Raw genomic sequence first — 144,179 nt, 5'->3', positions numbered from 1 at the left:
GGAAAACTATCAAACCCCATTCCCTGTGGATTCTGCTAAACAAAGCTTTTACTGTACATTTTTCTCATTATTATTTTTGCTGTAATCTGCCTCATGTGCCAGTTTGGATTAAAAAAAAACACATGGTGTCTTACTAAATAATCAAGATATTCCATTTCCCCTGATTTGGGCCTACCTTGCTAATGATGCTGGAAAACCTACAGCCTGCTTGTCTATTTGCAGTTTCTTCTCTCCTATCATCCTTTTGCTTTTGCTGAAAAGGACATACACTGTTCCAGGAAGTCTTGGAACTTTTAAAACAAAAGGCTGGCTGTATATTATAAACCAAACCATATTACTGTTAAAGATCAAACAGAGGGTATTTCTCCTGCCTTGCTCGGTATATGGTGTCAGAGGTAAATGAAGGATACCATTTAATTAAATTTTGAGCATGTCCCACCCTTACGCTACTTTGCACTGCATTTTCTAAGCAATGATGCACCACAGGAGTGCAACTGGGAGGCCTCATGCCTCACAAAGCACCAGCCATGCATATGTGACGAGGACGCAGCTAACTGACAGGATTGTTCCCTGCTGTGAAAGAAGAAAACTAAACCAAATTAGTACGTGTGTGTGAGAGAGAGAGAGAGTTACATTGGAAGTGAAATGCAAAAAGTCCGAAAAAAATAGGGAGCTTTTCTGCCTTCTTCAACAGCTTTAAGGGCAAATTGCATGTGTAAATTAATTCTGTTCATTTTACTCATAGGTAAGTTTCAATCGGACTTACTCCCACATAAGCATGTTTAGGTGTGCAAACGATGGGATTGGCCCCATTCCCAAGCTCATCTTTTTTTCTCAAAGCAAGGCCCATTATGAATATATATAAACAGAAATGTTTCATGATTTTTTAAAAGTTTCTATAAATCATTATCAGAGTTGCATCCAATAAATAATTCACTTTAGTGCATTGATGTTACATATTGACATCATATGCAAACAATGATTTACAGAAACCTTTTGCTTCCATTTTGCAAATGGATGGAATTGTCTGCTCCACAATTAATTCCCACCCACCCATTTACTAAACTTTTACTAAACTTTTAGCATTTTCTGCTTTTCTATATATATATATATTCTTTTTTCCATAATGTATTAATAAGGACCTCTATTCATGCCAGTATTTTGACAATGGAGTTTGCTAGCATCTCACAGTCTAGATTCTTTTAAAATTACAAACTCGTTTCTTGTTTTTTCTTTCCAAGTAATTGATACAGCTGAGAGTTGGTTCAGAACCGACATGCAAAGAAGTCACACAAACAGTCTGTTTTAACCAGAGTTTACCAATGTGAGCACATGTGCAGGACAAAGGGACACTGCAAAGCATGGATGCTATATGGACATCTCCTGCATTCCATCTAGCCTGTTGTCTGTACAATACACAACTTGTTCACGAACAGCAGATTGGGCTGTTCGTGGCTTTTTTTTGTTCGTATTGCTGTTCGTGCCCATCTCTAATCTAGAGCACTCCTGCAAACTTGTGATCATGAATGAAACCTGCTAGCCATTTTGGGAGTTTATCCCAGGCTTGATAAACTTTCTGGGTTCCTGCCTGTCTGGGATGATAAGAACAGAACAATCAAGTACCTGACTGGCCAGAATTCAACAGTTAGGGAGCTGCATTCAGCTTGGTGAATCACAAATTGCACATAAGTGATCAATAACAGCCATTGCCATGAAACAGCCTAGATGAGACAAGCTGATAGCTGTTTGGGTGTCCACCTTAAATAAACATAGCAGAAGAGGAGAAGATCAATGTACTTCTGAAAGGCAACCAAATCCTCTAAGAGAGTGGGTGGGCAAGTAGTTTGGTTGGGGGAAATCCAAAATAAATTGCCTATTGTGACTGATTTTGTCAGACCTGACTGCTGAGCATTCAAAAAGAAGTGGCATTAGTAAGAAAGTTTAGCCATTGTCAAGAACTTTCTAAATTGGTTGTTGAAATCCAAAAGTTGGTACCACAATTATCCATGCTCTACTCTCTCTTGGATTCAAAACTCATTAAAATGGGCATGCTAATAACATGACATCTGTGTAGCTCCAGATGGTGCTACTGCAAACTTGCAACAACAACAACAACATGTTTAAACCCTACCAGCCAGGGTATTCATACACTTTGCTCTGATGCTCTGGGCAGGAAAAAATATTACAGTGCTGCATAGACGAACCCTGCTGGACATTTAAGTAGACCAAGACTGGAAACACCGTCAACAGAAGTAAGGAGTTCAAGGTCTGTGAGAACACAAAAGGCCAGCAGAGGCAGTGCACCCATAAAAACAGCTTTGCAGCGCTCTCTATAAAAAGAACTCTTGCTTCCCTTGAGCCTAACCTAACTCACAAGGCTGTGAGGAAAAAATAACGGAGGTAAGAATGGTGTTGTAACCACTTTGGGTTCCTGTTAGAGAGAAAAGTGGAATGGAAATACCTAAACAAATAACTTGGTAAATCTATGTGTAGAGTGCTTTCAGCCAAGGACAATTTGTATGGTAAGGAAAAGACCAGGGGACAGAACAACTAACAGCAAAACAATAGGAATAAGTTTCCCATTTGTTTTTACTACTGGTTGATTTTTAGTGTACTTTATATGTTTAAAATTTTGCCTCAAGGCTTAAGAAACCTGGAAATACAGGATGTAAACACCTTAAACAGTATGACTTTACTGTGACCAGGTCTCCTTACTGTGTGTGTCTGATCTAGGTGGTTTCAGATTATCATGTTTGGAAGCCGCAATATCCAGTTGCCTGAGCTTGAATAGAAAGCCTTCTAGGAACCCTACATATACTTCAAAGTTTCACCAGTGGAAGACTGGCAGGATATAAATGACCTAATTAAATGAAGAATAAATATGGAGAACATGATCAAAGAAGTGGCAATGCAATCCTAAACAGAGTTATACCTTTCTAAGCCCATTGACTTCAGTTCTGTTTTGGTCTGTACGGTAATTTTCTTGCCAGGTTTCTATTCACAAATTCTCTGAGTAACATTGCTTTGTTTTCTTATTATATAGCCTTATGGTTCAATATTGTTCCAGAATTTGAGAGCGTCAGGATTTAATAAATAGCAGAGGTCTAGGACTACTATGGCATATTTCTCTCTCATTATTGGTTCTGCATTTCCAATCTGTTCTGTTTAGTCATCTGTGATAATGAAAGATAATAGCTGCCCACATCATCAATCCTGGAACCAATTACCAGATGTCTTTTTATGATAATGATGATAATAGTAGATAATAATGTTAGTTATTACCATTATCCAGAAACATTTGTATGTCCTCTAAGTGAAACTGTATCTCCAGCATTCAGCAGACTTTTTGTCTTCTGTGAGTAATTCCACCTGACTTCATTGAAGTTTCTGAAAAATAGAAGCCACAGCCAAAACCAATATTGTTTCATTTCCCGCACCTCACTCCCTTTCTGTTTACTAAGAGTTCACAAAGAGACAAATAATCTCTGCTAGGTAAATCCACGAATTGTACAGAAATTTGCCTTGCGCATCTGGAAAAGCGGTAACATGAGGAAACTTTTAAAAGAAACTGCTATCTGGATGTATTCTCTTTTCCTTCTAGGCTGTAAGGTTGAACGTGAAGAATCTTTGAATGTCAGAAATGATAGAATTCATCCAGAAGAACTATAAGAATTGCTCATTTAATTTCAAAGTTTTATTCCCATGTTTGACTGAAAATTCTTCATTTTTTACTGCTTAAGAGAAACAAATCAGGGCAGCTTACATCAAACTATTTGGGTTCATCATTGTACTGTGCCTCATTTTTATTGGCTGATCTCCCTGAATTCTAGAAAGTTCCAAATGTAATCTTTCAACATTTTGGCTCGTTAGTCTTAATAACTAGAAAAATGATTAACACACTGCAGAGTACATTTGGAAGTTAACATAATGGGCCAATAATGTATGTATAGTTATCATATTGGCACTGTGATGGTTTTCTTGGGGTTAGTCACAACAGCCCCAAACAATTATTCTCGCATACCCCACTGCACTAGGGCTCTCAGAGGAATGTTTTTAGGGGATAAAATCTAGGCCTAAGTGTTAACCCTCTTAAAGCTGGATTGATAATTGAGGGATTGTGAAGACAGGTTTGCTTTTAAAAGTGAACAAGAAAAAAGTTTATTTGGAAATAAAAACACAACTAAGGTAAATATTAAATCAACTACAGGCGTGGGATGTCAGGTTTTAAGCAGTTCATGCCCCAAGAAATCCTTCTCTCAGGAAGGTTTTATAACATGAAATATGGCCTTCTGATGCCACCCTGTTATGCACAAGATCCAGCAAACATCTTGGTACACTCAGTTACACAGAAATGAAAACTTAACTGGAGAGCTGATATCTCCAGTTTTAAATCCCATTCCTGTTAAATTAAGGCTTCTCTCTTACTTACAGCTTGCAACTTCTAACTCCCAACCCTCAAAACCTAACTGACTAAACTTGGCACTGTCTTTTCATAGCATTTCACAGTACACAGCTTCTATTGGCTGGTTCAGAGCTGGGATTGCCAGCTCAAGAGAATTGAGGGGAGGGGACTATGGAAACTGGCACTGCATCACTCTGCAACATCACTTCCAGTTTCCTACCCGGAAGTGGTATCATGGTAGCACACACCACTCTAGAAATTCCCCAAATCTCTATGGTAAAAACCTAGAGAGTCATGTGGCACCAAGATGTTGCTTCTGTGTATGAAACTAGAAGTGGCATCACAGCATCATGCTACATTAACTTCCCCCCTTATTTTGTTCCCCCTGCTCCATCAAGTAGCCAGGAGCCTAGCTAGTCCAGGGCAAGAGGCTGCCTGCTATAACAGGCAATGTGGCACCCCTATTCAGAACACTGCTGTCATGTGTTGCTGGAGTACACTGCTATGCCCTCCACCTATCACAGGAACTCATAAAGAAAAATGTGTAGGAAGATTCACACATCTTGCTGTCCTTTGGTGTGCCCCTCTCTCTCTGGCAAGGATATTTCTCCCTCCTTTGGTCTTACACTGGCAGTGCCCATTTCCATGTCCATTGGCTTGATTATCCTTAGCTGGGATATCCTTAGCCTGCTACTTTCTTCCTAGCATCTTATTAACCCTGAGGGATGGGCACTGCTTTCTTACCCCAACCCTGCAAGATAGGCCAAGTACAGTGATGGAACAAAGGGCCATTGTCCACAGACATAAATTGATTAAAGTGCTGTAATAGCAATGCTGAGGCTGCTTAGAAATGTGAAGACTAAATCTCTGAGGGACTACATGTTAGAAACTAAATTTTCCAACTACAGTCCCATAGCAGTGATCAACTCCCCACCCCTCGATGCATGACTAGGGCTTTTCAGTGCCTTTCTTCTTATATCTAACAGAAGGAGCCAGAGACTGAGTTATTCTTTTTTTATTGAAAGCTGTGGGTTCAGAGAACCTGGTACACAAGATTGTATAACAATATTATTATATTCAATTTCCAATTAAAAAAAAAAACCTAGTGTGGGGGGGGGAGGAGTAAATGGCTACCGTGGATAAAGCTGCCAAACACTAGGTGGGGCCTGGAGATCTTCTATTATTAAAACTGTTCTCCAGATTACAGAGATCAGTTCCCCTTGAAAAAAATGGTTGCTTTGGAGGGTGGACTGCATGGCATTATACCCTGCTGAGGTCCCTCTCCTCCCCAAGCCCTGCCTCCCCAGACTCCACTTCCAAATCTCCAGGAATTTCCCAACCTACAGTTGGCAACTTTAGCCATGGGGATGGGTCAGGGAATACAGTTGCCAGACCTGACCTGGCTACCAATGGGGTAGAGGAATGGGGTGGCCATTGCCAACAGCATGATATCACTTTCAGGAAACCGTAGCCATGATGTCATATTTCTCTAGGAATCACCAGAAATGCTATGGTAAAACTCTATGGCAATTCCTAGAGAGGCATGTCATCAATGACACTTTTTTAAAAAAATTACCTTTTGACCACTGTTGGTAGGCAATACATGCTAGGGGTGGGAGATGTCCTGCCCCCAGTGGGCATTTGGCAACTCTAGCAGGGAAAATGGCTGCAAAAATCCAGACAGTCCCACACACACCTTGCTGTGATCTTTCCCAAAACTCACAGCAAAGCAGGTTAGGGGGAAAAATGGAGAAAAGTGAGAAAATCCCTGGGAGGTGCACAAATGCATCCCAATGCTGTAGGGATGCAAGGAAAAAAAACCTATTTCCCAATGGCATCAAACCTAGGGCAAATAACTTAGCCTTAGAAAAACAGAATTGTTTGGGGGGAGGGAGTGGTAGAGAAGAGGAAGTGGGTGGAAAAATCCAAGAAAATAGAAAGGATGGCAGGCTAGAGGCAGACTGGTGATAGCTGGTAAACACCAATAAGGATTCTCAATGCTTGAGTGAGACTATAACCAGAAGACTGAAGTCAAAGGTCAAAGTGATGGTGGCTGAAATCTTAAAGGCCCTTTCCTGAGAGTAAGCTCTGGAACTTACTTCTGAGTAGGCCTGCTTAGGATTGCTCCCTGTGTTCAAAATGCCTTGAGACAGAAAGCCCCAATTGGCAGTTGAACCTGAGCAAGTCTGTTGCTAATCTGATATAACCACTGAAGCCTGGTGATGATGACCTGGCACAAGCATTCAGTTATTTGCAAGCCTTTTAATAGCTGCCCAGTTCCCTACTTTACCTACGCATTAAACCCCCTCCTTCTTGTTAGCCTCATATCATTGGGATGTCTGGAACCCACCAGGATTAGCATAAAGTTTGTTCACACTGGGGTGCCCTCAGCACTTGCCTTTGGCACTGGTTGTACAGACACACGACTGAGCAATAGTCTCATTATGGTCCTTAAAAGCAGTATAATGATTTAGAATAGCTGCACTTAAGCTGCTATTTTGATCCTAGTTACTAATTCATGAGTCTGAAGGACTCCCTTGTGCATAACTAATGGTAGGATTTATACCCTAAATGTTTATCTGCATATCATATCAAAAATGCACAGCATATGGGTTATTTTACTAACAGTTCACAGACTCACTCGGCACATCAGCCAAAAGATGTCTCCAAATGGATTGCTTCATCTTGTCCACAAAACAAAAGACTCTGTACTGTGTGACCTTTTCCTTGCTTCCTTCCATCCTCAGCATTACTTCCTTTGTATTTATTAATAGAGATCCCGAGTTTCTCCCCCTCCCCTTTTCCAGTGGCCTTGCTGTTTAGTTGCCACAACATGAGTTAGACACTAGCATGCTGTTGGCATATCACTGTGGCAAAGGTGAAGCCAACCCTGGAGCATCAAGTCTTTGCACGAGTTCACACAGTCACTACTACCTCCCACACACATTTCACTCAACAATGGGAGCTTTCTTGAGCTGTCTTTATAGAGTTGAGTACAGAAATTTATATGAAGGATAGCCTTTTTCTTCACTGAATGAATTGTCATTAATTCATTGTCATAAAAAGTAATCTAGTAGGAACATCTCAATTTTTAAAAAAATGTTCAGCAAAAAATGTACAAACTGTCCACTGTGGAGTAGTGGGTAGCTTCCAGGGAAGTCTGAGTCTGAATACCCACTTAACGATCACTGGCTGACCTTGGGCTACTAGCTAACTCTTTGCTTAATCTACTTCACAGGATTCATGAAAGGGTAAAATGGGATATCCTTGATGTTGAAGAAAGGGGGACAGAAAAAAGTAAAAGTTCAGGAACTGTTTTGTTCAAACATAATCTTTGCAGAAGTAATCATGGATTGGACCAACCAGTTTTCCACTGGCGAACAAGAAAACAAGGAATCCCTTTTGACCACCAAATAAGCTATTCTGGAGATCGTGTGCAAAAACTACATGGAACAGGGTGTTGTAGGGGAATTGGGCAAGATTGAGTGAAAAAGCTGACTGGATACAACCTAAGACTTACACCTCATCCAAGCTCTTTTTAAAGAGCTTGTCCTCTAAAGATTTTTCCTCCTGGAGGTAAACTGGTTAAAAACAATGGCTCTCTTAATAGAGTACTCAAAAATTCTCTCTAAAATTGTACTTATCTTCACATTATCAACATGTTTTAAGATCATTACAGTAATTTCTTGTTGGGTCAAAGCAGGGCTGGGTTAAGACTAGAGATGGGCACAAACCAAAATCCAAACCAAAATTAAGCATGAACCAGGCCGGTTCGTGGTACGTGAACCGTGGTTCATCAGATCCCATTTCTGACGAATCACCACAAACTTTTAGGCTGGTTCATTTGGTTTGTTTTTTGGTTCATGACTGCAGACAGCCTGGTGCCAATCAATCAGTTTCCTAGGCAACAGGGGGTGGACTTGCTGCAGACCTTCTGCTGACCAGGAAGTGAACTTCTGCTGGCCCGGAAGTGACCTTCTGCTGACTGGAAGTGACTATTTTCTGACCTGGATGTGATGTTTTCACAAACCAAACAAACTGGTTCATGAACCAGGGGCAGTTTTGTGAAAGTTCGTGGTTTGTGGTTCATGAAATTTGACAAACCACGAACCGCATGGTTTATTTTTTCCTGGTTCGCGCCCATCTGTAATTAAGACCTGCTGTTGAGTCCCTAAACTACCAAAGTAATTTAGTAATGTTTTTGTAGTTAGAGGCACTAATTGTAGTTTACTTAGCTTGTGAATAAATCCAACTCTCAAGCTAAAGCAAATTGGGAGAGGGAGGGACCCCCACTTCAGTTGTCCTGAAGGGTGGTATATAAATTTAATGTTGTTGTTGTTGTTTCACCATCAGGTTTCGAGGAGGTTCTACTCTGTCTCATGGATATACTAAATAAATGTGTTCTGTTAGCTACAAGGCTAACAGGTTCATCATTGTGCAATTACATTACTTACCATCTGTTATCTCAGCTTTGTAGCTCAAGCAACTAACACCATCCATTATTATTATTATTGGGTTTTGACTCTGCTGGTAGTCAATATCATTGAGGAAGTTAGAATCCTCAAATGACACTGTTCAAATGTAATGCAAAACTACAGTTTATATTTAACTGCAAAACCAGTATTCTACTCACAGATGATCCTTCAGATCTTAGTTTGCTTCAATATATGCTGATTTCCTTGTCCTCCCTCCTTCTCTGGCCTCCCATGCAGACACTCAGCTGGTATTGAAGTAATTGGGCTTAGAAAGATATAATTCTGCATAGGATCATATTATAACCCTGTGGTTAACAAATAAACTTCATAATCATGGCTTTTGATCCTAGTTTGATGTTTCCTAACTACCCACAGTCAGTGGGGCAGCTCATATTCAGACTAACCATAGTTGTTTTTTCTGTATGACATCTAAACTGAACCATGGTTACTATCATCACATTGAGCCTGGAATATGAATAGGACTTTCCTACCCCATTGGTTCTCACCTAGAGGTACAGATTATAATTTTGGGTATCCTGAGTAGACATGGGCCCGATCCAAAAAAAAATTCCGATTCAGCCATTCGTGGATCTGGGCTGCTGCTGAACGCAGGCCACCGATTCTAAACAATCAACTCTTGTTTCCGGCCCGCAATCGGGAATCGGAGAGGCCAGCACCCAGGGCAACCATAGTCAGGCTCTTGTGTGCACGCGCGTGCTCCTGAGTCGCCCCCGCCCACTCAGCAAGCCAGCTGTCCCGGTGCGCTGCTGAGCTGGCGGCAGCACAAGTGGCTTGGAGGCTGCCCACGCCATTCACCTGCCCCGCAAGACAAGGGGCGGCCGGCTTGCCCGTGCGCCCCTTGTCCTGGGGAAAGGCGAACGGCCCAGGCAGCCTCCCAGCCACCCGCACTGCCTTTTGCCTTTCCCAAGGACAAGGGGTGGCCGGCTTGCCCACGCGCCCCTTGTCCTGGGGAAAGGCGAATGGCACAGGCGGCCTCCCAGCCACCCGCACTGCCTTTTGCCTTTCCCCAGGACAAGGGGTGGCAGGCTTGCCCATGTGCCCCTTGTCCTGGGGAAAGGCAAACGGTGCAGGCAGCCTCCCAGCCTCCCACGCTGCCTTTTGCCTTTCCTTTGTGCCCACCCCCTTCCCCCTCCCTCCCCTGGGTTGCTGCTCCGTGGTTGGAAGGAAGCCTGCTAATCAAGGAAAGCTGGGTTTCCATTCGTGTTTCGAGGGCAACAGAAGGAGGGCAAACACAGCTCATTTCCCTGACTCCGTTGCCCCGGGAATAAATTACTAGCGCCAGAATGTCTGCAATTCCGAACAGAAACTGACCCATCCGATCAAGTCCCGTACAAGCAAACTCCCGACCGCTGGATCGGTTGCCATGGACAGAACCGATTAGCTGAGTCACGATGGCGAAAACGCCAAAATCGGGGTTTTTTTGAAATCGTAATTCAGATCGTGCCCATCTCTAATCCTGAGTAAACCTCTGTGTAAAATGGAAGGATTATGATCATAACATATATTGATGAGAATGTAGCATACAATGTGTGATTTTGTTTTTTAAAAGTATGTACCAGCTGCCACCAAGATTTTATACAATTAATTTGTATATGATTACAACTAATTTGAACATAATCTAGTTTCTAAAGCAAAACCTACTTATAATTAGAGATAAAATATGTTCCTCAATAATGCTATATTTAAATTATATTTTCAAATGTTTACTGATTGGTTCTTATTATGGGAAAACATGAACCACCATATACAAACCTTTTGACAGACACTGTCAGAAATAATGATCCTTTTAAGGCTCATGCATAAATAATGATGCCAACCTTTTTTACATAAAATACACGCTGGTTTACATTACATCCACAGAAATGAAATATGCTTATTTTAACATAATGATTTGACAGTCCTTAGCTAATGAGCCATGATGCATTTGATATCCATAATATTTTGCACCGGTGTTTGATTCTTCAAATTTAAAGATTACATTCCTGCATGGAGCCCTCTTTCTTCGCTGGTTCCCGTATGAATTTCAGGTCAAGTATGTTATTGGGCATGAGGATTCTGTAACATTAGCCTTATTATATGGCAAACAGTGACCGTGTTGGAAATGTGAAATGGCAGATGATTGTTTATTATTTGGTATTATTGAGATTATTTGGTATTTATTGAGATGACAGTATTCCTTTGCTTCAATAAGCTTAAATGATCTACTAATTGTTAGGTACTTTCCATAAGTGTGAAAGCGCTTTTGCGCATTGCTAAATTGGCCCATACAGGAATCTTAGTACAGGTAGCCTGTCTGCAATCCAGTGTGGTCAGTTGAAAAGATCCAATGTGGCCAGTTGAAAAGATCCAGGTCTTTGGCAGACTGAAACTCCAGTATGAGGATGCCTTGCTCAATAACAGACACAAGCCCAGAAATATTCCTTTGGAGATAATGGACAAGTCTGCTTATGTAAGATATTTATATGCGCTTCACAGCAGATATGGCTTGTGGTATGCCTAGCAACATTTCCATAAGAATTTCTTTCCAAATTGAATTCAACTTTATTCAAGGACTGGCCAGCAAGAAACTCACAATGATTATCCTTAATATTATACCCTCTTATCCAATTAGAGTACCAAGTTTTATCACACTACAACAACATTCTCCCAAGTCCTAGACATTCACTTACATTGATTTTGGTTCTTTATTTTCTTGCATTCCTTTCTACAGGTGTGTTTAATCTTTTCAAGGTCTCTTGCTTAAATCCTCTGAATTTTAATGAGATCTTGTACTTCAGAAGAATTTTTTCCCCCTGTTGTTATTCCAAATAAAAATTCAGATGATGTCACCACTGAATGCACAAGTCTTTTCTTTCAAGGACACTATTGAATTTGTTTAATATTTTAATGTATACTGTACTCCAGATGACAGGAGCTGTGGAACCTGTCTCACAATAATAAAAGAGTTTCAAGTTGGACAGCTAACATATGAGCAACAGCAATGATATTAAGTGTGTCCACAGAGTTTTCAGAAGGATAATGGCTATAACCTTGTAGTATATGTAAAATTCAGCATGGGTTGTATCTGTTGGACAAGCTCACACAAGAAGAGGCTGTGAGATTTCTGACCATTCCTCTTTCCCAATGCAAACTTCTACAATGTTTCTAAGGGTCTCCAAACACTCAGAAGTAACTTGTCAGAAGGCACAGAAGCTTGCCCTATGAAGAAGGTGGTAGGAATATCTATAACATGATTAGAGATCACAGCCTTTTGGATTCAATAATCGCCATCATAATCACCCCATAATCACCATCTCTCAAAGCAATGAATTCTTCTCCACAGTAAAAACATACAAATAGTCCTGTTGAATCATTCTGAAGGTCCCTGTAGTTCAGTATCTTGTTTCTACCAGTTGCCAGCAAGATGCTTCCTGGAAGTCCACAATCTAGGGAATTACCCTCCCCTATTAGTTAACTATGGGTAACTGCTATTCAGAGTTATTGTGGGTCCTTAGGTCAGCGGATAGGAAAGCCTACCCTGATCGAAAGGGCACTCTGCTCCCCTCTCCTCGTAAATGCTTAACAAGGCAACGTGCAGTTTCAGCCGTCCAGGTCAGTAACTGGTTAACTGGATGCCAGCACAGATAAACATTATTTCCTTGGTCATCAGTCCTTGTGTATGCATGCTGTGCTTAAATAAAGGAGCCACTGCCTGGCTAGAGAGACTAGCCTTCGCAGACTGATGCTCAGAATTGCAACCCTGTGTCGTGTCATTCCTACAAGTGGCGCAGCCGAACAGGGACACCCGCTCACCAACGCCTGGCATAGGCCCCTTTGAGTGCACTCCTTCATCGCTGTCTCAGTGACCCCTTCATTGGTGAGTATGGGAGGACAATTTTCACATGCCCATCGCAGGCATATTGAGGAACTCCAGTTCCTGGTTCAGAAGTCCGGCGGGTCCGTGACTTCTAGTCAACTTTGCTCCTTGGTTCAGGAGCTTACTAAGCTCTGCCCCTGGTATCCTGAGGAGGGGTCTCTCCGCCTCAAGGACTGGGAGAAAATTGGCCGGGTTCTCCATGCCCCGCCACGAGCTCATGTAGATTTGTTGCATACCTGGTATCAATGCAGGAATGCAGTGGAGAAGTTTACACCCGTTCCAATTGCTCAATTGTCTAAGGAATGTCCACCAGAGTATGCTGAGGTGCAATTGCTTCCTCCAGCACTGCTCAGTTCTCCCTCCCCTCCAAAACCCTCTGCACCTCCCGGTAAGGATTTTAATCCTCCACCTTCTGCGGGAGGGGTCCCAGGGCGGCTGGTGAGGGAGGTACTGGAACGAGAACTCAGGCAGGTGAAATCTGAGGATGTGGCAGAATTAACTGAAATGCTTGCTATCTGCCCAGTTCACGTTACTGACCAGGTTGATGCTCAGGGTCACCAGATTGTGGAGTATAAGCCTCTCTCTTATCCTGTTCTTACTGAGTTAAGGAAAGCGATTCGAGATACGGGATTGCAGAGCAGTTATGTACAGGGTATGCTTGAGGCTGTCATGCATAATCATACTCTAGTCCCAGAGGATTGGAAAACCACGATTCGCATGCTTTTAACTCCTGTTAAATATGTGGTTTGGGAAAGTGAGTTCCGCCAGCAGTGTTTACTAAGAGGCGCCAATTCTGGTGGCGCTTACACTGCTGAGCAACTCTATGGGGCAGGAAATTTTAGTGACACCAATCATCAGATAGTCTTGCCTGCTGCCACTCTGGAGGTTTCTTCTAATTGCGCCTTTCGCGCTTTTCAGCGTGTCCCCTCCTCTGGCAAACCCTCGCAAACCTTTTCCAGCGTTCGCCAAAAAGCCACAGAGCCTTACACAGACTTTGTTAATCGCCTGCAGGAAGCCCTCAGGCGTCAAGTTGATAACTCTGACGCTCAAGAGGAGCTGTTACTTAAGTTAGCTAAAGAAAATGCTACCTCTGAGTGCCGAAGGGTTATCACCGGTCTGGGGAACAACCCGGAGTTGGCAGACATGATTAGAGCTTGTCAAGATATAGGAAGTTCCTCTCATCAAGCCTTTTTGCTGGCTGCCACTCTCCGTCAGGGGGGGGAACCTGGGGGAAGGTGTTTTAATTGCGGCAGGTCTGGCCATTTCAAAGCAGAATGCCGGGCTCTGGGGGGTGGAGGCGTAAAACGAAAGCCTACCAGCCCAACTGGGAAAGGGAAGCCTCGAACTAAATGTCCCAAATGTGGCAAGGGATTTCATTGGGCTAGTGAGTGCCGCTCGGGAAACTACCGGACGGGCCCGTCTCTGGCCCCGGTCCAAACAGAGGCAAGTCTGGGCTAGACTCCTTGCCTGCTTCTACTATTTTCAATTCCCCAAGTGCCACTAAAGGCAGTGCAGGGATTGATCTTTTCCTACAAGCTGATCTTACTTTCCAGTTCCCCGGAGAAGTGCAAATCGCACCTTCTCAGCTCTCCGGTCCTTTGCTTCCTGGCCATCTGGGCCTGATCTTACCTCGCTCCTCTAGTGGGAAAAAGGGAATCTTTGTAGTCCCTGGGGTTGTTGACTCTGATTATGAAGGAGTCATACAAATGCAACTGTGGACTAATTTGCCTCAAACTTTGCCTCAGACTTCTGCACCTGCTCAGTTAATTCTGAGCTGGGGAGGGGGGCTCCCAGCTCTTATTTTGCAAACAGTGGAGAGGGAGAGAGTTGCTGTTGGCATTTTGAGAGAGTGCATTGGAGCTTGAATTTTCTTAGTGTGTGGTGGGATAGGGATCTACCCCTTCAAGTTCCAGGGCTGCTGCCAGGCTCTGGGCCAAGCTATTATTTATTATTGGTGTCAGGGCTTGCAGCAGCCACCACTGGGTGGGGCGCTGCACAGTCTGCTCCTGACATCAAAGGGGGGGCAGGGATTCTGCAGGACCCTGCTCTGTGGAAGGAGGGGCAGTATACATCACCCAGACTCCCTCTCAATCCACTCGCCGGCCTGCTCAACCTGTGCCACTCACCCTCTTTGGTCTCTGCCATCTCCTCCTCCTTCATCCACTCTCCTCCTAACCTTTGCTCACGCACTGCTCTGCTTCCACTACACACCATCACTCCTTACCCACACCCAACCACCCCAAAGCTCTTCCCAGCCAGCTTTTATAGGGCCTTCTCTCAGCACCCCGCCCTCCTTGCAGGTCCTGCCTGCCAGGCCACACCCCTCCTTGGCCTCCCAGCATTGGCCTGGGCTGTCTCAAGCTGCTGCAGCTGGGGTAGCTGGATGGATCAGCAACAGCTGTGTTATGTTGGCTGGCTGCCAGGCCTCTCTGGCTGAGCTGATTACTGAAGGTAGGTCCAGCTGTGCCCCCTTGGCTGGCTGCCCAGGTCTTCCCACAGAATGCCTTCAGCAGCTCCACCTGGAGGGGCTTGGTTGTGAGCATCTCCTGAGCCAGGCTGCTGTCTTCAAGCTGAGGTGGAGGCTGGGGCGTGGCTCTGAGCGGCTGTGGCTGCTTCTCCTCCCTGCCAGGTAAGAGCTCTGTTTGGGCTGCTGCTGGGCCCCTATTCCCCGGGCCGGAAGGAGCTGCTTCTTGGAGTCGGGACCTCCGAACTGTTACATGCCCAGGAGGAAGTGAGGAGTGATACTCACGAAACGGGTTATTGTTATTTGCCTGCAAGTTCCCGTCGGCGCATTTTTCTGTATATATTTGGACTTTATGGACTGTTAATGTTCTACTGGCACAAGCTCCCACCTACCGATTCTTCTTGGTTAATTTTGGCATTTGCACTTTAACTGATAGATTTGTTCCGGACAGTGAAGATTTGCAATTATTGTATACCTGAACTCTGTATTTATGCACTTATGATTGATTTTGTATAATCTGTCTTGTATTTATGTATATATTTATAGCACTTTTGCACTTTGTATTATGAGAAACTGGATTACACTCAGGATTTGACTTTTTGAAGCCCTGGTTTGTTGTTCAAACTCGGATGATGGCTGGAGGAGAGCCTGCTGGCCCCCACGAACATCCACCCATGAATATGTTCGTGAACAGGTCATGCTCATAAGTGTTTGTGAGTCCCTGTTTGTGGAAGGCAATGAACAAAAAACATCATGTTCAGTTTTTTTTCTGTTCGTGCCCATCTCTAGTTTACACTGGACACTGCTTGGTACGGAATATCACATTTGATAAAACAAAACAGTATTCTGAAGGAGGCCTTTTGGAATATTACAATCAAAGGTTAGAAAGTCCAGAAGCCAAATCTAGCCCCAGTAGCTTCCCATCTAGGCTTATCATGCTTAATTATACTGTTGACATGCTACACACACAACTATACATGGATGGAATAGATGCTGCTGACCTTGTTTTGTGGAAAATATGACTGCTACAATTAGAAACAACAAAGCTGGAGTTATGGACCAGAAAGCAATCAGGATTACATTATCATCACGTTTACCTAACACAGTTTCAAGTCAGCGGCTGAAGGATTGCTGTACAAAATAGTAAAAAAACAGTAAAAACAATGACAAGTCTTGGGGCGGGGGGAGTAGCCTTTGAGGGAAAGCATTATACTTCAATGATACTGCTCATTTGGCCAACAGACCTTGAGCAAGGTTTGAGGAAATGCAAGTGTACCCTCTCAAATTACCAAATGGCATGTAAGCTGACTGTTGGCTGGCTTTTATTAAAAACAAGGCAAATACTAAAAAGTCTGTCCCCAATCAAGCAGTTTAGACAAAACTAGCACGTGTCTCATAAGCTTGCGTGGTTTGTAAACCACATTCCTAGACTGCTCCAGGAGTAGGGTTGCCAATGTGGCTGGAGAAAAACATCCTGTCCATTTAATGGAGGCTTAATCAGAATTATTTAGCAGATAACGTTACTTACCTCCATGCTATGAAAAGCTTCAACTGCCCATTTCCAAATATTAAACCTCTATTAAAAGAATGGGGCATTTTTCTCCAATCCTGTTGGCCAATTTTGTTGGTGCACCACATAGTGCACCAACAATGCAATTAAAGTTATCTTTAACGGAAGGGCAGAGCAAAATATTGCCCTTGATCTCCTTTGCTCCTCTCTGAGATACATTCTTTGCTTCTTTGCATCTCCTGACTTTGATTCACCACTCTCATCTGGAAATGTGCTTCATTCATTTCTCCAAAATGTTCCCTTAGATTCAGCTTCAACTTGCATAATGTTTTGCTTAAAAAACACCTGATAAAATACAGTTCAGCTCTATTGCACTGATGTTGCCCAACATAATAGATTATGCATGTACATTTGTATGTACATATTAAGGGAATGGAAAACAGAGTTTAAATGAATTTACTGAGGAGCACTGCATAGTTTCCTGGAATCGCTCTGCTGACAAAAATGATACAGAACTAAATAGCATGTAATATCAATCCATATTTTAAAAAGTCAATTGATTTTTATGTTCAGTCTGTTGCTACTGAATCCAGCAAGGTTTTGTTGCATCTCTTACATAGCCATTGATCACGTGCATGCTTGTGTACACAGATATTACCATAGGGGCCGTGAACATAGTGGTCAAGATTGCCAACCTCTCACATTGAGGCAGCAAGAGGAAAAATGGCATTTCCAATGCTATGGCATCAGTTCCAAATGAAACCCAGAAGTGATGTCACACCCACCCTATGTCACTCTAGAAAACTCACAAATCTCTATGGTGTTTACAAGCTACACAGTGACATCAGTTCTGGGTCACCCAGAAGTGACAGTGCTGTGTTGTGCTACATTCCCTCCATTTCCCCCCACCATTCCATTGAACAAGAGTAGGGAACAAGGAGCTCTGGCAGGTGTTTGCCTGCCATTAGCAACCCTAATCTTCATCTAATTTGTTCCAAATTTACAGGAGGAAGGGGTGGGGTACAGGGTGTGGGAAAACATAATGCATATCTCCCCACACAAACTTAAGATGTGAAAGGTTTGCTACATGATGGATTCTACTTTTGCCCTAAAGCTCCACAGAGCAACCAGCAAGAGCACTCCAGTGACTACCGTTCCTCAAATCTTAGGATGTGCCTCCTTTCTAACTAGAGATTCCCTGCTGCTAGTTTCAGGGACCAAGCGGGCAAAGGGATCCTGGGGTTTAGGGGCAAAAGCTACAAGACAGAGAACTATTTTGTCCTGGAGTGCCTTCATTATTAATATTATAATTAATTTATTTATACCATTACTCTTCCCAGTTGAGACACAAAGCAGCTTACAGCATTATTTCCCCCTCACTGTTTTATCATCACACCAACAATTCTGTGTGGTAAGTTAGGATGAGAGACAATGATAGCCCAAAGTGACCCAGTTGGCTTCCGTGACATACTGGGGATTCAAACCTGGATTCTTCCAGGTCCTGTTCTAACTACTCTGCACAGTTCATTACAGCTTAAAGGACTGTATTGAAGGAGGGAAATGGGGCTTAAAGGGTATGCGAATTTCCCCTGTGACCAGTTTCCCCCCTCCATTTTTGGAACTCAGTGCTGAATGAAGCAGGTATCAATGTATGTGGAACTGAGTGAGTTAGGAAAGCCAATGGGCAAATAATTCCAGGGCACAAAAGAAGACAGAGAGTGAGGGAACAGTCATACGAAGTGACTCAGCAGAGAAGCACAGAGAGAGAAAGTCCAAGAGAGACAGAAAGGTCAGGAGATACAAGCAGATTAGTTTAATAAATACTTTGCCATAGTACTCCTGTCTGAAGAGTATCTCTATACAAGACGCCTCAGCACCTGTTCATCAAGGGTAGGGAAGGAGTCACAATGTTAGCTGGGAAGCGTAGTTTTAAAAGACAGAGCTGATGGAGATCATTCCTCAGATGCAAAATCAAAAAGAGTCCAGTAGCACCTTTAAGACTAACCAACTTTATTGTAGCATAAGCTTTCAAGAATCACAGTTGTCTTCGTCAGATGCATGGAGGGCAAGAAGAAACTAGTCACATATATAGGTGAAGAGGGGAGGGAGGAGTAGATGCAAACAGTAGCTTCTGATACGGAGATCAGTTTGCTTCTGTTAAGGAAGTCAGTTACTTCTGATAAGGAGATAACCATTCATAGTCTCTATTCAATCCCAGCCTGTCTGAGTCAAATTTACATATGAATTCCAATTCAGCAGCTTCCCGTTGGATTTTGTTTTTGAAAGGGTTCTGTTGAACTACAGTGACCTTTAAGTCCTTGATGGAATGTCCTGGTAGATTGAAGTGTTCTCCCACTGGTTTCTGGATGTTGCCATTTTTAACGTCAGATTTGTGTCCATTTATTCTTTTGCTCAGAGGTTGGCTGGTTTGTCCAATGTACAGAGCAGATGGACATTGTTGGCACATGAGGGCATACATCACATTGGAGGATGAGCATACTCAATTGTTGAGTATTTCTGAAATCTAAGGAACTTGCAAGATATCCTTCCTTCCTTGCTCGTTGGTTTCTCCCTTTTGCTGCTTTGCAGGTCCACAAGCAAAAAAAAAGCAATTAAAGAAATATTTTCATATTTCTCCACTTGTAGCCAGCAGGATGACCTTGAGTCAGTCACAGCTTTTAGGAGCTCTCTCAGCCCCACCTACCTCACAGGGTGATTGTTGTGGGGATAATAACAACATAAACCACTCTGAGTGGGCATTAAGCTGTCCTGAAAGGCAGTATATAAACAAATGTTGTTGTTGTTGTTATATACACACACACACATACATACAGCAAAATAGAAAAGAGTCCAGTAGCACCTTTAAGACTAACCAACTTTACTGTAGCATAAGCTTTCAAGAATCACAGTTCTCTTCATCAGATGCTCTCCGTGCATCTGACAAAAAGAACTGGGATTCTTGAAAGCTTATGCTACAGTAAAGTTGGTTAGTCCTAAAGGTGCTACTGGGCTCTTTTCTGTTTTGCTACTACAGACCAGGGCTTTTTTTCAGGGAGAACACGGAGGAACAGAGTTCCGGAACCTCTTGAAAATGGTGACATGGCCGGTGGCCCCACCCCCTGATCTCCAGACAGAGGGGAGTTTAGATTGCCCTTCTGTGCTACTGAGCGGCGCGGAGGGCAATCTAAACTCCCCTCTGTCTGGAGATCAGGGGGCGGGGCCACCAGCCATGTGACATTTTCTCTGAGGGCAACCCACTGAGTTCCACCACCTCTTTTCCCAGAAAAAAAAAGCCCTGCTACGGACTAACACGGCTACATACAGCAGATTGTTAGTTTCACAGAACAGCTACACTTGAAGAAATGAAAGGTTTTGAGTGAGCTTTGAAAAAAAGATTCAGGCTACTTGAGCTCAGGGGATTTACAAATTCTTTTCAGCTTTACAATACAATTTTCTCAAGTAAACATCTCTTGGTGTGGAATCATTATTTCCCACACAAAATCCCCTCCACACGTTTTGAGCCAAAAAAGAACCACAGCTCTGTAGTTTCATAGAAGGAAAAAATGCTGTTTCTCTAAGGTAGTCCAAGAGCTTACTTCACAAGGAATTTACATACAGATATATTCGTCCTGTACTGCAACACTCAGTACCTAGCATAATGTTAGCAGTGGATTAATATGAACCATAGGAGGTTCTTGGTTTTAATATCTAAAAAAACCAGCTTCAGACAGAGATTGAAGAGATGATGTGTGGATGTGGAAGTATATGGGGATTACACATCAGAGAGAGATGTGAGGGCCATTCCAGAGAAAAACATTGCATGACTTGATTGACACTGACTTGATTTACACTGTGATCCTAAATGGAGTTACACTCTTCCAAACCCTCTGCTTAGAATTGCGTGGTTATATTAAGCATATGTAAACCATTTTCAGATGTTATGTCCATGAGTACCTGGAGACCAACAACCACTAGAGTGTGCAGCAAGAAAAAATCATTATAATTTCTGATCCAGGCTTTGTGGAGGGAATTTTTTTTACCAATATTGCTTATTTCTGCGTAGAATATTACTGGTTCAGGAGTCACATCCACATGGTATTTCTTCAAGATCATTATTTCCAATGCAAAATCTATTCAAGGGTCTGGGGCAACTGTTTATAAAGATAATGGCACTAAATGTGCACAGAACATAGCTCTAATCTAAAGACCCCCCTCAAGTTTCAAGCAGATTTTTTAAAAAGAGCCAGTTTTACTGACCCCAGAAGTAGGTTTATCTTTGTGCAACCACACTGCTGTCTCTGATTCCTAAAACAGTGGCAGTGTAGCAGAAGAGCTCGCAATGGGCAATGGCACTAAAATAACAACAACCCTGCATTAATTTCATTTCCCCACTCTTACAGTGACTGCATTCTTACAGTGACTGCATTCTGGCCTCAGTCTTCCTGGACTGATGGTCTTCTTGAGAGTCAGACTTACCCTGACTATTATCACCTAACAGGGTCTGGAGCTGGTTCTAGAGCCCAAGGGCTATAGTCTTGTGAACTGGTTGATACAGCAAGGTTCTCTGCTTGGCCCATTCTGGCCTTTAAGTCTCTTGGAGGGCAAGGGGCCCCACCTGTTCCTGGCCTTTACCTAGCCAGTGCTTGATTGAGCCCAGATCCAGCAAAGCACTACATGCACTGAGACAGTGACCTGGTTCTGCAGTTAGAATATGAGTTGCAAGCCTGGCACTTCTCTGCCTCTGAATTGCCTCTTCATGGTCCTTCTGTCGTTCTCATTCTCACCAGCGGGGGGAGAAATTGGGGGATTGGTAGCCCAGAACCTGGCCCTACAAGTCTGGGGACTATCTGCTCTGGATTCTGACATGTTGGCAGCATTGCCTGCAGTTGAGCATTCAATGATAAGTCCTTCGACTGAGGCATCAGAATCCAGGAGCCCTGGGTCTAGAAGAGGCTTTGGGTCTGGAGGGAGTCCAGTGGAGTCAGCTGTTGCCTGGGTCTCCTGGTCATCCCTCAGAACGGGTTCTGGCTCCTCCTGATCATCATCTGAGGAATGTGCTCCTAAGTCTAGCTCAGGCAGGTTCGCAACAGACTAATAACGAAAAAAAATTACCTTTCTCCTAAAAATTTCCGTTTGCCATGCTTCCTTGTGGTGGTCAGTTTGTTTAACAAAGTACAAACGGAGTTTGGCAGCTTCTCCATTATTCCCCACTTTGTTGGGGAGAGGCTGTTTTTCAACTAAATGAAACAAATTGCAGGTGAGGAATTACAACTGTCCACTAAAGTCCACCCAAGTTTCAAGAACATTGAACTACATGTTCCACTTTTATGGCCACTAGCTCCCCCAGGCTTAGTTTCTACTTTCAGAGAGGGAAAGCTTCTACCCCTACAGGGAAAGGAGCAAGCTGAAGTTCTGCTATTATTCCCTATGGGAGACTTGGGGGGGGGGGGGGCTGGAGAAGCTATTTTTCAACTTGATGACACCAAAAATGCTGGGAAGTGACTACTGCCTGTCAGCTAAAGACCACCCATGTTTCAGGTGAATTGGATCAAGCATTCCAATTGTACAACCACTGGATCCTCCACGCTTTCTACTTTTAGATACAAAGAGAGCTGTGGTTCTCGAAAGCTTATGCCTCAATAAAGTTGGTTAGTCTTAAAGGTGCTACTGGACTTTTTTACTTTTAGAAGGAAATTACCACAAAGGAAGGGGAAAGGAAAAGGCAGCACTTTGCAGCTTGGGTTTGGCTGTGAATGACTGGGAGTGCTCTGCTCCTCCCTTGGAAGGCTCTGATTAGAAGGAAGAAATGCCATTGTCCAGGAAATCAGTAGAATTATTTAAAAAGTGTTTATGCTGCAAGGACTGATAAGCACTAGAACTTGAAAAAAAAATTCAGGGAGAAGTTTTCATAATTCCCAAGCATCTTGGATTAGTGTTGCATTGTGGGGCATCAATGTAATGATTCAAAACAGCCATTTCCATGTATATCTTCAGCTTGGGAAGCTAACACACCACTAGCTATCATACATATCCTTGCTGTTCTAATTGGTTTCTGAACAAGTATATGCCCAATGAGGCCTCTTCCCGATCAGCAGCTAAAGCTGCTGAGACCGGGGGCCGGGTTTGCCTCACCGGAATGGGGAAAAGGCAGCCGCTCTTCCTGTCTATCTGGGCATTGCCTGGGGGGCAGAGCCAAAGGCTTATAAACCTGCTCCACCCTACCTGGCCTTCAGTCATCGCTTCATGCTCAGCCCACCCACCTCTCCCTTTATGCAGTGCAGGATTGGCCAGTTGCTGTTTATCAGGGCCAGGTAGGATTTTTTTTTCTTCCCTAAATTGGCTCAACAGAGTTGTTTTTTGCCTACCTTGCACTGTGGGAGTTGTTAATGAGCATGGTGTGGAGGTTTATAATTAGTTGGCCACTGGCAGGATAGGATAAAATGAGCAGGCTGGTGACCCCCTTGTCACATTCCCATTAGTTGGGAATTGAGGGGCTGTCAGGAGTGGCTGGTGAGGCTGTATGGCTGCCAGCTGCGAGGGCAGACTGCCTGGTGGGGAACCCTGGACAAGGCTGCCCCCAGGCTTCACGGCTGTGGGGGCCGGAGCTTCAAAGAGGAACCACTTGCCTGGCCACTGGATCCCAGCCATCCTATGGATGGAACACCCCCGGGGCAGCAGGAGCTCGCCCAGACAGGTCAAGGCGGAGGTCCAGGGTGACCCCATGGCTTGACCTGTATCACAGTTAGATCCCTTGCTGCAATGACAGGTTGTGTTATGTTGTAATTAATAAAGTAGCCCTTGTTTAAATCCCAACTTGGTCTCTGCCTTTTATTTCAACTGGGGGGGGGGGGTTAATGGAAAAAATGTGGTGATTCATTGCAGTATAGTGGTTACAGTGTCAGATTAGAATCTGGAAAAGCCGGCTTTGAATCAGCACTCTACCATGGATGCTTGCTGGGTGAACTTGGGCTAGTCACACATTCTCCACCTAACTTACCTCACAGGGTAATGTGGATAATTTTGAGGTAAACAGTGCCAGATGTTATGGAGAAGAAATGCAATAGAGATAATGGCATACCTGCCATTTTCAGCAGAAGCCATGTATTTACTGTCAAATCTAGTTTGGCTTTTCCTTGTCAGCAATACTAACATTTTGAAGAAGGCCTTGCCTTATGTATGACTTTTATGCAGTTGTGGACTTGAAGGCAAGATATATTTTGAAAGGTTAGAATTTCAAAAAAAACCAAAAAATATTTATTCCAAAGAAGTCCTGTTGGGTGTCTATAATTGATAACTCTGCCTATCAATTCTGTCAGCAAGAACCAATGTCACAAACAGTCAGGGCCATTTTTCAGGGATGACAATGCCCTACCTCCTCAAGGTTAAACTGTGCGATTGGTTTAACCATTTTATAACTGTTGCCTTACTTCCCAGTTGTGCACACAGGAGGTTTGCTTATTCCCCTAGTTATTTGCTAGGAACAAGCTGGTGGCACATGAAAAATGACTATACCACTTTACATTACAGAGATTAAAAAGAGAAAGAAAGAAAGCCCGCTGCTTGAGAAATGTTTTCCCTTCTTTTATTTATAACCGTTCTTTACTTAACAGCAACTTTGATTGTCTCACTGCAGATCAAAGCCAGCAATCAATAAGATCAGACCTATTAGATGCTGGAGGCTGGAAGAGATGTGCGATAATTTCCTGAAGCAGCCTTTCCAAAAGGACTCCCAATGGCAAATCTGATTTGCCGATATCCTTAGTGGCTAATCTTCCTCTTTAACAAAAGGTGAAGGTAGAAAATGTCACCTCTCAACTAGGAACAAGAACCTGAAACAGTAACTTCTATCTTAAAATGGTTTTCTGGCAGACTCTGTGAACCTACTTTTCAAATATATGACCATGACAAGCTATTCCTCTTGTCCTCTGTGGGTTTTTTTCAAGGGGGTTAGAGGGGGGATAGAGGGAGTTGACTACTCTTTAGAGTTGGGGTAAATATATAGCTAGTTGCAAATATGTAAGATCTTCCCCATTTTCAGGCAATGGTATGTCAGAATATAGATACAGATTTGTTTCCCAGTTCTGCACAACTCTTTTCTTTATCCCCTCTCAGGTGTTAATCAGCCACATATAATAGGAGACTGCATGTCGCAGAATCTTCTCTATATACAGTCACCATGTTGTGCAACACCTATTTGCCTGCTTTGGTATATGCAATCAGGAACCCCAGATTTTTGACAGTTCCTATTCATGTGTGCTGAAGCAGGGAAAAATGCATGTTCTCACAAAATGGCAACCACACATCAAGAAAATCATGCTATGTATGATCTTTCCTTACATTTGGTTGATCATAATGACTGAAAAGGGCCTTTGTCATGCTTGAAACAAAAAGAAAATAAGGAAAATAGAACGAGTATGTAAATCCAGGCTGCATCTACAGAAGCAAGCATGGTACCACCATCTGTTCCACAAAGATAGATGAGGTGGTAGTCTGGTAGGATGTTATGGTGTTCCCCTGTCCTTAAACAGCAGAAATGGCACCCAAAGAATTTTTAAAATTCAAAAATAACTAACTAGTTTATTTTAGAGGAGAAAGGTCAAGTAAAATCAGGAAAATCGACATATATATCTCTGAGGTAAAATATTCAGATACTTTAATTCTTATGCTCTTCACAGATACTTAAAGGCTTATGTTTTGAGTCTTCTGTTCACTTGTTTTTCCACACACACTCTATTGTACTTTTTTTTAGTATTCTTTTTCTCTTATGAAGTTAGGAGTGCTGGTACCTACTTTCTAGTAACCTAATCTGCTTCTCTTCACACACTAGTGCTTTTCTTCAGGCATTAACTGAATCTGAAGGTCTCCACAGCCAAGTTCTAACCACACCCAACCAGGGATCTCTTTGCTCTACTGAACCACCTCCCTGTTTGACTGGGAGGGTAAAAATCTCCTTGCCTTAGAAGATCTATCCCCTTTTCTCCCCATTTGAGAGTCAGCCCTACTTCCCAAACTTCCTTGTCAACTTTCTCCCAATTCGCCTGTTGGTATTAAAACTGATCTTCATTAAGACTCCATCTCCAAACCCATCCCTCTCTCTCATAGGGTTCCCAGGTCCCCCCACTGGCAGGACAGGGGACCTGGCGCTTACCTTCCCATTGCTGCTGGAATGTTCCTCCCATTGTGCAAGGCTGGGGACTGCACAGATACTTCACAGTGGACTGATTTGAGCCCCAAGTGGGCCCAATTCAGCCTGTTTGGGGCCTAAATTGGCCCACTATGAAGCACAGGAGAGCTCTCAGGGCAGTGTGATAACCTTCCCATCACTGCCAGGATGTTCCATCGTGCAAGGTTGGGGAGCACACATGTACTTCACAGTGGACCAATTACTCTCTCAGTTAGGACTGAAAACAAAAAGACCTTCTTCTTTCCACCTCCTGTTACCCAATCAGATTCCTTAGAGTTGCCTGTCACTCTGTGAGGGATTAACCTTTAACAATCCTGCAGCTGTGTGTGTACAACACGTCCAGGCTTTTTAAAATGTGCAGTCTGTCACAAATGTGACTGGAATGGTGTAATTATTTTAAGCTAAATTATGCCCCATACTATTCAGTTGATTCATCCATTGACTAAAACTGGAATTGGATTTGTTATGATTAATAGCTTGGCACTATAACTGTTTTAATGCTAAACGATTTTGAACTGTGTCTTCACTGGCCACTATACATTACAAGAGGCTTTGTCATAAGTTATTTTATAATGTGGAAATAAAATTTCTCAGCAGTGGTGAAAAAGCACTGTGCACATGTGCAGAACTGCTCCTTCATGACTACCAAGGTATAAGCTAAAACAGGTACTGCTTCTAGTCCTTAATAGTACCTATAAGTACTAAATCTGGCATGGGTTTAATTTGGGTGCAGCAGCTCCTCCATTCCGCTGATTCTTTGCATTCCTTTATAGAGAGTAGGGAAAAGGCCAGATCCTCTTTTCACTTCTTGCTAGGATTGCCAGATGGTTTCTGTCAAAATACTGAATGTAGAGGAGACGGGGCCCCATCATACTCACAGGGAGAAAGATTTTCATGGGTGTGCCCTCCAGCAGGCTGCTGAACACAAGGGGGAGGGGGAAGGGGAAGGAGGTGGGGAGGCAAGCTCATCTTGCTTTCCTTGACCAATCTTCCTCCCCCATATGAAAATAACAGACATTTATATGTCTGGTATATTCTTTGAAGTTTTCCCGGACAGTTCAACAAAGTATCAAACTGTTCGGATGAAAACCGGATACCTGACAACCCACTTCTTGCACATATTTTTCTTTCCAGAATTTTCTCCTTTCCTTTTTGCTTGTCCATTGTATTGTTTTCTTGAAATCTCACATCCCACTGTAGGTAAGAAATCTGCTCTTCCTTTAAGTTGGCTCTGGCATTTCAAGAAAATCTAATTAAAAGCCTTACAGTTCACTGCCAGTTATTGTGCAAATCTGATCAGGAACAAGACAGGACTTCAGAGCAGTGATTCCCAATAAATCGCATTCCCTAGGCTGTGCAAGAAAGAGTCCATAACAAAAGCCTATCACTAAACAAAATTGTGTTTCATATTCCCATTCAGAATCTCTTAGTACGACTTAGCTCAAAGTCATCTTTCTGCTTTTCTTTTTTGACTTTACTCAAAGTCAGGGTTTGACTGATGAAAGCACCAGAGATTCTAATTCACAGAATTAGATACATATGCTTTAAAAGCTATCATTCACATGCACAATCATTTTGCCTGTGATATTTTGGTAAAGTACACAATGTGCACTTTCAAACATAAATATTTATAACAATTGTCCACATTTCTAAATGAGTTTGGAAGAAAGATGAAAATACTTAAGGAAAAAATTATCAATCAGTGGTCCCACACTATGGCCTTTTTGCACTTCTGAAGATCCTTTTTCTGCATTCAAGTGCATGGGGAAATAAAATAGTAGTTCCACATTTTACTTAATATCTGTTCTCCGTAAAAATCTATCCCATGGACAACAGCCTACTATAGCCTATTTTATGTCTGTTCAGAAGTAAGTCCTCTTCAGCTCAGTTCTGTAATTTCCCTTTGTTGCCATTATGTTCAAGCCAATTTTACTGTCAGAATGTAGTTCTTCAACTCATTTCTCCATACGTTTGTTTCTAGGTGTCAGACTCCCCCTGCACTTGGTCAGAGTCTGCAGTGGGTCTGAGTCTGGGGCTGTGGTACCCTCCAGGACCTCCTTTTCTTAGTCTACCCAGAGACATGCTTTAGAATCTTGAGAGGAGAAGGTGTATTGCCACCTCACTCACTCCTTTTGCTTTTATTTCTATTCCCCTCCCCAGCCTGGCCTAATAAAATGTTGTCAGTGGGTGGGCTGATCCTGTACTCCCCCCATGCCCTCTCTTCAGGGGTGGACCCAAAGTAGGGCTGCCAGGTGCCCTGGTAGGGGCAGGAGATCCCCCACTTCCACCCTCTGCCCTCCACCACTACTCACCTGGCCAGTGTAGGGAAAAGGTGGGAGAACAGGCCTCCGAGGTGTGTTCCTGGTGTGGTGCGACAACTTCATTCCCAGGAGTGATGTCATTGTGCAGGGCCGAGGAGCACTCCCAGGCAATGACATCACTTCTGAAGTGGCATCATCACGCTGCACCAGGAGCAATAACATGTGAGGGAATGTGAGTACCAGGTCCTCTATCCACCAGGGGGAGTGTAAGGGGACCTGGCAACCCTAGCCCAAACTGAGTGAAGAGAATCTGGGCCAATGACCTCCCTGACTGGGCCTTCACTTTTTCTTGCCCTGTCTTCCTCAGAAGTCTTAGGCTGCTCTGCCTGCTGCTGGTTTCTTCCTCTGGCCAGTGCCTGCTGCCCAAGCCTTGTCTCTTTTCTGAGGTATGTAATAGGCCTGAAGGCTTTGAGGTGGCTGCTGGTGCCCCTTTGGGAGTTGCCCTAGTTTCCTTCCTCACACCCTTTTCCTCACAGCCTTCCTCAGCAGTGCCTGGGCTAGGCTGCCCCCTGCTGGAGGTTCTTCCAGAGTAGATGAGTGCAGGGGTGGGGCCACCACCCCCTGACACTAGAGCTGCTTGACTTTCAAGGGTCACATCATAATTTTAATTTCTGAGGGAAACTAGGACATTTTTTATCCTCATACCAGATGGAAGTAAATGAATCAGATTTTCATGATTTAAACTTATGAAGTACTCTTGGAAAAGTCTTTGTCTGAAACAGAAGATACAGAGCCAATCTATTGTCCCATGGGTCTTTTAGCCTGTTGGCAATATTAGAGGAGATACAGGCCATATTTCTAACAACAACCTCTTTCTTTTTATTCCATTATCCTGATGCTTGTTTTGTTTACTTTCAGAGTTCTCAGGTTCTGTGTTGTTTATTCATTTTCTTCCTCACTAAAACATACTTTATATAATGAAACAAGAAACCTGCCTTCCAGCTTGTAAAACCTAGACATACAAAAGGGGCTAAACACACATTTAACCCATATTGTCCAAGATGTCCCTAACTTACAACTTTACTAGTTTATAACACTGTAGTTTATCAAGTATTTTCAAAAGCCAAATATGCTATCCACTTTTGAGGGAACCCTTTCATAACAGTGGACACCATACCACTGTCCTCCTTGATTACAAAAATAATTCAATCATTTGTTGACATAGCAAATACATCAGATTACTTTTCTTCCTTTGGGGTGTTCTGCACAACTAGCATTGGAGCTTTGTGCCCAACTATCTGCAGAATCAACAGCTTATGACAGTTACACCTTTTACATAGAGCCCAATATTTTCTTCCTGCCTCAAAAGGTATTACCAGTGACAATAGTATCAGTAGGTCACAGGCATAACTCATCAGAAAATAAATCTAGGAGTTTCAAAATTAACCACCAACTTCTTGCTGACCATGGGAGTTGCAGTGCCAAAAGTGAAGGGAATCAGAACATCCTGGCCCAGATTCATCTGGACTGTCCCCTTAGTGTCTCCTGGTCACAATGATGAAGTAACAATGGAACACCAACTGCCAAATTTCTCTTTATATGTTACTCTTAAAGGTACAGACTCTGTACACTATGTATTCCTGGCTCCTGAACTTCAGTAGCCAACCCTTCAAACTTTCGTTTTCCCTTTTTATCAGTATAAAACTGTAGGGAAGATGCTTCGCTAATAAGTTAGGGACCATAGACTTCATCACTATATTGCCTTACATATTATCTGCTGCTTTAAATATATACTCCTATGTACCACCAGTGCTCCATGTTGTCTAATGTTAGTCTTGGAATTGATTATGTTCTGCTTCAGTATTTTTTCTACTCTGTATTGGATTCTTGCTAATACTATGTCTTTTAAACTTGTATCTATTTACCCTATGGTATTATTTATGAAATACCCTTGATACTGTATTGAAATGTACTTGATACTGATTGCACTAAACTCATACTGTGTAATCCGCCTTGAGAAAGGCGGACTATAAATGACATAAATAAAATAAAAAATAAACTATTGCACAGACTTTCCTGTCCCTAGGCCTTATGCAACATATTGTCCCTATCCTATTTTCTCCTTGGTTCATCCTTTCTTTAATATCTCTCTCTTTGCCAGCCTCACAAACATTTCTGGCCTTCCTTCCTTCCTGCTCTCAGTAGCATACAATCTTGTCATTGGCTATGATCAGGCCTTCTCTACTGCTTTCTTCTCTCATATTCTCAGCCCACCATGCTTCCTTTAGCCATCTTGGCTTTAGGCTACCCAATTCTTTATGTTCCTCCTGTAAATTGTCCCTGGCCCTCAACGTTCTGGCATCATCATGACAATTTAGCCAATTTGTCAGAGGCATCACCACTACTAGCTCAATATGATATAAATTTCTATTCCATGTTCTTAATACTTATCTTCCTCCACCTTCATAGGCTTTTAATGCAATATACCTGAAATTCTAACAATTTTAAATCAATCTGTCATTCTTATCAGAGTGGCAAGTGTACCCAAGTTCAGCCTCTGCTCTTTTGTCCCAGTGTTATTAGATGAATGTATAATACACAAACCAAATGACCACTATTTAACCCCTACAAATTCAACAAGAGGAGAAGCTTACCTATATCACCTGTTCCCTATCTAGTTTAAACTCTCCATTTTAGCCTTTAAAATTAAGCCTATTACCATTCTTTACTATTCATTATGTTCAGCCTGGGTTTTACCAGCCAAGAATGCCCCCCCCCCACACACACACATACACGGTGCCATAGGGCAGGGAGGTAAGAAGGATCTGTAGTTTAGTCCATCTCTGCTCCATCCTCAACATGATTCTAGCCTTGAAGACAACTCTGAAACCCATGCAAAATGCAGCAGCCTGTATACTGCCTGGGCATGGCCCAGGACACATATTATGCCTTTCTGGAAAACACAGCACTGATGGCTGGTTGATTTCCAAGGTCAAAGTGCTGGCTGTTATCTTTGAAGCCTTCCATTGCCCAGGATACACATCCCTGCAAACCCACCTTTCCCATTATCAACCCATGCAGCAGCTCTGCTCTTCGGACCAACACCTATGGGTCATTCAGGCTGTTCGGCTGGCCACTGCTAGATCGAGAGGGTACCCCTCCCCTAGTTTTCTATGGAACTGCCTTCCTGGAGTTGCTTGAAAGGCTTCCACATCACTGCAAGTACACCAATTGCGTAAGGTGGAGTTACTCAGGGGAGATTTTGACATTGCATCATTTTTTTTATAATAGGGAGATCTGTTTGTCGATTCTTATGGATTTTAATTGTATGCCATTTTATTAAATTTGCAACTTATCTTGAGCTCTGTTCTGAAGATAGGTGGGTTTAAAACACTCAAAATAAAGCAATAAACATAGTTGCATATACCAGCTGTGCATTAAGCTTGTGGCACGTGGAGGAGTACTCATCAACACGACAGTAAGGATAGCTGTGGCAGTATCATTGTGCTGATTGTAGGATATTTACAAGATACTATTAGTTGCTGGTTCAGCACGAGTGATCTAATTTTATCTGTTTTCTACAGATTCTTCTCTTTCATAACTTTAGCTTCCACTTCATGCCTTGTTTGAAACTGAAAGCCAAGCCATGAACCCAAACTAAATACAAACCGATTAGGAATTTCCATTGGGTTATAAGATTCTGAGGCTGTGAGAAACTAGAATTAGCAGCAATGCAGAACAAAAGAACAAAATTGATAGCACGAATGTGATAACAGTCTCAAGCAAAGTAGATCACCATAGTAAAAAGAATCAATGGGAAGAGCAGCTTTTCTATAGGTAGTGTAGTGATGACCCAAAAAGTTCTACGTAAAATGTTTAAGTAGGCTGAAAATCCTATTCTAATGATGAAGGACGCATGTTCCTTTCTGTTCAGTAGAGATATGCATTCATTACTAAACTAATGAAAAAGGGACTTGGAAGAGGTGTATTTGTTATTTGTTAAGGTAACAAAAATAAAATAATAACAGTTCATTTGTACACCTCTCTTCTCGACAGATTAATGCCCACTCAGAGCAGAAAACAGTCTAGTGTTACTGTCTCCACAATGCAGCTGGGGAGCTGAGGCTGAGAGTCTCTCTACACAAGACATCTTACACGGGGACGCTCAAGTGAAAGATCTTACACTTGTTCTCCCATTGTGAATACTCATGCACTGCTAGGGAGACAGAGTACACTTGAATAAAAGACCACACGAAAAGGAAGTCACTTGAGCGTCCCCATGCAAGATGTCTTGTTAGTGTCTTGCCCAAGGGCTGCCAGCGTGTTCGTGGCTGTCATGAAATCTGAACCAGCAAAATGTTGCATCAGAGCCCAACTACTTAACCACCTTTCTTCCTTGGTTTTAAAAAAAACAAACCAGAGTAATAATGAATAACAACAACAGCATTCGGTTTATATACCACCCTTCAGGACAACTTAATGCCCACTCAGAGCAGTTTACAAAGTATGTCATTATTATCCCCAAACAAAACACCTTGTGAGGTGGGTGGGGCTGAGAGAGCTCCAGAGAGCCGTGATTAGCCCAAGGTCACCCAGCTGGCTTCAAGTGAAGGAGTGGGGAATCAAACCCAGCTCTCCAGATTAGCATCCCGTGCTCTTAACCACTACACCAAACTGTCTCTCACACCAAACTGGCTCTGTCTTTTCCATAGTCCTTTCCAGGTCCAGAAAACATTCTTCCTGGGGTTGTTGGACCCACGTGGGAAAATAGACATGAAGGACCAGACTGTAGTATGGAGTGGGCAAAATCTCTCTCTCCTCCTTCTTATGTTAGCAAAGCTGCATTGACAGAAGCGTCGGAAAGGTCCATTTCATTCCCAACCACTCTGCACTACAGCCTCTGGACCCATATAGCTATTAATTCTCATGGATTCTGCTGCTCCAGGAAAATGGTGTCCAGAGGATCAGAAAGGACTGTTGTAGGGGAGTGGAACATGGAAAGATTTACAACAATTAGTGTCTTCTGCTGACAGGTCACTGGATCCAACAAAAGGAATGAATATTATTCATTTCTCCATGTGTTCTTTTATTGCCCATAAAACTGGACCCCTTTCTGTCTGACGTTTGAGTAGTCTCTTGAGTGGAGGTTACAATCCTTAAAATGTTCATCCCAACTAGATGGGAGAAATTGAAAATTAATATACTAATGAAAATTAATGATGAAAATTAATATAATGAAATAAAATACTAAAAATTAATATAATAACGAAAAAGGGGACTGTAACAAATATAATGAAATTAATGATTCTTTTAAAATTAAACTTAATATAAGTTAATTTAAGTTTAATTTCATCCACCATGCTCTTTATGTAACATGAGACAGAGACTATGCCTAAGCTCATATGTGCAAAAACCTGAATCACCTTTTCAAATCTTCCTGAGCCTTGGGTTACTCCTGCCATTGATAAATCAAATACATGGTACAAGCCAGGACAGGGTCTCTTTTCCTGGTTCTATGGTTTGCAACCATAAAGCAAAGTCTTCAAAAAAGAATAACTCACATCTTTTTCTTATTTTGTTTCTTCATCTAGGTTGAAAATATCTTAGGCGTATAAAAAGGAGAAGACTGCTCTTGTGTGACTCTGTATTCCAATTCATGCATGAAACTCCCATGTGTTTTAGTTCATCTGTGAAGTAAAATCTGAGTGTAGAGCTGTTGAACTCCCATTGAATCAAAGTTCCACTTGAGTGAGAGCTGTGTATCTAGATAGAAATATATGCAGAAATGCGAAAAATGGATTTTCGAAACATGAATGTTCAGCCATGTAGGATCGGATCCCCAGCATTTTTGAGCCTGTGGGGGCCTTTGGAATTCTGACCACAGTGCAGTGAGTGCAGCCAAAACTGGCTACCATGAAGTGGCTGCTGCAGGAGTCAAAGCATGACTTACAATGCTGCTGCAGCTTACCTTCAATGCTGCTGCAGCTTACCTTCAGTCACACAGTGAACATCCTTGGGCTGTGGTGACAGATGCTGTTGAAGCAACATTTTCAAAAAATCTGCAGTCAATCAAATTTCCAGTGGCCAATCAGAAATAGGGGTGTGCAATCCACCCTTTAAATAGCCGAATTTATGCTTTAACACCCTTCGAGAGAGAGAGAGAGATAATACCAGATAGTTGATTTTCTAGAACACATCAGACTTGAGCTGTAAGATTCTCATATAATTTAGAAATTAGCCAAAGAAGTCTTTTGTCTATTGTAGTACTGGCCAACTTAGCCCAAAGATAATACCTCAGAATGGAATCAAAGCCACTCAGAGATCCATAAATGCTACATAAAGATTGAAATAGCCAGATTTATGTTACCTGGAATAATCCAACTAGATCTGTTCACACACATGAACTCCAGATCCAGTCCAGGCAGCCGGACTCTGCTGGGCCAGATTATTTAGCCAGAACAGGCAGCCGCAAGCAACTGTCACAGGCAGCCTCAGGCAGCAAGCTAAAGGGCAGAGGCATGAATGGAGTAAATTTGATGCAGTTTGCTTTTAAAATGGCCTCCAAATTCCTGGATGTTTTTCCCCATAGGGAATAATGGCTGGATGAGTCCAGAATTCTCTAACCCAGATCACAGAAGCTGACCCAGATTTCAGGAACGGTGTCGTCGGGCACCGTGGCACCCATGAGCCCTATGTTGAGGCCCCCTGATTTTGAACATGGACTTGTTAGGTCACCTTGGCTATGTATATAATACCTATTACATAATTATTGTTATATATGACATTGTGGTGTGGAGGCTGATTGGAGACAAAAATGGTGCCTTTTCTAGAAGCTGCTGCAGAAGCAGTCTTCAAGGATAAAGCAAGTTTTGAACCCAACCCATTTTTCAAACTCAGTGTCACAATTTAATGCTTGTCGGCACACAGATGTCATTATGGAATGCTTGGGCTTCCTAGTAATATTTATTCAAGCTTAGAGGACAGAGTGTGTTATCTTGCAAGGTCATCCCAAAGAAAGCAGGATAGTGTAAAAATATTGAGGTGACATCAGTGCTAAAGCTGCATTGACTCTAAGATGCTGCACTGCATGCTGAACTGTGATTAAAAATGTATTGATTCTGGCCCTAAAAGAATCAAAGGATTTTCCTTCTCAGTCAATTTAATGGTTAAAACACCATTCAACATTTAAGATCATGGTACAAATATACACATATATAAATCTGCTCACTAGTCCTTCCATGCTATTAGAATAAAAATCAATTTTGATTTTTAAAAATCTGTCTTTCATTCTAGATTGCGTGCTGGAAAGAGAAAGCTTTATTATTTATTTATTTGATTTGATTTATACCCCACCCTCCCCACAGATGGGCTCAGGGCAGGGATTTTTTTTAACATCCCCAAACCAGAAATTCTCTCATGGCACTTCTGAAGATTGCTTAAAGTATATTAAGATTAGAGATGGGCATGAACCGTGAAAATTCCGAACCATGCAGTTCGTGGTTTGTTGTGTTCCACAAACCGTGAACCATGAATTTTCATGAACTTTCCCCTGTTCGCAAACTGATTCATCAAAACGTCACTTCCGGGTCAGCAGGTCTTCAGAGAGCCCATTTTCCCCTCTCCCGTTACCTAGGAAATTGATTGATCGGCACCAGGCTGCCTGCAGTGATGATCCAAAATACAAACCAAATGAACTGGGCTAAAATTCATCATGTTTTGTGAGAAATGAGCTCCCACAAACACTGATTTTTCAGTGTTTTCATTGTTGTTTCAGGAACGGTGTTGTCGGGCACCGTGGCACCCACGAGCCCTATGTTGAGGCCTTCTGATTTTGAACATGGACTTGTTAGTGTTGTGAATTGCTTTGCAGTTTCCAGATTTATAATAATATTTTAATGTAATCTTTAATTTCTTTCATAATTACCATGGAGTTCTTGTTGGTTGTATGGTTTTACTGCATTATTTTTAGTTGAAATCCCTCTTGGGTTATGTAAATAACTTCTAAATCATTCCACTAGCTGCCCAACACTGGGTTGGGTAATTCCTGGAGATTTGGGGCAGAGCCTGGGGAATGTGGAGTTTGGGGAGAAAGTTCAGTGGGGACACGATTCCATAGAGTCCACACCCCAAAACTGCCATTTTCTCCAGGGGGACTAATTTCTATGGCCTGGAGGTCAGTTGTAATTCTGGGAGATCTCCAGTCACCACCTGGAGGCTGGCAACTCTAGTTTAGAAACCTGATTTTTGCCTTGAGTAGAGAACAAATAGTACATACAATTTGAGGAATTGGCCTGGGTGGCACTGGATAGGCCTACCAAGGGCAGGACAAATTTTGAGTTTAGGGAGCAGGCCAGTGAGCACCAACTTGGCAATTCCCCAGTGGTGGGCTGACCTGCGGCTTGACCTATACCACAAGTTGGCTTTGGCTGCAGTTTATGGCTTATGTAGTGTTTAATAAAGTGGCCCTTGGCTCCAACCCATGTGTCTGTCTCCTTCTTCCGACTTGGGGGGGGGGTGGATCCCATGTGTATCTCCCTCATTTCCCTCTTGAGAATCTAGCAGTTGCCACTTCATGTGGCAGTGAAAAGGAAGAGACGTCATTTCTGGGAAGGGATATCACTTCTGAGATGTGACATCACTTCCGGGAAGTGGCGGCACCTGCCCGACGGTGCTTCCAGAAGTGATGTCATTGTGTGCTTCTGGCAGCGTGCACACACTGCACACACGCACATAAGGTAATAGAGAGTTCCACCACCTCTTTTCCCAGGAAAAGAACCCTGCCCTGAGGTATCAGTGATGGGGGGGTGTCTGGAACAGGCTATCACATGCTGTGTGACTGGGTACACTGTGAAGGAGCACTTCAGGAGCTGGGCAACTGGTAGGTACCTTGCAACCTGTTGGAGGAGGCTGATGAAGCTAGGCATCTCTCGGCACAGGAGGGCCATGCTGGCTATGGCAAACAAGATGGACCAAACTGCCAGCCAATTTGGAGCCAGGGTGGATTTGCCTGCTTGACGGGCAAGGAGGAGGCCTATTACAGCCTGTCTTCAAATTGTCAGCTTATGTTTTAAGAGTTGACGAAGATCAGCAGTTTAAGGTTAAATGGTTAAATAAATAAAAACTAGTTGAACCCGCACATACTTCTCTGTGTGATTATTGCCTCGTGTCATATTTAGATGCTGGGGTAATTAAATTTACCTCTTTCTAAATATAAAACCAGACAGACAAAATGCCCAGTGAAAACAGAAAACACTATGTATAAGAACATTAAAAATACCTCACAGTTGCTAAATCTTGAGTATTAAACTCTTACAATCATTCCAGAATATTCTGAAGGTCAAACTTTGACACATTTTGAGGCAAAAAAATGTAATGGTTAGAAGCCCATTGCATGTTCTGTTGTAGTCCAAGGTACCAGAATCGACAGCTGCTCCAAGCTGGATCTAGACAAGCTGTTATGGAGTCTGGTGGACCTTACTGAGGGTTTTGTAGGGTGAGAACTTATTTTTGATATGAGACTGGGAGTTATTAGGGTTCCACTGCAGATCTTGCACTAGTGTAATAATCTCTCAGTGGCCCACTAGTAAGTGCTGGAACAAAATATCCAAGCAGTCATCAAAGGCAACTCAATAGAATCTAACATGCTTTCTGCCCTCTTACCAAAGGATCCTGGAAAACAGGAAGATGAAAGGAGAAAAGAGTTCTATCCCCATATGCCCTTAATAAAATCATTGGGCAGAGATCTGGACCAACTGGGTAGAGAACATATGTGCAAGAAGTGTAGAGAAGAGCAAGAATGGCATTTGATTTAAAGCTGGCAGGATATGAAGAACCTCTTCAGTCTAATTCCTTATTACCAATATAGTTTCACATGCCATAAAACTGATCCTACCATAGCTTAACATGGAAGGTTTTGGACAGCCGTATTCAGTCTTGCATTGTTGTCAGCCTATATATGACAGCATATATAGCAATCCTATGTAGTCTCAGATTTTTTTTTAAAGAATAGCAATAGAGAAAGCAATAGTGGCAGCTGCCCTCACAGCATCCATGGAAATTCTGTTGTTTACCACAATTGTAATAATAAATAATAACAGTATGTTTATATACTGTTCTTCTAGACAGATTAGTGTCCCACTCAGAGCAGTGAACAAAGCCAATGTTATTATCCCCACAATACAGCCGGGGAACTGGGCCTGAGAGGAGTGGCTTACCCAAGGCCGCCTGATGAGCTCATGGCAGTAGAGGGATTCAAACCAGCAGAGTGCTGACTTGCAACCCAACCACTTAAGCACTGTGCTACCTAATATGCCACAAAATTGTACACCACTAACAACAATGACCCTGCATTAACAATGCATATAAGGCACCGATGAATGTGTGGCAATGGCAGAACATCCCCATCTGGTACACGTCCAAAATTCCCTATACATTCATAAGGCTGATAGGGAGGAGCTCCTCCTTCATGCCCCAGGATATTGTAGAGAGAAGGTAGAAACACAAGTAAGCAGTTGCAAGTGCCAAACCTGAGACAGTACTTCTCTGGCATCCCAGACAGAAGTAGCCTACTAACTCTATATAGTGTTTTTCAGATAAAGCTCTTCCTTTGTTTTCACTAATTCCTGTACAAGGTTCTGCCTCATTCTGAAAGGCAAGAGTGATCTCAACATGCAAGTTATGCCCCAATTACTGCCTCTAATTTCATCACCATCCCAGCTTCTCAGGATTACTTTCTCAGTGTGCCTGAGGCTTCTACACTTTAATGGATTCATCACCTTGCACTGATCCAACTTGCTTCTGACCACACCTTCTAGTTGGTTCTGCTCTGTTTCATCATAGCCCAAGGGGCAATGTGTGAACTTACTGTTTTTCAATCCTGCAACAAATTGGTTCAATTAAAAAAATAACATCTCCACCTATTTTATAGCTAAACAGTGCCATTCAGGGTGTATGTGTGAGTGCGAGAAAGAATGAATGAAAGAGTTCAGGGAGCTGACCAGCCGTTCCACTGGCATATTTCAGAGATACACTGGTATAGTGCCATGTTGCTGCTACACTGCAGCTGGGTACCAGCAGGGAAAGGGCAGGCCGAGGGGCATGGCCAGAGATAGCCGGCTCCCTAAGATGCCCCAGGCTGGCAAAGCCCACCAGAACGAGTGTCACATTATGCAACTTCTGGGTGACTTGATACCACAGGATTTGCATGACTCACCAAGGCCTGGCTGCTTGTTACTGTTCAACAGCTGCCCCTCCCCCAAAAAGCCAACGTAAGTGTAGAGGATGAAGTTTCAGAGTAGGGTCTGGGAGAGCCAAGTTCACCTCTGCTGTGGAAGAGCACTGGGTGACTTTGATCCGGTTACACACACTCAGCCTAACCTACATCTCAGGGTTGTTGTGAGGATAATATTGAGGCAAGGAGAAGCTGCTTTAGGTTCCCATTGTGGAGAAAGGCAGTATATAAATGAAGTAAAATAAGAAATATAGGTGAAGATGGAGGACAGATAAAAGGCAAGTTTTTTAGTGGGTTTGAAGGAGAGAAGGTCGTAGGGAAAGGTGAGCATATGGAGGCTGCCAGGAGGAGGGAAACAGCATGGGGGAGGGGATACCGGGGAAAGTAAAGTACTTCCTGCAAGACCTTGCAGGTGGCCCATGATGCAACTGGGCCTGTCTCAGCAGGCACTACACAGTTGGGCCACAGGGGAGAGGCTGCCAGGTGGGAAGGGGGAAAAGTGAAGTCAGGGATTGGGAAGGAGAGAGGGAAGCAGGAAAAGGGAGAGAGGATATGGGGGGCAGGTAGGGGAGAGAGGACATGGTGGAGGAGAGGGAAATGAGATGCCCTCTGCAATTCCTTGTCCCCACTTGTTGCATTGACAATTGAGCAGGGGTGGGGCTCTAGCAGGCTTGGCCCAGAAGTCTGCACCCACCTACCCTTCCCCCTCACACACACACTGGGTGTCTCTACAATTCAGTTTCCTATAGGAATGGCTAATGTGTGCATGGGGGCAACCTGAGGTAGTTGTACCCAGCAGTATGCCCCACGTAATGTAATGGGGTATACTCCCAGGAGAGTGTACCTATGAGTGTTGGCTATGATCCTTGGATGTGTGGGTGTCGAGGGGGACAGGGCATAACTGGAGATTGGGTGGTGATTGGCAGCTGCCCCCCTGTGCTCTGTGGATTTGCTGGCCAAGCAGCAAGGGCATCTGCTGGACCACTGTGCTGTTTGTCATCATTGCATATGTCTCTGTTTTGTGTCTGTGCAGGTAATGATTCAGCAAAGGGAACCCTGGGAGATAACATTCCTGATGTGGAATGGGCTGGCTGCCATGTCCACTGTGGATCCATCTCTCTGCTGTGGGACTGCCGTCTCATGGTTTCCAGCTCAGTGCCTGCAGCACCCCAACTCAGGCAACCATGAGCCAGTAAGTCCACCCCGCTCACAGACATGCTATGATGGAGAGGGCTCAGCCCATTTCCCCATGGCTTCCCAGAGAAGCTTGCGGATGCAGAGGAGCTGCACTGGATACCTCTATACTATTACCTTGCTATTGTACAATAAAGTCTGAAGTGATCTACAACTCTATCCCTGTCCATTTGTTGAGAGGATGAGATGTGCTCCCCAACCCCTCATGTCATGCCACTCTCTGCCCCCTCATGATTTCCCCATTGGGTTGGCCAAAATGATCTCCTCTCACACATCAAAGGGAGCGAGCTCCAATACAGAGAATCACATGCTAGGATCCATGTTATTATCCTTCATGGAGCTACTGGATCTCTGTTTTGTTCTGCTGCAAAATATAATGTAGGTCGACTAGGTGAAATTCTGGATATGCAGGATTGTCCATTTTATTCTTTCACATATATAAATCTTCCTTTCTACTGTGTTATTTCCTTGAGAAGCTTTCACTACATTGTTATATATGTGCTTATACAGAGTTGACGTCAAAATTAATATGTTTGCTTTGGTTTCAAAACTGCCTCTCCCATTTAAACAGACTTTCTGTCTTTTATATATAATCCAGAAAAGATAGTTTAGCAAACTAATAGATCAGTATTTTAATAACAAAGCTCTGTAGCTCAGACAGCCTTCTGTGTTTAGGGAATGCCAGTTAAGACACTAGAAATCCAGTCCTTTCTAAATTCAGTCCAACTTGTTGACTAAATATTATGGGATATTGTAAAGCACAATGAGTTTGGCATGGAGTTTCAAGATTACCAATACATCAGAACTAAATTCCATGAAGATATGCAAATATTTAAGACAGAGCTAGTTCAAAAGTATATCAAGAGAAAAAGAAGAAAGCAAATGAGACCCATAGGGCAATTCTCTTAAGCAGTGACACACTTCTCTAACTCCACTGATTTCAAAGGACTTAGAAGGGTGTGACTCTTGTCTAGATTTGCAATGCAAGTTGCTGAACTAAAAAGAATTTAGGTCTTGTAGGATGTTTGATAATAGGGTTGCCTGCTCCAGTTTGGGAAAATCTTGGAGATTTTTGGGTGGAGTGTACAGAGGACAAAGCTTGGAGATCAGAGGGTCCTCTGCAGGGTATAAAGCCATACAGTCCATCCTGCAAAGCAGCTATTTTCTCTAGGGGAACTGATATCTGAGGCCCAGAGAGCAGTTGCAATTCCAGGAGAGCTCTAGCCACCACCTGGAGGTTGGCAACTATACCTCAGCCTCTATGCCCTGTTGTTAGCCCTCCAGAGTAACTGGTGGGTAACTATGTAAGACAGAGCACTGGGCTCTACTGGACCACTGATCCAGCAAGGCTTTTATATTCTTATGTTTTTAAAATATGTATACCTCAAATTACAGGATTTCTTCATCATACATTCCTCAAAATTTCATCTGATGCATTCTTAAAAGCACCATCTTGAGAGTTATGTGGATAATAATATATACTATATATATGCATAGGATCTATTGTGTACTGCCTTTTTAAGAGGTAGGGCTACCGGTCCCCCAGTGGGGGCAGGATCCCCCGCTCCCAGCCTCTGTACCCCACAACTACTCATCTGGCTATTGGGAGGGGAAAGGACAGGGGAATGGGCCTGGGAACTCCAGAGCATGCTCCAATCAGCTGATTTTAACAAAATAGCCCAGTGTGGGGGGCCTTCAGTTCCTTTGTTGCCCCGGGAATGACATTATTCCCAGCAAGACAAATGAAGCCTCCTGAACTTTTAGTTCGGCTTTTAGTTCAGTATTGTTAAGTACCGTTATATCTTTTCAAGTCAAGGTATGTGCCCTGAAGTTTACTGTTAGTAAATAAACCATCAAGTTAAAAGAATCTGGTGTTTGTTGTTGCTCCACTGTGCATTAATATCTCTCTATCTACTTCATATGATGTAATAATAGATATGGCAAGTAGAAATTAGAGAGTAGATGTAATTGATAGTGCTATCCTGTGCAGAGTAACTCCAGTCTAATTTTACTGAAGCAAGGCATTGGGCAGGAGTTGAACTAGATGGTTCTTCGGATCCCTTCCAGCAGTATGTTTCTATGCTTCTAATGGGCTAAATTCTGCATAGGCTTTCATTGTAAATCATGTCAGAGAGCTTTCTCTAGCTAGAAGTGTTAATTGGTAAAGATAAAATCAATTAAAGTAAGTTGCATTACCTGGCATCTTGGTAATGTTTTTAGGGGTTGAGATGTGGTTCAGATTAGAAACACAGGATAAGTTCTTCTGTGAACATGAATACCAGCTATTGTTCCACTGCTCCAGTCTTTATAGCATACATTGATCTGTGTGCTTGTACCTCTTTTAAACATGGAGGCAGAGCTGTTGATTCATATGTGAAACGGAGGCTGTTGTCCACTCCTCCTGACCTTAGGTGCTGACTTTTACTTTCTTAATCTTCACAGGAGAAATTGCTCATTATCTTACATTTTCCACTCCCCTTTGAAAGGAGGCATCAAACTGTTTTTTGAATTTTGAAGTATAATTTTGCTCTGGATATATGTAGCAAATTCCGTGCCAGTATCAGTGTTTAATGGAGCCCTTGAACTTCAAACAAACTGAATGCCAAACTCAAAGCCCTGACTTTGCTCAGCTGTTTGTCCTGCCATTGAAAGTGGATTAAACAAAATTCTGTTAAAGAAATTCCTTCTAAAGTCATCTTAATCTGCAAGCAATGACACCACCTAAGTGTCACATTAAAGGGGTACATTTTATCCTTATGTGAGTACAAATGGATATTTCCAGTGACTGCTCCTTCATTTTACTAATCTACATAACCACAAGAAATGTCATTCCCCCCTAAGCATTATCATGGAACATCTGGCCTTTTAAAAAAAGTATGAAGTCTTCTGATCATAGTAAGAATAGGCTGAAGGAGTAAAAAAAAAATTAAAATATATTTAATCTGAGAGGAAAACTAAAAGAACAACAGGGAAAGTTCTTGTTTCCATGGTGTTATAAGCCAAAATAATTACTTTGGCAAGGTGAGTATGGATATGCAAACAATAATGATATCGTAAACCTGGCAATTGTGGGTGTTTGCATTTAATGGGTACAAGAAGGTGGGTGGTAAGGTGCTTTAAAATTATTACAATGTGAATCATAATGTATTTTAAGACCCTGAATTGAGTCATTCCACCTGTGGATATGAAGTTGTATTCAGTGAGAAGTGAATAGCTTGTTGTTCTGCCCATCTGTGATCTGTACAAAGTTATATTCACCAGAGATAGCCGTTGACACATCATCAGAAAGGTTGTCTGGGGTGCAAGAATCAGGGAAGAACAGATTTTCCTGGAGAAATCATTTGCAGATCAAATATTGCCTATGATCCACACTTCCTAACTCTGAGAGGCAGAGTGAGTCATGCATACAGCACTGATTTTTTCTTGCAGTACATCAGCTCAAGAAGTGAAAAATGATGCGTACATGGGCACATTACAGTTTCATGGCTGGAGAGCTTCACAGTTATAACATTTTTCTCAAGATGGAGAAGCAGGTATACAAGTGGGAGACCTGCAGAGATTTATGGGGGGGGGGCATCTCATTTCCCCCCTCCCATACTATCTCCTCTTTCCTTTCCATGAAAGCTCCCATGCCTGGCCCCTTTTCCTGCTTCCTTCTCTTCTCACTCAACAACCAACCTACCTGCCTCTGTCTTCAGCGTTCTCTCCTTCCCTTTCCCTGGAAAACATGCCACTGAGCTGGGTCAGACCCATCTGTTTGGTGCTGTCCACCAAGCGGGGCCCAATTGCACAGTGGGAAAACTGCAAGGCAGAGGGGGGCGCCTCACTTTCCCCTGTATCCCCCTCTCCACTATTTCCTATTTTCCTCCTCCAGGCAACCCTAACATCTTCACTTTTTCTTGCTTTCTTTTCTCCTTCCCACCCACCCATTAATCAACTTTTTAGCTGCCACCAATAGAGGTTAGAAGGGGGGGGCCTGTATTGCAGATGCACCAGATGGTTTGCTTAACCAGAAATAGAATTTATTTATAAATACATATGCATAATGAGTACTGAGTACTGACAAACTTATTGGTTTCAGAATAGGTTGATAAGCTTGGTAATTTCTGATTAGGTACAGAACCTTAAATGTTTATTCACAGACTTAGTCACAAAGAGTAATTATCCACATAATTGGCACATAGGTTAAAAATAATAAACATTCACAAAGACTTATTTTCTCAGTTCTTCACTAACAGAACAACACTCCCTGAATTAGACAGACTAGAGTTGCCAGGTCCCCTTACCCTCCAATGGGAGGGGGGGGGTGGACTTGGAACTTAATTTGAGGTAACCTCCTCTTATGCATACTTTGCACATGCGTGCTCCTGGCAGGCGCAATGACATCACTTCCGGAAGTGTTATCATTGTGCCCAGTAGCCGGCATGCTCCCACCCTTTACAGGGTCTAATATGGGCCCCTCTGTGAAGTGTGGGAACATGCCCACCACCAGGCATGATGACATCACTTGAGGAAGTGATGTTGTTGTGGCTGGTGGGAGCATACCCACGGTTAGCTGGCCCAGGAGATTTTTTGTCTCCTGGGCCAGTTCTACAGGCCTTTCCCCCCACTTTCCATGTGAGTGGCAGTAGGGGGCAGAGGCTGGGAGGAGGAGATCCACTGTCAGACTGTGGCTTACTAAAAGTTGCAATCCAGCCTATCTCTTGCAATTAGACATGAATCCATTGGTTTCAAAAGATTTTACTGAATATAAACAACCATTATAGTCCACTAACCAAGATGCAATATCTTGGCTGGTACACGAGTATTGTTACGAATGACAGGCAAAGGTTAAGGTACAGAATAGCATAGCCCAGCAAGTCCCATCCTCCCCCCATAGTTCTCAAAACAAACGGGTTGAAGCTGAGAGAGTGAAACTTTCCCAAGGCTGGAAAGGTTGCAGTCATAACATTCCTCTTCTTTGAGATAACTGTTATTGGACTGCTTGTCACCTGCAAAGGAAACACTTAAAACACTGACAGGATTAAAATGGAGTCTCTTTGGTTAGATCACATAAGAAACATAGTCAGTCCTGACATCCCCCACCCCCACTGCCACTCACCTGACTCAGGCTTTTCCACACAGACTCAGTGAACCTGACAGAATCTCTGAACTAGACTCTCTGACAGACTAAACTCAATTGTCTAAACTTCCTTCTGCACTCAGACGAAAAACTTCAGTTCACTTGCCCTCCCCCCATCCAATCATATCCAATCACAGCACATTTCACTCACCCATCCAGCATCCCTCCTCCTTGCTTTAGAAGCCTGCAATTTAAATACAGTAACAAATATTCAAAAACACCACATTAACCGATGGTTGTTGTGGGTTTTCCGGGCTGTATTGCCGTGGTCTTGGCATTGTAGTTCCTGACGTTTCGCCAGCAGCTGTGGCTGGCATCTTCAGAGGTGTAGCACCAAAAGACAGAGATCTCTCAGTATCACAGTGTGGAAAAGATGTAGGTCATTTGTATCTACTCAGGAGGGGTGGGGTTGAGCTGAGTCATCCTGTAAGAGTTTCCAGGGTGTGGAATGCTAATGGCGGGAGGCTTCACTGTGTCCTGAGGAGGTTCTTTTGCATATGGATTGGTACTTGATGTGATCAAGAATTCCTCACTACATCCCGACACGCACAGAAAACTATGCAAGACTGAAGCACAGCCACCTAGACTATATGGACTCCCCAAAATACATAAGGATTCAGTCCCACTCCGACCCATTGTGAGTGCCATTGGTTCACCAACATATGAATTAGCTAGACATCTGGCAGATCTCCTGCAGGACCACATCGGGAAAACCTTGTCTTACATCAAAGATTCATCAGATTTCATCAACAAAATCAGTTCTCTGAAACTCAATCCACAAGACATACTTGTCAGTGTTGATGTTGTATCCCTGTTTACCAAGGTTCCAGTAAAAGACACTATTGCACTTATTAATCAGATTTTCCCAGAGGATGTAACAGCCTTATTCCACCATTGTCTGACAACCAGTTACTTCCAATGGGACAACGAATTCTATGAACAGATGGATGGGGTGGCCATGGGGAGCCCACTCAGCCCAGTTATAGCAAACTTCTACATGGAACATTTTGAAAAAACAGCTCTAGAATCAGCACCCCACAAACCAAGTGTATGGTTCCGGTTTGTGGATGATACATTTATCATTTGGAGCCATGGGGAGGAAGAATTGATGGGGTTTTTGAATCATCCCTACAACATCCACCTGAACATACAATTCACAATGGAGAAAGAAATCGAGGGAAAACTCCCATTCCTGGATACCTTGGTCATCCGCAAAGCAAACTTTCAGTTAGGTCACAAGGTCTACAGGAAACCAACTCACACTGATCGGTACTTACACAAAAACTCCAATCACCACCCCCGACAGAAAAGAGGCATAATGAAAACATTAGTGGATCGTGCAAGACGGATATGTGAGCCGCACTTTCTCAATGAGGAAATTAATCATCTAAACTACGCACTTCAGGCAAATGGCTACTCCAGAAATGAAATCCGAAGAGCAATCAAACCCAGGATGAATCAAACAACCAAGGAAAAACAGTCTCCTACAGGAAAAGTGTTTTTGCCATATATCAAAGGAATTACTGATCAGATGGGAAAACTTATGAAAAAGCATAACCTTCAAGCAGTATTCAGACCCACCCGAAAAATACAACAGATGCTACGATCAGCAAAAGACAGTAGAGACCCCCTCACCTCTGCAGGAGTATACCGTATACCCTGCAGCTGTGGACAAGTTTACATCGGGACCACAAAGCGTAGCATCCAGACAAGAATAAAAGAACATGAAAGACACTACAGACTTGGACAACCTGAAAAATCAGCAGTGGCTGAACATAGCCTAACGCAAACAGGGCACAGTATCTTATTCCAGGACACCAAAATACTGGACAACACTTCCAACTACTTTGTCAGACTGCACAGGGAAGCCATTGAAATTCACAAGCATAAGCAAAACTTCAACAGGAAAGAAGAAACCTTAAGAATGAACAGAGCATGGTTTCCAGTTCTGAAAAACACCAGGCTAACAAAACATTCTATCCCCGACAATAGCCCTGCAGAGAAGATTAGCACATCAAGTACCAATCCATATGCAAAAGAACCTCCTCAGGACACAGTGAAGCCTCCCGCCATTAGCATTCCACACCCTGGAAACTCTTACAGGATGACTCAGCTCAACCCCACCCCTCCTGAGTAGATACAAATGACCTACATCTTTTCCACACTGTGACACTGAGAGATCTCTGTCTTTTGGTGCTACACCTCTGAAGATGCCAGCCACAGCTGCTGGCGAAACGTCAGGAACTACAATGCCAAGACCACGGCAATACAGCCCGGAAAACCCACAACAACCATCGTTCTCCGGCCGTGAAAGCCTTCAACAATACACCACATTAACCAATAGACACAAAACACAAACTATTTATATGGCAAAACATTACACTCCAGATTTAAGTATCCACACATTTGGCCACATTAAGAATTAGATGTACTGATGATAGATATAAACCATTGCTACTATTTTCCTTCTCTTGTTCTGTGTATGTGTCTATTACTTGATGAATCTTTTGCAAAATGGTCCTCAGGTATGTCTACTTCATCTTCGTTGCAGTTGTAGTAAATCTGAGCATACTTCTGGTGTGGAAGGTCTTTTTCTTAGATGGAAGACGGGACCATCTGTAACCAGAATAAATCATAATGAGTTCTACATTTATCCTGTCAAGGATGAGGTACTGGAGGCAGCAGTCACTTAATGGTTCACATTGTATAAAGGAGAGTTAAACTGTTTGTTAGAAGGAGAACATCCATCTAGAAGTAATAAGGAAGTCTAAAGTAGATCAATAGGCTGGGTCCAGTGTGAAGAAATGCACTCTCAGTATGCAAAGGAATAAAATATTGGTGAGCATCCTGAGGCATCTAATAATGAAGGGGGTTCATCCAAGCCAGCTACTTATCCGCTGTACCACCACAAGTGTGTGTAGTGCTGGGCAGCATATAGCTTCTGTACCGTTTGGGGGCAGGGTAGATTAATCTCTGCACCACTTATCACAGATTCTGAAAAGAAAGCCATGACAGCAACAGCTGAACTGAGTTTTGAGCCAGCGTGAGACTGAGCTTTCTCAAGCAGCTTTCAGGGACTGCTTTAATTAACCCACACAAGTTGTGGGGGTGAGTGAATTAAGTTAGCAAGTTTAATTCATTCTATTGATCAGTTAAATGAAAACCTAGTTTAACTCAGTTTTGTGTCTTCATTCTGGGGAGTGGGGGCAATGAATTTTGCTTACTAGCTACATAAGTGGAGCTGGATGAATGATGATTATGATAGATTTATGATAGATATCTACTCATTGGGGCTTATGCCTAGGACCATCCATTCACACTAAAAGATGGGAAGGGGTCTAAGTTTTGGAGGAAAAATAGAGCATGTGGTTGAGGGAAGCTAAACTTTGCCTGTAGCCCTGCCTAACTCGCTGCATTTCATTTCATTTTTTTCACACTATGTCTCATTTTGGCACAAGATGGTAGAAAGATGCTTCAAACAATGAGGTACAATGAGGTAAAAATGGACAGGGTACAAAGTTTAGCTCCCCTCTTCTTTGCATTCTATTTACTTGAAAAAAATAATAGCCCCATCTACATTGTAGGGAGGGTCTCAGATGCTTTGCTAATGAATTAGGGACCGTAGACTTCACCACTATGTTGCCTTACATATTATCTGTTGCTTTAAATATGTAGTCCTTTATACTACCTGTGCTTCATGTCGTCTAATGTCAGTCCTAGAACAGATTATGTTCTGTTTCAGCAATTCTTCAGCTCCGTATTGGATCCTTGCTACTGCTATATTTTTGTAAATTTGTATTTATTTACTCCATGACATTGTTTATGGAAATGTCCTTGACACTGTATGGAAATGCCTGCCCTTGTCCTTGCTACTGATTGTACTAATTTCATACTCTGTAATCCACCTTGAGTCTCAATGAGAAAGGCGGACTATAAAGGACATAAATAAAAATAAATTAATTAATTAAATTAAAAAGCAGACCCATGATTAAGTACATACTGATCCCTGCTGTCGCATCTAATTTTGCTCCAAGACATGGTCTTTTCCAATCTCTGCTAAGCCTCAGATTCAGAAACTCCAGCTTAGTTTCTTATTGTCAGTCATGTTGTAAGTCTGTCAGTGATTGCTTGTAGCTGCTCATAGCCACACAGTAAGGATGAGAAAGGAATGATTCCTTAATGTAAAAGAACCAATAAGAACCAATATCCCAAGAGCGGCTTGGCATGGATGACCTTTCATTATGTGTTTTTCTCTGACTATAATTTTTTTTTCCTGCCAAGGCAGCTGAGAACATTCAAGTGCTGCAAATGGTAACTGGCAGGCAAGTATTAGGGAAACTATGCTTTCCTAATCAGGCCATTTTTAAGCTGCTTATTTTTCCCTTTATCTATGATATGCCAATAAATAGGCCACTCGGTGATTTAGCATACCAAATGTCTTAAAAGTACTTAAAGTCAGGTGTTCCACAATTTAAACAGCGCTGCCTGTCTACTAAAGAACCTCCAAGTTTCAAGAAAATTGGACCCAGGTGCCCAGTTCTAAGGGGTCCCAGAACAAGGTCCCTCCAGCCATCCTGTTTGCGGGGGGGGGGGGAGCTCTGCAAAGAGAAAGGGAAAGAGGAGAGAGGGAAAGAGAAGGAGTAATCCAGACCAGCAGCTCTGTTGCGCCCTGTGCCCATCTTGCACTGGCCAGGAGCCACCTTCCCTTGGCCACTGTGTGGGAAATTCAAAGAAAAACAAGATGCTAGCTGATGATAACTGTAAGCATTCAAAGCACAAAAAAAGTACACAGATTTTTCTTGGATGTGCGGTGAGGGGGTGTTTTTTCATAATGCTTAGGAATCCTGAATATGTGTAACTGTTCCAGAAAAATCACAGTAACAACTCAAAACAGATTTTTTTTAATGCTCAGAATTTTATTTTTTGCTTGGGAATTCCTGAATGCACACCTCTATAATCCATCATAGGCAATCTGTTCTTCCCTCAAATTGGTTCTGGACCCGTACCCCTTAGGATAAGGTAGAAAGGAGACACACACACATGCTACCATCCTACGCAGGTTAATTCAGAACCCTACTCATATCTACTCAGTGGGGCTTACTCCCAGGAAAGTGTTCTTAAGATTGCACTAACAGAGTATCATCCCCATATTAGTACTGTTGTATCTCTCAAGTCCATGGACAACATCGTTCATCAGTTTCAAGTAGATGTTAAATAGCACGGATAGAAGTAAAGATGGACTGCTCAAAGGTCATGGGGTGGAGTCTACCAGTCTTCTATTATCAAGAGCAGCCAGACTCGGCCTAAAATGATGTTCTTTAGTCTGTCTGGTTTTCAGATGGCTGCTTTGGGTTTCTGCTTAACAATCTAAGAGTCTCTCTACACAAGACATCTTACCCAGGGACTCTCAAGTGAAAGATCTTACACTTGTTCTCCCATTGTGGATACACATGCATTGCTAGGGAGACAACGTACACTTGAATATAAGACCACATCGAAAGTTAGTCACTTGAGCATCCCCATATAAGATGTCTTGTATAGAGAAACTCTAAGTCTAAAGGACTTCTATGCATCTTCTAAATTCCTTTTATATTTCATACATTTTCTAAATGGCATGTACATACAGATATATATTTTTCAAAGGTAGAGAAGCCACTATATCTTTATCACAGTAGACTTTGGTACCTCCTGAAGTCATTTTTGTATATTTGAGCTTTCTATCATTGCATGCAAGATTCCTTATAATGAAAATCATTTCTCAGAGATAGAGAACATGCTTTGAACATAAAAGATCCCATGTTCAATACCTGGACGTTCCAATAAAAGGTTCTCAGATATCAGATGTTAAGAAATGACTAATATCTACCTCGACACCCTGGAGAACTAGAGCAAGATCAAACAATGTTTTGACTTGATATATGACAGCTATGTGATATTTTAGTTTTAAGGGTACTGTCCTATTTTTGGTGTTCAATATACAAGAAACCTAAAGGTACTTTTATGTTGCACGTAACAACACTTTTTTAAAAACTTATATTCCCCGGATCAAATCTGATGGAGCTATTGAGGTGAAGTGTGTGTATTCTTTCTAGGTTGTGACAAAATTACAACTACAAGGTGGATCTCCATGAAGAATCAATGGGAAGGGGTATAAAAGGGAAACATTCTTCTCAAAGTTCTCCTTCCTAGCTTTTAGGTTCAATGCCAAGATTCCATTTATAATCAGAAAAAAGAAACTTGGGCAAAGGTTTAAACCTCACCTCCTACCCCAGTGATATTGCTGTATCTATCCAATTTGAGGGGCCTGAGAGCTGCTATTTACTACAATTTTAAAAGACAGGAAACCCAGTCATTGATCCCCTACATCATTTCATATTGCACCCTTACTTACATAACTTAAAGCAAAGATGGCACTTTACGTTATCTAGAGTGATTCCTCATCCCTGCTGAGGCACCAGGTTGCAATGTTAGTAGCAAACAAACTTGGAAGACTCAGAGCTGTTCCCTGGTTGAACGGATACACAACCAATTATGACCATGTGAAGATATCCTTGGGGGATATTGCAGCTGCACGGTTGCCTGTGCTCCATGAGATGCACATTTTGGCATCAGTTAGGCACAGATGTTTTCCAGTGGATGGCATTAGCATATAAATGTCCTGATTATTGCACAGCATGGTGTTTATTATGTTTAAACCACAAGCAGTTTAGACCCCAGCATACACTTTAGACATCTTAGAGAATAATTTGCATGGGCAAAGATGGTAGTAAATGGTATGAAAATGTAAGTGTTGCACAAAGAAGCCTAATAACATAAAATAGCACGCAAGCAATAGCCATGAAACATGACCCACTTGAATCTGGTAATGTACTTTTAAATAATAGCCTGTTCTTTTAAAAAAATACCACTCATTTTCATATTATATTAGTTACTACTATTTATTATTCAGTTACCTACAATTCCTATCATTGCTGCAATTTATATTTTTCTACACTGATTTCAGATGAAGCTTGAAAATTGAGCGACATTTTCAAGATTAACTTATTTTCACTTGTAGCCATCTTTGTCCTTTCGAACAAAGTCAATGGAGTTGTAGGATTAATATAATAGTGGTTGCAAAACCTAAAGTCTCTGGTGGGGGGGAATGTTGTTTTTGTTTCTAACAGTGAAAAATATATTGTCTTCCAAATTGCTCTGGTTCCTCCAGCACATGGAGAGGATTGTTCTTCAGTGCTTCCCATTCTACTTGATGCTAGATTTTTTTAAAAAATACAACAATTTAATTTATGATCCAATTGTACCAAAACCTTCCATGGGTCCTCCAGAGGTATGGCAACAGCACCTCCAGTTTGGCCTTGTAGTCATGAAGACATTCAGTCATCAGCACAGTGGTTCTCAAAACTAAAGGGGGGGGGGTGCTGAAAGCTGCTGAGGTTCAAGAGAGCTGCCACTACTATTCCTAAAGCTGTTATAATGATTCTATATCCAGTGAAGAGGGGCCAGGTAAAATGGTGAAGGAATCAAGAATAAACAAAACTACTCATGTGGGAGAACCAAGAAAAGATATCAAGGAACTCACTTGTAAACTATTCAGACTAAGAGACTGAGTCTCTCTACACGAAACTTCTTACAAGAGGATGCTCAAGATTCAAGATTTTGGTTTTGACCTATAAAGCCCTTAGCGGACAGGGACCAGCATACCTGCAGGAACAATTCTCACCGTATGTACCCTGGAGAGCACTTAGATCAGCTGATAAAACCTACTGGTGGCCCCTGACCCCAGGGAAGCTAGACTGGCTTTGACCAGAGCCAGAGCCGTCACTTCTCTACACTAGGGTAGTTTTAAAAGACAGAGATGGCTCCTCGGAGAAGATGAAATTAACAAATGCACAATCTTTTCTGGCTCTGTCCAAAAAAAGCAGAGAGAGAGAGAGAGAGAGAGAGAGAGAGAGAGAGAGAGTTTTGCTGACTGTGAAGCAGCGCCCCTCTTTGCCACCTCCCCAGCGCAGTGGATCTAAGTGGGTGCAGTGGCAAGCAGCACTTCCCCCCCTCCTTCTTCTCTTCCTCTCCCTTCCCTCTCTGCTCCAAAGGTCCGGCCAAAATGCAAAGTTGCAAATTGAGGTTTCTGATGCCCTGTGAAATGCTGAATCTCCACCTTTGGCGGGAGTTGGCAGAGGAAGGGAAGAAGAGAAAGCAGGGGGTGGGGGAGAGAGAAGGTTTGTTAATTTCATCTTCGCCTCCAAAACAGATCAAAGCAGCTATGAAAATAACTTGATAAAAAAATAGACGTGGATTTGGACTCTTGGTTTTAGGCACACACCCCAACTCCATCGGGTGTCGTTTGGGGTATGACATGAAGAGTCTGAACAAGTCCAAACTGGAACTATAATTTCCTCTTGCTCAGATTTGATGTTCCCAGCAGTCTTGTTTCATGCAACATAACAGGGCATCTGGGAAGGATACACTGTGTCAGAAGCAAAACTTCTGATTAGAGGAGCACAAGCTTATTGCAGTACCCAGGATTCTGGGAACAGTGGGACATATGACTCCCATGAGACAAATGCACTGCTGTGCAATGGAACCTACAGACCCGATCAATGCAGAGCTGGAATCAATCTTTCAGATTTTCATTAGATTATTCTGAAACAGATCCACCCATTACTAACTAATCATGAACATTTTACAGGTTAATATTATTCTTCGATTTAGGGTGAATATTATGCCTGAATTTTTATATTTATGTGTTTTGCTACATATGGTACAATAATTATGTCCTGCCTCCTCAGTGAAGAATCACCCTGGTGGGACAAGAATTTTTTGGGCTTCATGAGTAGTTACTGGTTGGAGGAAAGAACATAAATGTTTATGAGGAAAGTTTTGAACTTTGAAATAAATTAAGATTTACAGTGTTACAGAGCTATATCCTTCTAAACCTATTCATTTTAAAGTACTTAGAAAGGTGTAATCCTGTTCTGGGTTGCACTGTTTATTCCTTAGCATGAAACCTCATCATATTTTTTTCACCATACAAAATAACTGTGGGGGGTATATAAGCCAATCAATATTCATTTTACCATGCAAAGCTAGTCATTGTAAATGGCATGCACACAAATGATGAGTATAACAAAAAAAGTCTGATTTTTTTTAAATCTGAATTTTCTTTGGTCTGTGTTTGTAGGTGCTTTGGACTGCTCCAAAAGCTTTCCTGTGCCAGATCTGCTTTGAGAAAGCAGTTATAATTCTGGCTCCTAGAAGTGCTAGAGTTTGGCCGGCATTCTTTACAGAGCCGTACTATCAAAGGAACCCAAGAGAGCAACCTTCCTGGTCTCCCCCCCCCCCCCCGATCCTCAGGAATAGTGCTGTCCTGCTTTTCTATACATGATCCAGGTTTTTGAGGGATTTCATTCAGAGTTCCAAAAGGCATGTTTCTTTAGCCACAATACCAGAAACCAAGAATGAAAAGTCATTTTGATATTCCTGGCTGGAAATCTTTGCTGAACAACACATTTGACAATCGTACAAGGTCTCTTAGCTTCCTCCGCTCATGGCCATCTGTTAAGATGGCACTCTGCCTGTTTTCCAGATGGCTTGCCAATTTCAGAAGGGCAGAGGTGCCAGAAAAAGGTGGATTTATATAACATTGTTAATGCCATCTTCTTTGCATTCTCTTCACACTGACAGCTTAGACAAATTGGCACTATTGTAACCTATACAACCTCTCTGAAAAATCTCAAGAATCATCAGTGGAAAACGCATTGGGTCATCTAACCTCTCTCCTTGCCAGAGCCTGATTATCACACTAATTTCCTCAAATGTGGCTGTCAAAATGCAAAAGAGAGAGACGTCCAGGACCCCAGAAGTACACACTTGCCAAGAACAAATTAGGTATTATTGTATACCTGAGAGAACCACAGGGCAACATCAGTATGGCCAAAAGTGGTGTGTAAACGCTTGACCAGTAGGCAGAATATGAGAAATATATGAAAGCATACTTCGACACTGTTCCCAAGATGGGATGCAAATGGAGTTCTAAATGCAGGACAGTTTCAGAGTATTATATGGACTAAACAAGATATTCTCTGAACATATCCTATTGCAAATTGACCCTTACAGGATGCACTCATTACATTTGAAAGCGATAATGGGCCATTGGAAATGGACGTAACCAACATCAGGGGGTTTTGCTTAGTTTTGTTTTTATTTTTACCCCTCCTTTCTCCCCAGTAGAGACCCAAGTGTCTTGCGCTGCTCTTCTCACCTCCATTTCATCATCAAAACAACTCTGTTAGACTTGGGGCATGATGTGACTGGTCCAGAGTTACCCAGCGAGCCTTGGTGGCAGATGGGCAGAAATTGAACCTGTTTCTCCCAGATCCCAGTTCAACACTCTAACCACTATACAACACTGACTCGCTCATAAATTTGTCTCTAAATCAATTGTAGGGAAGAATGATTAGTTCTTACAATGTCCACTTTTATATTAAAAATCACCAGGGACAAGAAAGGCTTGTTTTTATTTGATTGTTTATAAGAGCTTTTAATTCTCTGGCTTGTTTTTAATGGTTTGTATTAATGGTTGCTTGGTGTTATTATATAGTTTTAGCTCAGTTTCAGTCCACTTGAAGTGTATCTCTGGAGAGGAATCATAAACATTTTTGAAATAATCAAATAAATATCTTCCTGGACCAGACAAATGGAACATCTAGTCCATCAGTCTGTATGTTCAAGTACCAGAATCTGATTTGGATGTGCTATAGCAAAGGATGCCTAGGAGAGAAATTGAGTTTAAAACAACATCAAGGGCTGGTTCATATAATATATTTTTGTGCATCTGAGCTGTCCTAGGTATGGACATGGAAACTAGATATCATTCTGATCCAGGAAGGGACACATTTGTCATAGGCAGCCTGCTGTGCTCATTGCTAATACAAGTGTGTATATTCCATCTATATAGCTGCTGTTCACCTGGGCTCATTGAGTTCAGCCCCATTGAACCAGCTGCATGCATCCTTTACTGAAGAGGGGGATCTAAATCTGTTACTTGTTACAATTGCCATAATCAATTTGTGATGATGATATTGTTTAGGACCCATCACATTTATTATGGAGAGAGACCAGGGCTCAGTGATAGAACATCATTTATACTCAGAAGGTACCAGGTTCAATCCCTGGCATCTCCAGTTTAAAAAGGTTCAGGGAGTACGTATCATGAAAAACCTCTGCCTTGAAAGCTAGAGAGCCACTGTCAGTAAGAGTGGACATTAGTGACCCATGGTCTGATTCCGTGTAAGGCAGCTTCTTGTGTGTGTTTGTTGTTGATGCCCTCCTGAAGGTGTTTCTGGTAATGATCGGGGGGAAATGCCAAAAACTGCATTCCTGGCCAAGACCCTTATTCAGTTCTGATGATTCCAGAACAAGGTTATAGTAGCAATTGCAATTTTTCAGTAAGGCTCCCTGCTGTTTTCCATGAGGTCCTGTGTCTGCTGAGCAGCTTTTGTTGGTTAAAGGTATAGCAACAACATATTAATAATATAGAGGGAATCCCTCTAAGCGTAGAGGTTGCATCATGAACCAGTGTCTCATTGAAGTTACTGATTTCCCTCTCACTGCATTTGAAAACAAAAATTACTTCTGATGACACCCTTCAAAGTTACTTTGTCTTTTAATCTATCCTTTCAATCAGTCAAGACTCAGTTTAGGACATTTCAAATCATAAACACTCTATGCACATATATGCAGAATAGCATTGTGACCACTGGCTCTTACACACATATATTTACAGTGAGCTCTGTGCACAAACAATATCTAAGCACTTTTACCCAGTTATGAACTACTATGGAATCAAGGTACAGAATGGAAAGGTCTGAGTACAGGGAAAAGCAGAGTTGGTACCACTTAAAATCCCCACTAGGGTCGCTATAAGTCAGCTATGACTTGATGGCACTCTTTGCATTCACCATCTCTTTAATAATGGGCATGCATTGATGGGATTGCCAGGTCAGAGAGTTCCCAATATTTTGGTAAGCACCATTTCAGAGAATCTTGTCTTACATGTGTGCTATCACTGTGTTTGGCAGGATGCTTTCCATATTGATGCCATTGCATTTACCAGTCAGGTACTTTATGCTGCTGCAGGAGAGCTTGATGACTGCAATTGAGTCCCAGCATCACCAGCTGGCCCCATTAAGCTTCCTGTCTTCCATAATGGGTCAGCAACATCACACAGAAGAAATCCATACTAGAGAAATTCACTTCTGTGATGATCACAGAAGCCTCGGGCAATCCTAGCGAGCACTAATGCACAGTTTCATCAGGCTTCTTGCTTGCTTGCTTCCTTTCAAGCATATCATAGTCTTGACAGCAATGGGAATTGTCATTGTTTGTGTGTACAGCCATCTGATTGTTCAAGTGTGAGTGCATGTGTAGTTTCCAAAGACTCTCATTCTCTGGTTCAGTGGTTTGCTGTAGCTTTGTTAGGAGATGTGGATGATTCAAAGCTCCAAGATATCCGACTTGGAAAAGTACATCTTTATTTGTTAAGAACCCCATCAAAGATCTGGTGACTGCCCTTTCTTTCTTCCATAACAATAACTAGCCCTAAGCTAAAGAAACGGGGAAAGAGCAATGTCTTTACTTCCATGTTAAAGAAAAAAGACATCTAATGGGATGAACTGCCTACAAACACAAGACAGGAGTGCTGGGCTCAAACTAAAAGCTACACTCAGCTGTTCATAACTTTTCCCTGACTTTGTGGGAAAAGAAAAGAAGCCACAGGAGGCTGTAATCTTGATTGGAGCACCCACAGAAGAGAGGAGCAGCCTAAATGTTTTCCTTAGGCCCACATTCCTTTAGGGAAATTATTCAGATTGCAGATGGGAATGCAGATTGGTAAGGACAATTTTGAGTGAACACATGGCAGAAAGGGAAAAGGGCAAGCAGCATCTCATTGAGTTGATGTTCCCCTTGAGATTTCTGTCTCCTGTAGCTGCTTTTCATTTAAAAATAGCATCAGGGGAAATGGAACCCTCCCATGCAGTCTGAACCTGAGAAACTACTGTTTTGGATCCTACAAACACTTAGTGCAAGGTGTTCATGAAAATTATCTTCCCTAACATCCTTTTCTGACACCTCTTCCTTATGATCTCCAAAAGCCAGTGATGGAGATCAAGGGAGCCTGGTGGATATGTGGCAGATGGAGCTACAAGAAGAAAACTGCCTCCACCTTCCACTAGCAGAGCATGTTCACTAGAGCATGCTTTCTACTTGTGCAAGAGCGGGATCAACTTTGCACAGTCCCTCCTCATTACTGCAACCACTTGTGCTGCATAGCATTTTATCCCTTGGGTCAGACCGCATCACCTTTTTAGGGACCACAAGGGATTGCTAGGGGAACATGGAGACAACACAGAGCTCCTTCCCCTTGCAGTTCATCAGACTCCACTAGCTTCCTGGTTTGGCTCTCTTGGTGTTTCTGAGGGTCTCCTCTCCCCCAAGCAGCAGCATTTTGGACAGATCAGTGGGTTGCAGAGGGGGTGGGGAAAGGAACATTTTGTTCCTCTGACAGAAGCACCTTGCACAAGCAGAAAAAATAATGCCATCTTGCTGGCTGTGTGATTCCCCAATTGGCAGGAACTACTGCAGGAAGAAAATGATACCAAAGCTTCTTTAAAAAATGATACCAAAGCTTCCTCCATTTGCAAAGCTTCCTTTCACCCACCATTATTGTAATGTGAATTTAGCACAGACCTAATATTTTTAGGCTTAGTGGAGTTAGTCTCGTAACTAGCCTGGATTTTATGTTCATATTTGTTATATATATATAATTATTATGCTATGGCAAAGTTAATAAAGTGATGGACACTGTGAGGGGTTTTTTGCAGTGCGGGGGGGGGCATTGCTGCAAATCTAATTATTTGTTGGTCCTAAGAACTCTGAGGCAGGCTTTTTCGAGAAGCAGGCTGCAGAGCTGCAGATCTTTTCCAATTTTTTACGCTGTGTCACTCCTGGAATTGGATTGAGATGGGATGTCAGGCAGCGATCTTTTCTAAAAGAGAATAAAACTGCTTCTCATTCTGGATGTTATGAAGGCAGACACAAAAGACGAAGAGCCTTTTTACAAAGTGCTTTCATGAGTAATAAACAGGAATATCAAAACAGAATGCACTTTAAGAAAAGAAGAGTTCTCTCCTAGTAATAAAAGGGTTTAAAAATTCAAAACAACAGTAACAACCATTTGGGGTTGGGATAGATAGCAAAGAAAGATCCCTTTTCATTTTCAGTGAAGTACTCCTTCAGGCCAATTCACTCTATGAATGATTAGAATAGCATCAGGATAAAAGAAGGGAGGGGAAAGTAACATTACATTGCAGTGCCAAGGAAAGGATGAGTGACCAGCCACCATTTAATCTATGAGGAGTTTTTGCCAATCTACCAATTCAATAACAACAAAGTAAGAGGCAACTTTGCGTTTGAATAAAATAAGCTGCCTGCCAGAACACTCAAAAAATATCTGCTTCCAAGAAGCTATCAAGGCACTAAAGCCCTCAAGCAACTTCTGAAGGCTACATATATCAATTAAGCAGCTGATACCAACAGAAAGTGGGGCATGCTGTGGCCATTTGCAGCCAGATTCCCACAGATATTTTGGTGGTTTGGAAGACTCTCTCTATATAAAATTACAAAATGTCCTTGAATACTGCCAAATGTATTTACTTATTTAGCAAGCTAAATTCCTCTATTGTCCCTCTGGGGAACACAGAGTGGCATATGACATTCTCCCCCCCCCCACTCATTTATCGTTACAACAACCCAGTGATGTAGGTTAGACAGAGAATGTTTGACTGGCCCAAGGTCACCCAGTGAGCTTCAGATGTAGAGTGGGGATTCAAACCTGGTTCGTCCAGATCCTAGACTGAAAAGCTAATCACTTCATCACTCTCATACAATCATGAAGTTCACCAGAACTAGTCTGACAAATCATCTTGTCCAAACCCTGATTGGGAGGCATGACCAACCATACACCAACTTCTCACAGCTCAGTCAATGCCAGGTCTCTGAGACTTGTGACTAGAGGTGGGCATGGTCTGAATAATGGACCTCAATTTGACACGGTCTAGCCCAGTTCGTAGTTCACAAACACACAGTGCATGGGACTCACCTTTTTCACAAACTTTGGTCCATTTGGGCCAGTCCGCCAGTCCATGGTCCATGAATCCAGACATCCTGGCTCTGATCTATCAATTCTCTAAACAACAGAGGGGACGTCCGCAGACCTTCTGCAGTCCTTAAAAACTTGATAGGCAGCTCTGCCAGAGAGCTTCCATTCTGTTCTATGCAATCAAGGAGGAAGAATTAATTCCCTACGCAATGGAGGGCTGGACGTTCTGCAGCTATGGGAATACCAAGCTTAGCCCTTGAAACCTTGATAGGTAGCTCTGCCTGCCCACCAGAGAACTCTCATTCAGCTCTATGCAAGCAAGGAGCAAGAATTAATTCCCTAGGCAATGGCTGGGAAGGTGTCCATGTGGTAAGTGAGGGGGCTTTTGCCCCACCCTTTTCTGTTAGATTTTGCTTCATTGCAACTTTTTGGTGCTGCAAGCCAATGCAAGTCAATTGGCATTTGCGACTCCTAGTATCTACTGGAAGTTTTCTAGGGGCAGCCACTTTGGGGGTCTGTAACTCAGACTACCGAAATGCAATCTTGGACAAACTTGGAGGGGGACTGGAGGAGAGCCGACTGAAGTCTTACTGCGAGTTGGCATTTCTGAGTGTGAAGGGGGAGGTCTAGGGCCCTTGGAAGTGATGGACCATGGACTGATGAATCGGTCCATGAACTGGGCTGGTCTGTGAAATGTTCGTGGTCTGTGGTCCATGAAAATCGGCGGACCACAGGCCAGCAGTCCATGGAGTTTTCTCAGTCCATGCCCACTTCAACTTGTGTGACTCAGTAAATGGTAAATGTTAATCCGCTGTGTATTCTGACTTGTCAGGTACTTGGCAATGCCACTGCAACAACAGGAAGTTTATGAGACTGTCCTGGTGGACATTGTTCAAGTTGGTGGCCCTCAAATTGTGTAGATCTTACTTACACAATTCATTTGACTTTCAATGCAAGAGTATTGCAGAAAAGTCAAGAGGTCAAATCTACACATTTATTTTTATTTATTTATTTTTATCATATTTGTATTCTGCCCTCCCCGCAAGCAGGCTCAGGGTGGATAACAGCAATTAAAACATTTAAAACATTCCATATAAAACATTTAAAAGCATCGTACAAAACTATAAACAAATAGCAGCACATGAAGGTGAAACGATTCTTTCTGGAATCACTATGATGAATGGACAGAACCTGAGTGAGAGAAAAAAATGATGTCTCTAGCTTTTTCAAGGGAAATATCCTTAGTGTGGCCAGATAGTATCTTTGGTTATTTGACTGGGGGTGAGACAGCCAAACCAATTACCCTACAAAAATTAACATCAAATTAAATACATCCTGAAATACAGTTTCTGAATTGTTGATGTGCCTGGAGTTAAATCATATGCTACTTCATACAGTGACCCACTGGGAACTTTGGCATGATGGAAATGAAAAAAATTTCACAATACTAAATATTAAGCTAGGTTGAATTTGGGTTAGCAGTGGTTTAAAGTTTTTACATTCAATTAGCTATAGATAATTTTGTGTCTAATTTGGAACATTCAGTCTTCAAAACAGTGCACAGAATTGTGGGCCTCATCTAATTATAAAGGCACTCATATATCTGATGTTAAGTATGCAAATAATTGTAATAAAATTTCTCACATGCCTACCACTTAGCATAAGCTTATAGACTTAGCTGGCTGGGAGTGAGATCTATAACTCATTGAAAGAAGCAAACCCTTATTTTACTGCATTTTAGGAATGAACAGCCACTTTAAAATCCTAAATATTTAGTTTTAGGGGATTATTTTTACAGTAGTTTTGTTCCCTATCTTTAATTATCTTTAATCTGGAGAAATCCACTGCTATTATAAGTACTAGCTATGAATCATGAGTATGGCATTTCATTGAGTACAGGAAAGATTCCTGCCCTGAGGAACTTACAACACAAGGGACATGGGAAAGGCAGGGAAGGGAAATGTAGACAGCTAAAGAGGTGAATAAGAGTTCTCTTATATTTGGTAGGCCACAAGGACTAAGGGATTGTACTAAAGATTTTATGGAAAAGGTGGACATTGAGCATGAACAAAACGAAAGATGTGTATCTATATCTGTGACATATTCATTTGTGTGTGTGAGGGGGAGGTGGCACACAAAAGATGAATGAACAGCATGCTTTGTATCTATGCTACATTCCATGTGACTTTTGTCCGTGGAGGTCCCATGATCTCTAGCATAGGCTTTTAGTGATCAAAGGGGACCTCTTCCACCTTTTGTTACCTTTTCTCTTTGTTACCAGTTGGTAAAGTTATCTTGCATCATGTTCTGAAAATGAAAATGCTCATGAAAATGAAAATATAAATCCAACTCACACCTGTCAGTCTTCACAAGTAACTTCAGAATTGATGTGAGAGGGCTACTTTATGAGATTGCCACATAACAAGATCTTCCTTCATGCAGAAGAAAACATTCTTGATAGGCAAAACTTAACATGAATTTTCAGGATGTCTAATCACACAAGTGCACTGTACAATGAAAATGGATACAGTTGAGTTAGTATTTACGAACGTGCCTTGACAAAAATGGGAGTTTGACTCGTTTCTAGAACGAAATGGGAGAGAATCACCAAAGATGTATGCAGGATTCAAAGCTCACCAAAAGGAAGAGACTTCCGTAATCAAAGAGATGATTCAAGGCTTGGCTTTCATGAGTGAAACGCAAAGCACTTGCCCTGGCAATCTTGTACTTAAAAGTGCCCGCTGCTTTACAAATCAATAGGGCTAAATCTGCTTAAATGTATGTTTGCCAGATTAAGTCGTTTGTTACTGCAACCTCAAAAGGAACGTGAGATTGCTTGGGCCTATCTATGAGAAAAGATGATGTTAGGAGGCATCTTCTAAATAGTGCAGATTCTGCAATACAGCTTTATTATTTTGGGCTCCCTTACAAGTTCCATAGAGTTTATACAAAAGCTGTAACAGCTGATTATTGTAAAATTCACCAAGGCCATTGTGGCTCAGAGTCGATTAACTAAACGATGACAGATGGTTGTAAGTGTAAGCTGCACAAACTCATAAGTCAGAGGTCAGTCCCAGCACTCTTTTAAAAATACAATGAATTGCTAAACATCATCCAATGAGTTTATATAATACGGAAAACAATTTTCTTACACATTCACTATTATAGTCTTCTGCAGTATGTGGGTGGCTTTTTACAAGAAAGATTTAGAGAGAAAGAGGGAGATTAAAAAGAAGTTTGTATACATATAAAAATATTTGGAATTGCTGCTGCAGCTATGCTGCAACTATGTATGTGGTAGGCTTGATACTTTCACATTAGTGTCCTGTCTCATGTGGCAAAACCCCTTGGGTAGGGGTGCCATTCCCTCATCCAGGGCAGGGGATTCCCTGCTCCCCCCTCCCCCCACTTACCTGGCCAGCAAGGGGGTGCGCTTCCCAGGGCACCCCTCCAGGCAGCGCCGTGCACCCCCCTGGGCAGGGCGGCACGCTCCCATGCCCACAGTGGGACCCAATTCAGGCCAAATTGTGCCCCACAGTGGGCCAATTCAGCCCCCTCATGAGCGCAGGTGTTCTCCCAGGCTGACCTTTGACCCGTGTGATGACCTGTGTATCTGTACCTCTGACATATTCATTTGTGTGTGTGAGGGAGAGGTGGCACACAAAAGATGAATGAACAGTATGCTAAGTGTCTGTGCTTTATTCCATGTGACTTTTGTCCATGGAGGTCCCATGATCTCTAGCATAGGCTTTTAGTGATCAAAGGGGACCTCTTCCACCCTTTGTTACCTTTTCTCTTCGTTACCAACTGGTAAAGTTATCTTGCATACTCATCTGAGCCCCATTGAACTGGCTGAATGCATTACATAATGAGAATAAGCATGTACAACAACCCTATGCAGAGTAATTCACTGTTGTGTACTATTTATAGCTGGCCACAGCTGGACTAAGACCGCTTAGATGAAATTTAGCACCAATGGAATGTTGCTCCTGTAAATGGCAGATAATGGCTGTCTTGCTATATTTCTATTGGTCAGTATAATAAATGCATGGTGGTAAACACAAGGGACCAGATAATGGGTAATGCCCCAAAACAAAGCAACAGAGGTATTCTGATTGGTTCTGCAAGCTGTTGTTACTACAGGAGTATGTTTTTGAAGTATTTGTGGGGCTTGAAACTTGCCTGACAGGCTTGGTTTATCTCACTTGTAAGGCAGATAGTCAATTAATTCTCTTTCTCGGAAACAACATCAAGGTTCTTACAGTCTGGGTGATTTCCTGCTTTATCCCCTGATAAACAGAAATTTGGCAAAGGTGTTGCATGTTCAGCTGCCGAAAGCTGTGTCGTTTGTATCCACAGCCTATTGTAATGTCGAGTACTTTCTCATCTCTCTTTCCTTAAGGATCACATGTGCTTGGAACAGATTGGGGGGGGGGGGCGGAATGAAAGTGTTTAATTAGAAAAACATGCACGGATTTCTCTCTGTGACAGATCTGCTCCCATTGATGCCAATGCAAATCAGTAGTCATGGTTCCAAAGTTCAAGGATCTATTCCTGGAGAAAGTCAACATTTGATGTTCAAGCCAAGGGGGGGGGGGATGTCTAATTTGTAGAAAAAATTGTACAAACGCCCAAGGCCAAACAAGGAAATAACTGTGTGGTTAAAAACTCACATGCATTCATAGAGCATAATTATCTACATAGAATGCAATCAACTAGTTTGGGGGGAGGGGTGTGGCTCTGTGGTATAGCATCTGCTTTGAATGCAGAAGGTCCCAGATTCAATTCATGGCAATTCCGGTTGAAAGTGTCAGGTAGCAGGTGGTGCGAAAGGCTTCCATCAGAGACCCTGGAGAGCCACTGCACGTAAACAGTACTGACCTTGATAAACCAAAGCTCTGACAGTAGAAGACAGCTTCATGTGTTCATAAGAAACTCCAGTTCTATGGATAGCAGATCGGCCAATGCTTGGATCCACGCCCTATGTGGTGCCAAGACTCCATAAGTTGTAACCAATAAAGTGACCTTTTTAATTCCAACAAGTTGTCTGTGTGTTCTGTTGTCTTGCCATCTTACCCCCTTAATGCTGGGCCCACAATCCTTTTGGGCAACTGGATCCCCATCAGTACCTTGACTGACTTCTGCCGGAGACATCAGTTTACCGCAGAGTTTATAAAACAATTTGATTCAAGGCTCAGAATATCCCTCAGAAAGGAGAAGAAAAATTGCCAAATGGGGATCACCAGAGCTAAATGCATACTGAGGGAGGGAAAGAGATGACAAGTGTTGAAAAGTTCTTGGTGCTGCTGTTTAAGCCAAGAAAGGCATCTGTTGGGTTTTCAGGCAGCATTTTTGTATAAGAAACAGAGCTTTACAGCTGTATGGCAACTTGTAAGTAAATGCTCAGCAATTCAGACAAACACAGATGTGGCAATCAGTTGAGTTCAGGAATATGGCAACTTTGAATGAGAGAAACTTGCTAGTCCGTTTGGGGTCAAACCAGACAAGATGCATCAATCTTCCCAATTTTTTGTTGCTAAAGATAGATTTCAATCATAAGAATAGAGTGGAGTTTCACCTACCCACCCTGAGTTGGGTTTAGAAAAACGAAATTGACTCTCCATGCTGTTATTAGCTGTGAAAAGTTAAAAAATACCATCTCCTTGCTTGACTTTTTAAAATTCCCAGAGCCAGGGCTCATTTCCAGGGGGAACATGCAGGAACGCAGTTCCAGTAGTTCCCCAAAGAGGTCACATGACAGGTGGCCCCGCCCACCCAACTCTCAACCATTTGGGGCCTGTTTTGGCCTGGATTGGGTCCGAAATGGCCCGGATCAGGCCTCTGATGGGAGGTGGATCACTCTCCCGCTCAGCAGTGGCCCAATCCTGACCTTTTTGGGCCCCTTTTCAGCCATTTTCAGCTCCTTTTTGCCATTTTGGGCCCAATTTCAGCCCTGAATGGCCAGGATTCAGTCCAAAACAGCCAGGATAAGTGATGTCAGGGGGTGTGGCATATGCAAATCAGTTCTGCTACTGACACACTTCCAGTGATGTCAAGGGGCATGGCATATGCTAATGATTATGCTAATGAGTTCCTCCAGCTCTTTTTCTACGAAATGACCCCTGCCCAGAGCTAATAACAGCCATGGAACAAAGGTGGTTTTAATCAGTGGAATTCCATTAAGAAAAGGGCTAAAGTCCTTCCCTGGAGAGCTGCTGCCAGTCAGAGTAGATAATACTGACCTTGCTAGACCAATGGTCTGACCAGTCTCCGTATCAGGCATCTGACGAAGAGAACTTGATTCTCGAAAGCTTATGCTAAAATAAAATTGGTTAATCTTAAAGGTGCTACTGGACTCTTTTTGATTTTGCTACCACAGACTAACACGGCTAACTTCTCTGCATCAGTATAAAGAGTTCAGGTATTCCAGGCTGAAACTTTCGGTGTAAGTTGCTGCAATACTATACACAGGAATGGGCACAGGAAAATTTCACCAGAACATTATGTTGGTACCAGAACTCAGAAAGGTGAAAGTCTGCTCCCATTAATGTTCCAGAAAAGCCCTTGACCAAGTCAGATGTGGGGAATGGTAAGGAAGAACCTCATTAAGCATCAGTGCATACTGACAAGACAAAGCATCTCTCACAGATCACAATGCTACGTGACCCAGTGATGCGTTGGAACACTGGAACAACACCATCTCCAAACACTAGAATGTCCACAAATCTCTAATTTATTTACTTTATTTATTTATTTATTTATTTATTTATTTTCTTCATTCCTCAAAGCTGCTTACATAATTGTAGGCAAGTGCTAAGTGACAAAAAACACACGGACACAGTGCTGGAGGTAAAGAAGGCCACAACTTTATTGAGATTACAGCACAGGGAGCAAAGGTGCACATACGGCACGGATCCAAGCATTGGCTGACCCACCTGCCAAGCCGATGACCAACACATCCCCTCAGACCCCTGCTGAGGGGGGGGGGGGAACCATGGGATGACAGTCAGTGGGATGCCACATGGGTATACATCCCTGTGTGAAACATCCCCTGCCACCTGGGAGTGAGGCAGACTGATAGCTCCCAACTGGGCATACACTAGCCATTCCTCACTCCCCAGACCCCTTATGGGGATCCCCATAATAGGGAAACTGAGCCTGAGGGCCCTGTTTCCCCCAAAACGTATCGGTGCCCAATGCCAATATGCAGCCTACTAACCCCAAAATTGTGACAGAAGGGAAGGTTGGGTGGGATGCCGCCATGGGCCAAGTGCTGAGAGGTGGGAGCCAGCCTCCCAGACCAGGGGCCTGCACCAGATGAGCCTGGGCATGCTCCCCTGGCCCCTAATTCCCCACCCCTCCACAACATGGCAGCTGCCATGCTGTCTCCCTGCCCGCCTCCCCAGCATTGCCCGCAATCTGGCCCCCAGGTAAGTCTGTGAACTATTGTCTCTCATCTCCTCCATTTTATTCTCAGAACAACCATCCTGTGGGAGAGATTAATCTGAGAGATAGCACGCTTTCATGGAGGAGTGGAGATTTGAACTGGGTTTCCTATGTCCTGCTTCAACGTTCTAATCACTACACAGGAAATAGTCACTGAGCAGGAACCACAGGGAACACAAGAACCACAGGTGTCACATAGGATGCTGCCTCTCTCTCTTGCTAGTGCAACTCAGGAGTGCAGTGAGATCCCTTTGTAAGCATCTGTGGCATCAGAATGCTGCTTAGGCAAAACCTACATTATTAATTGAGGCTGAAACTGCTGTTCGGCTTCACAATAGCGTTTCTTTCTCTAGGGCATTTTCAGAAACAAATGAAGTCCATCCAGTCTTTCCTGGGTAAGTCACTTATGTTTAAAATTCAGCCCATGAAAACCTTGGTAGATTTGATCTCATCTTTTGGCATGTACTGGAACAACTCGTCACATGAAGTTCGTTTTGTTAGAAATGTTTTAGATCATGTAATGATAAGACTCTTTCTGATATGCTCTCCTGAATTTCAGGTGAAGGAGCCTTACATTGGCAAAATATAGATTATGTGAGAATGAACGGACACTTAAAAATATAATCTTAATTGTCCTCCAAAAACTGTTTAATAGTGAAATCACTGAATCACTCTCACTTTGGGAGTTGTTATAGAAAGAACAGAAAGAACAGAACTTGGCAGCATTCATCTGGAAAAGCTAATGCATAGGAGTGGGTTTTGCAAATAAAGATGATCTCATGTGTACACCAGATGTTTTAAAAAAATACTCCACACCCTCATAATATGTCTTATCACATTCATTTAAAATTCTAGAAACAAGAATTCTGATACATGTTTATAGCAGTATAACCATGTTAAATACTTACTCAATTATAAACCTAAATTTCAGTTTTTAAACAGCATCCTTTCTTTAATCATGAGACTAAATTTGTGTCTGTTACCCATTCCATTGCTATAAAATGGCCATGGATTGTATGGTGCACAGATGTCTACATCTATGTGTAGGAAAAATGTTTACATTGTGATACCAAAATTCCTAGGAGACCAGTTGCACATCAACTTAACCATTACCTGTAGCTGGAAAGAAACACAGCTACCATAACAAAAAGAACTGGCCACATTTTATTAAGCCTTTAGATGACAACCGTTCAGATATCCCTCCCAATCTGCTGTGTATGCATATGGAATGCCAGTGCATATGGAACACTATGTGAAGGCTTTCCTTATTGACTTTAATTTTATTTGTTTTACTCCACTGTGCACATAAAATAACTATTAATATTGAACTGAATGGATAGACATGCACGCACGCACATCCCAAAGACTAGTGCACATACAAATTATTCTAATACATGATGATAAATTCCAAATCTTTCTTTCTCCTGGTTATCAGTTTCTCTCAAATGGAAGCATTATACACAATGTCTAAAATGAGCAAATAGAAATTAAATTTTGATTATCTTCATAATGTTGTGGGAACATCTCAAAGTTCTAGTAAGTGTAAACAATCAAGGAATTTGGTGTCCAGTCTTCAGTGAATGACAATAAATAGTTATGTCAGGTACTGAAAATCTGCAAGCCTAATGTGAAATAGAGAAACTGAGAGCCAAACTACACGAGATGCCCGACACATGTTCTTCACATGTTGGGTCCCACAAGGTTCCCTGGGTAGTGTAGTCTTACAAAGAAAAGCCACTCCATGCGATTCTCCACTGGGAAAAGAGCGCTGGGGGGGATTCTCACTCTGCACGAGAACAGGCCTTCCAGAGCACACTCCTGGTGCAGCGTGAGTGATGTCCCATGAGTGATGTCATCATGCAGGCCTGGGAGTGCTCCCAGGTCCCAAATCGGCCTGGGTATGAGCACCCCCAGGGCCTGTGTGATGACATCACTCCTTATCGCCGGGAGGGTAAGGGGACCTGGCAACCCTACCACCACCATGTCCAATAGACATTAATTCCACAATTCAACTACTCATTGAGTAAAGAAGTATTTCCCCTTCTCTGTTCTTAATCTATTGCCCACCAACTTTGAGTTCCAGTATTATGGGAAATTGGGAAACATGGTTAACTGCCCTTATATATGCCATAACTTCTATGTTTAGTTGAGTGGCAACCTGGGAGAGGACCCTCTCAGTCATGGTCCCAAGTCTCTAAAATCTTGTACCCACAAAAACTCACCTGTCCTCTTCTTGTCATCTTCCACCAATGGGAAAATACCTGTTTGTTTCATTTGACTCTCTCTCAGTTATCTCTCTTTTCTGCCCATGTGTTTTAATTTTTGTTTTTCTCTTTTTGTATGTATTTTAGTATGTTTTTAATTAGTTTAATGGCATTTTGTTTGGTTGTAATGGTTTTTAAGATGTGTTTTTCATATGTATATTTTTAATGTGTTAGCTGCCTTGGTGCCCCTAATAAAGGCAGAAATGCGGGGTATAAATTTTGTAAATAAATAAATAAAATAAATATATTGCCAAAGGCTTTTACGACCGGAGAACATTAGTTGTTGTAGATTTTCCGGGCTGTATGGCCATGGTCTTGGCATTGTAGTTCCTGACGTTCGCATCGGGACCACACAGTGTAGCATCCAGACAAGAATAAAAGAAAATGAAAGACACTGCAGACTTGGCCAACCTGAAAAATCAGCAGTGGCTGAACATAGCCTAACTCAAACAGGACACAGTATCTTACTCCAGGACACTAAAATACTGGACAACACATCCAACTACTTTGTCAGATTACACAGGGAAGCCATTGAAATTCATAAGCATAAGCACAATTTCAACAGGAAAGAAGAGAGTTTAAGAATGAATAGAGTGTGGTTTCCAGTCCTGAAAAGCACCAGACTAACAAAATCCTCTACATCTTAAAATAGCCCTGCAGATAAGATTAGCATATCAACCACCATGGAACCATATGGAAAAGAACCTCCTCAGGATACAGTGAAACTTCCCCCCATTAGCGTTCCACACCCTGGGAAACTCTTACAGGATGACTCAGCCCAAACCCACGTTCCTGAGTAGATATAAATAACCTGCTAACATCTTCTCCACAGATTGACACTGAGAGATCTCTGTCTTTCAGTGCTACACCTCTGAAGAAGCCAGTCACAGCTGCTGGTGAAATGTCAGGAACTACAATGCCACCGCCATACAGCCCGGAAAATCTACAACAACTAATGTTCTCTACAACAAATCTACAACAACTAAAAATAAATAAATGTTGCAAAAATCAGGGCAAAAGATGAAAAGGGGTTCATTCCAGCTTGCTTGCAGTCCCATCCACTACCAAATATATCTGTTAGGATCAAGACTAGTTCTCCATATGAGGGCAAATACCACACATAGTTACATTAACAGGATTAAAATTCCTCAGGCTGCAACACATGTCTGCCTTTAGTTAGATTTTTTTAAACTGTGAAATCAGCAATAATGAACTAATTTTGACAAAAGCCCATGCAGCTGTAGGTAAAATTTGTTGCAATAAAGTGAATGTAAGTGTTGAAGTCAATGGAGAAAAACCAGATGGTGAGTGTTAATGATGCTGCATGTGTTAGATCAAAGAAATTCTAAAGGAAGATGTATCTGATAGAAAGACAATAGTTGTGGTCACCCTTTAACAAGATTCCTGTAGAGCTGAGTCACTGGGGAAGGGTCCAACATATGTTCAATTCACAGAGTACCACAACCTGATCAAATCTGATTTTGGACTCTGCTGAAACAAAAATGTATATTGAATACCAGCAACTCAAGGGGTCCACAGCAGTATCAATACTAACAGGAAGTAGTTGATGTTGGCAAGGAAACACCAAGTATACGGCCTTTAGATCTACAATGAAAGAACGGCAGGATAGAAATGTAGCAAGTATGTCAGTTAAGAAATTAACTCCCTTCTACTGAAATCAATTCCAGACGAGTACCAGAAAAGTCTTATGGCACCTTAAAGAGTAACAAATTAATTAAGACAAATGGCTATGTGGGCAGAGCAAGCCACTTTCAATAAGATTATGAAGTCCAGGTGCACTCTGGCTCATAAAAGCTTAAGTTATACTAAATTTACAAGTTTTTAAAGTCCTGAACATTTTTCTATTATTTAGAATGTTGGACTAGGATCTGGAAGACTCTCAAGTTCCAATTCCCTGTCTGCCACGGAAGCTCACTGAAGGTCCTTAGACCAATCACTCTCAACCTAATCTACCTCATAGGGTTCTTGTGGAGATATGGGAGGAAGGGGAAATGATGTTTTAAGATGCTCTGGAAGAAAAACAAGGTATAAATATCTAAATATTAATAAACAAATAGATTTAGATCATAGAACGAAACAAACTCTGGTGGCTTGAGTTTTTCCAAATTAAGACTGCAAAACTGAAGCAAAAGAAAAAACGTTCTTGACTAATGAAATGCTATTTATCCTGTAAAATACCATGGCCACAAATGATGCTGTGCAAACAAGGTCACAACAATATCAATATTGATAGAACAATGAATTAAACAGCTGCAGCTGCAAAATAATAAAAAGTCTCTAGTAGCCAAAATCTTTCTCTGAGTTTCTTAAAATAGGTAAAAGTAGAAGCAGCAATATAAAAAGATGGAGAGCCTTCAGATGCTGTGAATTGCAAACCTTTTTATCTGGTTTTCAGTCAGGTTTAACCTCCGTATTAAAAAAGAATATAATTTCAGCAACTTCCAGAGCACACAATAATAAGTAATGCTATCGACTTAGTGCACAATTTGGTATCCATTATAAGAGATGGAGCATTTCTGCAGTCATCATTCTCTGTCCGTCTTTCAATCACAGAAGGAATTAGGGAAGCTTCTTCAGTCAAAAGGATTCAAATAAAATAATAGGCCATCTGAATGTGAAAATTGCAGAAACGTGATCTATTAGTTATGCTCCTTTGATGATTCAGCCAAGAAACTTTTTGCAATTATAAATAAAAGAAGTGAAAAATTACAGAACTCTTTCCTAAAAGGAATAAACTATTATTCTTACTCATAATAGATTTACAGTGCAATCCTAAGTACAGTGACACCCTTCTAATTCTATTGAAGTCAATAGTCTGCTTAGGATCGCACTATTAATTTGTTACCTGCCCTACTTTTAAATGATGCGATCACTTTTAAAATTGCATGGTTTTCATGTACATTTACTGTCACGTGAAATGCTGAACACAGAGGAGGCTGACAGAGATTGATTGAAAACAGAGTACATACAGTAAGCCTAAAAGAATCAGACCAAATAATCAACTGTATACTTTAGGATTATACATAATTACATAGAAACACCAACCATGTGTGTTCAGAAATGAAGACCATATTTGATCAAAGCCATATTTGTTCAATACTCGTTTTATAGGTCAACCTGTTTCTCTCTCAAGCAGGGTAATTAACCAAAAGCCCTACACTTTGAAGCATAATTTTTGTGTCAGTTCCAAGGTAACATAAACAGTACCAACTAGAAAATGGAGCCAGAGAAATCACTAAATTTGTCTAATAAACAAACTTAGGGAAATTGATGGGTGGGAAGATTATAGACCAGAAGATTTTGGTTTAAGTAGTGCCTGAGAGTTATGTAATAGATCTAGGTACACCCATCTTTTCCAAAAGGAATCCTAACAAAAAGATGGCTCAGATATAAAATGTATGATTAGACAGGCAAATATCATTTTCAAATGGTTGCAACATTGACACGATTGAACCAACTGAGTGCAATGGTAGCAGAGGGAAATACTGGATATGAATAAGCAGCCCCTCAGAACATTTGAAAAGCTGTCTCAGGTCTTCTTAAAAGACAGAAATTTGCAGCACGGCTTTTATAGAATGTCCATCGTCTCTGTAGGTATCACACCATGAAATACAGCAGAGAACTGGAAGGAGGTCAAAGAGGTGTTACTACAACCTGAATATTCTAAACAGCAACAGACATACGTCTGCCATTGGTGGGCCACTGCTGAAACTCAAGAAATGTGGGAGCGCCCTCAGTTCAGCAGCCACCACAGCCTGTTGGGATTTGGTCCCCGTAGAGCAAGTGGACTGCCTTACTGCTCTCTTGCTGGGTGCCTGAACAGTGATGGAAGTACCAAGAAGCATATACAGTACACAGATTGTACACATGTTCACTGGAACTTAGGGCTAATATAAGACATTTTCATATGCCTGTGGGACCAGGGAACTCTCAACGAAGCTGAAGTTGGTTCCCAGTTCCCAGTTCCTTATTTGCAGTTCGCAGTTCCTTATTCCTTATTCGTTATTCACAAAGCCAAAGAAAAATATTGTGGGAGAACTGAAAAGCTCTAAACTCCAAAATGAAGTTTGCAGGGGCACATATTATACACCTACATATTCAGAAGACTCAGCACTCTAAGTGGACCTATACTGGGTCATCCTACAAAACCCAGATCTTGAGTAAACAGCTTCAAAATAGGATGCCCCCAGAACATTTCAATAAGAAGAAAGGGGCGGCAGCTGCAGCAGAAAAAAACTTTGGATCATCCCAAAGCACACAGATCTGAACTCCAGAGATTGTCCCCTACAAGAGGACATGTGCTGGTGCTGATCCAGTGTCTGGTTCTGGACCTAAGGCCTCGAATGTGGCCTTCTTCCAAGCACCCTGTATTAGACATGGCTTTGAATAAGGAAGTGGTGAAAATATAAGCCCCCTGAAACCCCAAATAATCTTTGGATCACCCCAAATCACACACCCCTGCACTCCAGAGACTGTCCCGTACAAGAAGACATGTGCTGGTTTTACCATATATCTGACTGGGTATATTAGAAAAGGGCATAAAAATTAACACTCCAGTCCAGGCTCCAAATCTGAGCAGACCAGAGACCAGGGCCATTTCCAGATGGCTTACCTTCACCCGGGACGTCGTGCCTCGTTTCGGGGAAAATGCGAAATATCGCATTTCAGCACCAGCAAATGTCCTTTTGTAGGGGACAGTCTCTGGAGTTCAGGGGTGTGTGATTTGGAGTTCACACCCCTGAACTCCAGAGACTATCCCCTACAAAAGGACATGTGCTGGTGCTGATCCAGTCTCTGGTTCTGGACCTAAGGCCTGGAGTGTGGCCTTTCTCCAAGCACCCTGAATTAGACATGGCTTTGAATAAGGAAGTGGTGAAAATATATGCCCTCTGAAACCCAAAACAATCTCTGGATCACTCCAAATCACACAGATCTGAACCCCAGAGACTGTTCCCTAGAAGAGGACATGTGCTGGTGCTGATCCAGTCTCTGGTTCTGGACCTAAGTCCTCCTATGTGGCCTGCCTGGAAAAAAACTTGTATTAGACATTGCTGTGAAAAAGGAAGTGGGGAACTATAAGCCCTCTGAAACCCAAAACAATCTTTGGATCACTCCAAATCACACACCCCTGCACTCCAGAGACTGTCCCGTACAAGAGGACATGTGCTGGTTTTACCGTATATCTGACTGGGTATATTAGAAAAGGGCATAAAAATTAACACTCCAGTCCAGGCTCCAAATCTGAGCAGATCAGAGACCAGGGCCATTTCCAGATGGCTTACCTTCACCCGGGACGTTGTGCCTCGTTTCGGGGAAAATGCGAAATATCGCATTTCCTTGTGCGAGTTTTGCACAATGTCACACGATGTCGCGCAAAACTCACGTGAGGAAATGCGATATTTCGCATTTTCCCCAGCAACGAGGCGCGATGTCCCGGCTCAAGGTAAGCCATCTGGAAACGGCCCTGGGCTGCTTTGAGAGAGAAACTTTTCTGAATACAAGCTTCTTGGAGGCAGCTGAAAAGGGAGCTCACAGCACAAGAACCACTTTGGGGGGCAGAGCCCTTATATTTCCCCCACTTTCTTATTCAAAGAAATATATAATACAAGTCTTTTCCAGGCAGGCCACATAGGAGGCCTTAGGTCCAGAACCAGCAAATGTCCTTTTGTAGGGGACAGTCTCTGGAGTTCAGGGGTGTGTGATTTGGGGTGATCCAAAGATTATTTGGGGTGCAGGAGGGCTTATATTTTTGCCACTTCCCTATTTAAAGCGATGCATAATACAAGGTTCTTGCAGGCAGGCCACATTTGTGGCTTTATGTGCAGAAGCAGAGAGTGGATCAGAACCAAATCATGTCTTCTTGTAGGAGGCGGGGCGGGGGGCGTCGGGGGGAGCGGCGCAGCCGCGACCCCCGGGGGCCCCCGGCCCGCCGCAGGCGGGGCGGGGGGCGTCGGGGGGAGCGGCGCAGCCGCGACCCCCGGGGGCCCAGTTGCCTTTGCCTTTGCCTTTGCCTTTGCCTTTGCCTTTGCCTTTGCCTTTGCCTTCGCCTTCGCCTTCGCCTTCGCCTTCGCCTTCGCCTTCGCCTTCGCCTTCGCCTTCGCCTTCGCCTTCGCCTTCGCCGAGGGGGGGAGGGGGGGAGGGGGGAGGGGGGGGAGGGGGGGAGGGGGGAGGGGGGGAGGGGGGATTTTATTTTTGGCAACCTCTTCTACAAGCAAAACTTTTGTGGTACAAAGTTGTAATGTTATAAAATGGTAAAAATTTCATAAAATTTACAAACAATCCATCTCAAATAAGTATATAGATAATTCAAACAGTATTGCTTCTATAATCATATTAGGCATAAATAGTAAACATAACTTTTAAACATTAACTAAAAAGTATTAAATACTCGGTAGAGATGGGTTGAAGGTTTTATCTTAAATCCTGAGCAGCTTGAAACCTTCAAGTTTGGACTGAAAACACATTTCTCTGTTTTAGAGAAACTGTTTTTCAGTACAAAATAAATGGGATGTATGTTTTTTTTGCACTCTCCCAACCAGGAGACAGACTCCTCCTAAGATTTTAATGGCTTCTTTCATTAACAAACACTAGTTGTTTTCATTAAGTGAGGTATCAAAATATAAATGTTCATTTAAATGAAACATAGAAAAATAGAACAGATGAACACAACAAGAATTAAGTTTCCTAACATTTCTTAATGAAATCTAACTCAGTCAGATTAACGATGAAATGCATTCAAGTTTCCGTAGCACATATTACAAGGGTAAGTTTCCTGCCTAGATCTTCATGAGATTTCTTTTGGCCAAAACCCTGATCTGCTATTTGGATTACCTTTTTTATATATTATCTTATGCAGAAATCTAACATCTTTTCATATGATAACATAGATAAATATCAAACCACTATTTACTATTTCCAATCATGTGACATTCTACCTAGCCAAAAGTACCACTATGCCTAGCTGCAAGATAAGAGATATGGATAGTAAAAATGACAGGAAAAGTTACATGACCAGATCATCCTTGGTCTCTGCTAACAATTAAAGAACATTTATTTGATACTGTTCACTATTTTTAATTGGCTGTCAAAGATAAAGAAGCACCAGTTATACACCATACTAGAAAAAGAACTGCAGTGAAGTTCATACAGCGTTATTTAGAATGCATATGTTTCACTAAATATGTGTTCTAAACCATAATCAGCAGTCTACTGGTTTGAATCCCACTACTGACATGAGCTCAGTAGGTGGCCTTGGGTCAGCCACTCCTCTCAGCTCCAGCTCCATTGTGGGGATAAGAATAACACTAACTTGTTCACTGCTCTGGGTGAGGCGCTAATATATGTAAAATAGCGGTATATAAGCACAGTTGTTATTATTATTTATATTTCCACGACACCATCCCTTGACCTGTGAAATTAAGTATTTTGATAAATATGAAAGTGATACAAAATATAAATGCATTGCATAATGTTTGAGTGTACATATACAAACTTTAAAAATTGTATTGGATAATACCGCAAAGCATGATTACTGAGAAAGCTGCTTTCACTGCTTTCAGTGTGGAGAGCTGCTTGTAGATCAAAACAACCTGGCGAGCTGTCTTCATGTAGAGGGCACTTGATTCTCTTGCCTTTCAATTCTGCTTTCGTTCAGCATGGGTAAATCAATCTGTCAGTGGTAAACATTTGTATCACTCCTCTCTGAATGACCTTTTAAATTTTACTGCCTATCGTGTCAAAGCAATTAAAATTAACAATACAGTTACTAAGCTGCTAAGATCAATTAATGGCTCTTAGGCTTTATTTATTGATCTAGTGACATCTTCAAAACCCACTGGTAACAGACTATACATACTTCTCTTCTATCCACAATATATACACAACGATTGATTACATATTCTTATCTTCTAAATTACATATTGAAATGACATATTCTTATCTCCTAAATTAATTAGTCAAACTCTTACATCAAGGATTGGTGACAAGTTGTGGACAGACTATGCTTGGACAGAATGTACACTGAGAATAAATGAAATCAAACAAATTGGAAACTACATAAATCACTTTTATTTAACAAATAAATTTCTTCTGAAGTCTCTTTCCATGTGCTACGAAAGTGGTACTTAGAGGGAAATTAATCTCCATTGCCTCCTGTCATGAAGAGCAAAAAGAAAACATTAGAAATGAAATGATATCTAGAATAAGAAAACTAGAAGATGAACACAAAAAAGGCCACCCAATCTATAAACTTGCTTGCATAAAAATTAGAGGGAAAAACCTCCTCACATTCTATACAAGCTATTAAAGGCACCCAGGAAAAACTCAAACTAATTCTGTAAAATTAGCCAATGTATTTGCTGAATACTACCAAACCATTTGTACATCAGACAATCCTGACACTAATCATATTTTAAATTTTTTATCATCACAGGAAATTTGGAAAAAAACTCACAAGAACATAAACAATATCTGGACCAGCCAGTCACAACAGAAGATGTTACAGTCACTATCAAATCCTTGAAAAAAATAACAAAGCTTCAGACAGGGATGGATTCCCTGCCAAATTTTTACAAAAAAATACATTCACCTACTTTCAACTCCATTAACTGCCACATGCAGCTCTGTTATGTTAGGAGGTAGCATCCCTCTATCTTGGTCAGAGGCTGAAATAGTAGTTACTCCAAAAAAGGACAACCATATTACAAATACTAAATCTTCTCAACCAATACCCTTACTGAATCAAGACCAAAAGATCTTTACAAGCATATTTGCCAAAACATTGTCTAAATTTAAATAACCAACTACATTCACCTTGACTAGACTGGCTTTATGCCAATAAGGAATCTTTTTGACAATACACGTAACACTTTAACTATAATTAATTTCTGTGTAGCATACAAAACCCCTGCATTACTCCTGACCTTTGATATAGAGAAGGCATTTGATTAAGTGGAAATACCATATCTAAAACTTTTACTTCAAAAGATGGGTTTTGGCAACCAATTCTAAAATGCCATTAATGCTCTTTATCTTTCTCCAAAAGCTACAGTTAGGACTAACAATGTACATTCGATAGATATCCATATAGCAAGGAGAACTAGACAAGGCTGTCCCCTTTCCCCATTTCTGTTTGCCATAACTATAGACAGGGCCGGTGCTACCATTAGACCAACTAGGCAGCCGCCTTAGGCACAGACCTCAAGAGGGGCATAGTTTTATACAGATTACTTTCTTGAAAAAAAATGCAACTAAGAAAACCTATTGAGCACCCCCTAAATGGTTCTGTCCTCAAACATCAAGCAGCTCAAAAGCTCACCGTAACTTTATTTATTTATTTATTTATTTATTTGATGTATACCCTGCCCTCCTAAAAGATGGGCTAAGGGTGGCTAACAACATTAAAAAATACATAAAATCAATTATATTTTTTAAAAAATGATTAAAATAGCCCAGGAGCAGGCTATTTAAGCAAATATTGGGAGTCTGTATACAGGCATGGCAGATGGCTGAGGGCAGCTCCGGAAGAAATGGTGGTCTTCGATGGAAGAAGGACACTCGCTGGTACTCAGCCAAAGGCCCAGCAGAACATCTCCGTTTTACAAGCCCTGCAAAACTGTAACAGGTCCCACAGGGTCCAGATCTCCAGCGGGGAGAGCGTTCCACCAGGCCAGGGCCAGGGCAGAAAAAGCACTCGCCCTGGTTGAGGCCAGATGGATGTCCTTTGGGCCAGGGACCACCAGGAGTTGCTTGTCTGCAGAGCACAACACCCTGCAGGGGACGTAATAGAAGAGGCAGTCCCACAGGTATGGAGGTCCCAGTCCATGAAGGGCTTTAAATACCAAGGTTAACACCTTGAACCAGATCTGGAACTCCACTGGAAGCCAGTGCAGCTGACACAGCACATGATGAATGTACGCTTGGATGGGCGTTCTGGTAAGGATGCGTGCCGCTGCATTCTGGATCAGCTGTAACTTCCAGGTCAGGCCCAAGGACAGTCCAGGATAGAGTGAGTTGCAGTAGTCTAGCCTGGAAGTGACCGTTGCATGGATTACTGTGGCCAGGTCCTGTGGTGAAAGATAGGGCGCCAGTTGCCTGCCCTGTCGAAGATGGAAAAAGGCAGACCTGGCAACAGTCATGACCTGGGCCTCCATTGAAAGTGTAGCATCCAAGGTCACCCCCAGACTCCTCACCATCAGGGAATGTTTCAATTGTACCCCATCGATGGCTGGGAGCCGGTTCCCAGCTCGATTGCCCCATGATCCAGACACAAAACCTCTGTCTTCAGGGGATTCAATTTCAGGCGACTTTGATGTAACCATACCGTCACAGCCTCAAGACCCTTGACCAAGGAATCCAAAGCAAGATCGGACTGGCCATCTGTAATGATTCCAAGTAAATGTGTGCATGTATCTTTAAATGCTTGATGAGATAGGTGAAGAGTGAGGGGGCGGTGAAGGAGATGGATGAGTGAGTGATATGTGTCAGGCTATGGCATTCCAGACTTGATAGTCTGTTTCACTCCCTTCTGCAAGAAGACGAGGTCTTTTGATTTCGAAAGGTTTATTGTGAAAGACAGCATTCAAGCCCAGATGTGCATATTCCAGGATTAGAGATCCTGGCCGAGCAAAGCGTTGCTAGGAATGAATCATAGAGTAAAGGTTGTTACATTTCACACTCCCGGAGCCCAGCCTCCCTCCCGAGTTCATACAGCAAAACTTCTCAGAGGTGTGCTGAGCTGGCCAAGGTCGAAACAGCAGATAAGACAGGATCCTTTCCCATGGAATTGGCTCCTTGCAGGTGTTGCCTGGAAAAGCAGATAAGACAGGATCCTTTCCCATGGAATCGGCTCCTTGCAGGTGTTGCCTGGAGGGAAAGAAGTCTAAACACTACACGATTAAATATGGTGTTACTTAGGTTAAAACAGTTTCTAACAATATGATTGGTTGAGGACTGAGAGGGTGGGTGGAGTGAATGCAGTTTGAGACAGAGTAGAGAGAAAATTTTTAGTCAGAAGAAAACAGGCTAGCTGTGTGCTGCCTGAATATGTTGAAGTGTTTATGAGAGAAATATAACCTGTGTGGAACCTGAACTGAGCATGTTTGTGAAAGGACACTCAGTCAGGGAAAGAGAGGCTAGCTGTGTGAATGAGAGTAAATGAAGTAACTTTAAGAACCGAGAACTACGTTTATGAAACCGATATGCTTCTCGACTAAATAAAAGTTTATTTTTGTTTTGCTATATCCCAGTGTAGCTGTCATTGCTATATCCCATTCCTATCTTCAGGGCCACATAGAACCACGAAGGAGCCTGATGCTTAGGAACGTAACCAAAGGGAAAATTTAAATAAAATATCTTGGAATAAAATATTCCTGGTGGCAGCAGACTACCCAGAGAGTTCAGGGATAGATTAAAAGAAAAATCTACCTTAAAGAAAGTAAAGGTCATAACACCATCCATCAGCAGATAGACCTGAGTGTCATCCGCATACCGGTGACAACCTAGTCCAAAGCTGCGGGCTAACCGGGCAAGGGGGCACATATAGATGTTAAATAGCATCGGGGAAAGAATCGCCCCCTGAGGGATGCCACATACCAAAGAATGGTAAGCAGACATCTGTTCCTCAAGTGCCATCCTCTGTCCTAGACTGTGAAGGAAGGAATTCAGCCATTGCAGGGCTTTTCCACGAATCCCCACATCGGCAAGGCAGTGGGTCAGAAGATTATGACTGACCATGTCAAATGCTGCTGTAAGATCTAAAAGTATCAGCAGTGCCGAACCACTCCGGTCCAGGTGTCGCCGCAGATCACCTGTGAGGGCAACCAGAACCGTCTCTGTACCATGGCCAGGCCTGAAGCTGGACTGGAATGGATCCAGGATAGAGGCATCACCCAGGTATACCTGCAGCTGTTCCGCTACTGCCCTCTCAATTACCTTACCCAGGAACAGAATATTCGAAACTGGTCGATAATTGGCTATCTGCAGGATCCAGTGATGGTTTCTTTAATAAGGACCACACCACTGCCTCTTTCAGTGAGTCAAGAAAAAACCCAGAACTCAGAGAAAGATTAATGATGTCAGCTAATGGTGCCCAAATCCCATCACCACCACTTTTCACCAGCCATGATGGGCACGGGTCCAGTAGGCACGTGGTAGGTTTCACAGCATGCAGGACCCTGCCCACCTCCTCCTGGGAGAGTGGCCTGAATTGATCTAATGTCAACCCTGAGGACGACCAAGGGGCCTCCAGTACACATACTGCATCAACTGTGGTGGACAGATCCTGGCGGAGTGACAAGATATTATCCGCAAAATAGTCTCCAAAAGCCTCACAGCTTATTACCGAATTTACATTTTTATTTGTCCCATGTGTGAGGGACATTAAAGACCAAATCACTCTGGAAAGTTGTGCCGGGCGAGAACTAGTGGACGCAGTGGAAGCTGCATAGTAGTCTCTGCAGCTTTCAGTGCCATCTCATAGGCCTTCATAAACGTCCTATAAGATGTTCTTGTCACTTCATCATGGAGTCGCCACCACACTCGCTCTAGCCGTCTCAGCTCCCATTTGATTTGTCGTAGCTCATCAGTATACCAAGGAGCTACTCTAGTTCGGGGGTGGAGAGAGCAATCTCATCAATAGCTTCAGAGAAACGGGCATTCCAGTCCTCTATCAGCTCATCCAATGAGCCACCAGGGGGCATCGGATCCTGCAGAGCGTTCTGCAATTCAACTGGATCCATTTGACTCCACGGGCGAGCATAAATCAGCTCATTGCCCAAGCAGGAGGGGGTCATGGTGCCCAGACAAGCCCTCAGGATGAGGTGGTCTGACCATGACACTGCTATAGCTTCATCCAGATCCACCTGTATCCCGAACCCAAAGATCAAATCCTGTGTGTGTCCTGCTCGATGTGTGGGCATTGATACAAACTGGGAGAGTCCTAATGCTGCCATGGAGGCTATCATGTCCATGGCCTGTGAGGAGGTAGCATCATCGGCATGGACATTGATGTCCCCTAAGACCAGAAGCCTGGGGTACTCCAAGGCCCAGCCAGCCACCGCCTCTAACAGGCCAGGCACAGCATCTGCTGGTGCGCTGGGCGTTCGGTACACCAGACAGATGGCTATACTCTCCTCGGCATCCCACACCAGGCCCAGACAATCAATGCCAGCAATCTTTGGCAAGGGGAGCAGCCTGATGGAGAAAGACTCTCGAATGAGCACCACTACCCCAACAAGACATTTCCCAATATGTAAAACAAATAGGAGAAACCTGTACCACAAATGTGTTGGAATATATGTGTGTTGCAAGGTCTGAGATTCAGTCATTATAGGGTTAATGTGTTTACCTACCATGCTATTGTTTAGATTGACCTGGAAGGGGAACCTGGCTCAAAGCCAATAATCTGCAAGCCCGGGAAACCTGAGAGTGTTTGTAAACTGTTATTGGTCAACAGGTCAGGTGATTTTCTTTCAGGGTCAAGAAGAAGATTCTCTATTCAGTTATCCCAGCTCTTTGTTTGTAACCAGTAGTGAGAATGTAGCTCCAGGCATTTGTTATTTTGTAGGCAATCCTGTTAACCTTTTTTCCTTTAGAAGTAAATGATTTTAAAAGCTAAACTCGTGTGCTGACTCTGTTGATTCAAGATCCATTGCACCTCTGAAGAAAAGCTATTTTTTAACCTTTTCCCCCAACAAAGTGGACCAGTTGAAGTAATTATTAAGGTGAAAAAGATGCTAGCGTGGCGTGGCGTCGGAGCCTTCGGGTATGGACGCACATTGAAAGATCTCTGTCTCCTTCCTCCCTGTAAACCCCGGAAAACAGCTGATATCACTTACCCTGCATTATATATTTGAGAAAGCTGACGCAGAGGGAAAAGAAGATCTATCCAAAATTGGCAAGAAATTTGCAGCAGCTCTTTTACAGCACAACTCAAACTATGCCTCAGGAACGCAGCAAGGCTGAGCTATCCAAAATGGCCGACAGGAAACTTGTAGAAACAAATGCAGCAGCAAAAACTAATAACCACTCCCTCGAGGCACAGTTTGCAAAATTTGAAGAAAACCTGCTCAAGCAAATGACGCTGCTCATCCAACCGCTATCTACACAATTAACAGAAATCAAATTAGAACTTCAAAAGACAAATCAAACAGCTGAAAGTGCTATGGAACTTAGTATCATGTCTCAAAGAGACGTAAGAGAAATATATAATAAACTAGAACAGCAGGAGGAAAGAATTCTTCACCTGGAAGTGTCAGCTTGTTACAGAAATCTCAAGCTCCATGGGATTGAAGAGTCCCTTATAGAAAATGAAAATATAATCAGAACATTAACACCTTGGCTATCTAAGCTGCTGGTCATTAAGGAAGGCACAAACCAACTCATAACAAAAGCTTATCGCATCGGATCTTTAAGCCAGCAGAAAAAAAGAAATATGCCGAAAGATATCATTATTGAAGTACCAGATACTAACATCAGGAAGAAAATAATCAATGAAGCAAGATCCAAAGGCTTTCTATTATTCAATAACACCCAGATACAAGTATACAGTGACCTGCCTAATGAAGTTCTCTTAAAGAGAAAAGAACTTAAACCCACAACCGAGACTTTGAGGAGAGCGAAAGTACAATACAAATGGTGGAATTACACGAAACTACTGTCTATCACAAAGGACATAGTCTTATTGCTTCGGACTACGACTCTGCAGCATCAATGTTAAATGAACTGAACCTAGAAGAACCGATGGAAACAAACAAACCAAGTCAAAAAAGAAAATTTTCTCAGTCAACATCTTCATCCTCTCAGAAGGGAAGTAAAATTTCAATAAGAGACAATTGATTTAGACACTTAGCCACAATGCTAAAATTTAAGAGAAGCGTTATCATAATACTCTTTATTGAAGATTCAAAATGGGGTAAGAAAGGGAGGGGGGAGTTCGGTCCTTTCAATGTAACTCCTTGTTTAGTTAAGCCCGGTAAGTTTTGGTATATACCAAACTAGTGTGTGAATAGAACACACTAGCTAAAAGGGCTTTGGGGAACAAATCTATTATTTTTGTGCAGTTTGTAACAACTGGCCAGGGGATTTGTGGGAGGGAAAAGATTTGAAATAGATCTCCCATTATTGGATCTTAGAGCTAATCAACCAAGAGTTTGTGGGAGGGAAAGATAAGATAACTAGGGAAAGGGGAAAGGGAAACATCAAGGGAGGGGGAGAAATTTCTAAAGCTCATTTGTATTGCTAATTCAGACTTAAAGGGCAAAGTTGGGTGGGTTAGGGAGGAGGAGGGAATAGAAAGGAAAACAGAGGTGGGAAAGGAGGGGGAAAGGGGGAAAATTAAACGAAATAAGTTGATTTATCTAAACAAAGGATATAAGAAAATAGAACAGAGTAAGGAGTTAGAGAAAAGGAGTGGACAGCTAGGGAAAATCAAATAAATCCTTCTATATTACATTCAAACTACTTAGTGTGAAACTACAACACTGCAAAAAAGAGGGAAAGAAAAGGGTAAGAGGTCAGTGGAAAGGAAATCAAACAATTTATTTTCAATAACTATTTGAAGTGTGAATAAAACACTTCACTAATAGAATAATTTCTCTTATTTTATTTTGGCCTATTTTTGTCTTAAAATAAACAAAAGAGAGAAAAGAGAAAGAGGCAAAGCTTAGAAACGTTCAAGGGTAATTGCTAAGTTATATAAAGCCGAATTCATTGCTCAAGTTAATAAAAATCTCCATAAGTTATAAACACAGAAAATCATTTAACTTTTACTTGTTTAAATTTACTTGATACCTGTACCAAAGAACACTCTAAAGATTATTTATAGATCCTATTGATATAGTCACTACTGCAGCAATCTGTGATCTCTTCAGACAAGGTTAGAAAGGAAAGTATATACACCAAGCTTAAGTCAAAATAAAACTTTTCAAGTGAACAAGAATTTACTAATCTATTAAAACCTTTAATACTAAGTATCCACAATTCATCTTAGCTACTAAAGATCCTTCATATAAAGCTAGCAAGTTCTTCTATAAATTGAATCCTACCAAACAGTACAAAACTACCACCTATAAATTAATTGCCATAATTGGAAGAAAATTGATTGGGGGGAGAAATACCACATCATCAATTAATTAAACCCTTATTCTCGATTTTATCAATCTACCTTGAGATAGTGCTATTACCTTCTTTAGGGATCAGTGATATGTTGGCTTCACTCCAAGTATCTGGGATCCTTTGATCCCTCAAAACCCCATTGATCACTTCTTTTAGGAATGGCACCAGTTCGTTGGCCATTACCTTGTAAAATTTAGCTGTAATTCCATCAGGTCCCGGCGCCTTTCCCAGATTTGTTGACTGTATTGCCTTCCTTATCTCTTCCTCCGTTACTTCACTATTCAGTTTGTCTGTCCATCCTTCCGAAGTTACTGGGAGCTTCATTTTCCCCAAATATGTCGCTATTGAGTCTTTATTCACTTCCTTTTTGTTGTACAATTTAGCATAAAATTTGTAAAAGGCTCTACTAATAGCCGTCTGTTCCAGGTATACTTTATTCTCTTCACATATTTTATTTATTGTCTTCTTCTCCTTTCTCTTCAATTGCCACGCCAGGTATTTCCCAGGTTTATTTGCACCTTCGAACGACTTTTGGTTCATTCTCTTAAGGTTCCATTCCAGTTCTTTATTATTCATTGCCGTCAACTGTTCTTGAAGGATTTTAATATCCTGGAATATTTTATTTTTCCCTGATCTTTTCTTTAATTGTATTTCTTTGGCTTTTATTTTCTTCATAATCTCCTGTCTCTTCTCCTCTCTTTTTTTCCTGGCTCTTCCATTTAAGTCCATTAGTATGCCTCTAATTACTGCTTTGTAGGTATCCCATACCTTATTGGTTGGTACTTCTCTATTCGTGTTATGTTGTATGAAGAACGTAGTTTCCTTTCTCAACATCTCCATATTTTCTCCCTCTTGTAACAAGTCCTCATTTATTCTCCATCCTTTCCTTTTAGTTCTTTTTCCAAACTTCCACATAATTGGATTATGATCTGAGCCTACCATAGGCATTATTTCCACATCCTTAGTCCAAAGCGCTGTCTTTTGAGACCCAGATCATATCAATTCGTGATAGCGTAGAGTGTCTCACGGAGAAAAACGTATATTGTCTGCCTTTTGGGTTCTGTCTTTTCCATACATCTTCCAAAGTTTCCTGTTGCGTTAATGCAAAAAAAGTCTTTGGTAATAATCCTCTTTTCTTTTGTACAGTTGCTGATTTTTTATCCTGTTCCAAGTTTGTAACTCCATTGAAGTCTCCTGCAAGAATTATCTGATCATAAGAAAGTTCATCTAATTGCTTCCTCAAATCCTCAAAGAAGCTTTCTTTTGCTCCATTAGGTGCATAAATTCCAATCACCAACACTCTCTTTAAATTCCATGTACATTCCACTGCTAAAAATCTGGCTTCCACATCTCTCATCACTAGTTTTGGCTGTAGCTCCTCTTCTATATACAATGCCACTCCCCTTTTTTTCTTTTTTGAGGCCGCTACAAAGTCATTGCCCAATTTATTCAATTTAAGATATTTTACATCCTGCTTTCTAATATGAGTCTCTTGCAAACACACAATATCGCATTTTTGTTTTAATAGCCAGTGGAAAATACTTTCTCTTATTCGGTGAATTAAGTCCATTTACATTCCAAGATAAAACTTTACACTCCATATTCATAACCTTGTTGTTGGTAAGTCCCTTTCATTGTCCCTCAAGAACTTTTCCATTTCTAATTCAGATCTGATGCACTTTTTCACTCCTCCAAATTCAAAGGACATTCCTTCCGGTAATTCCCATCTGTACCTTATTTTCATGTCCTTCAGAATCTGGACTAAGGCTTTGTATTTTTTCCGATCTAGCAACACCGATCTGGGTAGCTCTTTCATAATAATAACCGTCTTGCCATCAACCTCCAATGGGTCTTGAAATTGTTTACTCACAATCATTTCTCTTATGTTTCTAGTCGTGAATTGCACAATCACGTCTCTTGGTAATTTCCTCTGGGCTGCAAATTTTGAATTTATTCAGTACACCACATCTAGGATAGCCACAGTTTCCTCCTCCTCCTTTCCCAGGTATTCAGCTAACACCTCGGTAATCTGTTCTTGGGCCGTCTTTCCTTCCACTTCCGGCAAGCCGCGAAACCTCAGCTGCTTCTCCATATGCTTGCTCTCCGCAACTGCCATTCTTCCCCTCATCGCCCTCATCTCTGTTCGTTGCGTGTCTGCTAGGTTCTCCACCGCATTTTCCACTACATTGACTCTTTGCTGTGTCACCTGCAAGTCGTTTTGTATTGTTTCCATTCCCTTCTTTACTTCTGCCAGTTCACTTTTTACTGTCTCTTTAACCTCTTTCACCAGCTCAGGTTTCATATCCTTAAGTTCCTTAATCGCTTCTGAGAGTTTTTTATCCAAGTTCTCTATCGCCGTTTGCCACTCTTTTTTCGATATCGTGGGGCTTGCTTTACCTCGCTCCCACAAGTCTGCTCGCTTCCTTAACTCCATGGCACTTGGCTTAAAGTCCTTTTTAATTTAAATGTCCCGGTCTTTTTGCAAAAGAGTCATTTAGAAAGTCCAAAATGTCAGGCGTCTTTTCTCTATGGTTTCTCTATGGTTTTTGTAATCCAATATGGCTTACTTCCTCTTCCGCTGAAGCCGCAGCTCTTCCCCTTTCAAAGATGGCGATTCCCTTCTTCCTCTCATCCGGCAAGGGCCGCTTCTCTCCAGCAACTCTATCACTGTTACGTACTTCCCTGTTTCCTGACTCCCCACAGCAGTTCTCGTGATGGTAAAACTTTCTCACAGCCTGATATCTCCTTGTAACCACAGGTATGTAAAACAATAGTCCAATTTCTTTAATAACTCCGTTTAATTTAGTCCTTTTTCTGATATAATTCTTGCCGGATCCTCCCCTCCTTATAATCAATCTGTTGCAGTTTAAAAGTCTACTTTAATGCTTCGTTACTTTAAATAATCTGTCCCGTTTCCAGAGATAGTGATCTTTACCTTCTCAAGCACTTTTCATGGGTTGTAATCGCAGTTTCGATCTCAGATTCCCTTCAGATCTTCTTATCCCTGTTGAAGCTTGGGCATGTAGGTCTTATGCCAACTGCATTGGCTCCAGGACTGCCGCAGAGATTTTAAACGACTTGTCTTCGGATGGGACCTCAAGGGACGGGAGAGAGTCCGTTGCGCAGGACCCCCCTCGCCCGAGATCAACGTGCCCTGAGATTCTTAAGTGTTCTATGCCTGTTCTCTGCCTGAGAACAGTTGGCCACGGGCTTTTTTTGCCCCGCCGGCCGTCAAAACGGCAGCCCAGTCAGCTCAGCACTTAGAGCTGCGTTAGACCTCCATGGATCCCAAACCGGATTTGACTAACGTTAAAAATTATAGACCTATTTCGTTACTCAATAATGACTATAAAATTTTTGCGAAGATATCGGCAGAAAGAGTAAAGGGATGGTTATCCGAAGTTATTGAGGAGGAACAAGTTGGTTTTTTACCAAAAAGACAAATCAGAGACAATTTAAGGACAGTTATAAATGCTATTGAATACTATGATAAGCGTTGTGATAAGGAGGTTGGTTTCTTCTTTGTGGATGCTGAAAAAGCATTTGACAATTTGAACTGGGATTTTATGTTTGCCACCATGGAGCAGCTACATATGGGGGAAAGATTCATAAGAGCAGTGAGAGAAATCTATAGATACCAGAGTGCAGCAATTGTGGTGAATGACGAGGTGACTAAGAAACTGATCATAGGTAAAGGTACAAGACAAGGTTGCCCATTGTCTCCACTGTTGTTTATTTTGGTTTTGGAAATATTGATGATACAGATTCGAGAAGATAATGCAATCCGTGGAATAAAAATAAAAGACTTTTCCTATAAGGTTAGAGCATTTGCGGATGACATAATGCTAATTGTGGAAGATCCAATTGAGAACATGCCAAAGGTAATGGAGAAAATTAAGGAATTTGGAGATCTGGCAGGATTTTATGTAAACAAAAAGAAGTCAAAGATATGTAAAAATATGATCAAACAAAAACAACAGCTATTAATGGAAATAACAGATTGTGAAGTAACAAGCAAGGTGAAATATCTGGGAATTGAACTGACTGCAAAGAATATAGATCTATTCAAGAATAATTATGAGAAATTGTGGACTCAGATAGAGCAAGATTTGATTAAATAGAATAGACTGAACTTGTCATGGTTGGGAAGAATTGCAGTAGTTAAGATGAATGTGTTGCCAAGAGTGATGTTTCTGTTACAAACAATACCAATCAATCGGGACTCTAAGCAGTTTGAAAAATGGCAGAGGAAAATATCGGACTTTGTGTGGGCAGGCAAGAAGCCTCGAGTGAAAATGAAAGTATTACAGGATGCAAAAGAGAGAGGTGGAATGCAACTGCCCAATCTAAGACTCTACTACGATGCAATTTGTTTGGTGTGGTTGAAAGACTGGATGACGTTGAAAAATCGCAAATTACTAGCCTTAGAAGGATATAAAAAAATATTTGGATGGCATGCATATTTGTGGTATGACAAAGTAAAAGCAGACTCTATGTTTTTACACCATTATATTCGGAGAAGCCTCTTCACAATTTGGAAGAAGTACAGAGATTACCTGCAGGAAGGAATTCCCTCCTGGGTGGTTCCATATGAAGTAATAGACCCGAGAACTGTTGATAATGAACAACAGCGTTTAACGTACAAGGAGATAACACAAATAGAATGTTCTAAACTAAGAATAAAGACGCAAGATGAGTTGTCTCCAAGTTATGATTGGTTTCAATATAGACATATTAGAGATCTTTATAATTCGGACTGTGCGAACGGAGGGGTAAGAATGGAGAATTCGGAATTAGAGGAGGTAATTCTACAAGAGGACAAAAAGGAAATCTCTAAGACTTATAAAGTGTTGTTAAAATGGTACACAGAAGATGAGACAGTTAAAGTGCAAATGGTGAAGTGGGCTATAAACTTTAATAAAGAAATAACAATGGAAGCATGGGAATATTTGTGGAAAAATACATTGAAGATCACGACATGCACTAATATTAAAGAGAATGTCTACAAAATGATTTATCGTTGGTATCTGACACCAAAGAAAATTGTGCTAGGGAATTTGAATATGTCCAATAAATGCTGGAAATGTAAAAAACATGAAGGGTCTCTGTACCACATGTGATGGACTTGCGAGGTAGCTAGGCAGTACTGGGGGGAAATAATAAGAGTGATAAGTGAGATTTTACAATTTCAAGTTAATAAGAACCCAGAACTCCTGCTACTGAACTTGGGAATAGAGGATATCCCAGCACAATATATTTTACTATTTTACATGACATGACTATTGCTATTTTACATGACAGCAGCGGCTAGACTTTTGTATGCGCAAAAATGGAAAGTACAAGAAGTGCCAGCTATCGAGGACTGGATTTATAAATTGCTGTACATGGCGGAAATGGACAAAATGACAAGGAAACTGAGAGACCATGATCCAGGACAGTTTAACATGGACTGGGAGAAGCTGAAACAATATTTGGTGAAAAAATGGGAGGTGGGAGGAGAACTGTGGCAGATTGAAAATTACTGAAATATAATAAAAGAAGAGGGAAGTGACTTTACCGGGGGGAGGAAAGTTAAAGGAGAATTCTAAGCAACTATTTTATTTGACTATTATATATAGTACTAAGTAATAGAGGTGTTATTATAAGAATTATAAGGATAGAAACCAACTAATTTTATTTCTGGCAGATAACTATATAATGGAGAAATTATATAATCAAAATAGAATGAATATAAGATATGTAGAAGGAAGTAAAGAATAACATATAGAGTATAAGTTAAATTGATTGACTTATATTGAATGTATACAATGTTTATAGAAGTACTTAAAGCTATGTAGAATGAGAGACAAATTGTTTGTCCCATACTGATGAGATTAGAATGCGCAAGATAGAGTACAGAGTACAAAAAATAGATAAATGATTATTATTATTAAAGAATATATGCCAGGAATGTAATATTTAGTGGATAAGTTAAGTGGGAAAGGGAATAGAGATAACACTGTGTTATAATAGACAAGCTTAGACGAGAGTAAAAGTATATGTTTAATAGAATAAGTTTGAAATGAGTAGGGGAAAAAATAGAGAAGGGGATGGAAAACTGTTGGAAGTCAACAAAAGGGGGGGAGGGAGGGGGTTAGAACTGGAATATTTAAAGGAAATTGACTGTAATGAGGATACTATTGACTTCTAATCCAATAAAAAAAATTATATAAAAAAAAGAGATAGTGCTATTACCAAATAATTGATTAAAATACATTTTAAAAAGGGGGGGGGGAATTCATCTGAACAATTCATTAGATTCAATATGTCATCAAATATTAAAATCACCTCTTTTAATGTTCGTGGTCTAGGTAACCCCATTAAAAGAAAACGCATTTTGGCAAACTTAGCTAAAACAAGGTCAGACATCATCTTTCTTCAAGAAACACATCTCCACCCCATAAATAGTCAAAATCTAAAAGCAAGCTGGATACACCTTCAATACCATGCAAAAGGCACTTCTAAGGCGAGGGGAGTAGCTATCCTAATCTCTAGAACCATTTCTTTTCAACATCAAAGCACATTAAGTGATCCCAAAGGGAGATTCATTTTTGTAAAGGGCAAAATAGGATCAGAAACTTACACCCTAGCTTCAATTTACGCCCCAAATTCAAATCAAATTGTGTTCTTGGAAGACAGTTTAAACAAATTGACTTCTTTTCAGGAAGGTGGACTGATCTTGGGAGGAGACCTGAACTACATAGTAAACCCAAAATTAGACCGATCCAAACCTAAAAACAAAAAATGTAAAAAAGAAACTTCAAATACTAAGCTAGCAAAGCTTCTAGACAATAACTTTCTAACAGACGTATGGAGACATTTACATGGTATAGAAAAGGATTTCACATACTATTCATCTAAATATAACATCTATACTAGAATAGATTACATTCTAATTTCCAATATAGCAATAAATAGGCTACTTTCCTCTGAAATAGGTAATATCACCATATCAGACCATGCCTGGACTAGTTGTACACTGATGGCCACCCAAGACACATTGAAACAAAGACATTGGTCATTCAATAAATTACTCATTAACAACCAAAATGCTATCAAAGAAATTAGCAATAACATTGAGCTGGCTATAAAAGAAAACACAACAGATGATGTTAATTCATGCATCGTGTGGGATACGCAGTTAAAGCAGTTACTAGGGGCCATATCATTTCTTTATCATCACAACTAAATAAGAAGAGAAATGTCATGAAACAGGAATTAATAGAAAACATCAAATCACTAGAACTCAAGCACAAAAAAACTGGTAGCAAACAGACATATAAAAAGTTATTGATTCAGTGTAAATTATTAGAAACCTTAGAAACGAACAAAATTTTGAAAAATCTCCAATATGTTAAGCAAAACTACTGGTATAACAATCCGAAATCATTGAGGTTACTATAATATAAAATAAAAGAAAAAAATCATCCAATATCATTAAACAAATATATGATAAAAATGGGAAACTACAATTCAAAACAAAAGATATTCTTGCTACTTTTGTCAATTATTATAAACAACTTTATTCATCTAAAATACCAAATGAAGAGAAAATTACACATTTCTTAAAATCACTCAAGAATTTAAAACAATTGGATGACGAACACCGTTTACTCTTAAACAGCCCCATCACACATCAAGAAATACTTGATGTTATTAAATCACTCAAAAATAACAAAACTCCAGGACCTGATGGCTACCCATCAGAATTTTATAAAAAGTTTGCCACACGAATTGCTACTCCACTAATGCATGCTTGCAACACAGTTTTAAATACCGGACAAATACCCCCATCATGGCTCACTGCAGCAATCATAGTAATCCCTAAACCAGGTAAAGACTCAACTAAAACAACTTCTTACAGACCTATTTCATTACTAAATCAAGATTATAAAATTTTTACAGCTATACTAACTAAAAGATTGAATTCATTTATTACACATTACATACACCAAGATCAATCAGGTTTCATTCCAAACAGAGATTTAACTAATAACATCTATAAGACACTCAACTTAATTTCACACAGTCAAAAAAAAAACAATTAGAATCAATATTTCTATCTTTGGACATAGAGAAAGCGTTTGATTCTTTAGAAATATTGTACTTAAATCAAGTTTTACACTGCATGGGATTTGGAGAGACATTCCTCAAAATAATAAATGCTATATACTCACAAGCAACTGCCCAAATAACAATTAACAATCATCTATCCCACAAAATATTAATCCAAAGAGGCACGAGACAAGGGTGTCCTCTCTCACCAATCTTATTTGCGTTGGCTATCGAACCGTTGGCTATAGCTATTAGGGAAGACCCCAAAATACAATGAATTAACATAGAGAACAATCAATATAAATTAAGCCTTTTTGCCGATGACATGGTCGTATATATTACAAATCCCATAGATTCTCTACACCCACTCCAAAATAAACTACTGGAATTCGGCTCAATTTCGGGCCTTACAGTCAATCAATCCAAGTCACAGCTCTTTCCAATATTTCTCCACGCAAACACTGTTACACATATCAAACAATCTAGTCAGTACCACTGGAACCATAAGCAAATGTCATATTTAGGCATAACCATCCCTAATAACCTTAACCAATTGATGGAACTAAACCACATCAAAACAATCAACCAAATTAAAGCAGATCTACATAAATGGGGAAGGATTACACCCTCATGGTTAGAACGATACCACCTAATTAAGTCATTTGTACTTCCAAAATTACTCTTTTTTTTTTAGGGCAATACCGTTAACAATTCCTCAAAAGAAAATTAAATCATGGCAACAATTATTAAACCAATTCTTATGGGGGAAGAAACATCCAAGAATAGCCTTTAAAACTCTTAAGCTAAGAAAACAGCAAGGAGGCTTTAAATACTCTGATCTAGAACTCTATCAGACAGCCACCAGACTATTCAATACATTACAAATTTTAATTACAGCAAATAAGACTGACTGGATCGCAATCTTGGAGTCAGAACTTAAACATTGCAATATACAAAATATGTTTTGGACCCCAAAAAAAGATCAACCCCACAAAATAAATAACCCTTTTCTAGAATCAATAATACCTGGAATCGTACAAGATTCAAACTTATACCACAATTCTCAAGATTCTCTTCTTTTATAGAACAGCATTGGTTCCCTCCAGGACAAACTAAAGCCTTTAAAAATATATGACTCCAAGCAAATATGATCCGCATAATTGATATAACAACAAAAAAGGGAATCATAAACAAAATAGAATTAGAACAAAAAATAAAACACAAGATTCACTGGTTTACCTATTTTCTGCTCTCAAACATGCTACAACAAATAAAAATACAAGAATTACTTAAAAAGAACGCAACCGATTTTGAACTCCTACTTGATACCAAATCACTCAAACAAAAGGGATTAATTTCTAAACTATACAACATCCTTTTATCTCTCAACCAAATTAAAACTCTAAAATGCCAAACAAATTGGCACTTAGATTGCAACATAGAGCTAACACCTGAACAATGGAGAGAAATATGGACTGCAAACATTCTAAAACCTAAGACAGTTACCTCCCAAATCCAAAATTACAAAATCATTCACAGATGGCACATAACACGAAGAAAACTCTCACTGATAACTAAAACAAATCCTCCGCTCTGCTGGAAAGAGTATGGAAATATAGGAACGTTTAAACATTGCTGGTGGGAAAGCCCCCGAATAGAACCTTTTTGGAATGATATATTATGTTATATAAAAGAAATAACGGGCTACAAAATCCCCCTTGATCCAAAGATCATATTCTTGAATGTATGGGATACTTTTGAAATTCCACAAATAAGAAAAGATCTAATTAGCAACCTTTTGGTTGTAGCTAAGAACTTGCTAGCTTTACATTGGAAATCAAAGACGGTTCCCACAGCAGAAAAATGGTTAGAAAAAATATGGGACCACTATATACAAGAAAAAATACATGATGAATTATACCAGAGTGAACACTATTTGAAAGAAACTGATTTTATTGCAAAATGGTTACCATTCATTGAATTCATTTCCAATACAAATCACTCTCCACCCAAGCATTTACTTTTTGTTACTCAGATTTGAAGCAACGACTATCAAATAATTGAAAAAAAAATGCTAGTTGTCTTTGTTTTAACTATATTGGCATGACGTTTATTATCTAATTTCCTTATTCCTGTATAAAAACTAAAGCATTTCAAAAAAAAGAAAAGAAAGAAAAGAAAAAGATGCTAGCGATTCGTGTATATTGTTCTTTGAATAACAGCAGTATAGTATGGCTTTGGATAGGCAATATGAGATCATTAACTCTCGAAAAAGGCAAACCTTATGAGTTATATCATCCTGCTTTCAGATAACACTGCCAGTCATTGCTGCATCGCAAAATAGTCTAGGAGACTCAAAGTTATCTCAGAAGTCTCAGTCAACTTGAGAGGAACAATCCTTACTGAAACTACTCCTTTTTAGCTCTCCAGAGAGCCAGCTAAAAAGAAGAAAGAAAACAAACTAAGTAACTGCAGAAAAAAATATCTCCTTTTCAAGTTCAACATAATCCTCTCTCTCATTGCCTCACAGCAAACATGAGAAGGTGGTGGGGGTAGAAGATACTCTGTTGTGCCAGCCAGGAAAAAGGTGGGGAAAGAGCTTCCAATGCTACAAAAAGAAACTTTTCAGCAACTTGAGGAAGCCAAGCAAGAACTGAGAAGGAAAACAAAAGGGAAAAGGTGGGAAACTGCCTCCAGAGCTAAGAAAAAAACCCACTTCATAGAGCAAACTGTATCCCAGCAACACCAAGAGAAGAGGCAGAGTGGAAAACACTAAAATCTTCACAGCTATTCTGCTGTGTCTGGAAAGAAATGGGCAGAAAGTCAGCTTCATGACTGCAATAAAAGGGAGGAAAGTAGGGAAATTCTACTGTAGCAATGCGCAGAGCATACTTGCTGCAGAGGAACAAGTGCAGGGGAAAATACCTCTGCACTAGAACCTACAACTATATAGTCAAGCTTTTAAGGTTTCCTCAAAATCTGAAAATCCTTTAAAGAGTTATGATGACCTCGTCCAATCCTTAAGGCCACTTTTGGTAGGTGCTCGAGAGGGAAAACTGGTCAAGACCAATTTGTCACCTAAACCTTAGTTTGATCAAAGCTGTATTTGTGCTAAAAATGCTTTAATCTATGCCTATAAACTAGCACTGAGAGCTGATGAAAAGACCAGACAGGAGGCATATCGTTCTCTTTCATTTTTAAAAAAGAAAGATAAATCACTGGTTGCCCGCTGTAAGAAAGAACATACCAGAAAACTGTGGGCCAATATAATTGAAGCAGCTACAAGCAAAAACTCAGTGGTGTTCTGGAAACTAGTGTCCAACCGCACCTCCACAGCCGCCTCCCCCTTGGCTTCATGTATCCCCCCAGATAAATGGACTTCTTTTTTCCAAAAAATGTATGATGATCCTATTCAACCCCCTCCTGCCCTAACAATAGAAAATCTGGCCAAATGCCCCCCAGTTCATGCCGAAGAGGTAAAAGCTTATATTAGCCAGTTAAAGAATGCAAAAGCCCCTGGGCTTGATGGAATATCTCCAGAATTACTAAAAACAAATAAGGACTGGTGGGTAACTTTCCTAGCCTCCCTATTTACTTATATTGATGAAACCGGCTACATCCCCAATGATTGGGGAATGGCTATAGTAGTCCCCTTCCATAAGAAGGGAAAGAAGGAGGATCCATCCAATTATAGACCAATCAGCTTACTAAGCATTGTAAGCAAGTTGTCTACAAAACATCTGCTGGAGAAATTTTTAGACTGGCTAGAACAGGAGGATATAATTGCTGATGAGCAAGCTGGGTTTAGAGCTGGCAGGTCAACAATAGATCACTGCCTAGTAATGCAACACCTTGTAGAGAAATACGCTTCAGGAGACCAAGCATCACTTTACCAGGCATTTGTTGATTTAAAAGCAGCTTTTGACACAGTCTCTAGAAATAGACTTTGGAGGAAACTGAAGGCCTCCTCTATTGATAGGCAACTGCTGTTCCTTTTGGGGGCTATGGACAACTAAACTGCCCTGAGTAAGGTGCAGCCGAATTGGGCATTTGACTGACCCCATTCAGACTTACAGGCAGGTGTGCCTTCTAGCCCCCTTTCTGTTTATCTTCTACATCAACAATTTGGTAAATCTTTTGAATGACCCTGGATTGCACCCTCCCAAATTAGCAAATAGGCACATTCACGTACTGCTCTATGCAGATGATGCTGTATTACTTTCTAGGACCCTCATAGGGCTGAAAAGAGCCCTAAAAAAATTCTCCCAATTCTGTGATACTGAACACCTTCTAACTAATTACCAAAAAACTAAGATCCTGGCTTTTGGTAAAAATCCAAAGATCAGACGATGGGAGCTTCAGGGGCATCAGTTAGAACAACTTACCAGCTTCAAATATTTGGGTGTAGTTTTGCAAGCCTCAGGTACCAAAACAACACATAGCAGCTTCATTGCTGATGTGGGAGAAAAAACAGCACACGGTATACTGAAATTCTATCGATCACAAGGGGGGCAGTATGTACCAGCTGCACTCAGATTGTTTAAAGCCAAACCATTGGCCCAATTAGTATACGGATCATTCTTGGGGCTGCCATCCTCCTCTTTCTCTCAACTTGAGAGAGTGCAGTCCAAATTCCTTAGAGCCCTATTACAAGTGCCCAAATGCATGCCTAACTCATGGGTTAGACTGGAAACAGGAATGTTAAGGGTAGAGGCCAAAATCACCATCCTTTCCATTTTCAAATGGCTGTCAGGACGTCTAAATCCACAAGGTCTGCTCCTTCTGTTATTCCAAGACAAATTTCAATCTAATTGGCAAAAGGCAACTCTGAAATCCCTGGGAAAATTGGGTCTTTCCCCTCAAAGTTTGCTAGTCATGGGGTTAGACCGAGCAAAATCACTCATTAAGCAGAGAGTGACAGACATTGAAAGACAAACAGATTTACTTAGAGCACCAGGTTTTATTTCTTCAAATACTACTAAATATATTGGCGCTCCTGCAGCCTATTTTTACTTTCTTGAATCCAGTAACTCCAGAAGGGCATTTACTTTAGCTAGGAGTTCAACTCCACCCTCTGCCATTCTGGAAGGAAAGTTTAAAGCTGTCCCTTACTCTCTTAGGCTTTGTTCCTATCCCCTAAGAGAAACTGACTCAATAGAGCACATCTTCTTTAACTGCCCAAGTCACAGTAAAATTAGAGTGGAATCCATTAGTAGAAAGATTCCCTGGAAGTTCAAATAAAATCAAACTTGATTATCTTTTGTCTGATCGGAATCACCAGACAACACATCAAGTAGCAAGATTCTGTGGCCAGGTCTACAAGCAACATAAATCGCATAAGGCAGACTGAATGTATTTTAACCTTTTAAACAACTAATTTATGATGATCTTATTTTTTTACTCTTATATTTATTCATCGTTCTTCCCCTGTATCCAATCTCTACTGTTTTTAAACTGATTTGCAAATGGTTTTATATGTACTGGTCGCAGACTGTAATAATAAACTTGACTTGACTACCTCTGCACTAAGAACAGCAGAAATACCTGAACCTACTTCATGGGATGAATTATCCTACCTACCACCAGAAGAAGCTGAGAAATGGAGAAAAGCAGAGGGTGTGGTGTCAGTGTTGAAGAGAATGATAGCACATTGAAAGAGCTCCGTCTCTCCCATAAAATTTATGTTGGAAGGGTAAAGTAAAAATATTTACCCTTCCAACATAAAGATACACTAAGAGATCCAAAAGGCAGATTCATATTTATTAAAGGCACTATAGAAAACCAAACTTACACATTTGGCTCAATTTATGCCCCAAACCAAAACAGCCTAATGAAATTCTAAAACAAAGTTCGTTAGAATACACATGTATCACTTAGTATAATGTGCTCTAAACCATATTTTCATGACAAACCCACAGAAACAGCAGCAACATAATCTAAGAGTATAATGGAGAACAAATAGAAACAGAAGGATTAAAATATCCTGCTCACTAGGTTGGAGGCAAGTTCTGACGACAACAGAGCCAACAACAAAGATTCTCAGGTCAAACTCCATGGTCAAGTAACAGATTCCAAAATCAAAGACTGTGACCCACCAAAGCTCAGGCAGCCAGAGCCTAAGAGCTCACCAACAGCCAAGTTCAGAATACCACAATTGTGACTAGCTAATCCCATGCTAGCTGCGGCCTTATAAAGGGAGTTTCTCCTACAGGTGAGGCTGGGTTCATTAAGCTTCTTTCTCCAAGCTGGCTCATCTCTGCTACTCAGGAGGAGTAGATCAGATCCTGTACTGGCTCTCCTGACATTTCCTCAGCAGGCGGAAGGCCGTGGGCTGCCAGGCATGCGCTCCTGTGCTTGGTCCATGCCTCTGCCCTTACCCTCAGCCTTCGCTGCTCCTGGGGTTCTTTGGGAGACAGTGGCAGGTCTGGTAGCAGGCAGGTCCATGCTAAGGCTGCCTGGCTTGATGACACTGTGGTTGCCAACCCTCCTGGAGATCCCCACAAATTACAACTTATCTCCAAATGACAGATTTTAACATTCTCCGAGACATGGAGGCTTCTTAGGCTGGCCTATGTGGAATTATACCCCACATAGGTACTACCTGACAATTGATGCCAACCCACCTAGAGAACTCCGAGAGTTACAAATGACTTTCAAATGACAAGTTTTAATTATCTCAAACACAATGGTGGCTTTGGAGTGTGGCTTCTGTGGAATTATACCCCACTGACGACCCTCCATATTATGATTGCCATACCTGGAGATCTCCTTCCATTTCAGCTGAAGTCCATATGTCCTATTTTACCTAAATTGGAGACAATGGTGGTATTGGGTATTGGCAACTGGGGTGTCTGAAGCACCTCCTTACAGTAGTTGCCACCTGGAGATCTGTTTCCATTACAACTGAACTCCATATGATGACGTTATCTCTCTTGGAGACAATGGTGTCATTGGAGGTCAGTGCCTGTGGCATTATACCCCTCCGAAGCCCATCTTACCGTGCTTCCTAATATCCAGCTGGTATCATCTGGCCCATAATTTAAACCCTATCCTCTGCTGCCAACAGGAACAGCTCCCTGCCCTCCTCTAAGTGACAGCCCTTCAAATACTTAAAGAGAGCAATCATGTCCCCTATGACATCATGCAGTTTGGATGTTATGCATCTGTTGATAGACCCCAAGATCGCACTCACCTTTTTTGTCACTTCATCACACTGGCTGCTCATATTTAACTTATGTTTCATCTGAACCCCAAGATCTTGTTCACACAAACTGCTAACCAGAAGTGCATCCCCCATCCAGTATGTGTGTTCCTCATTTTTGCTACCCAGATGTAGAACTTGGCACTTATCCTTGTTAAATTGCATCTTGTTCATATCTACCCACTTTTCCAATGTGTTCCGATCTCGTTGAATTCTATCCCTATCTACTGATTTTGTTTGCTACTTCTCCCAATTCGATGTCATCTGCAAATTTAATGCATAGCCCCTCCACACCCTCATCCAGATCATTTTTAAAAATATTGAAAAGTACCAGGCCCAGGACCGAGCCCTGTGGCACCCCACTGGGCACCTTCCTCCGTTCAGATGAAATACATTGACATCTACTCTTTGAGTGCGGTTCTCCAACCAGTTCCCTATCCACCTAACTATCCTAGAGTCCAGTCCACAGTCCTCTAGTTTACTCATCAGAACCTCATGAGGAAACTTGCCAAAAGCTTTACTGAAATCCAGATAAACTACATCAATTCTCATGATCCAGTAAGCCTGTCACTTGATCATAGAAGGAGATGAGGATGGTCTGGCAGGACCTGTCAAGGACAAATCCATGCTGACTTCTGCATATCACTATGTTGTCCATCAGATGCTTGCATACAGACGTGTTTAATATCTGTTCTGATATAAATTTTTTGTCACTGCAGCACACTAGCTGCTCATATTAACTTACATTCCATCTGAACCCCAAGATCAGCTGTAATTCAAGGAGAACTCTAGGCCCCATCTGGAGGTTGGCAATCTTATCCAGTCTCCCGCTCTTCAAATCAGCTCTACTGTTCTCCTCTATATGCTTGAATCATCTCTCCATGCACTTACTGACGCTTTAGTCAAATCTCTCTCCAAATACCCACGCTTTGTGCAGCTTTCTGACCAACGTGTCGCCAAGTTTTGTTCACATTCATCCACTGTTCAATGTTCACACACAGCCCCTTTCCATTATTGTTGCATTCACCTTCATTTTGACCCACTGACTGAATTGATCTATGGGGAAGCAGTTTCCTTTGTTTGGTTGATTATATATATTAACTAGCTTGATGCCCGTGCTTCGCTATGGTATTTAACTACTTAAAATCCAGTTATAATATTTATGGGTAAGTAACGTTTTTGGTTTGGGGGGGCGGGTTGAGTTGGTTTTGTAGTATAATAGCATAGTACCCGAGCTTCACAAAAGTGTTTGAATAAAGCGAAGCGTGTTGATGCCTAAAACTGATGAAGTGAATTTCGAAATGTAACATTTATTGAAGAGATTTTTAAAAGGAAAAGATTGTAGTGCAAGAAATAAAGTGGAAAATACGTACAACCTTATTTTTCTACTGGAGGACCTCTTTATAAACCTCATTGGTGGTTTTCTCCCACTTTGGAGCCCCCACTTTGAGGAGAAGCTTGTGGGCTTGGAAGTCAGGAGGGTTGAGCATGTTGAGGAACTCCACAGGAAGTCATTGAATGTGTCCCGAGTACTGTTTAGAATGTTGGGATGATGACCAATCAGGGCCACATATGCAAATGACCTCAGGGCACAGTGGCTGAGTTGGCAGTTGGCAGGGGGAGTGGGATGAGCAGCCTCCCAGCCACACAGGGAAGCTGTAGCCCTATGGGGAAACACATTTTACCCCTTTTTACCTCCTTAGGGGCCAAATTTCTTAAAATCCCTTCTTAGTGAGCCTCTACACCACAAAAGGAACATTCTCCCCATATTTCATGCTTTTAGGATCAGGGGTTTGGGCTGGGCATTGATGAGTCAGTCAGGACACTTGTCTTTAGACAGACAGACAGACAGACAGACAGACAGACAGACAGACAGACAGACAGACAGACAGACAGACAGACAGACAGACAGACAGACAGACAGACAGACAGATAGATAGATAGATAGATAGATAGATAGATAGATAGATAGATAGATAGATAGATAGATAGATAGATAGATAGATAGATAGATAGGACATCTCTTTTTGATTGTTTGTTGGAGCTTCCAGCCAGGCAACCGGTATTGGTTTGAAGCCATATTTTAAGCCCCAGGCTAACTCCAGACAATGGGGAGGGGGTTTGAAAACCTGATCTGGGTGCACATAAAGCCCCGAGCCACTGCAGAAAACCCTGCTGTCTGCTGTTCTTTTTTTTTTAACTTTTTATTTTCTGATTTTCTGGAATACATAACAATTTAAACAAAAATTTTACACATAACATTCAAAAAACATAAACAGTGAACCTTGAAACAGTCAGTAAGAGATCAGCTATCACTGAAAAGTACATTATTGTTAGAGAAGGTACAATACTAGAGAAGACTCATAAGATTGCCAAAAAGCTGAAAGTGTTCATATCTGCATCCGGCAGTTTATTGGTAGCATGAAGATGGTTCAAAAAAGGCATCCATTGTATAAAGAACGTTGAATGATGCTGTGGATTATCAGTAGAGTGAAGATAATCCACTATTTTCTCCATGGTGAAGATATCCCACACTTTCTGGTACCACTGCTGCAATTTTGGAAATCTGTCTTGTTTAACGCAAGAAGCATTTTCACTGCAGCTAATAACAAGAGTATTCAGTTTCTCCTGATCGTTGGTACTGTTGGGTCTTCCCAGAGACCCAGCAGGATTGTCTCAGGATTTTTAGGTACATCATAGCCTGTGATTTCTGTAACAGACCTCAAGATTAAGTCCCAGAATGACTGGATTTTAGGGCACGTCCACCAGAGATGAATATAATCTCCAATTTGGCCGCATTGCTTCCAACAAAGCGGGGCTATAGTAGGATTAAGGTGATGGAGGGAACTAGGTGTCATGTACCATCTCGACATTATTTTAAAAGATGACATTTTAATATTGATTGCTTTAGTTTTTAGGTGTCTGCCTGGCCAAATCAGGGCCCATTGGTTGTCCGTTAGTATGTTCTTGCAATCCCTATTCCATTTCATTTGGTATTTTAAGGGTGGATGTTCATTTTTTTAGGTTTAAAATGGAATAAATTCTTGCTATAAGTTCCTTACGTTGAGATGATGTTTGTTTTAGCAGGAACTCAAAGTCTGTTAGCTCACGTTTCAAAGCATTTGCAATTGGTTGGCTGCTTATAAGGTGTGACAGTTGTAAGTATTGGTACCATGGCAAGGTATCAGCTGCATCTTTTCCAATTTGCCCTTTACTTAGGATGGCCCCTTGTTTGGTTATATCCATAATTCTACTTTTCTTAAGTATCTTCCATTTCTGGAATGAGATTAAATCCTTTCCAGGTAGAAACCAAGATTGGTCCAGGAAGGATGATAACGGAGAAGGAGTGGGGGCTAGATACTGCCTTACCCTGTCCCAAGTTATTAGAGTAGATTTCAGAAAAGGATTGGTAAATGTTTGAACTGGTCTGCTTTTATGATCTGTCCAGATTATATCTTTTATGTCATGTGGGGAAATGTGTGTTGTTTCAGCATAGCTCCAGTCTAAATTTTCTGTAGGATTTAACAAAAGCACTATATTAGCTAATTGAGCAGCCATGTAATAATGTTTTAAATCAGGTATAGCCAATCCACCTCTATTGGAGGCACGTTTCATGGTTGAGAAGTTAATTCTAGGGCGTTTGTTAGCCCAGATAAATTTATTTATGAGACTTTGCCATGACTGGATATCTTGATCTGTGAGATGAATAGGCAGCATACGAAAGTTAAATAAGAAAAGAGGTAAAATCATGGATTTGACTAGCAGTATTTTTTCAGCCCAGGACAAATTTAACTTGTCCCAATCCTTAAACTTATTTTTAACCCTTACCTCCAGGGGTTTAAAATTAGAATCTTTTATAAATTTAAGGGAATCGTGATACCTAAATAGTCCCAATTATTACAAATCCAGTGGTATTCAAAAGTAGAAGCTATATGTGAACATATGGCTGGGGTTAGATTAATAGGGTAAATTTCAGACTTGGATTTATTAATCCAATGGGAGAGTCTAAACATTCCCTATGTGCTATAGTGAGTTGCTTTAAAGAAGTACAGGAAGCTAGAAAATTGTCCATTTCTGATGGAAGGGGATTTGTGGTTTTATAAAGATTAGAGTAAAAAGCATGGAATACTTCCAAAATTTCTCTATTGTTGGAAGTATAAACCTTGTTGCTTTTTTTGATTAGGTGAATTTGTTGAGAGGAGGCTTTTCTTTTAACCTTCCAAGCAAGCAAACGCAGTGTCTTAGAATTGCTGTGCCAGTATTTCTGTTTCAAAAAAAGTAAATTCTTTTTTATATTGGAGGACTCCAGCGTTTCAAGCTTTTTCCGTTCTAGCAATAATTGTTTATAAGCCTTTTTACTATTATATTTTTTGTGTTTGTATTCTAATACTTGGATTTTATTTAGGATGTCTAATCTAATTTTTCTCTTTCTTTCTTATAGAATGAAGCTAAAGAAATGATCTTCCCTCTAGCCACTGCTTTTATGGCGTCCCAAACTGTTGCTTGAGAGACTTCTCCTGCAACATTTTCCTTAAAATAGTTCACAAGCATTTTCTCTATTTCTTTGTGGATAGTTGGATTCAATAAAAGGGATTTATTTAACAGCCAATGTGATTCATGCCTCGTTTTTTCTGCCAAATCTAGTTGACTTTCCACCCATGCATGATCTGACCAAATTTTGCTGCCTATACTAGAGGAGGTAAGGTTTTGATAAATTTTACACGAGGCCAGAATAAAATCAATTCTTGTGTGAACCTGGTGGCAAGCAGAAAAGAAGGTGAAATCTTTTTCTTGCCCGTGTTGATTACGCCATACATCTTTAAGAGCAAATTTATCAAATAGAAGTTGCAGGTTTGATTGACGTGGTTTTTTCCTAAGACGACTCCTATAATTCTGGGACCGGTCTAAATTAAAATCTGCAATACAGTTAAAATCCCCCCCCAACAGAATTTCCCCTTCCTCAAACATGCATTAGCAGGATATGGTTTCATGAAGAAAATCAAGTTGTTTATCATTTGGCGCATATATAGAGGCTAAAGTTATCTTTGTTTCTTCCAGAGTCCCCTTAATAAATATAAATCTTCCTCTTGGGTCAACTTTGGAGTCTAGCCACTGAAATTTAACATTTCTCGAAAACAAAATTGCAACCCTCCCTAGCGTTTGATGAGCCGGGGGCTTGGAATTGCATATTAAACCTGTTAGATCTCAGTATCTGAGGCATTTCCTTTTTATAATGGGTCTCCTGCAGAAATAATATGTCTGCATTCTGTTTTGCTAGTGCTGTGGAGACACGTTTGAGTTTTATGGGGTTGTTTAAACCTCTGCAGTTAAAAGTAATAATTTTAATTCTGTCCATCATAGTGTATTAGCATTTAAAAGAATTTCAGTGTTAAACACAAATTGTAGAGTCAACCCCAAGAAACAAAGCATTTGTAATGTTAGAGATGCACCTCCCTTAGCTTTACATAACTGAACAGAAGTGTCTGAAAATAAATGATCGTTCCAAGGATTAACCTCAACAATACAATCCAGTACCCAAATCCCCCCAACAAACAACATCACAAACTTAACTGTCATAACCCTCTGCTCACTTAAAACAAGGAGCAATCACTCCAGAGGCACAAAGTTAGACACTGTGCAATGGGTAGAGAGGAGAAGAGACTCTCCCTCTCTATGTCTGGAGGTCCCTAAGAAAAACTGGGAACACTAATGAGAACCAGGTGATTCCCCCCTCCCCCTACCAACCACAGGACTAATAGTAAAGGCTCGAGCTGCAGATAAAGGTAAAGGATATAAGTCACATAGTGATAGTAGGAAAGGAAAGGGTGAGAACAGAAGAAAAAAAGAAAGCAGCATTAGCACAGCCAGTAGCTGTCTTAGACACTGTACAGAGATCAATGCTGGCTGAAGATGTTGAAAAGTGATATCCGTCCATCAGCAGTGAGATCAATGAGGCCATTGAGATCAATGAGGCCAAAGCTCATCGCTTTCAAAGGAGACAAGAAAATATCGCTGTCTGTCTCAGGTGGTTGGTTTCACAGGGATCATGGTCCAGCTTGACCGAGATGAGGGGTTCTGAATGATATCGTCATTTGTAGGTTTAACGAGCACGTCCAGTGGAGGCAGGTTCAGCTCCTTGAGTAGGGTTGTGCCAGATAGAAGATCCGTTGCATGGAGGGCTTTTCCCTAATGAATTACTTGGAGTTTGGAAGAGGCCACCCATTTATATCTAATGTTAGCATTATTTAGGTGAGTGATTATGGGTTTAAGCTCTCTTCTCTGCAAAAGGGTTTCACTAGACAGATCTTGAAAAACATGGATTCTCTTTCCTTGGAAAAGGGAAAAGCCCTTTTTCCTTGCCTCTTGGAGAATTTTCTCTCTAGTGCATGTGTCCATGAATTTGACAATAATATCTCTGGAAATATTCTTTCTTGAGTTGCGGAGGGAGCCCATTCTATAAGCAGACACTATATTTGGTGACACACCATCCTCCAATTGCAACTCCTGTGCTAACCACCCAGCCAAGAAAGCTGTTAAATCAGTGGAGCATTCCTCAGATTCAGCAAATCCACGAAATTTTAAATTATTATATTTCCATTTATTCTCCAAGTCCATGATTTTATTTCTCATCCAGCTCTCATTGGCCTGCAGGGTGCGTGTGTCTTTCTGTAGAGACAAACTGAGCTCTAAAGCAGAATCTGCAGTATGAGTCACTTGTTGGAGTGTTTCAGTGATTACATTTAACTGATCACTCATGGGCTTCAAAAGTCTCTCCATTCTGCTAGCAATTTTATCCTCTAATTGGTCAATTGTATGATTAATATTGGGTTCCTGTACCTGGGTTGCTTCATCAGATGTCTCCACAGTAGTAGCGGCGGCCATCTTAGTTGTGAGACATAATTCTGCTGCGGCTCCCTTTCTGGGCTCTCCTGCTGAGAAGTAAGTTTTAACCGACTGTGGAGTTGGCTCCACGGCTTTATTTTTACTGCCTCCTGTCTTACCCATCTTTATGGCATAAAAAGATCAGGCTAGAAAGCTTTTAAAATGATCGGGGTGGGGGGGGGAATGGAGCCAGAAGCTTGATCCTCACGCGTCTGGCATACATGCTCACGACGCCCCACCCCCCTGTCTGCTGTTCTGATCCCACTCTCTATTGTTCTCACCTCCTGAAAATCTGGCAAACTCGCCTTTCCAGAATTCACCCGTAGCTCATCCGAACCTTTCCATGGAACCTGGCAACCCCATATATCAGACAGTATTTGTGCAAGGTCTGAGCAAGTGGAAGACTTGATGGCTAGTTTAGATGGATTGCAAGTTTGCAACCTCCTTGTTTAGTTCAAGATTTTTCTGTGAACAAGGGCACGTGTGATATTTCTAGAAACTACTAGCATTAATTTAACGCCCATACCGGCCTGTTCCGTGGTGTTCCAGGAGATTTTGGCAGGGAAAGGGTTAATAAAAGCACAATATTTTCCTGTTTTCCTTTCAAAAATATTGTTCCCTGATGTCTTTAATGCTTCCCACTGTTTTTTCTGGTACTGACATTTCTTTAGTGCCCATTCCGGCCCATTCCATGGTGTTCCAGGACCACTTTGGCAGATAATGGGTTAATAAAAGCATGCCACTTCAGTACTTGCACTTCTAAAATCTTGTTCTGCACTGTCTGTAATGTTTCCTACTGTTTTTTGTGGTACTGGCTTTACTTTATTGTCTGTTCCGGCCTGTTTTGTGCTCTTCCTGGAGCATTTTGGCAAGGAAAGGGTTAATAAAAGCATACCACTTCAGTGTTTTCATTTCTAAAAACTGATTCTCTGGTGTCTGCAATGCTTCCCACTTCTTTTTGTGGTAGTAGCATTTCTTTAGTGTCTGTTCTGTGGTGTTCCAGAAGCCTTTTGGCAGGGAAAAGGATAATAAAAGTGTATCAGTTCAGTGTTTTCACTTCTAAAATCTTTTTTTCTGCAGTGTCTGTATTGTTTCCCACTGTTTTTTGTGGTACTGGTGTTTCTTTAGTGCCTGTTTCAGCCTGTTTTCTTCACTTCCAGGAACATTTTGGCAGGGAAAGGGTTAATAAAGGCATGCTACTTCAGTGTTTTCTAAAATATTGTTCTGGAGTGTCTTTAACACAATCCACTGCTTTTTGTGGTAACAGCATTTCTTTAGTGCCCTTTCCGGCCCGTTCCATGGTGTTCTGGAAGACATTTGGCAGGGAAAGTGCTAATAAAAGTGTGCCACTTCAGTGTTTTCATGTCTAAAATCTTGTACTGCACTGTCTTTAATACTTCCCACTATTTTTTTTTGTTGTACTGGCATTTCTTTAGTGTCCGTTCCAGCTTGTTCTGTGCTGTTTCGGGAGCATTTTGGCAGAGAAAGGGTTAATAAAAGCATGCCGCTTCAGTGTTTTCCTTTGTAAAACCTTGTTCTCTGGTGTCCATAATGCTTCTTGCTGTGTTTTGTGGTACAGGCATTTCTTTAACATCCCTTCTAGCCTGTTTTGTGTTCTTCCAGTAGCATTTCGGCAGGGAAAGAGTTAATAAAAGCATGCTAATTCAGTGTTTTCATTTATACAATCTTGTTCTCCAGTGTCTGTTATGTTTCCCAGTTTTTTGTGGTATTGGCATTTCTTTAGTGCCCGTTCCAGCCCATTTTGTAGTGTTCTGGAAGCCTTTTGGCAGGGACACCGTTAATAAAAGTGTGCCACTTCAGTGTTTTCACTTCTGAAATCTTGTACAGTATTATCGAAGGCTTTCACGGCCGGAGAACGATGGTTGTTGTGGGTTTTCCGGGCTGTATTGCCGTGGTCTTGGCATTGTAGTTCCTGACGTTTCGCCAGCAGCTGTGGCTGGCATCTTCAGAGGTGTAGCACCAAAAGACAGAGATCTCTCAGTGTCTGAGAGATCTCTGTCTTTTGGTGCTACACCTCTGAAGATGCCAGCCACAGCTGCTGGCGAAACGTCAGGAACTACAATGCCAAGACCACGGCAATACAGCCCGGAAAACCCACAACAACCATTGTACAGTATTGTTTGTAATGCTTCCCACTGTTTTCTGTGGTATTGGCATTTCGTTAGCTCCCGTTCCGGACTTTGTGCTGTTCTAGGGGCATTTTGGTAGGGAAAGGGTTAATAAAAGCAAGCGACTAGTGTTTTCTCTTCCAAAATTTTGTTCTCCAGCTTCTTTAACACATTCCATTGCTTTTCGTGGTAATAGCTTTTCTTTAGTGCCTGTTCCTGCCCGTTCTGTGGTGTTCCAAGACTCTTTTGGGCAGGGAAAGGGTTAATAAAGGCATGCCAGTTCAGTGTTTTCATGTCTAAAATTTTGTTCTGCATTGTCTGTAATGCTTTCCACTGTTTTTTGTGGTACTGGTGTATCCCGTTTTGTTCCAGGGTATTATCAAATAAATACATTTATCTAATTTGAGAACTGGGAGAGTTCATGTCTATGACAGTGTGATCCCACCTTGTGACACTTGCATTTATAAAAGATTAACAATGAACAAACTTGGGAAAAGAAAACATCTTATTTGGAACAATACAATAATAAAGCATATACAATGACAATCATGTAACAAAACAGGCCTGTTTTACTCAAGCAGACCAGGTCTCAGTCTTTCTGACTTCTGTATGGTGGTCAGCAGGGGTGTGCAAAGGCACCCTGTTTCGTTATTCTTGTTTTGGGAAACCCGAAACAAGAATCTCTTTTGGCTAAAGCCGAAAGCCGAAACGGCTAGCCGTTTCGGCTTTCGGCTTTTGGCTTTGTTTCGGCTTTCCGCTTTCGGCTTCCAGCTTTTTTCAATGGGAAAATGCCTCCGCGTCTTCCCAGATGCCTGGGGGAGGCATTTTCCCACAGAATCAAGCCAAAATTGGCAGGGACCTTCCTCTAACCCCTCTCTAACAACCCCCCAAGTTTCAGACCTATTGGACTTTGGGGGGCCATGTTATGGCCCCCCAAACCAGGTCCCCCTATCCTCTCATTAAGAAGCACTGAGCAGCAGCATATTGTTAGACTGCTGCTGCTCATCTTCTTCTTCATTATTTCCTATGGGGAAAAAATGAAGAGGCAGGCTTCCTTTGCCAGGGGTGGCATTTTGCATGCAAAATGTCCCCCAACCCTCTGGGGCCCTTCTCCCACCCTTCTTCCCACCAAGGCACAGCCTGCTCCCACTTGGGGGGCCATTTCATGGCCTCCCCAAGTAGGTGCTCTTTTCTCTAACAATGACAGCTGGGGGAGGCTTGTCTTGCCAGGGGTGGCATTTTGCATGCAAAATGCCCCCCAACCCTCTGGGGCCCTTCTCCCACCCTTCCTCCCACCCCCCACCAAGGCTCAGCCTGCTCCCCCTTGGGGGGGCATTTCATGGCCTCCCCAAGTAGGTGCTCTCAGCCCCCAAAGTCCACCCCTACTGCCCCATACAAACCCAATTCCCCCCCCAGCTGCCATACACAGGCCCAAATCCCCACATTAGCCCCTCACAGACCCAAATCCACCCCCAGCAGCCCCACACCCACCATAACCCCAGGAACAGGCTGGCCAGCCCTCCCCCTTTGGGAACTCCTAAACTCTCTTTCCCAGGGCAATTCCGCACAGCCCAGGGGTGCCACAATGGTGGGCACACTCCTGAGTGCCAACTTATCCCTGGGAAAGAGCACCTGACACACAATCACCCCCTGACACCTTCCCCCCACCTACAGAGAAGGCTGCCTAGCCTGCCCCATTGTTCCCAATGCTGGGAACCAACCTCACATCAAAGAAGGGAACACACACACAATGATTCAAGTTTAAAAAAAACTTTATTTTATCACTTTCAAAGTACAATATAGGTCAACAAATCACATCAAATCACAATAACTGTTGCCCACACAAAAGGACAACACAATTAACTACAGATCAGAGAATCTTTAAAAAAAATTTTGAAAAGGACAAACTCTAAATTTTTGAACATATTCAAGTTACATAGTAGGAGGGCACAACAGGGCATGGAAAAAGAAGCCCACACTAGACAAGATTATCATAACTACTAGCTTCACACAACCCTCCCTCCACAACCAGACTTAATGGGGGGAAACCACTGCAACAAAATGCCCCCCAACCCTCTGGGACCCTTCTCCCAGCTCTACACCCACCCCCCACCAAGGCTCAGCCTGCTCCCACTTGGGGGGGGGGCATTTCATGGCTTCCCCAAGTAGGTGCTCTTTACTCTACTACTTACAGCTGGGGGAGGCTTGTCTTACAAGGGATGGCATTTTGCATGCAAAATGCCACCCCTACCCTCTGGGGCCCTTCTCCCACCTCTACTCCCACCCCCACCTCATGCATTCCTTAACAATCAAGAAATCTGGAGACCACTATCACGTGCATGTCAGTCCCTCAAAGACTGAAGCACTATGGAATTAATGAACCATTCACACTTTGAATTCTACTGATCCTCAGACACAATTAGGGATCCATTTCCCCTGGTGGGGGATCCCCCACTCCCACCTTTCACCCCCTGTCACTGCTTACCTGGCTTGAAGGGGGAAAGTCAGGGAATGAGCCTTCGGGGTACGCTCCTGGGGCTGCTGCAGTAATGCCACTGATGTCATCTGGCTGCCCTGAGAGTATTCCTGTGCTTTGCAGCGGGCTGATTTGGGCCCTAAACAGGCCGAAGCAGGATCATTTGTGGCCCAAATCAGCCTGCTGTGAAGTATGTGTGCTCCCCAGCCTTGTGTGATGATGACATCACTTCCAAGAAGAGACATCATCATGCCAGTGCAGTGCCATGAAATGATCATGCATGTGTGAACAGACCCTAAGTATCCTCTAGGCTTCAGTGATGGTGTAGTAATGTTAACAATGTTTTCACACACATTATAGAGAGAGAGAGACAGAGAAGGAGGGAGGCACTGAACCTAGATTATTTCATCTATTTTGCTGTACCCTTCCAAAGCCAGGGTAGCATTGGAACAATGCCCCGCCCCGCCCCCCAGCCTGAGCCTTAGAACCAGTTTGCAGTGACTGGCCCATGCATCATACTCATTTTTGAGCCACAGCCAAGTTGTGTGCCTTTTGGAGAAGAATGGTTAAGTGGGTGGTGTGGGGGTATAACCAATTTTAAGATACCCAGTGTAGTGCAATGGCTAGAGTGTTGGACTAGAATCTGGGAGACTCTGATCCTGTGCCTTGGAGGCTTGATGGATGTTCTTGGCTCAGCCAATGTAACGCATAGAGTTGTTTTTATCAGAGGCAGTCTTATTGATCCTGGGGCCCTGGACAAATGTGCAGGACAGGGCCCCAGAATCAGTGCTGCCCCACCACTGGCTCCTTGCCAAGGCCAAGCAATGGGTGGCCCTTGCCCTATGTGGAGTGGGCAGGAGCTCCTGCTGCCACCATTTTCCCTTTTGTTACCTAGGCCCCAGATAGAGTAGGCTGGAGTGTGTTGTCTCCCTCCCCTCCACCCCCTTCAACTACTAAGAAGGCCATCGGCAGCTGAAGTCACTCCCAATGTGGGGCATGGAGCAGCTGTCTATTGTTATCCTGTTTGTTATGATGATGTTAAAACAAAGCAAGGGAGAACAATAGTGTGTAAACCACTATAGGTTTCCAGGGGGGAGAAAACCAGGGCATAAGATAAACTAATAAATGGGTGGGGGGTAATATATGCACTAAGATATATATTTTATGTGTATGTGTGTATGTTTTATGCATTCAAATCACTTATGGTGAACTTAAGAATTAATGAGCTCCAAAATATCCCAACAACCTTGTTCATGTATTGCAAACTGAAGTCAATCCACCACCTTTAGGGTCTTCTTCTTTTCCCTACTGCCTTCAATTTTTCCTAGCATTATTGTCTTTTCTAGTGAGTCTTGTCTTCTCATGATGTGTCCAAAGCATAATCATTTTATCTTCAAGGGAGAATTCAGGCTTGATTTGGTCTAGAAGACACTTACATGTCTTTTTGGGAGTCCATGTTATATGTAAACCAAAACTTTCTTCCTACACCACAGTTTGAATGCATTTTCTTCCTGTCAGCTTTGTCCAACTTTTACTTTAATGAAACTGCTCATTTGGCCAAAAGGCCTTGAGCAATGCCACATTAATTACTACAAAATAAAAATATATTTTAAAAACCATTTAAAAATGTCTTTAGTGCCACACTTAAAATTCTTTGATTTTAAAAACATAAGCAAAATGTTTGGGTACAACTAGACAAGTGAACGAGTAAAATACAGCCCAATGCCACTGCTGTTTAAAACCCATTTTTGATGATGGTCTGGATTGTCTTACATTGGCGTCATTGAACTTGGAATCAGGAACCTGAAAATGTTCCATGGGGGCTACACCTACCGAGCCAAGGCTATGAGTGTGGAAATGGGATCTCTGTAGGGTTGCAAACTCTGGCCTTGGAAGTTCCTGGCAATTTAGGGGTGGGACTTGTTGAAAGGGAAATCTGAGTAGGGATTTCCTCTGGATTCCATGGCAACTTTTGCCCTCTAAAGAGTTTGCCCTTGGAAGCTGCCACTTTCTCCAGGGAACTACTCTCTGTAACCTGAACTCCAGGCCCTATCTGGAGTTTGGCAGCCCTAGGCCAATTTCTGATAAAGATGGCAAAGGAGGGCCAGCAACTGACAGAGGCATGGAATCCCTCACCAAGACATTAGCCAGGGCCTAATTGGGAACAAAGGGCTACCAGAGAATAAAGTCCCCAAGTAGGTGCTCTCATCCCCCAAAGTCCACTCCTTACAGCCCCATACAAACCCAATTCCACCCCCCCATCTGCCAAACAAAGACCCAAATCCCCCCAGTAGCCCCTCACAGACCCAAATCCACCCCCAGCTCCCCCACACCCATAACCCCAGGAACAGGCTGGCCAGCCCTCCCCCTTTGGGAAGTTCCTAACTCTAGTTCCCAGGGCAAATCCGCATAGCCCAGGGGTGCCACAATGGGAACACTCCTGTCCTGAGTGCCAACTCATCCCTGGGAAAGAGCACCTGACCTAGCACACAGACAACCCCCACCTGACCCCCCACCACCACCTACAGAGAAGGCTGGCCAGCCTGCCCCATTGTTCCCAATGATGGGAACCAACCTCAAAGAAGGGAACACACACACAATGATTCAAGTTTTAAAAAAAACTTTATTTTATCACTTTCAAAGTACAATATAGGTCAACAAATCACAACATATCACAATAACTGTCGCCCACACAAAAGGACAACACAATTAACTACATATCAGAGAATCTTAAAAAAATTTTTTTGAAAAGGACAAACTCTAAATTTTAGAACATATTCAGGTTACATAGTAGGAGGGCACAACTGGTCATGGAAAAAGAAGCCCACACTAGACAAGATTATCATAACTACCAGCGTCATACAACTCTCCCTCCATAACCCAACTTGATGGGGGGAAACCACTGCAACAGGGTCCAGCAGAACCTATGTCATTTCCTGCGGCTATGCTTTCAGTTCAGGCACAAAAAGCTGGACTGGGCACTGCCAAGGCACTGGACACTGGTATTTCTGGAGCAGTGTTGCAGAGGTTTCCCCCCACCCCCACACCAGCCTCAGCATTTACCTGGAAACATCTGCGAGAGATCATCATTGGCTGGTGCCCATCCACAACTCTTCCTGCATCCCCCGCCCTAGCAAGATATATATTTTATGTGTATGTGTGTATGTTTTAATTACTACAAAATAAAAATATATTTTAAAAACCATTTAAAAATGTCTTTAGTGCCACACTTAAAATTCTTTGATTTTAAAAACATAAGCAAAATGTTTGGGTACAACTAGACAAGTGAACGAGTAAAATACAGCCCAATGCCACTGCTGTTTAAAACCCATTTTTGATGATGGTCTGGATTGTCTTACATTGGCGTCATTGAACTTGGAATCAGGAACCTGAAAATGTTCCATGGGGGCTACACCTACCGAGCCAAGGCTATGAGTGTGGAAATGGGATCTCTGTAGGGTTGCAAACTCTGGCCTTGGAAGTTCCTGGCAATTTGGGGGTGGGACTTGTTGAAAGGGAAATCTGAGTAGGGATTTCCTCTGGATTCCATGGCAACTTTTGCCCTCTAAAGAGTTTGCCCTTGGAAGCTGCCACTTTCTCCAGGGAACTACTCTCTGTAACCTGAACTCCAGGCCCTATCTGGAGTTTGGCAGCCCTAGGCCAATTTCTGATAAAGATGGCAAAGGAGGGCCAGCAACTGACAGAGGCATGGAATCCCTCACCAAGACATTAGCCAGGGCCTAATTGGGAACAAAGGGCTACCAGAGAATAAAGTCCCCAAGTAGGTGCTCTCATCCCCCAAAGTCCACTCCTTACAGCCCCATACAAACCCAATTCCACCCCCCCATCTGCCAAACAAAGACCCAAATCCCCCCAGTAGCCCCTCACAGACCCAAATCCACCCCCAGCTCCCCCACACCCATAACCCCAGGAACAGGCTGGCCAGCCCTCCCCCTTTGGGAAGTTCCTAACTCTAGTTCCCAGGGCAAATCCGCATAGCCCAGGGGTGCCACAATGGGAACACTCCTGTCCTGAGTGCCAACTCATCCCTGGGAAAGAGCACCTGACCTAGCACACAGACAACCCCCACCTGACCCCCCACCACCACCTACAGAGAAGGCTGGCCAGCCTGCCCCATTGTTCCCAATGATGGGAACCAACCTCAAAGAAGGGAACACACACACAATGATTCAAGTTTTAAAAAAACTTTATTTTATCACTTTCAAAGTACAATATAGGTCAACAAATCACAACATATCACAATAACTGTCGCCCACACAAAAGGACAACACAATTAACTACATATCAGAGAATCTTAAAAAAAAAATTTTTGAAAAGGACAAACTCTAAATTTTAGAACATATTCAGGTTACATAGTAGGAGGGCACAACTGGTCATGGAAAAAGAAGCCCACACTAGACAAGATTATCATAACTACCAGCGTCATACAACTCTCCCTCCATAACCCAACTTGATGGGGGGAAACCACTGCAACAGGGTCCAGCAGAACCTATGTCATTTCCTGCGGCTATGCTTTCAGTTCAGGCACAAAAAGCTGGACTGGGCACTGCCAAGGCACTGGACACTGGTATTTCTGGAGCAGTGTTGCAGAGGTTTCCCCCCACCCCCACACCAGCCTCAGCATTTACCTGGAAACATCTGCGAGAGATCATCATTGGCTGGTGCCCATCCACAACTCTTCCTGCATCCCCCGCCCTAGCAAACCAAACATTAACATTAACAATTTTTGGGTTTTTTTTTTTTTGTAAACCTGAACAGTCCATCAATTTGAAAAAACATGATAACATTTTTTGGTTTTTTTTTTTAAACATGAACATTTCATCAAATTTGAAAAAACATAACCACAACATTTTTTTTACAAATATTTCAACAGTGAAAACATCTGATTTTTTCCCATTCCCTAATCCCCACCTAAGCAATCCCTATCTAACCTATTTCTCCCTCCAGTGGCAATCCGTGTTTCTGGGGCATTATTTTTCTGAATAAATTTGGTCCCCCAGGGTCTGTCTCAGTGCTGGGAGAGGTTTTTAATTCCCTTGGGGGGGGGTTCAAATTGCTGGGGGGATTCCCTTTGCCACTGGTTCCTAACCAACCTCCCTCTACCGGCCGGTTTAAACTGTGTCTACAAGGTTTTATGCAGGGGAGAGCGTGATTCCAAAGGATTGGACTCGCAGAGGATGCAAGCCACAAGTTGGGCTCACCTCAGTCACTCTGGAAGTCCAGTCCTGAGAAATCGAAGAGGCGAGAGTTGACCTTCAGGAACACCTTCAGGAAGGTCAACTGCTCGACTCTCCATGGGAAAAGGCGAGTGCGATGTGGGCCGACCATGTCGCCCGCATGTGAAAAGATGCGCTCGCTCTCCACGCTCGTTGGAGGGCATGAGAGCAGCCACTGCGCCTCGAGGAAGAGGTCCGGCCAGACCGACTCCTTCCTGGCCCAGTAGTTGAGCGGATTGGTGGAGAGCGACTCGCAGGGCTCCGCGAGGTAGTCCCTGACCATTGCCTCCGCCGGATCCTCTCTCACGGTCCTCACGACCCCAGAGGGGACGAGGGCCCACCGGAGCATCTCCATCTCCATCGGTACTCCGGTGATGGCTGTGGGGGGGGGGCCTGCGCAGAGGGGGTGTCAGAGGGACCCGCACGGCAGGGCCCCTCTTGCGTCCCCCCTGTCGACAGGCGTCCCCTCTTGGCCTTCCTGCGCCTCACCCAAGAGCAGAGCCCGTCTCTGGCTTTGATGAGGTTCCCGTCCCAATCGACGAAAGTGCCCTTTATCCGCGGGTCACACATGGTCGCCAACATGTATGACTCTTCCTTAGTGAGAGGAGTTAGCCTGGCAGCTATGCCCTGCTGCAGCCTTCTCACTAATGCACTCACCACTGGAACAAGGTCAGCACGGGGCGCGACCCGGTCTGCAAGGGTGGCCAGATTCCTCTGGAGTGTGTGCACCAGGGCAATGACCAGACCGAGGGTTGCCGTGTCTGACGAGACCGCCACAGTGAAGTCCTTGAAGGGTTTCAGGACCTCCACTGTCTGGGTGACGGTGAGCCAATCCTCCCGGCTGAACTCACCCACCTGACTCACACTGCGGCTCTTGGAGAGCCAAGAGTGGAGTGCGGCCTGCTGCTCCACCAAGCGCTCAAGCATGGTGCAGGTGGAGTTCCAGCGAGTGCTAAAGTCAGTGATCAGAGCGTGCTCTGGCACACCTGTCCTGACCTGTGTCTGGCGCAGTTCGTGCGTGGCCTTCACGCTGCGTGAGAAGTGACCCGTGAGCCTCTGACATTTCTGGATCAGTAACTGGAGTTCACGGGTCCGGGTATCAAAGGGTTCCTTCGAGGAGCCCAACCCCCAGCGCATCTCTCACCACTAGGTGAAGCTTGTGAGCTGCACAGTAGACGTACTCTCGGCTCACTAGACGCGCTGCCGCCCTCATGTTGCTGCCACTGTCTGTCACCATGCATCCCACGGTGGCGGGTCCCTGGCCTACCCACTCTTCCAACTGTCTCCTTAAGGTGGCAGCGATGTTATCCGCCATGTGGGACACATCGAGCACCTCGGCGTGAAGCAAGGCCTTGCAGTAGCCAGCCCGGCGGTCTCCCATCCTTCCCTGGCTAGCTGTGCTAGGCACCACCCCCGGCCCCCACCCACAACCGCCTCAGGTTCCCACCAGTGAGCAGTAAGCGAGAGGTACACTTGCTGCACACTTGGGCGGGTCCAGATGTCAGATGTGAAGTGCACAGTTCTCCCAGCAACCCAGGACAGCTGTGCCTTCACATGGTCCCTGGCAGCCCTGTAAAACGAGGGCACCACCGATCTGCTCAACGTCGTGCGAGCAGGGATGGCGTACCAGGGAAAGAAATCGTGGAGCAGCCCTGAGAAGCCGAAGTCTTCAACTATGGAGAACGGTCTCCCATCCACCACTACCATGTTGACGATGTGGCGCATGATGCGCCGGCTCGCCCTCCGGATCCCCTCTCTGGGCACACTAGTGCCCTGCATACCAAGCATCTCCGGGAGAGAGGCTTGGCGTCCCTTCCCTGCAGGTACCCTTGGGGGGAGAGCACCAGAGGAGCCTGCCTCCTTCTGGCTAGCTGGCGGCCGTGCGGCGCCTGGTGGTGCCTCTTCATATGGTACCTCATCCCAGACGTGGAGAGATGCCGCACATCTCTGCCACGGCTGACGTGCTGCCTACAATGCAGGCACTGGGCTGCTCGGGGATCCTCCGTTCTCTGGAAGTGCTTCCAGATTTCGGAGGAAAAGGGCATCCCACGCTTCCCAGGAGAAGCGCTTTCGGGACCACCCTGAGGCACCTCCTGTGAGGTGCTCTGGCCGGACACACCGTGTCACACTCTCGGCCGGGCAGGTGGGGATGGACAAGGCTGAAGGGGCAGAGATGTTTGCTCTTCCACCACAGTCTCTGCCTCTTCCTCCTGCATCCTCCCCTCCTGCACAGCCGGGAGAGGCCTGCTGCTGGCCTCAGAGGAAACTAGGGTGGACCGCCCCAGGGGGGGGTCTCACGGGCAGTTCCTCCAACATCCTCTGGGTTCCTGGGGTGATCGTGAGGGATGGAAAAGTCACATGCCCCACGTCCATCCCAGGATACACCACATGCTGCCCCTCCTCCAGCAGCTGGCTCGCAACCACTGGAGGAGGAGGAGCCTCAGCAGCAGGCCCCTGCCCAGTGCCAGCCCCTGCCTGAGACACCTGGGTTGGGGGTGGCCCTCCAGCAGCTGCCTCAGGAAAGAGAGTCTTGCGAACCCTCTTCCTGTCACCTGAAGCCAGGCTGGTGAACGGCAGCAGCGCAGGGGAGGGCCTCCTCCGCTCAGATGGGGGGGCTGCCGCAGCAGTCCCCCTCCCCCTCCCCTCCTCCCGTCTAGATTTCTCCTTAGCCTTTCCCCCAGGGCCCCTCTCTTCTTTCCTCTCTGCCATGCTTTCCTCTCCCGAAATCTACCCTAACTAATCAGAAAACCTTGGGGGAAAAAAGGTCAACTTTGTTTTCGAGACCTAACTTACCTGCTCTAAATCTGTGCTTCTAGTGGCTCTGTGACTTGGAGATGAACAATCAAGTGCCCTTTTAAGCGACCCTATTTATGTTGGGGAACCTGAACCTGCCAAACAGCTGAATTCCTCCGGAATTGAGCTGGCCCTAAACCCCAGTAGGTGACAGACAGCCTTAGACACTCACACACTAGTATGCCCGGGCCGGCCTGGCACCACCACAGGTGCCAGAGATGGGCAGTGGAACCCTAGTTATGGGGGCACTAATGGGAAGCCTATTGACAGCTATTCCAAATTTTTATATATATATATATATATATATATATATATATATATATATATATATATATATATATATATAGAATTCAAACCTAACGCTCACTCACTACTGCTTTTCCTGCTGAGTCCCTATTTAGTTTTTTTTAAAAAACTAGGCTTGGTTTCCCTAACGATTAAGTTGAGGGCAATTAGCCACTGAATACCTACCAACTGGCCTACCTACCTAAGCGGGAACAATGTTTCTGTGGTGTGTGTCGGTGTGGGGTGTGGATGTGGTGGTCTGAAGATGAGCCTCCCCCCTCCCAAGCTAGCAAGAACCCTAAGCCCACCCTAATATAAACCTGGACTCACACACCACCACCAGTCCTGCAGTCCAGCGATGTTCAGGCGGTCTTTCAGCTGGTCCTCCTCTCCTCCACGATGCTGTCAAGAAAGTTGGAATGTTAACAGAGTCAATAACACACGCCGCACACGCGACCCCCAAAAGTCAAGGCCCTGATCTACAAGTCAAGTCAAGGCACCCCCCCCCCAAAAGGCTAGGGCCAACCAGTGGTAAAACACAACACATCCACCCTGCAGAGCGGGCCTGTGTGCAGGCCCAAAGCTGGCACACTCCTTTTAAATTCCTGTGAAACAGTAGATCAAGCCCATCCCACACTCAAGCATAACAAAGGAAACATCAAAGAAAGCAAGCACAGCAATCAATACTGAACCCCCCCAACCCCCAAAAAATGTCCTCTTGCCCAACTATAAAATGACCCCCCTAGCCCAAGCCATAAAGACCAAACTAAAGCATATGCTAGCAGATTGCCACAGCAGCAGCAATAAGTTCAAAAAACAATTTTTTTAACAACCCTACCAGTCCTCCTCTCTAGATGCCCAGCAGCACAGTAGATCCCCCACACGCAGAGGTCTCCAGGCAGATGTCCTCCAAGTGCAGTCCAGTCCAGAAGAGGTCCACGAACGGTCAGCAGCAACCTGTTTGTGGAGCATAACTGTGAGAGCCAGGCCAGCTTGCAGAGAGAGGCCCCAAAGCCAGAGCATCAGGCCTGTGCGTAGGCCAGAGGCAGGCACACTTGTCTGAGAGCCTGGTGGGAAGCCTTGGAAGCAGGGGACCAAACACAGAAAAAAAACCGCACAACAACCCAATTTGTGGAGCATAACTGTGAGAGCCAGGCCGGCTAGCAGAGAGAGGCCCCAAAGCCAGAGCATCAGGCCTGTGTGTAGGCCAGAGGCTGGCACACTTGTTTGAGAGCCTGGTGGGAAGCCTTGGAAGAAGGGGACCAGACACATCTAAGCAACCCCACACCAACCCAATTTGTGGAGCATAACTGTGAGAGCCAGCCAGAAGACAGGCACCAAAGACACCCAGCAGAGCTTCTGGCCTGTGTAGGCCCAAAGCTGGCACACTCCTTTTAAATTCCTGTGAAACAGTAGATCAAGCCCACCCCACACTCAAGCATGAGAAATTAAACATTAAAGAAGGCAAGCACAACAACCAATGCTGAACCCCACCCCCACCCCGAAACATTGTCTGCCCAACCTGTCCCCCAGGCCATGCCAAGACTTAACTGAAACACCCTTTTGCAGAGGCAGGCCACAGCAGCACAGTGCAGCATCAAAAAACTTACAAAAATTTTAAAAAGGCCTACCAGGTGTCCTCTCAGGATGTCCAGCACAGTTGATCCTCCAGGCAGATGTTCTCCAGGTGCAGTCTCTCTTCTCCTCTCTCGGTCAGCAGCAGCAACAGAAGTGTTCCAGACCAGTCTTGCTCCAAATTTAAATCCCCTGCTGCAGCCTCAGCCAAAGATTTAAATCTATTGGCTGGCATAAGAATGCAGCAGTGGGATTGGTGACTCCTAAAGTCCCCCCTCCCCTGCCTTTCCCCACCCACACTCCAAGAGTCACCCTCCTCCTGCTCCCCCTCCCCTACCTGTTAATTTTGGCGGGAATCTCTGCTTCCACTGCTTTGCAAATGCAAAGTGCAATGCTAGCAAATGCAATGCACCTTGCATTTGCAAGGCAAAGCACAGGATTCCCTTCCCTCCTTTGCAAGAGGGGTGGGGGGTGACAGAAGGAGTGAGTGATTCACTCCTTCTCCCCCCCTCCCCTCTTCTTAGAGCCTGCAGGAAGCCTTAGCTTCCAGCAGGATTTTGCAAGACGCTTGCTAAGGCAAACGCCTAGCAAAAAGAAAATGGCGATTCTCGAATGCCGAAAGAAAGCCTAAACAAGCTGAAACGTTTCAGCTTGTTTTGTTTCGGCTTTCCCCGAAACGTTTCGGATAACCCGAAAGAAGCCGAAAGAGGTTTCTTTCGGCTTTCTTTCGGCATTCTGAATGCCGAAACGCACACCCCTAGTGGTCAGTCCCTTGAATTGCAGCAACTTGTAGCTGTGCTCTACGTTGAGATGCCTTCTGTTCTTCACAGAAGTCCTATAACATTAATAGAGAGTTCATAGAAGGAGTGTTTCTGAGAAGAGAGTGCTTCTCCCTGCAACTCCAGAGACTGTCCCCTACAAGAAGACATGTGCTGGTGCTGATCCAGCTCTGGTTCTGGACCTAAGGGCTGGAATGTGGCCTTCTTCAAAGCACCCTGTATTAGACATGGCTTTGAATAAGGAATTGGTGAAAATATAAGCCCTCTGAAACACAAAACAATCTTTGGATCATCCCTAACCCCCCCCCCCCTGAACTCCAGAGACTGTCCCCTACAAGAGGACATGTGCTGGTGCTGATCCAGCTCTGGTTCTGGAACTAAGGGCTGGAATGTGGCCTTCTTCCAAGCACCCTGTATTAGACATGGCTTTGAATAAGGAAGTGGTGAAAATATAAGCCCTCTGAAACAAAAAAACAATCTTTGGATCACCCCAAATCACACACTGCTGAACTCCAGAGACTGTCCCCTACAAGAGGACATGTGCTGGTGCTGATCCAGTCTCTGGTTCTGGACGTAAGGCCTGGAATGTGGCCACCCTCCAAGCACCCTGTATTAGACATGGCTTTGAATAAGGAAGCGGTGAACATATAAGCCCCCTGCAACCCAAAACAATCTTTGGATCACCCCAAATCACACACCCCTGAACTCCAGAGACTGTCCCATACAAGAGGACATGTGCTGGTGCTGATCCAGCTCTGGTTCTGGACCTAAGGGCTGGAATGTGGCCTTCTTCCAAGCACCCTGTATTAGACATGGCTTTGAATAAGGAATTGGTGAAAATATAAGCCGGGCCGTGGTATAATACATATTAAGCACTCGGAGCAATTAGCTGTGTAGAGGCACCAACCAAGATTCCAATTGAAAACAATCTTTGGCCACAATAAGTAAATGTACAATTTCTAAGAGTTCAAGTTGTGGCGTGAACACGTTTCCAAAGAGACAGTGCTCAAAGCAGATAAGTGGTGAGGTAGGTAGATGGCAACGAGTACGAGCCGGCAGTTTTTCTTCGCTCGTTTCAGACCAAAATGTCTTTCTTCAGGCCACCATATCTGAAATTAACAATACACAGTAATGCTACAATTATCGCGCCAATAGCACAAAATGTTGCAAGATCACATGCCATTCATTTACTTACATCAAAGGAAAATTAATTCAATTCCATCAGCATACTGCATCCATAGCTCCATAAGTTATCCAGTGTAAACTCAACCTCTCCCTTTCTGTTTAAATATGCTTCCTAAGTAGTTAATTGAAACACGCCCAATTTAATTAAGGTCCCATTGCACTTATTCCCATTTTTCAAATACAAACAATACATGTATTTTTAATAAATATTTTTATAAAGGTTTTTTAAATGTGTCTTTTAAAATGTAATAAATTCTTGACAAGGAAAGCAACAGTTGGGAACCAGGGTCTAGGGGAGGAGAGAAAAGAAGAAGAAAAGGGGGGGAGGGGGAGGAGGAGAAGGGATTATACGAAGTGATCTTTAAGGGGTTCTAAATGAATTCTATTTATGTGTTCATAAGAAGGATGAAAAATCAATATCATGGTTGAGACCATGAGGAATCATAGTGTTTAACCGAAAGATCCATCTGATTTCTGCTTGGAGAAGGGACTTGAGATGGTATTCAGGTTTCAGTATCGTTTCTAAAACCGACAAATTAAAGGTTCTATCATTTGAATGTACTGAATGAAAATGTTGGTACAGGGGTGTATCCGGATTGTGGTTTTTAATTCTTGAGATGTGCTCCTGAATACGAAGGCGGACTGGGTGGGTGGTACATCCCACATACAGGAGACCACAATTACATAGGCCTCCTATGTGGCCTGCCTGGAAAAAAATTGTATTAGGCATTGCTGTGAATAGGGAAGTGGGGAACTACAAGCCCTCTGAAACCCAAAACAATCTTTGGATCACTCCAAATCACACAGATCTGAACTCCAGAGACTGTCCCCTACAAGAAGACGTGCTGGTGCTGATCCAGTCTCTGGTTCTGGACTTAATGCCACGAATATGGCCTGTCTCCAAGCACCCTGTATTAGACATGGCTTTGAATAAGGAAGTTGTGAAAATATAAGCCCTCTGAAACCCCAAATAATCTTTGGATCACCCCAAATCACACACCACTGAACTCCAGAGACTGTCCCCAACAAGAGGACATGTGCTCGTGCTGTGATTCAGTCTCTGGTTCTGGACCTAAGGCCTCCTATGTGGCCTGCCTGGAAAAAAATTGTATTAGGCATTGCTGTGAATAAGGAAGTGGGGAATTGTAAGCCCTCTGAAAACCAAAACAGTATTTGGATTACCCCAAATCACACACCCCTGAACTCCAGAGACTGTCCCCTACAAGAGGACATGTGCTGGTGCTGATCCAGTCTCTGGTTCTGGACGTAAGGCCTGGAACGTGGCCTCCCTCCAAGCACCCTGTATTAGATATGGCTCTGAATAAGGAAGTGGTGAAAATATAAGCCCTCTGAAACCCAAAACAATGTTTGGATCACCCCAAACCACATACCCCTGAACTCCAGAGACTGTCCCCTACAAGAGGACATGTGCTGGTGCTGATCCAGTCTCTGGTTCTGGACCTAAGGCCTGGAATGTGGCCTCCCTCCAAGCACCCAGTATTAGACATGGCTTTGAATAAGGAAGTGGTGAAAATATAAGCCCTCTGAAACACAAAACACCAGTCCTTATTTGTTTGTAGTAATTCTGGAGATATTCCATCAAGCCCAGGGGCTTTTGCATTCTTTAACTGGCTAATATAAGCTTTTACCTCTTCGGCATGAACTGGGGGGCATTTGGCCAGATTTTCTATTGTTAGGGCAGGAGGGGGTTGAATAGGATCATCATACATTTTTTGGAAAAAAGAAGTCCATTTATCTGAGGGGATACAGGAAGCCAAGGGGGAGGCGGCTGTGGAGGCGCGGTTTGACACTAGTTTCCAGAACACCACTGAGTTTTTGCTCGTAGCTGCTTCAATTATATTGACCCACAGTTTTCTGGTATGTTCTTTCTTACAATGGGCAACCAGTGATTTATATTCCTTTTTTAAAAATGAAAGAGAACGATATGCCTCCTGTCTGGTCTTTTCATAAGCTCTCAGTGCTAGTTTATAGGCATAGATTAAAGCATTTTTAGCACAAATACAGCTTTGATCAAACTAAGGTTTAGATGACAAATTGGTCTTGACCAGTTTTCCCTCTCGAGCACCTACCAAAAGTGGCCTTAAGGATTGGACGAGGTCATCATAACTCTTTAAAGGATTTTCAGATTTTGAGGAAACCTTAAAAGCTTGACTATATAGTTGTAGGTTCTAGTGCAGAGGTATTTTCCCCTGCACTTGTTCCTCTGCAGCAAGTATGCTCTGCGCATTGCTACAGTAGAATTTCCCTACTTTCCTCCCTTTTATTGCAGCCATGAAGCTGACTTTCTGCCCATTTCTTTCCAGACACAGCAGAATAGCTGTGAAGATTTTAGTGTTTTCCACTCTGCCTCTTCTCTTGGTGTTGCTGGGATACAGTTTGCTCTATGAAGTGGGTTTTTTTCTTAGCTCTGGAGGCAGTTTCCCACCTTTTCCCTTTTGTTTTCCTTCTCCCTTCTTGCTTGGCTTCCTCAAGTTGCTGAAAAGTTTCTTTTTGTAGCATTGGAAGCTATTTCCACACCTTTTTCCTGGCTGGCACAACAGAGTGTCTTCTACTCCCACCCCCTTCTCATGTTTGCTATGAGACAACGAGAGAGAGAATTATGTTGTACTTGAAAAGGAGATACTTTTGTCTGCAGTTACTTAGTTTGTTTGCTTTCTTCTTTTTAGTTGGCTCTCTGGAGAACTAAAAAGGAGTAGTTTCAGTAAGGATTGTTCCTCTCAAGTTGACTGAGACTTCTGAGATAACTTTGAGTCTCCTAGACTATTTTGCGATGCAGCAATAACTGCCAGTATTATCTGAAAGCAGGATGATATAACTCATAAGGTTTGCCTTTTTCGAGAGTTAATGATCTCATATTGCCTATCCAAAGCCATACTATACTGCTGTTATTCAAAGAACAATATACACGAATCGCTAGCATCTTTTTCACCTTAATAATTACTTCAACTGGTCCACTTTGTTGGGGGGAAAGGTTAAAAAATAGCTTTTCTTCAGAGGTGCAATGGATTTTGAATCAATAGAGAGTCAGCACACGAGTTTAGCTTTTAAAATCATTTACTTCTAAAGGAAAAAAGGTTAACAGGATTGCCTACAAAATAACAAATGCCTGGAGCTACATTCTCACTACTGGTTACAAACAAAGAGCTGGGATAACTGAATGGAGAATCTTCTTCTTCCTGTCTTCTTGACCCTGAAAGAAAATCACCTGACCTGTTGACCAATAACAGTTTACAAACACTCTCAAGTTTCCCGGGCTTGCAGATTATTGGCTTTGAGCCAGGTTCCCCTTCCAGGTCAATCTAAACAATAGCATGGTAGGTAAACACATTAACCCCATAATGACTGAATCTCAGACCTTGCAACACACATATATTCCAACACATTTATGGTACAGGTTTGTCATATTTGTTTTACATATTGGGAAATGTCTTGTTGGGGTAGTGGTACTCATTCGAGAGTCTTTCTCCATCAGGCTGCTCCACTTGCCAAAGATTGCTGGCATTGATTGTGTGGGCCTGGTGTGGGATGCCGAGGAGAGTATAGCCATCTGTCTGGTGTACCGATCACCCAGCGCACCAGCAGATGCTGTGTCTGGCCTGTTAGAGGCGGTGGCTGGCTGGGCCTTGGAGTACCCCAGGCTTCTGGTCTTAGGGGACATCAATGTCCATGCCGATGATGCTACCACCTCACAGGCCATGGACATGATAGCCTCCATGGCAGCATTAGGACTCTCCCAGTTTGTATCAACGCCTACACATCGAGCAGGACACATACTGGATTTGATCTTTGGGTTCAGGATACAGGTGGATCTGGATGAAGCTATAGCAGTGCCATCGTCAGACCACCTCATCCTGAGGGCTTGTCTGGGCACCATGACCCCTCCTGCTTAGGCGACGAGCTGATTTATGCTTGCCCGTGGAGTCAAATGGATCCAATTGAATTGCAGAACGCTCTGTAGGATCCGATGCCCCCTGGTGGCTCATTGGATGAGCTGATAGAGGACTGGAATGCCCGTTTCTCTGAAGCTATTGATGAGATCGCTCCCTGTCACTCTGTCCACCCCCGAACTAGAGTAGCTCCTTGGTATACTGATGAGCTACAACAAATCAAATGGGAGCTGAGACAGCTAGAGCGAGTGTGGCGGCGACTCCATGATGAAGTGACAAGAACATCTTATAGGACTTTATGAAGGCCTATGAGATGGCACAGAAAGCTGCAAAGAGAGACTACTATGCAGCTTCCACTGCGTCTACTAGTTCTCGCCCAGCTCAACTTTCCAGAGTGATTTGGTCTTTAACGTCTCTCACATGTGGGACAAATAAAAATGTAAATTCGGTAATAAGCTGTGAGGCTTTTGGAGACTATTTTGCAGATAAGATCTTGTCACTCCACAAGGATCTGTCCACCACAGTTGATGCAGTATGTGTACTGGAGGCCGCTTGGTTGTCCTCAGGGTTGATATTAGATCAATTCAGGCCACTGTCCCAGGAGGAGGTGAGCAGGGTCCTGCATGCTGTGAAACCTACCACGTGCCCACTGGACCCATGCCCATCATGGCTGGTGAAAAGTGGTGGTGATGGGATTTGGGCACCATTAGCTGACATCATTAATCTTTCTCTGAGTTCTGGGTTTTTTCTCGACTCACTGAAAGAGGCAGTGGTGCGGTCCTTTTTAAAGAAACCATCACTGGATCCTGCTGATCCAGCCAATTATCGACCAGTTTCGAATATTCCGTTCCTGGGTAAGGTAATTGAGAGGGCAGTAGCGGAACAGCTGCAGGTATACCTGGGTGATGCCTTTATCCTGGATCCATTCCAGTCCAGCTTCAGGCCTGGCCATGGTACAGAGACGGCTCTGGTTGCCCTCACAGATGATCTGCGGTGACACCTGGACCGGAGTGGTTCGGCACTGCTGATACTTTTAGATCTTACAGCAGCATTTGACATGGTCAATCATAATCTTCTGACCCACTGCCTTGCCGATGTGGGGATTCGTGGAACAGCCCTGCAATGGCTGAACTCCTTCCTTCACAATCTAGGACAGAGGGTGGAACTCGGGGAACAGATGTCTGCTTACCATTCTTTGGTATGTGGCATCCCTCAGGGGGCGATTCTTTCCCCGATGCTATTTAACATCTATATGTGCCCCCTTGCCCGGTTAGCCCGCAGCTTTGGACTAGGTTGTCACCGGTATGCGGATGACACTCAGGTCTATCTGCTGATGGATGGTGTTATGACCTTTACTTTCTTTAAGGTAGATTTTTCTTTTAATCTATCCCTTAACCCTCTGGGTAGTCTGCTGCCACCAGGAATATTTTATTCCAAAATATTTTATTTAAATTTTCCCTTTGGTAACGTTCCTAAGCATCAGGCTCCTTCATGGTTCTATGTGGCCCTGAAGATAGGAATGGGATATAGCAATGACAGCTACACTGGGATATAACAAAACAAAAATAAACTTTTATTTAGTCAAGAAGCGTATCGGTTTCATAAACATAGTTCTCGGTTCTTAAAGTTACTTCATTTACTCTCATTCACACAGCTGGCCTCTCTTTCCCTGACTGAGTGTCCTTTCACAAACATGCTCAGTTCAGGTTCCACACAGGTTATATTTCTCTCATAAACACTTCAACATATTTAGGCAGCACACAGCTAGCCTGCTTTCTTCTGACTAAAAATTTTCTCTCTACTCTCAGTCTCAAACTGCATTCACTCTGCTCACCCTCTCAGTCCTCAACCAATCATATCACTCACTCATCCATCTCCTTCAAACCCCACCCCCACTCTTCACCTATCTCATCAAACATTTAAAGATACATGCACACATTTACTTGGAATCATTACAGATGGCCAGTCCGATCTTGCTTTGGATTCCTTGGTGAAAGGTCTCGAGGCTGTGATGGTATGGTTACATCAGAGTCACCTGAAATTGAATCCCCTGAATACAGAGGTTCTGTGTCTGGATCATGGGGCAATCGAGCAGGGAACCGGCTCCCAGCCCTCGGTGAGGTACAATTGAAACCTTCACTGATGATGAGGAGTCTGGGGGTGACCTTGGATGCCACACTTTCAATGGAGGCCCAGGTCATGACTGTTGCCAGGTCTGCCTTTTTTCATCTTCGACAGGGCAGGCAACTGGCGCCCTATCTTTCACCCCAGGACCTGGCCACAGTAATCCATGCAAAGGTCACCTCCAGGCTAGACTACTGCAACTCACTCTACCCTGGACTGCCCTTGGGCCTGACCCGGAAGTTACAGCTGATCCAGAATGCAGCGGCACGCGTCCTTACCGGAACGCCCACCCGAGCACACATTCATCATGTGCTGTGCCAGCTGCACTGGCTTCCAGTGGAGTTCCAGATCCGGTTCAAGGTGTTAACCTTGGTATTTAAAACCCTTCATGGACTGGGACCTCCATACCTGCGGGACTGCCTCTTCCATTACGTCCCCTGCAGGGAGTTGCGCTCTGCAGACAAGCAACTCCTGGTGGTCCCTGGCCCAAAGGACATCCATCTGGCCTCAACCAGGGCGAGGGCTTTTTCTGCCCTGGCCCTGGCCTGGTGGAACGCTCTCCCGCTGGAGATCTGGGCCCTGTGGGACCTGTTACAGTTTTGCAGGGCTTGTAAAACGGAGATGTTCTGCTGGGCCTTTGGCTGAGTGCCAGCGAGTGTCCTTCTTCTTCCATCTAAGCAGTTCGGAACATCTTCCTTTTTTAGATGTGTTTGTGTTTAAACTGTCAGCCCGTTCATTTGGGGTTAAGCCCTACAGAAAACCCACGGATAGAGCTGCATATTTGGAATGCACGTCCCACCACAGATCAGTTTTGAAGAAAAACATACCAGTGGGACAGTTCCTTCGTATTAAAAGGAACACGACAGTCCAACAAGACTTTTGGAAAGAAACAGCGCGAATGGGGGCAGCTTTCAGGGCACGTAATTACCCTAGCTGGGTTGTGAATCGGGCTATCAGAAAGGCTGAACTAGCGCCTCGATCCCGTCTACTCACTTATAGACCCCGGGACCAGAGTCTTAACAGGATCACCTGGGCCATTGACTTTACTCCCATATCAGGAGCCATGACCAAGGTCATTAGAAAGAACTGGAACATACTCAATAACCTACCTGGATGTGATGATCCACCTCAAATTGGCTATCGGAGAACCAAGAGTTTGCGGGACCTGTTGGTGCATTCTGACTTCAGGAAAGTGACGGAAAAAAATGACCTTCCAACGGGGCATTTTTTCCTGCGGTCACTGCAGTGTATGTAATTTCTGCATTGACTTGAAACAGATCCTTCATCCGCTCACTGGCAAACCGCTTTACTCTAGGTCATTCTCCACATGTAGTACCCCTAACGTTATTTATCTCCTTCAGTGTAATTGTGGTCTCCTATATGTGGGATGTACCACTCGCCCAGTCCGCCTTCGTATTCAAGAGCATACTTCAAGAATTAAAAATCATACTCTGGACACACCCCTGTACCAACACTTTCATTCGGTACATTCAAATGATAGAACCTTCAAATTTTCGGTCTTAGAGACCATACCAAAACCAGGCTATCATCTTAAGTCTCTTCTCCAAGCCGAAATTAGATGGATCTTTCGGCTAGATACTATGATTCCTCATGGTCTTAACCATGATATTGATTTTTCATCCTTCTTATGAATATGTGATTTCATTCAGTCCCCTTTAAATATTTTTCTGCACAACTCCTTTTTGTTCCTCCCTTTTTTTCCCTCCCCCCCTTCTTTTATCCTGGTTCCCATCTGTTGGTCTCCCTGTAAAGAGACATTGCAATTTCAGGAGAACTATTTATAAAAACTTTTATAAAACTATTTATAAAAAATGTATGTATTGTCTGCAATTGATAAACCTTAAACGGGAATAAGTGCAATGGGACCTTAATTGATTTGGGCGTGTTCCAGTTAATTAATTAAGAATCCCAGGGACTGGGATTTTACTTGATAATTTATGGAGCTACTGATGCAGTATGGCGATCGAATTGAATTAATGTTCCTCTTGATGTAAGTAAATGAATGGTGTGTGATTATGTAACATATTTTTGTGCCACTGGCATGATATCTGTAGCATTATTGTGTATTGTTAATTTCAGACATTGTGGCCTGAAGAAAGACATTTTGGTCTGAAACAAGCGAAGAAAAACTGCCGGCTCGTACTCGTTGCCATCTATCTACTTTGCCACTCACCTGCTCTGAGCGCTGTCCTTCTGACAACACGTCACGCCACAGCTTGAATCTTTAGGAACTGTATATTTACCCATTGTGGTGAAGGACTGATCTCAACTGGAACTTTGAATGTTATTGCTGTTGCATTTGTATAGCCACTTGCTCCGAGCGCTGTCCCCCTGACAACGCGTCATGCTACAGCTTGAATCTTTATGAACCATATACTTACCCACTGTGGTGAAAGATTGATTCTGACTGGGATTTTGAACGCTATTGTTGTAGCGATTGTGGATTTTGCATTTGTAAAATTGTGAATATATGTAAATTACGAGTATTGCCACGACTGTGCCTTTCTCACTTCTTTTTCTTCTGTTGTGCACCTTTGGCTGAGTGCCAGCGAGTGTCCTTCTTCTTCCATCTAAGACCACCATTTCTTCCGGAGCTGCCCTCAGCCACCTGCCATGCCTGTATACGGACTCCCAATATTTGTTTAAATAACTTGCTCCTGGACTATTTTAATCATTTTTTAAAAAATATTATTGATTTTATGTTTCTGTGATTTTAATGTATTTTTTAATGTTATTAGCCACCCTTAGCCCATCTGTGGGGAGGGCAGAGTATAAATCAAATCAAATCAAATAAATAAATATGTTACGGTGAGCTTTTGAGCTGCTTGATGTCTGTGGATAGGACCATTTAGAGGGTACTCAATAGATTTTCTCAGTTGCATTTTTTTCAAGAAAGTAATCTGTATAAAACTATGCCCCTCTTGAGGTCTGTGCCCAAGGCGGCTGCCTAGTTGGTCTAATGGTAGCACCGGCCCTGTCTATACTTATGGCAAACAGAAATGGGGAAAGGGGACAGCCTAGTCTAGTTCCCCTTGCTATATGCATATCTATCAAATGTACATTGTTAGTCTTAACTGTAGCTTTTGGAGAAAGATAAAGAGCATTAATGGCATTTTAGAATTGGTCACCAAAACCCATTTTTTGAAGTAAAAGTTTTAGATATGGTATTTCCACTTAATCAAATGCCTTCTCTTTATCAAAGGCCAGAAGTAATGCAGGGGTTTTGTATGCTTCACAGAAATTAATTATAGTTAAAGTGTTACGTGTATTGTCAAAAAGATTCCTTATTGGCATAAAGCCAGTCTGATCAAGGTGAATGTAGTTGGTTATTTAAATTTAGACAATCTTTTGGCAAATATGCTTGTAAAGATCTTTTGGTCTTGATTCAGTAAGGGTATTGGTTGAGAAGATTTAGTATTTGTAATATCGTTGTCCTTTTTTGGAGTAACTACTATTTCAGCCTCTGACCAAGATAGAGGGATGCTACCTCCTATCATAACAGAGTTGCATGTGGCATTTAGTGGAGTTGAAAATAGGTGAATATATTTTTTTGTAAAAATTTGGCAGGGAATCCATCCCTGTCTGAAGCTTTATTATTTTTTCAAGGATTTGATAGTGACTGTAACATCTTCTGTTGTGATTGATTGGTCCAGATATTGTTTATGTTCTTGTGAGTTTTTTTCCAAATAATTTCCTGTGATGATAAATAATTTAAAATATGATTAGTGTCAGGATTGTCTGATGTACAAATGGTTTGGTAGTATTCAGCAAATACATTGGCTAATTTTACAGAATTAGTTTGAGTTTTTCCTGGGTACCTTTAATAGCTTGTATAGAATGTGAGGAGGTTTTTTCCTTTAATTTTCAAGCAAGTAAGTTTATAGATTGGGCGGCCTTTTTTGTGTTCATCTTCTAGTTTTCTTATTCTAGATATCATTTCATTACTAATGTTTTCTTTTCGCTCTTCATGACAGGAGGCAATGGAGATTAATTTCCCTCTAAGTACCACTTCCATAGCATCCTACACGTGGATTTGAGGATGCCACATAGTTTATTTGTTTCTATTGTTTAATTTCTAAAGAGACTTCAGAAGAAATTTATTTGTTAAATAAAAGTGATTTATTTAGTTTCCAATTTGTTTGATGTCATTTATTCTCAGTGTACATTCTGTCCAAGCATAGTCTGTCCACAACTTGTCACCAATCCTTGATGAAAGAGTTTGACTAATTAATTTAGGAGATAAGAATATGTCATTTAAATATGTAATTTAGAAGATAAGAATATGTAATCAATCGTTGTGTATATATTGTGGATAGAAGAGAAGTATGTATAGTCTGTTACCAGTGGGTTTTGAAGATGTCACTAGATCAATAGATAAAGCCTAAGAGCCATTAATTGATCTTAACAGCTTAGTAACTGTATTGTTAATTTTAATTGCTTTGACACGATAGGCAGTAAAATTTAAAAGGTCATTCAGAGAGGAGTGATACAAATGTTTACTGCTAACACATTGATTTACCCATGCTGAACGAAAGCAGAATTGAAAGCCAAGAGAATCAAGTGCACTCTGCATGAAGACAGCTTGCCAGGTTGTTTTGATCTACAAGAAGCTCTCCACACTGAAAGCAGTGAAAGTAGCTTTCTCAGTAATCATGCTTTGCGGTATTATCCAATACAATTTTTAAAGTTTGTATATGTACACTCACACATTATGCAATGCATTTATATTTTGTATCACTTTCATATTTATCAAAATACTTAATTTCACAGGTCAAGGGATGGTGTCATGGAAATATAAATAATAATAATAACTGTGCTTATATACCGCTCTTCTACACATATTAGTGCCTCACCCAGAGCAGTGAACAAGTTAGTGTTATTCTTATCCCCACAATGGAGCTGGGGCTGAGAGGAGTGGCTGACCCAAGGCCACCTACTGAGCTCATGTCAGTAGTGGGATTCAAACCAGTAGACTGCTGATTATGGTTTAGAACACATACTTAGTGAAACATATGCATTCTAAATAACGTTGTATGAACTTCACTGTAGTTCTTTTTCTAGTATGGTGTATAACTGGTGCTTCTTTATCTTTGACAGCCAATTAAAAATAGTGAACAGTATCAGATAACTGTTCTGTAATTGTTAGCAGAGACCAAGGATGATCTAGTCATGTAACTTTTCCTGTCATTTTTACTATCCATCTCTCTTATCTTGCAGCTGGGCATAGTGGTACTTTTGGCTAGGTAGAATGTCACATGATTGGAAATAGTAAAAAAGAATTAAATTATGATTGGTTTGATATTTATCTATGTTATCATACGAAAAGATGTTAGATTTCTGCATAAGATAATATATAAAAATGGTAATCCAAGTAGCAGATCAGGGTTTTGGCCAAAAGAAATCTCATGAAGATCTAGGCAGGAAATTTACCCTTGTAATATGTGCTACGGTAACTTGAATGCATTTCATCGTTAATCTGACTGAGTTAGATTTCATTAAGAAATGTTAGGAAACTTAATTCTTGTGTTCATCTGTTCTATTTTTCTATGTTTTATTTAAATAAACATTTATATTTTGATACCTCACTTAATGAAAAAGACTAGCGTTTGTTAATGAAAGAAGCCATTAAACTCTTAGGAGGAGTCTGTCTCCTGGTTGGGAGAGTGCAACAAAAACATCCATCCCGTTTATTTTGTACTGACAAACAGTTTCTCTAAAACAGAGAAATGTGTTTTCAGTTCTCACTTGAAGGTTTCAAGCTGCTCAGGATTTAAGATAAAACCTTCAACCCATCCCTACTGAGTATTTAATACTTTTTACTTAATGTTTAAAAGTTATGTTTAATATTTATGCCTAATATGATTATAGAAGCTATACTATTTGAATTATCTATATACTTATTTGAGTTGGATTGTTAGTAAAATTACAATTTTATGAAATTTTTACCATTTTATAACATTACAACTTTGTACTACAAAAGTTTTAAGTTTTGCATGTAGAAGAGATTGCCCCCCCAAAATTTCCCCATCCCCATCCCCAGACCCAGACCCAGACAGGGGACAGGGGACAAAGACAGGACACCCGCCCCGCGTCCAGCGGGCCGGTGGCCCCAGGGGTTGCGGCAGGCGCCGCTCCCCCCGGCGCCCCTCGCCCCATGTCTAGCGGGCCGGGGCCCCCTGGGGGTCACGGCGAGCACAGCTCCCCCCCGGCACCCCCTGCCCCGTGTCCAACAGGCCGGGGGCCCCTGGGGGGCACCGCTCCCCCCAGCACCCCCCACCCCGCATCAAGCAGGCCGGGGGCCCCCGGGGGAACACCGCTCCCCCTGGTGCCGCTCCCCCCGGCACCCCCCGCCCCACATCCAGCGGGCCGGGGGCCCCCGGGGGTCGCAACTGCGCTGCTCCCCCCAGCGCCCCCACCCCATGGCCCCCACTGTGATCCATTACTTCTGTATCATCCCAGGATTGACTTCATTCCTGGTGAGATACAGGTGGGTGCAGGGTGCACAAGAGCACATGGGACTTTGAAGTAGTGGGTAGAGGTTGAAGCCTGGGAATTTCCCGGCTTTTCTTTGCTCCCCCCACTGCTCTTTCTGAAACTTGTTTTCCCCTGATCATTTTTCACGAAACTGCTTGATTTCATTTTTTTGCCTGTTTGTAACAGCTGTGCCCCTTCTGTTTGCTCCATCCACCTTGCCATTTTGCACATCGAGTGGTTAACCTTTTTAAAATAAATTTGTATGCTAGCAATATATCAAACCAGTGATATACTGCACATGCACTATATGACAGCAATGGCTAATTAGAATATTGGAAACAAGCAGCCAACTCTCTTCTTGCTTGTAAAAAGAATGTTCCTTGAAGAACACATCTGGGCACTATGCCCGGGTGCCATTTTCAAGCATTGTATACATTTTATGCAATCTAAAGAGAAAAGCAAACCTGTGGGAGTATATGTAGTCTCCTGAGAGAAAAGGGAAGCAATTGCTTTGCTGTTGGGGTGAGGAGAAGCTTCGGGGTGCTTCTTATCGCCCATGCCCCTCACTTGTCCTGCATGCCCTCTGCAGAAACCAACAAAAGCACTAGGTCTATTCAAAAGTTCACAATCAACTATTCACATATCAGACAGCAGCTATGAAAGTATTTCTTGGCATTAATAATGATTCACTGGTAATTCTGAAGCAGGATTTGCCTCAGTATTAACCATCACCCTCCCCCCCGCACACATTCACACAAAATGTGTGCATATTAATGAAAGGAAATGAAACATAGCAAAATTCTTTACTGATAAACAGAAAGGGATAACAAAACAGTATATAAATACTTTGAGGAATCTCAACAACAGCCTTCTGAAGCAACATGAAGATAACCCCGTGATTAGCTATGACCATAGCTATGCCAGTTTGATATAGTGGTTAAGAGTGGCAGGACTCTAATCTGGAGAACTAAGTTTGATTTCCCATTCCTCTGCTTGAAGCCAGCTGGATTATCTTGGATCAGTCACAGCTCTCTCAGAGCTCTCTCAGCCCCACCCAACCTCACTGGGTGATGGTTGTGGGGATAAACTTTGTAAACCATTCTGAGTGGGCGTTAAGTTGTCCTGAAGGGCAATATATAAATCAAATGTTGTTATTGTTATGCTGAATTCTTTAGCTACTATCCCTAATTCAAAAAGGGAAGGAAGGACAGTATAGCCAGTGAAAACAACCAATCAAATGCAGGAAAGCAGCTAACCAATCAAAGCCCACACAAGTATACAAGGTATGATTTAACTGAGCAGTAATTGCATAAACAAATGGATTGCATCCAATAGAATCCTCCTTGAAAACACCCAAACACCCACACCCACCCACACACACACACACACACACACACACAGACAACCCCCAACACACACACCTGAAAAAATACCCACTGCAAACTGAACAGTTTGTCAAGAAAGACAGGATACACACAGAAGGAATTTCCACTTAAAAAATAGTGTAGAATGATTGTGCTGGTTGTACTATGATTGAAGACACCCCAAACATGAGGAAAAACCAGACTGAGGCTGCTGTCTGGAAAATGCCAGTTCAGCAAATGAAACACGCTTTTAACAAAATGCCTTTTGTAAAAGAGCTGCCGAACTCTTTAAAGGGCTTAAAATGAAGGAACCTGGATTTCTGGCTCTGATAACCTGTTCCACCACCTGAAAGGGCTCCAGTCCTCATTTTGAGGGGGAACACGCAGGAATGCAGTTCCGGTAGTTCCCCAAAGAGGTCACATGTCAGGTGGCCCTGCCCACCTGACTCTCGGCCATTTTGGGCCCGTTTCAGCCTGCATTGGGGCTGAAACGACCAGGATCAGGCCTCTGACGGGTGGTGGATCACTCTCCCACTCAGCAGCGGCCCGATCCTGACCATTTTGGGCCCCTTTTCAGCCATTTTCAGCCCCTTTTTGCCATTTTGGGCCCAATTTCAGCCCTGAATAGCCAGGATTGGGTCCAAAACAGCCAGGATAGGTGATGTCAGGGGGGGTGTCATATGCAAATCAGTTATGCCAATGACACACTTCTGGTGATGTCAAGGGGTGTGGCATATGCTAATGAGCTATGCTAATGAGTTCCTCCAGCTCTTTTTCTACGAAATGACCCCTGAAGGGCTCAGTTCTTCACTAAACCTGGTCTGACTGCTCCAGAGCAGGGGACAGATAACAGGTATTGATGGGCATATCTAAGGTGACCTATATGACAGTGAGAACCATTAGACCACCTGACACAGTTGCATCTCCTCTGAATGGAAGCAACTCTCCTGCAAAGGCTTTCTTAGCCTTTGCTACCGGAGATCTTTTAACTGGAGATGCTGGGCCTTCTATAAGGCCCTGTCTGCGTATGAAAAACATGCGGTGTACCACAGAGCTATGTGCACTCCCTGCTCATGAAATTATTATTCTTGTGCAGAATACCAGAGGAGTGTCTGTTTCTTCCCAGACTGCTTTTTTTTTCTTCATTGGAAAAAGGAGCACTTCCTGTCTAGAAAGGAGAGTTTGGGATATCATTGCTAACTTCACTGAGCACGAATCCACCTTCCCTTACTTTTTGGGAAGGGGGCAGGGGATAAGTCTTCCTGTGTAAACAACAAAAAAGGAAAGAAAATGACTGATTAGACTCTTCAAGGAGCATCCAGTGGTTTTGTGTTTACACAGTAAAAGCGGGAATCACTGTCATGTGTCTGCTGAGAAATGGACTGAAATTGCTTGCTTATTTCTTTTCTAAAGATCCTTGTGGCACTAACAAAATTGGCCCTGGCTTCTGTCCCCAGTTTCCTCTTAACTTGTCCCCTGCTACAGCTTAGCTTGGCATACTGCTACTATTATGATCAGTCAATCTGCAAATAAATATTCTTACAGCTTTTGGGGGTTTGTTTGAACTAGAAAGTTGCATCAATAGCAGTCTTTTTACCTCCCAGTCTCAAGCTGATGTTTGAGCTGAGAAAATCTGCAATATTGATGCTGTAATTCCCTGGGGAGGTTATTTCTATTTTCATGCATGTTTATTTACTTATTTTCCTTTTAATTACTGGAAGAAATGAAGGGAGCACAGTCAGCAGGCCAGAGCCAAGCAACGGGAATGTGGAACAAACTTCAGTATTTCATTAATAGTTGTGAAAACCAGTTCTGTTTCAGAAAATCACATTAACTTGGAGTTAAAAATAATGTTTCTCTTTGATACAGCACAACAGGGGAGGGGGGAAATATGTCTATCTCTCAGCATGAAAATATTTTCTTATGATATCTAAAATTTGAGCCCCTTAGGAGCAAGGAAAACCTGTCATACAGAGACTAATGTTGTTTTTGTAAATTAAAGTTGGGGTTTAAGTTACAAATTCCAGGGAACTGCCTTTCAAAATATTGTGGAAAGGAACAGGATATATGAAGGTGCATTTTTGTTTGTTTAGCATATTATGAGCATGCTTCTGGTTTTTTTTTTTACTGTATTACTGGTTCCCTAGATTTGGCACTATGGCACTATATGGATCCTCTTGGTTAGTTGTGAAATGAGTTAACAAGCGTCCTGAGAAAATAATACTCTGTGGGAACAATCTTATTTCTTACATAACTCCTCTAGAGTTAGTTGCAACCACCTCAAAAAACCAGAATAAATGTAATGCCCGCAATTAGGTTATGTAAGACCTAATCTATATGCTTTGGATTCTGCTTTTTATTAGTTTGTACAGCTGATGGTATTCCACAAAAACGGTGACAGGTTCATATGATTTATCTCAGATTGTATGTTAAGTTAGTTGATGAACCAGTATTTCTATGGTTGCCAATACTCTGCTGGGGTATGGGATCCCCTGCTCCCACCCTCCACCCCCTGCCCGTACTTACCTGGCCTGTGGGTGGGGAACATGCCTCCTGGGGCACCCTTCATGCAGGAGCATAAATGCTTTGCAATAGCAAGGAACTGTTAAGTTTAATGCAGGCTAAGGCATACACCCTAAAAACTTTAAGGCTCAGCTCAGGATATCTGAATAGCAAAAGGTCAAGCTGCTGAAGAAGCAGCACCAAGATGGAGCCTATGCTCACAAACTCTTTTTCTCCTCCTCTCACTTTTCCATGCACTGAACTGCTCTCATCTAACTTTCCACTCTTCCCTCCACCTTCCACCTACTATCCTAAAGTTTCTAGTTGCCAGTTCGCTTCTCCCATTCTCCTCATTATTGTCACAAAGGGGGAGGGGGAGGGAAGTATGTGAGAAGCTGGAAAGGAAGAAGAGGAGAGAGAGAGAAAGGTCCCAAGGGCAGGAGCTGCCATTAGAGATGGCTGGGCTCTGACCCACTTTCAGAGGCTTCGTGACCCACTTGGGTTGCAACCCAGATGCTGGGAAACAGTGTTATAGTAGATAAACACAAGGAAGGCATAGTGAGTGAAGTGCAAAGTTCTGCTGATATTATTAGGCAAAGTAATTACCACTATAATCCAAATCCTTCTTTATAAAGGGCTAGTGCAAAATAACTGGGAAACAATGTGAGCTCTATCAGAGGCAGAGTTCTCAGTTGCATTAAGAAAAACATTTATATGTACATGTGTATACACGTATAACAAGATCTTTATATGTATGTTTTGTGTTTCAGTGCATGCACATAAGTCAGGCAGAGTTAGTCACTACAAGACCACTCTCTTACACTCACATTATTTTTTTTTCCTTTCAGAACATCTGAAAGGGATTTTGGATATGCATCCTCCCAAAAACATGTATTCCTGTCCAAAACAAACCATGATTTTTTACGTATACTAGTGAGATAAACAACACAATGGTAATCTTCAAACACATTTTACTGCAGGAGCTTACTGCTATGAAAGAATAGAGAGAGCTTTAGAAAGAGGTTAGAAATTGTTTATCAGCTGTAAACATTTGCGGTCCTTCCAACAGCAGGGTCTGATTTTTGTATCAATGCTAAACGGGGGGTTTCAGATCTTTTAGTATGCAAGCAATATCTTATAAGGAACATGCTTCCATTCAAAGTTATATAAGATCACTTCTCTTATTCAAGATCATGTGACATCTCTGAGATGTTCTATTGTTTGGGTGAAGGGAAAGAAGTAGCTACTTTTCTTCTTTCGGAACATTTTACATCATAAGTAAGCAAGGTCATAGGAATGCCACCACTATTTCCACCATTATTTCAAATTGCATCTAAATATGCCTAAGGAGCACTGCTTTGGCCACTCCACTGTGTCAACTCACTACCCCACTCTCTGCCTTGTGACAAGCAGAGTCTCCATGTGAGAGCTTCCATGGAGAGTTTAGATAAGGCATAGGTTGAACCTTTCTGAGGACTTGATATGATCTTGGCCGTGGCCCTACCAACATTAGTGTTATATAGTATGTGATGGCAATGGAAAAGTTCAGGAACATGGATTTTTACCAGCAAGATTCATGTCCAGTACTTTAAAGACCAACAATATTTTCAGGGTATAAGCTTTTGAGAATCAAAGCTCCCTTTGTCAGATATACCCTGAAAATCTTGATGTTCTTTAAGGTGATACTGGACTCAACTCTAGGTTTTTACCAGTTCTTTTAATATCACAGGTTCTGTGTATTTAAATGGATGCCATTAGTGGTGCTTCCAACATGCACAACCAGGGTTCCCCATCCCACATATTATTTTCCATAACCACTCCAAGCAGCAGCAGGAGGGGAAAAAATGGTTACCAGGCCAATGGCATAACAAAAGTTCCAGGGAAAACATGAAAGTCTCTCTAGGAATTCCCAGAAACTCTATAGTTTTACCACAGAGTTTTTGGCAATTTCTAAAGATGTGCAACATCATTTCCAGATTTTCCCAGACCTGACATCATGCTGTTGTCAACAGCCACTCCCCATGTTCCCACCACCACCTCTGGTCTCCTGCTTGTTGCCAGGCCATGTCTGGCAACCCTAGGGAAAAAAGCATAGGAAAACCTGGAGAATTAGAAAGACATAAAAAAACATGAAAAATAATGGCCTATTCTGGTACAGGCATAGCTAAAGGTGATGGTTTTCAAATGTCTACCTTCATGAAATGCTTTCCACAATGGCTTATTTGTTATAGAACTGTCAAGAAACGATCCTCTCTTAGCCCATTTCTTGGCTTTCTAAAACTTTGGTTCAGGCTTTTGAGCCTAGTCAGGCCACAGAAGGGAAATCTCTGAAAGCTTATTGTAACTTTAAGCTAGCAGTTCCCAGAGAAATAAGCTTGGAGATGGGATCCAAAGCACCTATATGAGGAAGAGATCAGAAGCCTTCAAGGC

Source organism: Eublepharis macularius, chromosome 2 (genome assembly GCF_028583425.1).
Source record: "Eublepharis macularius isolate TG4126 chromosome 2, MPM_Emac_v1.0, whole genome shotgun sequence".
NCBI lineage: Eukaryota > Metazoa > Chordata > Lepidosauria > Squamata > Eublepharidae > Eublepharis > Eublepharis macularius.
This window is presented reverse-complemented; position numbering follows the sequence as displayed.